The sequence below is a fragment of the Dendrobates tinctorius genome, unplaced genomic scaffold, assembly GCF_039654945.1.
Source record: "Dendrobates tinctorius isolate UK_male_01 unplaced genomic scaffold, ASM3965494v1 ptg000099l, whole genome shotgun sequence".
NCBI lineage: Eukaryota > Metazoa > Chordata > Amphibia > Anura > Dendrobatidae > Dendrobates > Dendrobates tinctorius.
The window spans coordinates 8632899-8758463 of record NW_027361767.1 but is presented as its reverse complement, the minus strand read 5'-3'; the positions used below and the strand labels follow the sequence as shown (position 1 = coordinate 8758463).

The 125565-nt window shown below is 46.6% G+C and overlaps 2 protein-coding genes across 4 annotated transcripts; both read right to left on the bottom strand.

Annotated features, from left to right (window-relative positions):
- Positions 1-6828: 6828 nt before the first annotated feature.
- Positions 6829-22492, bottom strand: AP1M2 (adaptor related protein complex 1 subunit mu 2). The gene is made up of 12 exons (XM_073587559.1): positions 22314-22492; positions 19321-19477; positions 17793-17860; positions 17433-17563; positions 15877-16024; positions 15679-15805; positions 14897-15039; positions 11863-11934; positions 11351-11509; positions 10960-11085; positions 8953-9028; positions 6829-7704 (listed from the first exon to the last, which is right to left on the bottom strand). The coding sequence occupies exons 1-12, from the start codon at positions 22353-22355 to the stop codon at positions 7682-7684; spliced, it is 1272 nt and encodes a 423-aa protein (XP_073443660.1). The 5' UTR covers positions 22356-22492; the 3' UTR covers positions 6829-7681.
- Positions 22493-25227: 2735 nt separating this feature from the next.
- Positions 25228-111399, bottom strand: SLC44A2 (solute carrier family 44 member 2 (CTL2 blood group)). 3 transcript variants are annotated; one of them, XM_073587555.1, is made up of 22 exons: positions 111245-111399; positions 61300-61348; positions 59327-59400; positions 53939-54023; positions 53360-53444; positions 52736-52852; positions 52321-52381; positions 51244-51370; positions 51083-51166; positions 50895-51007; positions 50679-50810; positions 47240-47339; positions 45455-45547; positions 45191-45275; positions 40045-40307; positions 39787-39881; positions 39165-39268; positions 38819-38892; positions 28973-29043; positions 28372-28460; positions 28054-28138; positions 25228-26962 (listed from the first exon to the last, which is right to left on the bottom strand). In XM_073587555.1, exons 1-22 carry the CDS (start codon positions 111285-111287, stop codon positions 26841-26843), a joined length of 2151 nt encoding a protein of 716 aa, XP_073443656.1. In that variant the 5' UTR covers positions 111288-111399; the 3' UTR covers positions 25228-26840. The 3 variants fall into 3 exon arrangements, with proteins under 3 accessions (XP_073443656.1, XP_073443658.1, XP_073443657.1); XM_073587557.1 differs by having other exon boundaries at positions 25228-26558; XM_073587556.1 differs by lacking the exon at positions 111245-111399 and adding an exon at positions 77864-77950.
- Positions 111400-125565: the final 14166 nt, after the last annotated feature.

Here is a 125565-nt window from a genome sequence, read left to right as displayed (position 1 = left end):
TGCTCTTGTGGTGACGACGAGTCCAGCTCTCCCTTCCGGCCTTTGCTTTTTTCCTTTGATTTAGCCGCATTAATTTTACCACATAATGTACAGAAAAAAAAAATCTAAATAGTGAAAAAAATGCACTAGGAGCCAGCTGAGTGGTCACATAACAGCTTAGAGGTATGGGAACCAAATTGCACCCACAAAGCCAACAAAGTATTAATGGACGAGTTATCCTTGTAGCTTATATCCATATAATGATGATAATTTTATTTCTATAGCGCCGACATATTCCGCAGCACTTTACATTTCAGAGGGGATTTGTACAGACAATAGACATTACAGCATAACAATAATCACATAGATCATAACTAGTGTTGAGCATTCCGATACCGCAAGTATCGGGTATCGGCCGATACTTGCTGTATCGGAATTCCGATACCGACTTCCGATATTTTTTCAATATCGGAATTCGGTATCGGAATCGGAAGTTCAGTTGATTGACGGCCTGACGTCATCATGATGCGCGGTGTGTGCGCATCATGATGCGCCGTCATTTCGGGCCTTCCGGGGGTCTCTGCCGGCCTGCCGGGGGGCTGTGTGGACTGCCCGGGGTCTGTACCGGCCTGCCGGTGGTCTGTACCGGCCTGCCGGGGGGCTGTGCCGATGTCCGGGGGTCTGTGCAAGCATCGTCCGATGGGACTACAAGTCCCATCGGGCGATGCCTGCTACCATGACAGTGATTGACACATTAGCCAATGATGGGACAGTAGTAGTCCCATCATCCGGCTAATGTGTTAAATGTTAAAAAAAAAAAAATACTACATACATACTACATGCATGCTACATACATACTACATGCATGCTACATACATACTACATGCATGCTACATACATACTACATGCATGCTACATACATACTACATGCATGCTACATACATACTACATGCATGCTACATACATACTACATGCATGCTACATACATACTACATGCATGCTACATACATACTACATGCATGCTACATACATGCTGCATGCTACATACATACTACATGCATGCTACATGCATGCTACATGCATGCTACATGCATGCTACATGCATGCTACATACATACTACATGCATGCTACATACATACTACATGCATGCTACATACATACTACATATATACTACATACATGCATGCTACATGCATGCTACATGCATGCTACATGCATGCTGCATGCATGCTACATACATACTGCATGCTACATACATACTACATGCTACATACATGCTACATGCTACATACATGCTACATGCTACATACATACTACATACATACTACATACATACTACATACATACATACTACATACATACTACATGCTACATACATACCACATACATACCACATACATACTACATACATACTACATACATACTACATACTACATATATACTACATGCATGCTACATACATACTACATGCATGCTACATACATACTACATACATACTACATATATACTACATGCATGCTACATACATACTACATGCTACATACATACCACATACATACTACATACATACCACATGCTACATACATACCACATGCTACATACATACCACATGCTACATACATACCACATGCTACATACATACCACATGCTACATACATACCACATACATACTACATACATGCTACATACATACTACATATATACTACATGCATGCTACATACATACTACATGCTACATACATACCACATGCTACATACATACCACATACATACTACATACATGCTACATATATACTACATGCATGCTACATACATACTACATATATACTACATGCATGCTACATACATACTACATGCTACATGCATGCTACATACTACATACATACTACATGCTACATACATACCACATATATACTACATACATACAATACATTCATACAATACATACATAGACATACAGTACATATAACATAGAGTAACATACTTACCAATACTTGTCACATTGTTCCCCGAAGCCATTGTCTTTTCCGGAATAAATATTAACATAACAAACCACAAAAATACTCACCCACGATCCGAAGCAGTCCACGAGTGTGTCCCACGACGATCTTGGGTAGAGAACTGCAGCATCAGATGATGCTGCCGTTCTCTACGGGCTGCAGGAATCCAATGACGGAAGGTAGGTATCCTTCCGCACTGTATTCCTCCGCCACTTAAAAAAAGAAAAGTCCCTAGTCTCACTTTATGCCATTGCTGCGTGGGAAATTCCCACACAGCAATGGCATAAAGTGAGACTAGGGACTTTTTTTTTTTAAGTGGCGGAGGAATACAGTGCGGAAGGATACCTACCTTCCGTCATTGGATTCCTGCAGCCCGTAGAGAACGGCAGCATCATCTGATGCTGCAGTTCTCTACCCAAGATCGTCGTGGGACACACTCGTGGACTGCTTCGGATCGTGGGTGAGTATTTTTGTGGTTTGTTATGTTAATATTTATTCCGGAAAAGACAATGGCTTCGGGGAACAATGTGACAAGTATTGGTAAGTATGTTACTCTGTTATATGTACTGTATGTCTATGTATGTATTGTATGAATGTATTGTATGTATGTAGTATATATGTGGTATGTATGTAGCATGTAGTATGTATGTAGTATGTATGTAGCATGCATGTAGCATGCAGTATGTATGTAGCATGCATGTAGTATATATGTAGTATGTATGTGGTATGTATGTAGCATGTAGTATGTATGTAGCATGCATGTAGTATGTATGTAGCATGCATGTAGTATATATGTAGTATGTATGTAGCATGTATGTAGCATGCATGTAGTATATATGTGTTATGTATGTGGTATGTATGTAGCATGCATGTAGTATGTATGTAGTATATATGTAGTATGTATGTAGCATGTAGTATGTATGTAGTATGTATGTAGCATGCATGTAGCATGCAGTATGTATGTAGCATGCATGTAGTATATATGTAGTATGTATGTAGCATGTAGTATGTAGCATGCATGTAGTATATATGTAGTATGTAGCATGTAGTATGTATGTAGCATGCATGTAGTATATATGTGTTATGTATGTAGCATGCATGTAGCATGTATGTAGCATGCATGTAGCATGTATGTAGTATGTATGTAGCATGCAGTATGTATGTAGCATGCATGTAGTATATATGTAGTATGTATGTTGCATGTAGCATGCATGTAGCATGCATGTAGTATGTATGTAGTATATATGTGGTATGTATGTAGCATGCAGTATGTATGTAGCATGCATGTAGTATATTTGTAGTATGTATGTTGCATGTAGTATTTATGTAGTATGAATGTAGCATGTATGTAGTATGTAGTATGAATGTAGCATGTATGTAGTATGCATGTTGTATGTATGTAGCATGTAATTTTTTTTTTTTTTTTTTACATTTAACACATTAGCCGGATGATGGGACTACTACTGTCCCATCATTGGCTAATGTGTCAATTACTGTCATGGTAGCAGGCATCGCCCGATGGGACTTGTAGTCCCATCGGACGATGCCTGCACAGACCACCGGCAGGCCGGCACAGCCCCCCGGCAGGCCGGCACAGCCCCCCGGAGCCTGCACAGACCACCGGCAGGCCGGCACAGACCACCGGAGCCTGCACAGACCCCCTGGCAGGCCGGCACAGCCCCCCGAAAGGCCCGTACAGACCCCAGAGAGGCTGTACAAGGGCAGGAAAGGGTTTTTCTTATTCCGATACCGGAAGTCCCATAGACTTGAATGGGACTTCCGGTATCGGAATCGGCGATACCGATACTTTTTTTAAAGATCGGCCGATACCATCCGATACGATACTTTGAAGTATCGGACGGTATCGCTCAACTCTAATCATAACAGATACCAAGAGGAGTGAGGGCCCTGCTCGCAAGCTTACAGTCTATGAGGAAAGAGGTAGACACGAAAGGTGGGTGGTAAGTTGCCCTGATTGTATGGACCAGCCATATAATGCCATAAATTTCTCCAAAGCATGACAGCTCCTCCCAAAACAGCGCCGCACCTGTTCACAGGCTGTTCCCAGTATTGCAGCTTATCTCCATTCACTTCAATGGAGTTGCCATACCAGTAACAACCACTAACTATACCAGTAAATACCACTATCTATAGTCAGTTGTGGTGGCGCTGTTTCTGCAAGAAGGCCGCTGTGTGTTTCTACTCCTAGGCAACACCTTTCGGCTTTGTACATAAACGTACAGGTCTGAATTTTACATTTATGCTCTGGGTATGGGCCTGCTGCAATCCTGGCTATTGAACTGTTTAGATGCAATTGTCAAGAGCAACCAAGGCCTCCAAACAGTTAGAGGCAGGAGTGTGCTCAGTGAAGACTGGAAGATGAGGGTCCCGTTAGAGCAGGGGTCCCCAACCTGTAGCTCGGGAGCCACATGTGGCTCGTGGTCCCATGAATTGTGGCTCGCGACTGTCTGCCAGCTTGGTGCATTAGCTTCAGGTCTAGCAAACAGGTATGAAGAGTACATCTCAAAATGGTGAATTTTGTGAGTAGCCCTGCACAGAAGTGTAGAGCTGGATGCACATTTACTGGTCTCAGGGGTTTAGAGATGTTTTAGGTGTGGTACGCAGGAGGATGGTGCTACCTGTTAGAGGAGGTGCTCAGAGCTGGATTTGACAATGTGTTGGGAGTCCTTGATGGGAGAATACTGAATGGGGGTATTGTAAGAACTCCTGGATCTCAGTGTTCTGCTTTGGAGTTATTTCTGTGGAAAAGCTTTAGTTATTATACCTATAATGGGGGCTTTGGTTGACACTACTTTGAGGGGGTGGGAGCTGGATGGGGCTCGCGACCCTCTCAATAAGCTGAATGTTGCTCTGAAGGTCAGAAAGTTGTGGACCACTGCTTTATACAGTAAAGCCTAAGTTTTTGCTATGGGTGGTCCTCTGAAAGAAGATGGGAGTCCCAAGGGGCATCACCACCACTGACTGGAAACCCACCCTCAATACGACTTGGTGTCTTCGCTGATCCGGTCACTATGGGCGTTTGCCCCTTTTTCTAATAATTTGGGCAGCATTTTTAAGCATCTTGAATGAAAAGTGTAACTGAAGCCCGGATGTCATTGTTGAGGGCCAAACAACCTCCTAATAACCGTGAAATGGGACAGTACGCCATATTGTGTGCAGTCTCGGATGATGTCCCGGGTCACCGAGTCTTGGTGCAGCTTGTCGGAAAATGTATTGAATGGTGAGCACCGGTTCTTGCCCTTCCATGGCTATAATTGGGCCGCCCAAGCAGCGTTGAAGAGTGAATGCGTGTCTGGAGAAAAAAAAAAAAATTGCTTACGGGTCACTTTGTGGTGTTTACTGGTGGGCATCAACTTACTGGAGCGCTCTCAACTAAAGAGACTCTGGGATGACAGTCCTCAAGTGACTGCACTAAACAGAGACCCGATGTGCAGTGAGAGTGACTGAGGACGGCTGCTGGGAATGTCGGCCATGGCCAGCGGGGACCAGCCCTGCTGTGGGCGGGAGCTGGAGTGAGATGTGGCCCGGGAGCTGGAGTGAGATGTGGCCCGAAGGTTGAACGTTCCGTAGGCAGTACCTGAGTCATTATTGCATTTGCGCCTTTTCTTTGTTTTTCACATACATCTTGTTTCTCTTTTTTCTTTTAAACCTCCCCCCCCCCCTCCTGTGTTCAGCATGGTGGAGGGATTAGGAATTTCCAGATTTTTCTTTTCCAATAAATTTTTGCAGGAACGTACTCCAGTCCGTCCCCCAGAATAATTATACAATCAGCTGGATTTTTTATTTTTTTTTAAACAAATGTTGCTACAGTTGAGCAGAACATTTGATTTTTTTTTTTGCTCTAAAAAGTAGTCAAAGGTTAAAAAGGAAAAAAAAAAATCACTGCGATTTTGTGCAAAATATATGAATCATGTTTGAAAATGTGAAGAATTTGGGGCCTAAAACCATCAACAAATATAATGCAAAAGAAAAGGACTTAAGGGGAAAAAACTGGTTTATAGAGCGCACTTTCAAAACAAGTTTTGCTTTGCATCAGTGAGACCGGACAAGCTGTGCCATGATCATCGCCTGTAGGGGGCAGAGCTCGTCGGCAGTGAGACTACTCTTTCCATCAGAGACTCGTACTACAACCAACAAGCTTAGTGCCTCATGACACGGCATGTAACCAGCAAGACTTGTACCTACATTCTGAGGTGTGACCATGAAACGTCTGCAAACCAGTCTTTGACTTGTATCCTACTCACAACGGACTGGGGGAAAGTTCCCAAGAAACGATCAGTGATGGAAAATTGTCTCCGACCATTGTTTTAGGGGCCAATGTGTCACCATTGAACACAGAATTGGGTGCCATCATTGTCCATAGTAGAGGTATTACTCACCAACTGGCTCCAAATGGGCTTATTTTGTCAAGCCTAGTGGCTGGTGTGGTCCAAAGTTTTGGGAGGGGCACATTTCTAAGCAGCAGCTGGCTGATATTAGACTTTGCTTACTACTGAAAAAGAAGGGACTCCTCCTTACTTCACAGGCGTCACTGTAAATTATCCTTCTAGAATCGACTATACTCCCAAAAACACCCACGCCAAGGATTATTAAAGTTTTCAGATGCCTAAAAAGAACAATTATATCAATAAAGTCAGTTTGGAACTGGGGGCGCTGTTTCATTGGAGTCTATGGAAAATATAAGGCATTTCAGTGGTCAGAAGTGGTACTGCATTTTTATTTTTTTTAGAAAAACTTGAAACTACACTTCTGGCTCACAGGGCTGATAGAAATTTTTACTTTGTAAGCAACTGGATAGCTACAAATTAATAATCACCCTGGTCACAGTTTACAGAGAGACAGTTTATTTTTACACATATAGTAGATGTAGGAAATTGTCAACGTGGAACAGATAGAATTCGATGTAAATAGAAGTTTTTTTGGAGGAGGTTGAGGTTGTCCAGACACTAAAGTATGGAAGCCCATCAAGGAAAGTGTTAAATCAGTTTCCCTGATTTTATGTAAAGAAAATTCACATTCAATTCACTTTAATTTCATAAATTCCTTGTAATTGCCATTGTTGGATCCCAACCTTGTCGTATGCAGAGCGCTCCGATAACGACCACACACGGGGATGTTTCCTCATTAGGACGCCCCTCAAGTTCACACGTTACCTTCCCAAGGATCCCAAACTAAGGACACTTTTTCCACACTGCAGATCCAACATCTTTCCCCCATCATTTACCCAAATCTAATTAATTCTTACAAATAATTATATAATTTTAACTTTAGAAAGAGCATTTTGTTTTAATTAGATTAAAACCAAAAAAAAAAAAAACTTTGGATTTTTTTTTTTTTTAAGTTCATACACCCCTTTGTCAATACAAGACTTGAAGGTGGCACCGTACATCCTATGGTCCCATCATTAGTGTCCTCTGCAGGGTACAGGTTTGCCCCCATTACGACCAGCAATAGGAATCTCTCTCAGTAGGAAAAATCCTATCTGAGGACACTTCTGGGGATACAATCTGTTGCCTCCGGATCACAACTGTTCTCGCCAAAAATCTTATTTTTTGATGCTTGGTTTCCGTACTATAAAGACTTAGTTTTTTTTGTTCCCTTTATCTTCATATGAAAAGTGTAATACAGGCCGTAGACAGGAGCACCTCACACATGCATAAGGAGAGATTCTTGGTTACGATCAGTTTGTGCGGAGCTGGTAATCTGCAAAAGAAAAAAAAAAAAAAATTGAAAAAGACGGACCAAAAAGTGGCGCCGTTTCCTGGTTTTGGACAATTCCTTTAATGGGGATTTGTCAGTTTTCCAGAATGATTCCTCATGATTTAAGCAGAACATCGTTTCTTAGAACTGTTGTCTTGTTCCTCTGTTATTTTGCCTGAAAATGGAGGAATGAACTGACAGCTGGATGTTGGCATTCCCCTTGGGGGTCAAACATTGTCAGACCTCAGTGGGTAGTGCTAAACTGTACACAGATCTCTTAATTCAACTACATCCCTTTTTTGAGCAGATTCTCTCTTTGTAGAGGGACTGTCCCGGCTTTAAAACCAATTTCCTCCCAGGGAAATTTTTTTGGCTCAGAGGGGGAAATCACTTCCAGAATGTGGCCACCTCAGCCCTTGATCCCACCATTGGAACAACAGGCAAAAAGCTGTGACCAAGGCCTGAGTGATGGCCCGTCTTATACAAAGGCACTCCTGTCCACTAAATTGGGAGCTTCTGTCCTAGATTGAAAATGCAGTGGAGGACCAATCAACGAGATGGGGGTAGTCTAAATCATGCTGTTATGGATCAGCGGGGGCGGGCTTAACCACTCATCTTTAGACCACACCCCTGAGGGATTCTTAATTTTTTTCTACTAGGGCCACCTCATCATCCAGACATTGGTGGTGATGATCAGTTCCCATGGTCAAAAACTAACTCAAAATTAAAATCATTTTTGCTTAATTTACTCCATTTTATTTTAACAACTGACTCCTTTTGGGGTTTATTTTAAAGTTGTTAAACCAGAAATTACCTTATCAAAATTAAGGTGTTACCCTCACCCCCTCCCCCTCCCCATTTTACAGCATTTACCAATCGGGTTAATTACATTTATATTTTGAGAGACTGGACTTCTATGGACGCCAGCCAGAAGGTGTCGTTCCCAGGAGTACAGTCATGACAGGCACAGGAGTCTTCATCAGACCCCCTGCCATCATAGCAAACCATCAGCACCATGTGATCTCGTCACAGGGGCACTGTTGAGTGGTTAGAATAGAGCACCCCCTGCGACATGATCTGTCAATGACCGCAGCATTTACCAGTGGTGACAGTTAGTGCTTGTAAAATTCTATGGAGGGAGAAGTTAGAGAACGACACAGACACCAGTGATACGATGACTAGTATAGCAGCCTACGGCTATATTATACCGCAGCTTTGTGTTTTCACCCTCCTTCCACATTATTCACTTACCTCCGCTTTGGGTTATGTATCTGACCCATGGAAGTGCTTGGTATCCACTTTTTTCAATAATTTTCATGTAACGAACCTAGAAAAAGGACAAATATAGTAACAAATACAATCCTACAGACACATATAATAGGCGACTTTCCACAACAATGAATGTGGACGGCTTACCCCAGTGGACTAGCCCTCAGAAATAAACAGTAGTCCATAAGGTTCACTTTACCATGTAATTAATGTGGGACATGCACCCAGACAGTGGGCCTCAGTCACATGTCCTCTGCAGGACTTAACACTAGTACACCTCGACCCCCGCTCCTCTAATCAATCCACATTGACACGTACAGCTCTGGCAAAAAAATTAAGAGACCACTGCAAAATTTTCAGTTTGTCCGATTTTTCTCTTTATAGGTATATTTTTGAGTAAAATGTAAATTATTTTATTCTATAAACTACTGACATGTCTTCGAATTTCCAAGCACTAAATTTTGGATTTATTTTCAGAAAATGAGAAATGGTCAAAATAAAAAAAATGCAATATTTTGTGGAATAACCATGATTTTTAATCACCGCTTTCATGTGTCTTGGCATGCTTTCCACCAGTCTTTCACACTGCTTTTGGGTGACCTTATGCCACTCCTGGTACAAAAATTTAAGCAGTTCTTTGTTTGATGGCTTGTGACTATCCATCTTCCTCTTGATTACATTCCAGAGGTTTTCAATGGGCTTCAGGTCTGGAGATTGGGCTGGCCATGACAGCAATTTGATCTGGTGTTCCTTCATCCACACATTGACTGACCTAGCCGTGTGGCATGGCGCATTGTCCTGCTGGAAAAAAAGAGTCCTCAGAGTTGTGGAACGTTGCCTGAGCAGGAGGAATCAACTGTTTTTCCAGGATAACCTTGTATGCGGCTTGATTCATACATCCTTCACAAACATTAACCTGCCCAATTCCAGCCTTGCTGAAGTATCCCCAGATCATCACCGATCCTCCACCAAATTTCACAGTGGGTGCAAGACACTGTGGCTTGTACGCCTGTCCAGGTCTCCGTCTAATCATTAGACGACCAGGTGTTGGGCAAAGCTGAAAATTAGACTCATCAGAGAAGATTACCTTACTCCAGTCCTCTATGGTCCAATCCTTATGGTCTTTGGCAAACTTCAGCCTGGCTCTCCTTTGCTTCTCATTAATGTAAAGGTAGAAAAAAGCCTTTCATGACTTGAGCCCTGCCTCTAGGAGCCTGTTACAAACTGTTCTTGCTGTGCACTTCACCCCAGCTGCCATTTGCCATTCCTTTTGTAGGTCACTTGATGTCATCCTGCGGTTGCTGAGTGACATTCAAATAAGATGACGGTCATCCCGGTCAGTGGAGAGTCGTTTTCGCCCTCTGCCGGTCTGTAGCTTTGTTGTCCCCAATGTCTGCTGCTTGACCTTGTTGTAATGGACTGTAGTCTTAGAAATTTTAAGGATGGAGGCAACATTACGCTCACTGTATCCCTCTGCTAGTAAAGCCAGAATTGAGCCCTTCTTTTCCTCACTCAAGACTTTTCTTTTCAACTCCTTTGACATGGTTAAAAGCTATTTTTTTTCATTCCTATTACTTTTGGGATATTACTAGCACTTGTTTTGCCATCCAGCTTGTCCTATTGCAAGAGGATTGTGAACACCACAGCAGGGTTTTTTCTACTTTCCTTCATTAAATAAGATTTGGTTCAGGTGATCACATTATCAGAAGCACAGTAAGTAGAATGAGGTGTACTCTGGATGGAATTCACCTGACACTGGAATGGAATGGCCGTCAGACATGTAGAGAAGCTGATTTTTACAAAACTGTGCAGTGGTCTCTTAATTTTTACCAGAGCTGTAGATATCCCTGGCAGCTCAGTGGGCTGCGTTACATCCTTGGTGATCAGTGACTGATGTGATGGTGTCATCCTTCCCATGACCTGATCCATGTCCCATCCCTGAACACTTGTCGTCTCCGTTTCTTCAGTAAATTGTCAGACGCCACTTACCTGGATTCCAGATACTGTGAAATAAGGAATTTCAAATTTGACGCCGATTGGGGGTTTTCCTTCTAACTCTTCTGTCTCCACACTAGGTAGCCCGAAGTGCGCCCTCATCAAATACTCCTTCCCACCCTGCAGAATAATAACAAGATGTTAGACTTAATTATGATGGACCAACAGAAAGTGGGCCCTGAGGTCCCAGCACCAGCCCCAGCAGCTCAAGGGCCCCAGCACATATCATACATGACATCTACTACTATCATATTGGACTTTTGATAAGGTGCACCAGGGATCAGAAGAGACATGGACGGCGGAGGCCTCAACCTTTAGGAACCCACAGATATAAACCAGCCAGCTCATCAGACAAGAATGAGTCACTTTTCTTTGTCTCGCTCACCGGAAAGGACTTGATCGTCCACACAACCACATTTTTCTCGGGAACATATTTCGCACTCCCCACACTGGTCTTGAATTTCGGAGAATCCGCGTCACTTGGAACAGGAACGGAAATCTCTACGTTGTTCGCCACGGACTGTTTCTTAAACTGACCCTTTGCCTAATACAAGAGAAATGATTGTACATGCCATCCCAGAAAGAGACAGGAGGAACTGCAAGGTTATCAGTTAACATGTCACGTAGCTCCTCCCTCCTGACTGTCACCCTGTTATGGGAGGGGCAGACACCATGTCACAACTCCTCCCTCATGACTCATGGGAGGGCCATACTCCATGTCACTCAGCTCTTCCTCCCCCCCATGATCCTATGATGGGAGGGGGAGACACCATAGCTCCTCCCTCATGACTCATAGGAGGGACATACTCCCTTCCATCACTCTGTGGTGAGAGAGGAAGACCCCACGTCACTCAGCTCCTCCCTCCTGACTGAGGTCCTAAGTTTCTTGAGCTTTACCTTCACCATGATTTCCAGTCGACTGTGACTGAACTTCTCTATGACAGATTCAATCCAAATCAAAGGTTTGACCTGCAGGGAATAAAATAAAAAGGTGTATGACTGCACATCCCCGCAGGGCAGGACTACAGAGAGTACAAAAATAAACTAGGCACTCAACTTAAAGATGTATTTTTTTGAGAGATTTTATGGTTGTGGGTAATGAAATGATGGGGGATCGGTAATAAAAGGTTTTTACAGCGGATGGTGGATTTGTGTTTGGAAATGTGATCTTTGACAGACTGGGGGGTGGTTTCTCCCACATAGGCTAAACCGCATGGACATTTGATTAGGTAGACCACAAATGGTGTGTCGCAGGGGAAGTACTTCTGGATTTTGTATTTCTTGTCTGAATGGGGATGATGGATGTTTTCCCCTTTAAGTACGTTGCCACATTGGGTGCAATGTAGGCACGGAAATGTACCACATCTCGGGGTATGAAGGGTGAGCTGACTGGAAATAGTAGTGGTTGTGCCTATGTCAGCGCGTACCAGTCGGTACCTAATGTTGGGTGCTCTATTAAAGCACGGTAGAAGAGGTTGTTGGAATTCGGAAATTTCTGGGTAGGCTTCATGTAACAAATGCCAATGTCGACGTATGGACCTTATGTATCCGATAGGCAAATGGATGATGAGTGGACGAAAGGGATTCTTTCGCTAGCATTCGTGCAATTAGTGGGCCGTGTTGCCTGTGCTTACAATAGGACAGACTGGGGGTAACCTCTGTTTTGAAACTTGGTATGTAGTTCATTAACCCGCTGTTGACGTAGAGTATGGTCTGTTACTATGCGGTTAATTCTATGTGTCTGAGATTTTGGGATGGATTTTTTTTTACCGATACTGGATGGAAACTTTGATAGTGTAATAAGCTACAGTTAGGTCCATATTTATTTGGACAGAGACAACATTTTTCTAATTTTGGTTCTAGACATTACCGCAATGAATTTTACACAAAACAATTCAGATGCAGTTGAAGTTCAGACTTTCAGCTTTCATTTGAGGGCATCCACATTAAACTTGGATGAAGGGTTTAGGAGTTTCAGCTCCTTAACATGTGCCACCCTGCTTTTAAAGGGACCAAAAGTAATTGGACAGATTAAATAATTGTAAAAAAAATGTTCATTTCTAGCACTTGGTTGAAAACCCTTTGTTGGCAATGACTGCCTGAAGTCTTGAACTCATGGACATCACCAGACGCTGTGTTTCCTCCTTTTTGATGCTCTGCCAGGCCTCCACTGCGGTGGTTTTCAGTTGCTGTTTGTTTTTGGGCCTGTCTGAAGTTTAGTCTTTAACAAGTGAAATGCATGCTCAATTGGGTTGAGATCAGGTGACTGACTTGGCCATTCAAGAATATTCCACTTCTTTGCTTTAATAAACTCCTGGGTTGCTTTGGTCGTCGTTTCATAGTACAGATGGACAATGACCCAAAACATAAAGCCAATCAGTTTGGCTGGATCTGAGCACACAGTATGGCTCTGAATACCTCAGAATTCATTCGGCTGCTTCGGTCCTGTGTCACATCATCAATAAACACTAGTGAACCAGTGCCACTGGCAGCCATGCATGCCCAAGCCATCACACTGCCTCCGCCGTGTTTTACAGATGATGTTGTCTTCTGTGGGCGCCCAGGTCTTTTTGCATTGATGAGTTCACCAGTGCTTTCTTTCTTTCTCAGGAAGTACCAAACTGTAGATTTTGCCACTCCTAATGTTGTAGCAATTTTCTCGGAATGGTTTTTTCTGTTTTTGCAGCTTAAGGATGGCTTGTTTCACCTGCATGGAGAGCTCCTTTGACCGCATGTTTCCTTCACAGCAAAACCTTCCAAATGCAAGCACCACACCTCAAATCAACTCCAGGCCTTTTATCTGCTTAAGTGAGAATGACATAACGAAGGGATTGCCCATACCTGTCCATGAAATAGCCTTGGAGTCAGTTGTCCAATTACTTTTGGTCCCTTTAAAAACAGGGTGGCACATGTTAAGGAGCTTAAACTCCTAAACCCTTCATCCAATTTTAATGTGGATACCCTCAAATGAAAGCTGAAAGTCTGTACTTCAACTGCATCCGAATTGTTTTGTTTAAAATTCATTGTGGTAATGTCTAGAACCAAAATTAGAAAAATGTTGTCTCTGTCCAAATATATATGGACCTAACTGTATTTCTGTCAGTACTTTTGACATATAGGGCTGTAGTTAGCTTGCCTTCTGTGTCTTTTAGAACTAGGGTATCTAGAAAATTGATTTCATTTCTATCGAAGGACATTGTGAAGGATAGGCCTGGCCAAGAAGAATTGAGTAACTGGAAGAAAAGATGATGTAATTCGACCGTTCCTTGCCAGATACAGAAGATATTGTCTATGAAGCGTTTCCACATCAAGACATTATCCTGGTATAACTGGCTGGCATAGATCACAGTACTCTCGTAGTCTGCCATGTAGCAGTTAGCATACGGTGGCGTTACGTTAGAGCCCATAGCGGTCCTCTTTCCTCCTTTAACTGATATAATGAGATATAAAGTTGAGCATTGTATTTTGGACCTCTATATGTTGGTACTATTATATTTATCTGACTTGGACCAATATTACCTATCTTTGTGTATACTTTATTTTTGTTGTTCTCATTATGAATTAAATAATGATTTATTATTTTTCTCTGTTCCATAGTAATTGATAAAGGCCAAATGCGGCCGAAACGTTTTGCCTTGACTACATTAAAAGACTAAAAAAAATACATCTTTAAGTTGAGTGCCTTGAGTTTATTTTTATTACTTTATAGTGTTGGATCCTACTACGGCACCTTCCTTAGTGCACACGGTTCTCTACTAGTACAGAGAGTACAAGACACACCCCACATGAGATGGTGACCTACAAGATAGCCATCTGATTTGTAATGCCAGTTTTTGAAAAAAATAAAATTGTACTGCAGTAGACTAGATAGGCAGGATTACACACCCGAAAGCAGCAACAGAGAGGACAGAGGCAACAGATGCTCAGGTACCTGTGTATTCAGACGGTAAGACATCAGCTCAAAATCACCATCCGGAGGGATAAACGAGATGGTGCGATCATTCTCAAAACGGGAGAGACGCACGCACTGGTGGAATTTCACATCTTCAAGCTCCACGGTCTTATTCTTGTTACCTAGGCATCAAGCACGGCTAAATGTAAATGTGACAGCTGCATTAAGACTTACCTCCTATCAACAAGACATGACTGCTTGCAAGTCAGGCTTCATTAACAATTTTGCCCCATTTGCCACCTTTTTTGCTCTGTGTTGCATTATCTATACCTGGCTTCAAAATGAATTAACTTAGAATCCATCAGGGAGCTCGTTTTGACAGATAGTTATTAGTCCCCCCCCACGACAGTAAATTCATCACCACATCAAAGTTCAGCTCAACTTTTATGTTTGCTGTGGACATAAATCCACATGGGAGTTCAGCAAAGGACACAAAAGTTATGAACTCCCTGTCGGAATGAGTTCACTGATGGATTTTCAGATAACTCATTCTGCAGCCAGCAGGGAAACAAAGAACCTGTAGAAGGCAATCAGTGCAAAATTTTTAATGTAACCCTATGTCAAATTATTTTTAGGCCAAAAAGCAAATTGTCCCAGAAGGTGTCCATAGCCCTTCAGGCCTGTGAGATTTTCACTTCTTGAACAACTACATCTCCCCATACCCTAGTAAATATATTTGCTATGGCCACAGTCTGGGGCGCTTTTCTTCTGGCTCCAGGCAACCCAACCCCTGCGCTTTCCCTTTACACCCTGGTACTCACGTCCGGTAAGCTCGAAGAGGACTCGGTCATTCAATCCAAGCCTCAGCTCTGGCATCCCGGAGAGGAAGACTTTGAGTTTCACACTTCCCACGATCTCGCTTAATAGAACGCTGCCATTACTGTTCACCTGAAATACAACCGTATGAGTTTTCTCATTTCGTCAGGTTTCCCCTAAAACGAGATCTCAAAAAAGCTCACCAGCAAGTTCACAGACTCGATCACATCTATGAAGACCTCGTTCTTCTTGTACTTGAGCCCCTCAGACCTCCAGGACACTGCATTGGTCACAGTGGTCGGGACTCGAGACTTGGCTGTTTCCAGTTTGTTTCCTTGTTGTGTGATGTATCTAGACCAGAAGAAATGAAAATGAGGGATGAAGAAGATGACAACCTTGTGATGGCCGTCACGTGAAGCCCTTACGTATATGCCTCAGGGGCTGACATATCATTGGTGCAACCTGTGCGGCTGTACAGGGGCCCAGGGAGGCCCATTTCCACCTCCAAAGCAGGAGACTTGTGCATTATGATGAGCTATTGGGCTGCAAAGGGCCCATATACTGCTCTTCTATAGGGGCGCTCTCCTAACTCTGGCCGACACGCCTCACCTATATACAGTGGCCCAACTTGGGCCCAGATACAAAATTTGGACACGGGCCCCTACCTGCACGCTGGTCAGATGTATGGGCCCTTGTAGTGTTCTAGCTCTTTTAAAGACATACGTGTTCACCCTCCATGTAACAGTTTTATCTGTCCTGGGTCCCTTTTGGTATTAATGTCCCCGGTCTTCTGTGACTGATTATTACGCTGCAGCTTACATAACCTGAGTTTATCCGATACATTTTCAAACCAGATAATACAAAGGATACCATTTCCAACTTGGGTCAGAGTTTGGGTTTAGATATTAGCAAAATGGCTTTTTGCAGTTCCAAGTGGGAAAACACTCAGATCGTGATGTTTCTATAAGACTTTCATGACCTTGGAGGTGTCTGTAGGAATTAGTGACCAGTCACCCTAAAGATCATTTGTGAGGTCAGACCCTGTGGCTGGGAGTGGTGTTAGATGGGGATTGTGGTAAGCGCACTGTTCAGACATTAGTTTTTCCCATCCCAACTCATCCCTCCATGCCTTTATGGACATTGACGTGTGCAGAGTCATACAGGATCTTCACCAAATATTATCACAAAGCTGAAAGTGTCAGTCAAAAAATGTCTGTGCATGTTGGAATATTAACATCACCCTTCTGTGGAAAAAAACAGACCCACACCAGGCAAACCCTCCGCCCCCCCCGATGCGCGCCCCAGGTAAACCCTCTGGCTCCCCGACGCGTGCCCCAGGCAAACCCTCTGGCCCCAACGCCGTCTAATGATTGAAGGCTTGCCTACAGCTGCTCAGCCATTGAAACCCATACCTTAAAGCTCGAGGTGGACAGTTTGTGCGCCAATGAAAGAGGTCTGAACTCAATTTAGCCACCTCACCATTACTAAACTTTCAGTATTTGACCATGGAGGACATGACTGTGTGCTTGGTTTTATCCCCAGTGTAGAATAAGCAAGCTGAAACACTGGAGTTCATTAATAAGGAGAGGTGGGGGGGGGTCAGATACTTTTGTAATGTACAATATAAACGGACTATTGATGTTCCATCACACACAGTAGGTAATGTATGGTCATGGTCCACCACCTGAAGAAGGTTGTGTTTCGCCATTCAGTACACAGCGGAAGCCTATGTTAGTTACTGGGAACGGATCTCACTTACTCTTGCAGGATTTTGCTTTCTGTTGTCTGAGGGAATCCAAAATCCATCACCTCATCCAGCAGCTCATAGACAATGACAAAGTTGTCTCGGATGCTCTCTTCTTCCAACTCCTTGAAGTACTCAGTAAAAACCTACAGGAAGAAACACTAGACATGTACAAGACGATCGACCTCTACCCTAGCTCTGTGCTGGGAGTATCCCACATGGTTGGTGCCCATGGTATGATGCAATAGCTGTGGTGGAACTACAACTCTCAGCATGCCTGCACAGACGCAGGATGTCAGGCAGCTGTAAGAGTGTGCTAGGAGTTGTAGTTATTCTGTCCTCATCCCTTTCCGAGACTTATACACGATCGGTTACCTCTACTACTTTGTACAGGAAGGAGTAGACCAGAGCCGCATTGGCATTCTTATTGGTTAAGGCGACCACTGAAGACAGAGAGTTAAGGACAACAAGTCTATCATCTGAAGGCATAAAATCGTACAGAAGGTAGAAAAATACAGCTACTCTCTTCCAGAAACAGCGCCCCACCCAAGCACAGGCTGCACGTGGTATTGCAACACAGCCATTCCACGTCAATGAAACTGAACAGTAATACCAGACACAAACTAAGGACAGGTGTGGTGGTGTGTTTCGGAAAAAGAGTAGCTATATTTTCTGAAAGAAATGGTTTAAAGAGGTTTCCAGCTTCTAAAAAAATTCTCACCAAGAAACAAAGGGGTCGGGGGGGGGGGGGACAAAAAAAAAAAACGCTGCATGGTCAACAGACTGGTGGTTGGGATGTAATCACTTCCAGTCTGGCAGAGATTTTTGGGGCCGGGAGCAGATTCCTGAGGAAAACATCATTTATTTTACTTCTTTTATTTAAACAGCTATCTAATGTAATGTTAAACAGCTGAAAAACCCCTTTAAGGAGGACCTGTTACCAGGTGAAAAGCAGGCAGTTTTTGCCCTTGTTATATTCCCGCTGCTCCACTGAATTTTCAGATATTTGCATTTTTCTTTAAATCCAGAGATATGAGCCAAGCCTTTTTATTTAGTTATGATTTCTATCGTCTTTTTTCAAAGGGGGAGCATGGTTCACCGAGTAATCATGTAGTGCTGCCAAGAGACACACCCCTGAGGCTCCCGTCAGACACACCCCTGAGGCTCCCGTCAGACACACCCCCTTGTAACAACGATTATAAATAATCATAAAAAAATTCCGTCATTTTTGGGTCCCAGGAGTCGGACTCCTGGCGATCATACATTTATCACTGCCCTGTGGAAAGGCAATACATATCGTTCATGGCACAAAGATTAAAGTAAGAATTATTTCATTACCCAAATCTCCCCAATCACTGGAGTATTCCTTCTTAAAGGGGAATTGCACTTTTTTTTTTTTAATTCAACAATAACTTTGATGCAATACAACAACTTTAAACCCCAAGATGCACAAAAGGGCGGACTGTGGTGTTTTTTTTTTTAGAGCCCCCCCCCCCAAAAAAAAATCACATTTGTCCTGCTGACGGATTTCCCTTGGAAAGAAGATTTTGGGTAGAACTCTCCTGCAAATAATGGACAACTCTAGGTAATTTTTCCCCGCAGCTAGATAGAAACTGATATTATATTAGGGGCTCATTCTTATACAGGTTCCAGGGCAGGTCATAAAAAAAAAAAAAAAAACACAAACACACCCCACTACCGAGGATTCTACCCCCAAAAAACCCGGGTATCCTCCAGTTGTAGAATAATGGTTTCCAATCCATAACCCTCCAGCAGGCTGTGACAGCTAAGCTAAAGGCTGTGGTTTTGCAATGACATGTATGGGGAAAGTGTCGCGGCCCCTGTGGAGATAGAATTAGATCATGTAATCCGCACTAGTCTGCGCGTCACACGTGGAGGATACGGTAGAGGTTGCTGTGTTTGATCCACAAGAAGTGGACCTTCCCGTGAACGAGGAGCGGCGTCAGGTTCCCTTCTTCTTCCCTCTGGACGACCAGCGGCATAAAGTGATCGATCTCCATCATGTTAATGTCCCCCTTATAATTCCGGCAGATGAGGGGCTACACAAAAAGAGGAACGTATATACGGTTACACGGTGAGGGAGGGGTTCACATACGTACAGTCTGGTCTGGATGTCGCCCTACATATTAGACTGTGAAATATTATGGAATATCAAATGATCGCAGGTAGACATCACCTAGGGGTGCCAGAAAGAAAACATTTTATAAACTATATCAGTTTATTAACACGATGTATATCAGATTAATAGAAATATATTTGGTAAAATATATTTTCATTCTAAAAAAATATTATATATCATATACACATGAATATGTGTGTGTAATATTTTTTTTCTATTTTTTGGTACAGACCAAAAGTTTGGACACACCTCATTCAGAGTTTTCTTTTGTTTCATGACTATGAAAATTGTAGATTCACTCTGAAGGCATCAAAACTATGAATTAACACATGTGGAATTATATAATTAACAAAAAAGTGTGAAACAACTGAAAATATGTCTTATATTCTAGGTTCTTCAAAGTAGCCACCTTTTGCTTTGTTTACGGCTTTGCACACTCTTGGCATTCTCTTGATGAGCTTCAAGAGGTAGTCACCGGAAATGGTTTTCCAACAGTCTTGAAGGAGTTCCCAGAGATGCTTAGCACTTGTTGGCCCTTTTGCCTTCACTCTGCGGTCCAGCTCACCCCAAACCATCTCGATTGGGTTCAGGTCTGGTGACTGTGGAGGCCAGGTCATCTGGCGTAGCACCCCATCACTCTCCTTCTTGGTCAAATAGCCCTTACACAGCCCGGAGGTGTGTTTGGGGTCATTGTCCTGTTGAAAAATAAATGATGGTCCAACTAAACACAAACCGGATGGAATAACATGCCGCTGCAAGATGCTGTGGTAGCCATGCTGGTTCAGTATGCCTTCAATTTTTAATAAATCCCCAACAGTGTCACCAGCTAAGCACCCCCCCCACACCATCATACCTCCTCCTCCATGCTTCATGGTGGGAACCAGGCCTGGTCTCTAATCTGAGCTGCTGTTAACCTGCGATTTCTGAGGCAGGTGACTCGGATGAACTTATCCTCCGCAGCAGAGGTGACTCTTGGTCTTCCTTTCCTGGGGCGGTCCTCATGTGAGCCAGTTTCTTTGTAGCGCTTGATGGTTTATGCCACTGCACTTGGTGACACTTTCAAAGTTTTCCCAATTTTTCGGACTGACTGACCTTCATTTCTTAAAGTAATGATGGCCACTCGTTTTTCTTTACTTAGAATTTGTATTATGGCAAGAAAAAAGCATCTAACAGTCTATTCAGTAGGACAATCAGCTGAGTATCCACCAGACTTCTGCACAACACAACTGATGGTCCCAACCCCATTAATAAGGCAAGAAATCCCACTTATTAAACCTGACAGGGCACACCTGTGAAGTGAAAACCATTTCCGGTGACTACCTCTTGAAGCTCATCAAGAGAATGCCAAGAGTGTGCAAAGCAGAAATCAAAGAAAAAGGTGGCTACTTTGAAGAACCTAGAATATAAGACGTATTTTCAGTTGTTTCACACTTTATTATATAATCCCACATGTGATAATTCATAGTTTGGATGCCTTCAGAGTGAATCTACAATTTTCATAGTCATGAAAATAAAGAAAACTCTTTGAATGAGAAGTTGTGTCCAAACTTTTGGTTTGTACTCATATATATAATTTTATTACTGTGTAATATTAGGGGCAGACATATCATTGGTGCAACCTGTGCAGACACACAGGTGCCCAAGGAATAAGGGGGGGCCATGTACACCTTCAAAGTAGGTGAAATTTGCAGTATGATGAGCTACTGGACTGTAAAGGACCAATATAATTATATTTAAGAAACTAATTTTTTATTACACATTAATAAAAAAATATATAATTTATAAAATATACTTCACACACACACATATATCACCCTTTATAAAATGTATTTTTATTATTTATTAATATTTGTATTAGTGTAAAATATGATTGTATACAGTAATAATTCTCTATTGTTTAAGTATTTTATGCATTACGCACACGTGTGTATAATATAGAATCTTTTTTCATAAAAATATATTTTATAAGTTATATTTTATTAGTACGTGAGACATGGCCTATAAGACATTCATAAAATTATATATTTTATAATATTTTATTATAAAATATTGTATTTATTGCACACTAATAAAAATATATAATTTATCTATATTTTAAGAAAAATTAAAATTATACACACACATTTGGGGTGGACATTGGATGGTGCTTGGTAATGTAAGGCTGCGTGCCCATGACCCTGGAGCTGGGCCGGGCTACACGGCGGGATCATGAAGCCACATTGTAGGAGTGATTATTATGGGGGTGGTCTTTTCTTTTTTCTTTCCAGCCACACATTTTATCCATTTTTCAGTATATTATATGGTAAAGTAAATGGTGTCATAAAAAAAAAAAAAAAATATTATATATATATTTTAACACTGCAAAAAACAGGAATTGACTTGGTAGAAAGGGGTATCATTATCCCAAAGTCACCTAAAATAGGTCATTAAGATTGACGTGTCTAATGCTGGGGAACTACAGATGTCAGCATGCCAAACACCATCCTATGCGATGAGGGAGTAGGAGAATGATGGACAGTGCGGCTTATTACAGCCCCGTGCACATTACACGTCTAGAACACGAGGCTTCAGGAGAAACTGCAGCTTTCCTGTCATGATAGAGAAGTTTCCTGCATTCACCGAGTTAGCAGCTACTGAACTACATCTCCCAGGGTCCCCACCCAATAGTCCGGCTGGAGAGCATCATGGGAAATGTAGTCCCCTCGCCGCTGGAGCGCTCTGCAGGCAGAATAGCAGCCAGGGGCCGGGGCACTTACTTTTCCCTTCAGGTCCAGGACGAAGACGGCGGAGGCGGACATGGCGACACCTGGGTGTAATGTGAAGGAAGGGGACAGAGCTGGTAGGAAGCCACTGCCACTGTGTCAGCTTCTCAATGGCCGCCACCTTCCTCTTCCTGTGCGCACCTGTCTGACGTCACCAGCTCAGGTAGGAGCCAGGTGTGGACTTCTTAAAGGAGCCGCCCCCTGTCCCCGCTTACCTGCCGCAGGCACAAGCAGGAGGGGGTGCGGTCCCTTTAAATTAGAGGAGTTGCAGGGTGGAGGCTCAGGGGCTGACTTTTCAGGTTTTTCAACTGCGACTTATAAATGACTTCGTTTTTGCAAAAAGACTGGGGACCAAACGAAAATGTGCGGACAGGATGTGATTGGGCAAGATTCTCGTCATCGCAGTTGGTAGAAATCCACCACCTGTTGGGACCACTGCCAGCTACTTTTGGGGGACGTCGCATGGCCCCCCATCAACCGCTGAGAAAAGTTTTGTGTGGTTTTGGTGCATATCCCCTTTAAAAAAAAAATCTGTGGTGGAGCCCTAGTGGTTTAGGAGTCCCTATGGCGCCCCCTGCTGGCTGTGCGTTGTATCCCATGTGGAGACGTTACCTGAGTGGAGCACTGCCCCTTGCTGGAGGTCAGCAGCACTACAGAGGGGTGTGACTGGGGCAAGGTCCAGGGGTGCAGCGGTGGCGGCCACACTCGGGAGCAGACACCAATGCTATAACCGGCACGACAGATGGGGGACAATTTTTTTTTTTTAGCGGATCCACTTTAAAATCCTCCCAAGAAATACCAAAATCTCGGAAAACGCTTCCTAATAATATCACGGTGGGAGATTACTGCTGCAGAACTTCTCTATGGGCGTGTCCGCGTCTTGATTGGCCAGAATAGAAGAAAACACGCCCCCAATGAGTTCTGTGGCGCAGAAGAAAAAGGAAAACCAGGGGCCTATATGTGGGGGGGGGGACAGGCAGGGCATTTGCATTTTGCAGACCCCCCCATGGTGCGAGTCGGCAGTTCTCTGAGCAATCAATTGTGCTCACGTCTTTCCGATGCCAGTGAAATTGAAGCTCTGGCACTTCTGGCGACGTCAGCAGCGGGACCAGACTAGCTAATCACGGTGCTGCCATCACTCGCCGGTGCTGCAAAGGCGCATGCAACGCTGGTGGGAAGTGATCCAGGGGAGCTGAAGACACCAAAGATTTATTGTAAGAGGGAGGGAGGGTATGAGGACAAAGTATGGGGAGCGAGGGGGGATGGGAGCAGACAGTATGGGGAGCCGGGGGTATGTATGAGGACACAATATGAGTGGGGATGGGTGCGGACACAGTGTAAGGAGTGGGGGGTGAAATTTGAGGACACAGTATGAGGAGCGAGGGGGGATGGGTGCAGATACAGTATGGGGAAACACTATAGACACAGAAGTGGTTATTATGTGAGGAGACAGTATGAGGGAGAGGGAAATGTGTGACTATTGAGAGGAATGGTGTGAGGAGACAGTATGGGGGGAGTGAAGGAGCACAGAATAGAGATTGGGTAGCATGGAGGGACAGTATGAGGAGGGGAAATGTGATGAGGGGCCACAGTATAGAGACTATCCCCTATGGGGGGCACAGTGTGGAGGGGGTCCTGTATGGCAAGGAGAGGGCATTGCGGAGGGCATGTACCATAAGAGGGATAATGCAGGAGTCATATTTTTTGCAGGAAACACCGCAAGGGGCAACCATCCATGCAGGGGCTCAGCGTAGGGCAGATATTTTTATTCTGGAACATTATAAGTCATGCTACTATCTTTAAGGGGATCGTGTGGAGAGTTGCTGCAGAAGACCGGAGAAGATGGAAGTCTGCAGAGACGGCTGTGGATGAGAAAAGTCATCATGGGGTCTGGACAAGATGAAGAAAAGAAAGAACTATTCCAATCAGAGACGACATCGTCTATAAAAGGTACTTAGGTGTAAATGTTTGTGACACCAATTTTCTTCTGTGGTTCATGTACGGTCCGCAGTATGATCATGACTGATAACTCCCAGCATACTCCTTACCATTAAAGGACATATTGGGAGTTACAGGTTCAGGCGATACAAATGTATATGGGTCTGTCATGACATTACGATTAATGTGCCATGAACTGATGGTGATTTTGGTGATGTATTCATGTACTGATCATGGTTCAGGTGATTTATTCATTTAATGATGGCGTTTCTGATGATGTATTTCTGTACTGATGGTGGTTCTGGTGCTGAATTCATGTACTAATGATGGTGCTGATGTATTTATGTAAGGAATGGGGGGGGGGGGTTATTGATGCTTCTGTACTGCTAGTGGTTCTGGTGATTTATCTCTGTACTGATTATGATTGTGATGCTGTGTTTCTGTACTGCTAGTGGTTCTTGTGCTGTTACCGGTTCTGATCCTGTGTACATGTAACAATCCATAACGTGTAAGATTGTGTGATACGACTATGTTAATTCTTGTGGCGTCTGACAAGGTTTGTATGTTTTTATTTATTTTAAGAGCATTAAAGGGGTTGTCCAAGTTTGTGATGAAAGTCTTCAGTGACTTTATGTGACTGCTGACTTCTCAAATTTGCACGCCATGAGGATTCTCTGGTGCCGGCGGCGAGTCAGGAAACCGCAAGTATGCGATTTACATAGGTGACGTGTGTGGTGTCAATCAATGGAAATGAATTGAGCCAGGCCGGACATGCCCAGTCCTAACAGCGTGTAATATCCTCACTGTCAGGATTCAGCTCATCACATGACCACTTTTTTTTGTTAATCTAGATAAGTATGTACACCCCTATTTGGAGGGGAATCACGCGACCCTTCCCGCTGGTTATAATGGCACAGTGGAGGTCATAATCTCACCCTGGTCAGGAAATAAAAGACCCGAGCAGACGACGATTTATACAAAACCTTTATTACCGATCTGCGGAGTTCATCTCTGAACACGCTTTTAAGGCGCAAGTTTATACAAACGGCAGGGAGCAACGACATTTGGTATCTCAGTAAACGTGGTGGACACGATTATATATATATATACAAAGACGTAAAACACTCTCCATGCAAATATATATATAAAAAACCATAAAAAACAAAACACAACTGACAGTCCAGTAAACAGTAGGTGAAACCTGGTGACTGGGCGCCAAGCTGTGGCCACAAGGATGATGGGCAAAGTAGTGTAACGGAGGACTCTGCCTTTAGGTGGCACTGCGCCTCCTATAATAGAAAGGATCTGCTTCTGGGAAACCCATATGGTTATTACAGCACTTCATCCAGCTTTCCTAGACTCCTGAAAACGGCATCAATAGGTCAGTCACATGCAGGAGTTTAGAAAAGCTGGGGAGACGCTCCAACCCAGCTCTACCAGAAGACATCACCAAAATAATGTATCCTTTAGATTTTTTTTTTCTTAATCGAAACCGATCCATACTTCAGTGCAGAGTCAATCCTTAGTATATCCTTAAAAGGGGTTCAGGACTTAATTTTTCTGATACACTGCACCAAATCTCCTGCATGGACACACGAGTAAAAGATAGAAATCTATTTTATCTGCAGCCACCACTAGAGGGAGCAGATGAGTTTACTAGATACAGAACTAAATGCAGTGAGCTCCCTCTAGTGGTGGCCAAAGGTAAATAATTTTATATCTATGCCAGGGATTTGGGTAGGGGAAAAACTTCAACCTTTCCCCACCTTATAATAGATATATTTCACAATTAGTCTGACCTGAGCAAATCTTTATAGGGGGAGTCAAACCTCATTTTTTTCATAATACATAGCTCCAAATCTCCTGCCTAGATATAAAGCTGGCGATAACATGATTTACCTGCAGTCACCACTAGAGGGAGCAGAGGAGCTTGCTGCAAACTAAGGGATGTAAATGCAGTGAGCTCCCTCTAGTGGTGGCTGCAGGGATTTTGCCATTAATTCCATGTCTCTGCAGGAGGTTTGGAGCCGTGTATCAGTGAGGAGGACAGACGGCAGAATTTTGACCTTAAATGACAGTGGAGATTTACAGTAAGTTTGCCCGCAGAAGTTGATTTGTGACATTATATACATTCTATATTCTGGGAGAGGATATGGCGCACGTGTCCGGCCCGTGAGGTCACTGTGTGCAGCGATCACTTCTCGCCCTCCTCTTTGTTCTTTTTGTTCAGCAGCTTCTGCAGGTTGGGCGACATGTAATAGGGTCTCTCCGAGGAGCCATCGTTCCTTTCCAGATCTTCCACTGTGCAGGAGGGAATGGAGACGTGAAGATGGCGGCACATGTCAGATATGAGCGCGGGTCATGCAGCGGGTAACAAGGCACTGGGTGTTGGCATGTTCCATACATGTCGTATTTTGCGCACACACAAAAGGTACAGATTAACCCTTAGAGGCTGTCCCCGGCCTCCGCACCAGCTCCATTAAAGCTACGGCCCGGTGCCCTGGTCTGTGCCAGGCATGAGGTACAGGAGGAGGGTTAGTGGTGTCAGGAGAGAGGAGGTAGACGGCGGCACCGCCCGCGCCCTCAGCTTTGGCTCTCGCTGGATTTTAGGAGCTCTGCATCTTTTTTCAGCAAGATCTGGCTGAGTTCCGGAGACATGTAATATGGCCGCTCCAAGGAGCCATCATTCCTCTCCAGATCTTCACCTTGTAAAGCGTCAGCCCCGGCAGCAAGATAGATAGAAGAAAGGCAGACGGGAGGCGCGTGGAGGCAGAAAAGGGAGACGCGAGGCGGAGAAAGGAGTCATAAGACAGGTACGAGGTGGAAAGAGGAGTCGGAAGAGAGGTACGAGGCGGAAAGAGGAGTCAGAAGGGAGGCGTGAGGCGGAAAGAGGAGTCAGAAGAGAGGAGCGAGACGGAGAGAGGAGTCAGAAGGGAGACGCAAGGAGGAAAGAGGAGTCAGAAGGAGGTGCAAGGAGGAAAGAGGAGTCAGAAGGGAGGCGTCAGGCGGAAAGAGGAGTCAGAAGGGAGGCGCGAGGCGGAAAGAGGAGTCAGAAGAGAGGAGCGAGACGGAGAGAGGAGTCAGAAGGGAGGGGCAAGGAGGAAAGAGGAGGCAGAAGAGAGGTGCGAGGTGGGAACAGGAGGCAGAAGAGTTGCAAGGCGGAAACGAGGCAGAAGAGAGGAGCGAGGAGGAAACAGGAGAAAGAAAAAGAGAGGCGCGAGTCAGAAAGATGACAGAAGAAGGGAGGCGCGAGTTGGAAAGAGGAGGCAGAGAAAAAGGGAGGCGCAAGACGGCAAGAGGAGGCGCGAGATGGAAAGGGTGCGAAGCAGAGGGGGACAGAGATGGGAGTACAAGAATTATTTACAGAGACAAGCAGTGCAGGGAGGAGGAATGGAAGCAGTTTGAAGGATTAGATAGAAGGGGAAAAATGGAAAAAAAAAGAGAAACCCGGATTAGTATAGGACAGATCCTTGTATCATTAGAGGGGTGCAGGCTTCCATGGACAGCCCCCCACCTATAATCAGGGCCCTGGTGTCCTAGTGTGATGGCTGCACAGAAGCAGAGCTGTCAGGGCGGGTCAGACAGGAGACATCAGTGGCCTGATCAGGGCATGTGTAAGAAGGGGTTAATCCTCCAGCACTCCCTGCGGTCAGTCTCTGTACACACCAGCGGACCCGAGTACAGACGGGGGACTGTCCTGATGGGGACACCCATAGACAGGCAGAGACAGAAGAGTGCAAGCTCTTAGGTTCCCCACCACCCCATCCCCAGGAGTGTACCAAGCCGCGATACTTACAGAAACACAGGAACAGGGTGTCCACACACATCGCGTACACGCTGAAGAAGCCATGGGCAATGAGGTAGGAGCCGATCACCACCGTCTGCGGAGAGAAGGAGAAATCACTGGGGTCCGATAGACATCCGACATATTGGAGGGGAGGTCTCCAGTTGGTATGGAACTACAAGTTCCAAAATGAGCCGTATTTCCTGGTACACAGCTCCAAATCCCCTGCATGTAACATGCAAGTCTGACTTTGTGCAGCCACCACTAGGGGGCGCTCACTGCAGACATAACATGTTCGGCGTCCCTCTCTGTGGTTTGGGGGGCACTCACCAGAATCGGTACCCAGTAGTAATTTAGAGTGGGGGCCGTGTCCTGTATAACCCGGATGCGATGAGTAAAGAAGAAGAAAGCCAGGATTCCTGCAAAGTAATAGAAATGACAATGATATTTTAAGAGAGAATACCGGATTTGGTGAGAATCATCCCTTTTTGCGGCAGCAGTGGGATGTGTCCTTTACACCTCAGAGCTGTATTCACAATTCTGCTGGTTGATATTGGAATCCATTAACCAGCCGGATGAAGGCGACCTGGAATTCCACTGGATTCATTTTCTTTACATCGGATTACTTGAAATTCAAGTCACCAAAACGTGCTGGGAACGCTGTGGGACTTCAGCTCTGAATCCGGCAGAATTGTGAATGCAGTTCGAGGAGAATACAAATCCAGAATGACAAGCGTCTTCATTTTACAGTCAGGGACCATAGCGGGCACCTTGGCTAAAGGGGTACACAGGCCCACCGGATGACCGTCCCCTCAAGGATGGAATGAACCAACGTAGATTTCTTGCTCCTCTCTCCTTTGCATGGTTTCAGCGGCGCCTCCCTGTGGTGAGGTCACGTGCAGTCTACCTCTCACTTTATTGGTGTACTTACCCACACAGCCCACCACCAGTAATTTTCCAAGGAACAGCAGGAAGTCGGTGACTTTATCAAGGACGGCAACACTGCAGGGTGAAAAGAGCAGGAGGGGAGTTACACTGTTAAGCCACCAGGGGGCAGTATTGCTAAGGCAGATATCAGAAGCTACACCAAGAAGGAAAAGTGGCAATATTCACTGCTCCCCACGCCCATAATCCCACCCAGCTATATGCACTGAAGCCGGCATCGAGAGCTGGGAGTGACTATGGGCGTGGGGAGCAGTGAATATTCATTCTCTTTAACAGCGGGCACAGTGTTAACCACAGACGCCGGCTTCCTGCAGCGGCTGGGCAATCACGCTATTAATGAATACTCACTGCTCTCCACTCCTACAGTCCCAGCGTGGGGAGCATTGGGTATTCCGGGAGCTGACCTCAGCATGCGAGCAATGCATGACGTCACTGATATGTGATCCTCACAAACTGAAATCAGCTGCTGGCATCAGAACAGGACGCTGCGAGGGAGCGGACAGAAGGTACGCAGAATGGTTTATGCTCTTATGTGTGCAGCGTGATGGGGGCCATGTATACCAGGATGGGGATGAGGGGGCCATGTATACCAGGATGGGGATGAGGGGGCCATGTATACCAGGATGGGGATGAGGGGGCCATGTATACCAGGATGAGGAAGAGGGGGCCATGTATACCAGGATGGGGATGAGGGGGCCATGTATACCAGGATGAGGATGAGGGGGCCATGTATACCAGGATGAGGATGAAGAGGCCATGTATACCAGGATGAGGAAGAGGGGGCCATGTATACCAGGATGGGGATGAGGGGGCCATGTATACCAGGATGAGGAAGAGGGGGTCATGTAAACCAGGATGGGGATGAGTGGGCCATGTATACCAGGTTGGGGATGAGGGGGCCATGTATACCAGGATGAGGAAGAGGGGGTCATGTAAACCAGGATGAGGATGAGGAGGCCATGTATACCAGGATGGGGATGAGGGGGCCATGTATACCAGGATGAGGAAGAGGGGGTCATGTAAACCAGGATGGGGATGAGTGGGCCATGTATACCAGGATGGGGATGAGGGGGCCATGTATACCAGGATGAGGAAGAGGGGGTCATGTAAACCAGGATGAGGATGAGGAGGCCATGTATACCAGGATGGGGATGAGGGGGTCATGTATACCAGGTTGGGGATGAGGAGGCCATGTATACCAGGATGGGGATGAAGGGGCCATGTATACCAGGATGGGGATGAAGGGGCCATGTATACCAGGATGGGGATGAGGAGGCCATGTATACCAGGATGAGGAAGAGGAGGCCATGTAAACCAGGATGGGGATGAGGAGGCCATGTATATCAGGATGGGGATGAGGGGGCCATGTATACCAGGATGGGGATGAAGGGGCCATGTATACCAGGATGGGGATGAAGGGGCCATGTATACCAGGATGGGGATGAAGGGGCCATGTATACCAGGATGGGGATGAGGAGGCCATGTATACCAGGATGAGGATGAAGAGGCCATGTATACCAGGATGAGGAAGAGGGGGCCATGTATACCAGGATGGGGATGAGGGGGCCATGTATACCAGGATGAGGAAGAGGGGGCCATGTATACCAGGATGAGGATGAAGGGGCCATGTATACCAGGATGGGGATGAAGGGGCCATGTATACCAGGATGGGGATGAAGGGGCCATGTATGCCAGGATGGGGATGAAGGGGCCATGTATGCCAGGATGGGGATGAAGGGGCCATGTATGCCAGGATGGGGATGAAGGGGCCATGTATGCCAGGATGGGGATGAAGGGGCCATGTATGCCAGGATGGGGATGAAGGGGCCATGTATGCCAGGATGGGGATGAGGAGGCCATGTATACCAGGATGGGGATGAAGGGGCCATGTATACCAGGATGGGGATGAAGGGGCCATGTATACCAGGATGGGGATGAGGAGGCCATGTATACCAGGATGAGGAAGAGGAGGCCATGTAAACCAGGATGGGGATGAGGAGGCCATGTATATCAGGATGGGGATGAGGGGGCCATGTATACCAGGATGGGGATGAAGGGGCCATGTATACCAGGATGGGGATGAAGGGGCCATGTATACCAGGATGGGGATGAAGGGGCCATGTATACCAGGATGGGGATGAGGAGGCCATGTATACCAGGATGAGGATGAAGAGGCCATGTATACCAGGATGAGGAAGAGGGGGCCATGTATACCAGGATGGGGATGAGGGGGCCATGTATACCAGGATGAGGAAGAGGGGGCCATGTATACCAGGATGAGGATGAAGGGGCCATGTATACCAGGATGGGGATGAAGGGGCCATGTATACCAGGATGGGGATGAAGGGGCCATGTATGCCAGGATGGGGATGAAGGGGCCATGTATGCCAGGATGGGGATGAAGGGGCCATGTATGCCAGGATGGGGATGAAGGGGCCATGTATGCCAGGATGGGGATGAAGGGGCCATGTATGCCAGGATGGGGATGAAGGGGCCATGTATGCCAGGATGGGGATGAAGGGGCCATGTATGCCAGGATGGGGATGAAGGGGCCATGTATGCCAGGATGGGGATGAAGGGGCCATGTATGCCAGGATGGGGATGAAGGGGCCATGTATGCCAGGATGGGGATGAAGGGGCCATGTATGCCAGGATGGGGATGAAGGGGCCATGTATGCCAGGATGGGGATGAAGGGGCCATGTATGCCAGGATGGGGATGAAGGGGCCATGTATGCCAGGATGGGGATGAAGGGGCCATGTATGCCAGGATGGGGATGAAGGGGCCATGTATGCCAGGATGGGGATGAAGGGGCCATGTATGCCAGGATGGGGATGAAGGGGCCATGTATGCCAGGATGGGGATGAAGGGGCCATGTATGCCAGGATGGGGATGAAGGGGCCATGTATGCCAGGATGGGGATGAAGGGGCCATGTATGCCAGGATGGGGATGAAGGGGCCATGTATACCAGGATGGGGATGAAGGGGCCATGTATACCAGGATGAGGATGAGGAGGCCATGTATACCAGGATGAGGAGGCCATGTATACCAGGATGAGGAGGCCATGTATACCAGGATGAGGAGGCCATGTATACCAGGATGAGGAGGCCATGTATACCAGGATGAGGAGGCCATGTATACCAGGATGAGGATGAGGAGGCCATGTATACCAGGATGGGGATGAGGGGGTCATGTATACCAGGATGGGGATGAGGGGGTCATGTATACCAGGATGGGGATGAGGGGGTCATGTATACCAGGATGGGGATGAGGGGGTCATGTATACCAGGATGGGGATGAGGGGGCCATGTATACCAGGATGGAGGATGAGGGGGCCATGTATACCAGGATGGGGATGAGGGGGCCATGTATACCAGGATGGAGGATGAGGAGGCCTTGTATACCAGGATGGGGATGAGAAGGCCATGTATACCAGGATGGGGATGAAGGGGCCATGTATAACAGGATGGGGATGAGGGGGCCATGTATACCAGGATGGGGATGAGGAGGCCATGTATACCAGGATGGGGATGAGGGGGCCATGTATACCAGGATGGGGATGAAGGGGCCATGTATACCAGGATGGGGATGAAGGGGCCATGTATACCAGGATGGGGCTGAAGGGGCCATGTATACCAGGATGGGGATGAAGGGGCCATGTATACCAGGATGGGGATGAGGGGGCCATGTATACCAGGATGGGGATGAGGAGGCCATGTATACGAGGATGAGGATGAATGGGCATGTATACCAGGATGGGGATGAGGAGGCCATGTATACCAGGATGAGGATGAGGAGGCCATGTATACCAGGATGGGGATGAGGAGGCCATGTATACCAGGATGGGGATGAGGGGGCCATGTATACCAGGATGGGGATGAAGGGGGCCATGTATACCAGGATGAGGATGAAGGGGCCATGTATACCAGGATAGGGATGAGGAGGTCATGTATACCAGGATGGGGATGAGGAGGTCATGTATACCAGGATGGGGATGAGGAGGCCATGTATACCAGGATGGGGATGAGGAGGCCATGTATACCAGGATGGGGATGAGGAGGCCATGTATACCAGGATGGGGATGAGGGGGCGATGTATACCAGGATGGGGATGAAGGGGCATGTATACCAGGATGAGGATGACGAGGCCATGTATACCAGGATGGGGATGAGGGGGTCATGTATACCAGGATGGGGATGAGGAGGCCATGTATACCAGGATGGGGATGAGGGGGCCATGTATACCAGGATGGGGATGAGGGGGCCATGTATACCAGAATGGGGATGAGGGGGCCATGTATACCAGGATGAGGATGAATGGGCATGTATACCAGGATGAGGATGAGGCCATGTATACCAGGATGAGGAGGCCATGCATACCAGGATGAGGATGAGGAGGCCATGTATACCAGGATGAGGATGAGGAGGCCATGTATACCAGGATGGGGATGAGGGGGTCATGTATACCAGGATGGGGATGAGGGGGCCATGTAAACCAGGATGGAGGATGAGGGGGCCATGTATACCAGGATGGGGATGAGGGGGCCATGTATACCAGGATGGGGATGAGGGGGCCATGTATACCAGGATGGGGATGGGGATGAGGGGGGCCATGTATACCAGGATGAGGAAGAGGGGGCCATGTATACCAGGATGAGGAAGAGGGGGCCATGTATACCAGGATGAGGATGAAGGGGCCATGTATACCAGGATGGGGATGAAGGGGCCATGTATGCCAGGATGGGGATGAAGGGGCCATGTATGCCAGGATGGGGATGAAGGGGCCATGTATGCCAGGATGGGGATGAAGGGGCCATGTATGCCAGGATGGGGATGAAGGGGCCATGTATGCCAGGATGGGGATGAAGGGGCCATGTATGCCAGGATGGGGATGAAGGGGCCATGTATGCCAGGATGGGGATGAAGGGGCCATGTATGCCAGGATGGGGATGAAGGGGCCATGTATGCCAGGATGGGGATGAAGGGGCCATGTATGCCAGGATGGGGATGAAGGGGCCATGTATGCCAGGATGGGGATGAAGGGGCCATGTATGCCAGGATGGGGATGAAGGGGCCATGTATGCCAGGATGGGGATGAAGGGGCCATGTATGCCAGGATGGGGATGAAGGGGCCATGTATGCCAGGATGGGGATGAAGGGGCCATGTATGCCAGGATGGGGATGAAGGGGCCATGTATGCCAGGATGGGGATGAAGGGGCCATGTATACCAGGATGAGGATGAATGGGCATGTATACCAGGATGAGGAGGCCATGTATACCAGGATGAGGAGGCCATGTATACCAGGATGAGGAGGCCATGTATACCAGGATGAGGAGGCCATGTATACCAGGATGAGGATGAGGAGGCCATGTATACCAGGATGGGGATGAGGGGGTCATGTATACCAGGATGGGGATGAGGGGGCCATGTATACCAGGATGGAGGATGAGGGGGCCATGTATACCAGGATGGGGATGAGGGGGCCATGTATACCAGGATGGAGGATGAGGAGGCCTTGTATACCAGGATGGGGATGAGAAGGCCATGTATACCAGGATGGGGATGAAGGGGCCACGTATAACAGGATGGGGATGAGGGGGCCACGTATACCAGGATGGGGATGAGGAGGCCATGTATACCAGGATGGGGATGAGGAGGCCATGTATACCAGGATGGGGATGAGGAGGCCATGTATACCAGGATGGGGATGAAGGGGCCATGTATACCAGGATGGGGCTGAAGGGGCCATGTATACCAGGATGGGGATGAAGGGGCCATGTATACCAGGATGGGGATGGGGGGCCATGTATACCAGGATGGGGATTAAGGGGCCATGTATACCAGGATGAGGATGAATGGGCATGTATACCAGGATGAGGATGAGGAGGCCATGTATACCAGGATGAGGAGGCCATGTATACCAGGATGAGGAGGCCATGTATACCAGGATGAGGAGGCCATGTATACCAGGATGAGGATGAGGAGGCCATGTATACCAGGATGGGGATGAGGGGGTCATGTATACCAGGATGGGGATGAGGGGGCCATGTATACCAGGATGGAGGATGAGGGGGCCATGTATACCAGGATGGGGATGAGGGGGCCATGTATACCAGGATGGAGGATGAGGAGGCCTTGTATACCAGGATGGGGATGAGAAGGCCATGTATACCAGGATGGGGATGAAGGGGCCATGTATAACAGGATGGGGATGAGGGGGCCACGTATACCAGGATGGGGATGAGGAGGCCATGTATACCAGGATGGGGATGAGGAGGCCATGTATACCAGGATGGGGATGAGGGGGCCATGTATACCAGGATGGGGATGAAGGGGCCATGTATACCAGGATGGGGATGAAGGGGCCATGTATACCAGGATGGGGCTGAAGGGGCCATGTATACCAGGATGGGGATGAAGGGGCCATGTATACCAGGATGGGGATGAGGGGGCCATGTATACCAGGATGGGGATGAGGAGGCCATGTATACGAGGATGAGGATGAATGGGCATGTATACCAGGATGAGGATGAGGAGGCCATGTATACCAGGATGAGGAGGCCATGTATACCAGGATGGGGATGAGGGGGCCATGTATACCAGGATGGGGATGAAGGGGGCCATGTATACCAGGATGAGGATGAAGGGGGCCATGTATACCAGGATGAGGATGAAGGGGCCATGTATACCAGGATAGGGATGAGGAGGTCATGTATACCAGGATGGGGATGAGGAGGTCATGTATACCAGGATGGGGATGAGGAGGTCATGTATACCAGGATGGGGATGAGGAGGCCATGTATACCAGGATGGGGATGAGGAGGCCATGTATACCAGGATGGGGATGAGGGGGCGATGTATACCAGGATGGGAATGAGGAGGTCATGTATACCAGGATGGGGATGAGGAGGTCATGTATACCAGGATGGGGATGAGGAGGCCATGTATACCAGGATGGGGATGAGGGGGCGATGTATACCAGGATGGGGATGAGGGAGCCATGTATACCAGGATGGGGATGAGGGGGCCATGTATACCAGGATGGGGATGAGGGGGCCATGTATACCAGGATGGGGATGAGGGGGCCAAGTATACCAGGATGGGGATGAGGGGGCCATGTATACCAGGATGGGGATGAAGGGGCCATGTATACCAGGATGGGGATGAGGAGGCCATGTATACCAAGATGGGGATGAGGAGGCCATGTATACCAGGATGGGGATGAGGGGGCCATGTATACCAGGATGGGGATGAGGAGGCCATGTATACCAGGATGGGGATGAAGGGGCATGTATACCAGGATGAGGATGACGAGGCCATGTATACCAGGATGGGGATGAGGGGGTCATGTATACCAGGATGGGGATGAGGAGGCCATGTATACCAGGATGGGGATGAGGGGGCCATGTATACCAGGATGGGGATGAGGGGGCCATGCATACCAGGATGGGGATGAGGGGGCCATGCATACCAGGATGGGGATGAGGGGGCCATGTATACCAGGATGAGGATGAATGGGCATGTATACCAGGATGAGGATGAGGAGGCCATGTATACCAGGATGAGGAGGCCATGCATACCAGGATGAGGATGAGGAGGCCATGTATACCAGGATGAGGATGAGGAGGCCATGTATACCAGGATGGGGATGAGGGGGTCATGTATACCAGGATGGGGATGAGGGGGCCATGTATACCAGGATGGAGGATGAGGGGGCCATGTATACCAGGATGGAGGATGAGGAGGCCTTGTATACCAGGATGGGGATGAGAAGGCCATGTATACCAGGATGGGGATGAAGGGGCCATGTATACCAGGATGGGGATGAGGGGGCCATGTATACCAGGATGGGGATGAGGGGGCCATGTATACCAGGATGGGGATGAGGAGGCCATGTATACCAGGATGGGGATGAGGGGGCCATGTATACCAGGATGGGGATGAAGGGGCCATGTATACCAGGATGGGGATGAAGGGGCCATGTATACCAGGATGGGGATGAGGGGGCCATGTATACCAGGATGGGGATGAGGAGGCCATGTATACCAGGATGAGGATGAATGGGGATGTATACCAGGATGAGGATGAGGAGGCCATGTATACCAGGATGAGGATGAGGAGGCCATGTATACCAGGATGGGGATGAGGGGGCAATGTATACCAGGATGGTGATGAGGGGGCAATGTATACCAGGATGAGGATGAGGGGGCCATGTATACCAGGATGAGGATGAGGGGGCCATGTATACCAGGATGAAGGGGCACGTATACCAGGATGAGGAGGCCATGTATACCAGGATGGGGATGAGGGGGCCATGTATACCAGGATGGGGATGAAGGGGCATGTATACCAGGATGAGGAGGAGGAGGCCATGTACACCAGGATGGGGATGAGGGGGTCATGTATACCAGGATGGGGATGAGGAGGCCATATATACCAGGATGGGGATGAGGAGGCCATGTATACCAGGATGGGGATGAAGGGGCATGTATACCAGGGTGAGGATGAGGAGGCCATGTATACCAGGATGGGGATGAGGGGTCCATGTATACCAGGATGGGGATGAAGGGGCATGTATACCAGGGTGAGGATGAGGAGGACATGTATACCAGGGTGAGGATGAGGCGGCCATGTATACCAGGATGGGGATGAAGGGGCATGTATACCAGGATGAGGATGAGGATGAAGGGGCATGTATACCAGGATAGGGATGAGGGGGCAATGTATACCAGGATGGTGATGAGGGGGCCATGTATACCAGGATGAGGATGAGGGGGCCATGTATACCAGGATGAGGATGAAGGGGCACGTATACCAGGATGAGGAGGCCATGTATACCAGGATGGGGATGAGGGGGTCATGTATACCAGGATGGGGATGAGGGGGCCATGTATACCAGGATGGGGATGAGGGGGCATGTATACCAGGATGAGGAGGCCATGTACACCAGGATGGGGATGAGGGGGTCATGTATACCAGGATGGGGATGAGGAGGCCATGAATACCAGGATGGGGATGAGGGGGCCATGAATACCAGGATGAGGATGAAGGGGCATGTATACCAGGATGGGGATGAGGGGGCAATGTATACCAGGATGGGGATGAGGGGGCCATGTATACCAGGATGGGGATGAAGGGGCATGTATACCAGGATGGGGATGAGGGGGCAATGTATACCAGGATGGGGATGAGGGGGCCATGTATACCAGGATGGGGATGAAGGGGCCATGTATACCAGGATGGGGATGAGGGAGCCATGTATACCAGGATGGGGATGAGGAGGCCATGTATACCAGGATGGGGATGAAGGGGCCATGTATACCAGGATGGGGATGAAGGGGCCATGTATACCAGGATCGGGATGAGGAGGCCATGTATACAAGAATGAGGATGAAGGGGCCATGTATACCAGGATGAGGATGAAGAGGCCATGTATAGCAGGATGGGTATGAGGAGGCCATGTATACTAGGATGGGGGTGAGGAGGCCATGTATACTAGGATGGGGATGAGGAGGCCATGTATACTAGGATGGGGATGAGGAGGCCATGTATATTAGGATGGGGATGAGGAGGCCATGTATACTAGGATGGGGATGAGGAGGCCATGTATACTAGGATGAGGAGGCCATGTATACCAGAATGGGGATAAAGGAGGCATGTATACTAGGATGGGGATGAGGGGGCCATGTATACCAGGATGGGTATGAAGGGGCCATGTATACCAGGATGGGTATGAAGGGGCCATGTATACCAGGATGGGGATGAAGGTGCTTCTTATAGTCCGAAAAATACGATATATAAATGACCGCTGTGCTATTGAACGTCACTCACCGGACTATATTTCTCATGAGCAGGAAGAAGGCGTTCCGAGCCGACGTGCAGAAGTTGGTGCCGTAGATGGCAATCTGTCAGAGGAGAGGATTGTTTGGATCAGACAAGCTGGGGGTTGTAATTTTGCAGCAGATGGACGCTACTGCTCTAAAGTAATCAAATCTAGTCATCCCCCATGGCGCAAAGATCCATGCAGTGTAGTACCATAAACGAACACCAGGGGGCACTAGATTGAGACTTCTGCCCATAGCCAGCGCGTTCTTACAGAAGCACAGATATCGGACTACTCCGCCTAACAGGGAGATGGGATGATGGGAGTAGTGCATCATCTCCGCTCTTTTCTCACCATGATGTAGGCATTTCGATTGAGGAACTTGATGAATTTTTCGAGGCACCAGAAACAGCACTTGAGGCAGCAAAGGAGGAAACGGGCACACTTGTTATCCGCTCCTGACCAGAGGGGAAAAAAAAAAATCAGTCCATACAAAGTGCCATTAATAAACCATTCATACATGGCCAGAGACTTTGGCCAGAAATGTGACTTTTTTTTTGCAATGTTGAGTTTGTGGAGTTGCAGCAAACAACTGTTTAATGCGGTGGAAACAGTCAGCAAGCAGCCGCTGTCAGCAGTATATGCATGGATGAGATATGTCTTCCAGGTGGCCCATTCAATTCATGGGCACCATGTAAAGCCTTGCATAATTGAATAAAGAAGAAAAAAAAAAAAAACATCCATCAAGAGCAACTTGTTGACCGTTTCCAAACACAGATTTTTCTTTAGGATAAAAACCAAAAAGCTCAGGTGTTGCTGAAGTTATATGGTAAATATACAAAAAGATTAGTGGGATCATAACTGACAGATGGGATTGGTAGATCAAAATCTGTTATGGGGTCTGTGCTCGATGGTCAAAGCAGACTGGCTTGTTGGCGCCACCTAGTGGCTCAAAAAGTCCAACTCAATAACTCACCTTTCAGTTTGTGATCCAGATATTCCAGCAGGATCCTGATCAGCTGCACGATTGCAAGGATAAGAGACCCGAAGGCCAGGGAACCCGTGTGGTATCTGAAGGGAGCAGTAAGGGTGTACTGGTGAAGAGAGACACTACCACTACCGGGAGCATGTGCCTATGGCGGCATCCTGCGTGTGGCGGTTCGGCAACAGATAGGGAGCCACAGATTGGAGACCATCAGCCAATGTTCTGTACCAATAGACTCCATTTGCTTACCTGAGAGCACGGCCCAAGGAGGAGAAAATGGGAAAAGCGGGCATGTCATCTGGTTTCTTAAAGGCCCAGTAATAAGAGGCAAATGCCCCGGCCAGAGTCACCTGACCCAGAGCGATGACGAAGTTTGCCAGCCAGAGGAACATGAAGGCATTATAGATCTGAAAGACGATCAGGTACTTGTGGTAGTAGGTCTCTCCGCCATAGAAAGCGAACTGGCAAGTGGCATCCGGGCAAATGCGGGAAATGTTGGTGGTATTAAAAGTCTGAAAAAGAAATGACAACTCATTTTAGAGGCAGCCTGTAAGGATCATTTCTGGGTGAGCAGCCTGTGTAATAGCTGGAAAATGCTCAGTGACATCTAGGATCACTTCTGGGTGAGCAGCCTGTGTATTAGCTGGAAAATGCTCAGTGACATCTAGGATCACTTCTGGGTGAGCAACCTGTGTACTAGCTGGAAAATGCTCAGTGCCATCTAGGATCACTTCTGGGTGAGCAACTTGTGTACTAGCTGGAAAATGCTCAGTGCCATCTAGGATCACTTCTGGGTGAGCAACCTGTGTACTAGCTGGAAAATGGTCAGTGCCATCTAGGATCACTTCTGGGTGAGCAACCTGTGTATTAGCTGGAAAATGCTCAGTGCCATCTAGGATCACTTCTGGGTGAACAACCTGTGTACTAGCTGGAAAATTCTCAGTGCCATCTAGGATCACTTCTGGGTGAGCAGCCTGTGTACTAGCAGGAAAATACTCAGTGTCATCTAAGATCAGTCTGAATGAACAGCCTGTGTACTAGCTGGAAAATGCTCAGTGCGATCTAGGATCACTCAAACTGCCTGTATATTAGCTGGAAAATGCATAGTGTGATCTAAGATCACAGAGCCCAAAAAAAAAAAAAAAAAAAAAAAAGTTCTAAGTCTTATCCTCCTATATATTCAGACATAGCTTGGGGATAGCATTTATGCAGGGGGCATTTATGCACACTTTATCCAAGTACAATTTATCAAAGTACTGGCAGTTATAACATGGCAGTTAGACAGGGCAGGAGACAGGTAAGACATTTATATACATCTACTCCCTGTACATTTGGAGGACAACAAATATATACCATATGCATTTGTGTAATTTTAATCCTGGCCGCTGCATGCACACACATCAACCGCCCTGGCATTAACTCTCTACACTCCATCCACATTGGCCCCTCGCTTCTTTCCTCTCCTATGTATAGCACTCATGCTCTTTTCACATTGTTAAACTGCACAGATCCAGTCAGTCCCACCATTCAACATCAGAGACGCTCTCACAAATCACTTAACCATCTGCTCACTCTTTCTATCCTCCTTCTCCTAGTCGCAGGAGACATTGCTCCCAACCCTGGTCCCCCATGTTATAGAAAGTCAAACCTCCCGACTGCTACACTCAGAAACCCCTCTAATCTTATTAATATTCCCAGCATGCCATCTGTCTCTCTTAATTGTGCACTTTGGAATTCTCGCTCAGTGTGTAACAAACTCTCCTTCATTCATGACTTTTTCCTTTTTAATTCTCTTAACCTCCTGGCTCTTACTGAAACCTGGATCCAGCAGTCAGACACCACCGCTGCTGCTGCTCTTTCATACGGGGGGCTTCACTTCTCTCATACCCCAAGATCAGACAATAGAGCTGGTGGAGGCGTTGGTCTGCTCCTATCACCAAAATGTACCTTTCAGGTTATCCCTCAAGTACCCTCACTTGTCTTCCCTTCTTTTGAGGTCCATGCCGTCAGACTCTACACCCCCTTCTCCATGCGAGTGGCGGTGGTGTATCGTCCTCCCGGCCCCTCCCATCAGTTCCTGGATCATTTTGCCACTTGGCTTCCACATTTTCTCTCCTGTGACATCCCTACCCTCATCATGGGTGATTTCAACATCCCCATTGCTCTTCCCCTCTCCCCATCTGCTACTCACCTTTTATCTCTAACCTCCTCATTTGGCCTTTCGCAGCTTACTAATTCTCCAACGCATGAAGACGGAAACTCCCTCGATTTGGTCTTCTCTCGGCTTTGTGCAGTGGATGATTTTGCAAACTCCCCTCTCCCGCTCTCTGACCACAATCTTCTTTCATTCTCTATCAAGAACTGCCAGGCTGCTCAGGTCACCCCCACTGTCCATACTTATAGAAACATACAGGCCATTAACACCCAGAAACTTATGAAGAACTTGCAGTCTTCATTGGCCCCTATCTCCTCCCTCTCATGTCCTGATTCTGCATTGAAGCATTACAATGAAACACTTCAAAGTGCCCTGGATGAATTTGCACCCCCTATAAATAGAACACCACAACGCAGATGGCGACAACCCTGGCACACGGTGCAAACACGTTTCCTGCAGCGGTGCTCCAGGTGCGCCGAACGTCTGTGGAGAAAATCCAATCTACCCGAAGATTTCATCCATTTTAAGTTTATGCTTAGAACATACAACACTGCCCTTCACCTCTCCAAACAAACCTATTTCAACACCCTCATCACCTCACTGTCCAATAACCCGAAACGTCTCTTTGACACTTTTCATTCTCTACTCAATCCAAGAGTACAGGCCCCAACCACGGAGCTCCGAGCTGACGATCTGGCCAATTACTTCAAAGAAAAAATTGACCAGATCCGACAGGAAATTATCTCCCAATCACCTCATACCATGCACTGTCCTCCCTCCCCCACTGCATCTAACTCACTCTCTGATTTTGAACCAGTCACAGAAGAAGTAGTAAGCAGGCTCCTTGCATCTTCTCACCCAACTACTTGCACCAGTGACCCATTTCCGTCACAGCTCCTTCAGTCCCTTTCCCCTGCTGTCACCCCTCACCTAACTAAAATATTTAACCTCTCTCTCTCTTCTGGTGTTTTTCCCTTCTCATTTAAGCATGCCATCATACATCCACTACTTAAAAAACCATCCCTCGACCAAAACTGTGCCGCTAACTATAGACCTGTCTCTAATCTTCCCTTCATCTCTAAACTCCTGGAACGCCTGGTCCACTCCCGTCTTATCCGCTATCTCTCAGAAAACTCTCTTCTCGACCCTCTCCAATCCTGTTTCCGCTCTTTACACTCCACTGAAACTGCCCTCACTAAAGTCTCTAATGATCTGCTAACAGCTAAATCAAATGGTCATTACTCCATGCTAATTCTCTTGGATCTCTCTGCAGCATTCGACACTGTGGATCATCAGGTCCTCCTCACTATGCTCCGTTCCATTGGCCTCAAGGACACCGTTCTCTCCTGGTTCTCCTCCTATCTCTCCGACCGCTCCTTTACTGTATCTTTTGCCGGTTCCTCCTCCTCTCATTTTCCCCTTACTGTTGGGGTCCCCCAAGGATCGGTTCTAGGTCCCCTCCTCTTCTCCTTGTACACTGCCCCTATTGGTCAAACAATCAGTAGATTTGGTTTCCAGTACCATCTCTATGCTGATGACACCCAATTATACGCTTCTTCTCCTGACATCACGCCAGCCTTTCTAGAAAACACCGGCGATTGTCTAAACGCTGTGTCTAATATCATGTCCTCACTATATCTGAAACTGAACCTGTCAAAGACTGAACTCCTGGTGTTTCCTCCCTCTACTAATGTACCTATACCCGACATTGCCATTTCTGTGTGTGGTTCCACTATTACTCCCCAGCAACATGCCCGCTGTCTTGGGGTCATACTTGATTCCGAGCTTTCCTTTGCCCCCCACATTCGATCACTGGCTCGCTCTTGTCATCTGCACCTCAAAAACATTTCTAGAATTCGACCTTTTCTTACCTTTGACTCTGCAAAAACTCTTACTGTTTCTCTTATTCATTCTCGTCTTGACTATTGTAACTCTCTTCTAATCGGTCTCCCTCTTACCAAACTCTCCCCCCTCCAATCTGTCTTGAATGCTGCAGCCAGGATCATATTCCTCACCAATCGTTACACTGATGCCTCTACCTTGTGCCAGTCATTACACTGGCTACCCATCCACTCCAGAATTCAGTATAAACTTATTACCCTCACTCACAAAGCCCTCCATGGCTCAGCACCACCCTACATCTCCTCCCTTGTTTCAGTATACCACCCTACCCGCGCCCTCCGTTCTGCTGATGACCTGAGATTAGCATCCTCAATAGTCAGAACCTCCCACTCCCGTCTCCAAGACTTTACACGTGCCGCACCAATTCTTTGGAATGCACTTCCCAGGTCAATATGATTAGTCCCCAATCCCCACAATTTTAAGCGTGTCCTGAAAACGCATTTATTCAGACTGGCCTACCACCCCAACACATTAACCTAATCTATCCCTGTGTGGCAGAGCCAAATGTTTTACCATAACCAGGTTCCCCGCATCATGTTCCCACATGCTTTATGCCTCCATTAGCCCTCTGTGTCTGTACTGTTACACACTTAACATTATGACTGGTCCATACAATTCAGGGTAACTGTTACCACCCACCTTTCGTGTCTACCTCTTTCCTCATAGACTGTAAGCTTGCGAGCAGGGCCCTCTTTCCTCTTGGTATGTGTTATAATCTACTGTATGTGATTATTGTTATGCTGTAATGTCTATTGTCTGTACAAATCCCCTCTGAAATGTAAAGTGCTGCGGAATATGTAGGCGCTATAAAAATAAAATTTATTATTATTATATTATTCTGTGGGCTCATCCTATGTACTAGCTGAAAAATAATCCTCAAAGCGATCTAGGATCACTTGAAGATGAGCAGCCTGTGCACAAGCTAAAAAATGCTCAGTGCGACCTAGGACCACTTCTGGGTGGACAACCTGTGGACTAGCTGGAAAATGCATAGTGGGATCAAGGATTATTTCTGGGTGAACAGACAAAACGTACCAAAGGAAAAGAAGAAGAAAAAAAACAAAAACACACAACCTAAAAGTTCTATTAAAGTATACATTTAATTAATCACTTGGGAAAATGATATAAAAAGAAAAGAATGAAAAAAAAGTTTCATTTTTAATTTTTTTTTTAATTATTTTACTATATCTGGGAATTAATGGCGTTATTCAAAATTACAATGTCAGTGGGAAAAGAAAAAGTTATAGCTCCTGGAAGAAAAGGAGCACAATAAAGAAAACTAGCAGCAGCAGGAAGGGGTTACACAGCCTGAAAATATCATTTGGAAGAACAACGTACCTCGGGGTTACAGGTTTTGCCGGCGTAATCGCACTGCGTCTCATTGAACACTTTATAGATGGCCTCATTGGAGGTGGACAGGAATCTATGTGGTTGGGTCAAGGACAAACCATACAGGTCTATAGCAAGGTGCCAATCATCTACTCTCCATGTGCAGAGACGTCCTGGAGGGCTTGTGCTAAGAAATGTGAACAAGCAGAGCTGCAGTATAAAGCATGGGGGACAAGAACAATCCTAATGGTGGAAGGAGAATATAAAGGATACACTGCGGTGATGGCCCAATACGCAATACAGAGACACACGAGCAAGAAGGTGAAGAGCGGGAATACCAAGGAGCACATGACATGTCCGACAGCCCTGAGGAAAGAAAGACACAATCCATAATGTCCCACCATTCAAACCGCATGTACAGATGTAGCAGAGCCGAATCAGTCAAATTTACCTGCAGTCCCATGTCAATCCACAGATAGTAATCACCAGCTGATAAATTAAGCTCATCTAGGAACGTTATGGATCACAATTCATAGAGCTGAAATCTCCCAGCTTTCCCTGCATGTCCAGTGTAAAACACTCTACAGTAATATCATTTCTGCCCCCCTACATTATCCAGGCTCTGAAAAACTATTCAGGGCAAGTCTGATGATAAATGTTGTTAACCATTCCGAAAAGCAACCAAAAGAATTGTGAGCTCTGGGGTATAATACAGGATGTAACTCAGGATCAGTAATGTAATGTATGTACACAGTGACTGCACCAGCAGAATAGTGAGTGCAGCTCTGGGAGTATAATGCAGGATGTATCTCAGGATCAGTAATGTAATGTATGTACACAGTGACTGCACCAGCAGAATAGTGAGTGCAGCTCTGGGGTATAATACAGGATGTAACTCAGGATCAGTAATGTAATGTATGTACACAGTGACTGCACCAGCAGAATAGTGAGTGCAGCTCTGGGGTATAATACAGGATGTAACTCAGGATCAGTAATGTAATGTATGTACACAGTGACTGCACCAGCAGAATAGTGAGTGCAGCTCTGGAGTATAATACAGGATGTAACTCAGGATCAGTAATGTAATCTATGTACACAGTGACTGCACCAGCAGAATAGTGAGTGCAGCTCTGGAGTATAATACAGGATGTAACTCAGGATCAGTAATGTATTGTATGTACACAGTGACTGCACCAGCAGAATAGTGAGGGCAGCTCTGGAGTATAATACAGGATGTAACTCAGGATCAGTAATGTAATGTATGTACACAGTGACTGCACCAGCAGAATAGTGAGTGCAGCTCTGGGGTATAATACAGGATGTAACTCAGGATCAGTAATGTAATGTATGTACACAGTGACTGCATCAGCAGAATAGTGAGTGCAGCTCTGGAGTATAATACAGGATGTAACTCAGGATCAGTAATGTAATGTAATGTATGTACACAGTGACTGCACCAGCAGAATAGTGAGTGCAGCTCTGGAGTATAATACAGGATGTAACTCAGGATCAGTAATGTAATGTATGTACACAGTGACTGCACCAGCAGAATAGTGAGTGCAGCTCTGGAGTATAATACAGGATGTAACTCAGGATCAGTAATGTAATGTATGTACACAGTGACTGCACCAGCAGAATAGTGAGTGCAGCTCTGGAGTATAATACAGGATGTAACTCAGGATCAGTAATGTAATGTATGTACACAGTAACCGCACCAGCAGAAGAGTGAGTGCAGCTCTGGGGTATAATACAGGAGGTAACTCAGGATCAGTAATGTAATGTATGTGCACAGTAACCGCACCAGAAGAGTGAGTGCAGTTCTGAAGTGTAATAGAAACTTCTGCCATTCTGAGTTACAACCTGTAGCAAAGCAGATCACATAGATTTGGAGCCATGATACACAGAGTATTGCACGTGATCATCCCAGCAGTTTGGGGAATAGTTTATGCCCATTTGTAGTATATGGCCCTTCAGCCTACAGAGTACTGTATTGTGACCCCCCATCGTACCTAACACTTCTGGATATGACCGTAGACCACCCAGCAATCTGCTCCTCACCTGCTGGATTCCTTGATGAGAGCAATGGCAATCATGATCCTTTTCCGGAGGAATATCAGTAGCAGGATGATGACGACTTCCATAATACACAGAATGATCACTGCAGACAGAAGACGAAGTATATAAGATACTACACCACAATCTGGCTGAAATGGCAGCATATACAGGTGCTTCTTACTAAATTAGAATATCGTCAAAAAGTGAAATTATTTCAGTTCTTCAATACAAAAAGTGAATCTCCTATATTCTCTAGAGTCATTACACACAGAGTGATCTATGTCATGTGTTTATTTCTGTTAGTGTTGATGATTATGGCTTACAGCCAATGAAAACCCAAAAGTCATTATCTCAGGAAATTAGAATACTTTATAACACCAGGTTGAAAAATGATTTTATAATCTGGAATGTTGGCCTACTGAAATGTACGAGGGGCGATCCAAAAGTAATAATAATCGGTTATTTCTATTGCACACAGAAATTAAAATAAAATGTTTTCTTCTCTCTTAGGTTCCCACTAGTCCAGGAAAAAAAAAATCACTTAAATAGGCCACGATTCCCAGGAACTACATTCATTTGAATATGAACTGCCAAGGAGTGAACATCAAAATGGAAAATAACGAGCTCAGAGCTGTCATCAAATACCTCTGCTTGAAAAAAATGTCTACCAAAGACATACACAGCGACTTGGTGGAAACATTGGGGGACTCTTCTCCATATTCCACAGTTGCACGCTGGGCCAAGGAATTTAAGCTGGGAAGAACCTCGACGGAAGATGAACATCGCGAAGGACGCCCATCCACGTCCCTCAATGAAGAAAACGTGAAAAAAGTTGAAGTAGTTGTGTTGGCAGATCGAAGAGTGACTATCAGGCATGTAGCTGAGGTCACAGGGATCTCATATGGCAGTATTCAAAGAATCCTTGCAAAAGAATTGCATATGAGAAAGGTCTCCGCGCGTTGGGTGCCAAAAATGTTAACCGACGAGCAAAAGAAGAAACGAGTTGACATTTCAATAGCAAATCTCGAAAAGTTCCAAGCAGAATTTTTTGTCACGTTTTTTGACCATGGATGAGACCTGGATCCACCACTTTGATCCCGAAACGAAACAACAATCGATGACATGGAAACGAGCCGACGAACCGACGCCGAAGAAATTCATCGTGTCAAGCTCAGCAGGGAAGGTTATGGCGTCCGTTTTTTGGGATGCTGAAGGAATTATTATGGTGGACTATTTGGAGAAGGGAGCCACTATTACGGGCTACTGCTACGCAGAACAAATAAGAAGATTGCGGGAGGCTATCAAGGAGAAAAGGGCTGGAGTGCTGTTTCACCAAGATAGCGCACCGGCTCACAAAGCTGCAGTTGCCATGGCTACCATTCAAAAAGCATGCTTTGAACTGGTGGAACACCCCCCTATTCGCCAGATCAAGCCCCCAGTGACTTCTTTCACTTTCCTCGGCTCAAGGAACACCTCCGGGGCAAGAAATTTGACAACAATAGCGACGTGATAACCGCTGTTGGGGAGTTTTTTGAGGGTCAAGATCAAGAATTTTTTTCGAAGGGAGTTCTAAGTTTAGAAAAGAGATGGACTAAATGTATAGACTTGTTAGGAGACTATGTAGAAAAATAAAAAATTTTTTTGACTACATTCATTGTGTTTATTATTGATTATCATTACTTTTGGATCGCCCCTCGTATATTCAGTAACTGCACTCAGTACTTGGTCGGGCACCTTTCGCATCAATTACTGCATCAATGCAGCGTGGCATGGAGGCGATCAGCCTGTGGTACTGCTGAGGGGTTATGGAAGCCCAGGTTGCTTTTATAGCAGACTTCAGCTCGTCTGCATTGTTGGGTCTGGTGTCTCTCATCTTCCTCTTGACAATATTCCATAGATTCTCTATAAGATCAGGCGAGTTTGCTGCCAATCAAGCACAGTGATACTGTTGTTTTTACACCAGGTATTGGTACATTTGGCAGTGTGGACCGGGGCCAAGTCCTGCAGGAGAATGACATTTCCATCTCCATAAAGCTTGTCGGCAGAGGGAAGCATGAAGAGCTCTAAAATGTCCTGGTAGATGGCTGCGCTGACTTTGGTCTTGATAAAACCCAGTGGACCTACACCAGCAGATGACATGGCTCCCCAAACCATCACTGATTGTGGAGACTTCACACTAGACCTCCAGCAGCTTGGATTGTGGCCTCTCCACTCTTACTCCAGACTCTGGGACCTTGATTTCCAAATGAAATGCAAAATGTACTTTCATCTGAAAACACCTTGAGCCACTGACAACAGTCCAGTTCTTTTCCTCCTTGGCCCAGGTAAGACGCTTCTGGCGTTGTCTATTGGTCATGAGTGGCTGACACAAGGAATGTGACACTTGTAGCCCATATCCTGGATACGTCTGTGTGTGGTGGCTCTTGAAGCAATGACTCCAGCAGCAGTCCACTCCTTGTGAATCTCCCCCAAATTTTTGAATGACCTTTTCTTAACAATCCTTTCAAGGCTGCGGTTATCTCAGTTGCTTGTGCACCTTTTTCTACCACACTTTTTCCTTCCACTCCACTTTCCATTAATATTCTTGGATACAGCACTCTGATCAGCCAGCTTCTTTAGCAATGACCTTTTGTGGCTTCCCCTCGTTGTGGAGTGTGTCAGTGACTGCCTCTTGGACATCTGTCAGGTCAGCAGTCTTCCCCATGATTGTGGAGCTACTGAAACAGACTAAGGGACCTTTAGAAACACTTAGGAAGACTGTGCAGGTGTTTTTTGTTAATTATTCTAATTTCCTGAGATAATGACTTTTGGGTTTTCATTGGCTGTAAGCCATCATCATCAACATTACCAGAAATAAACACGTGACATAGATCACTCTGTGTGTAATGCCTCTATAGAATATGTGAATTACACTTATTGTATTGAAGAACTGAAATAAATTCACTTTGTGCTGATATTCTAATTCAGTGAGAAGCATCTGTAATTGTTGTAAACACCAGTCTAAAAAGAGGTTTGGGGTCAATGATTTTTTTAAATTTAACTGCACTTATTATTGGCTAAAAATCATTTTTACAATTGGGTTTCATCAAAAAGTTTGCACCGTTTGCCTTCTGTAGCTCTCCTCTGCTGATTTATAACCACCAACCGCATCAAAAAAGTCCACGGTGCAAAGAAACAAAAAGATCCTATAAAGGGGACATGGTGAAAAATGTTTAATGAAACCCAATTGCAAAAATTATTTTTAGCCCCAAATATATGAATTTAAGTAAGAAAAAAAAAAAAAAAAAAGTTTGTCTCGAGTGATGGACAATCCCTTTAAGTAAATTTGCCCTGAATCTATACCAGTCACCTGTAGTCCTACTCTACCTCTACAGTGCCGGATACCCTGCCGCTTGTATTGTTTCAATGTTCCCTTACCCAACGTATACATTTTAGGACTTACTGAATGCCAGCCACGTCTGCCGCAGGTGTAGATAAATCCGTAAATCGCTCTGAAATCCAATGTCCGTCAACTTGACGTCTGAGCCCGCCGTTCCCTTTAGTCTGGCATACTCCATGTAACAATGGAAGATTCCTGCGGATGGAAGAAGAAAACATAAGTTGTATGGGTGAAAACCAATACAGGGGAAAGAAACCACCAGACGTGGCCAATACTCACCATAACCCATCACCGCGATCACCAACACAATCATCACCCAGACCATAATCCCAGCCAGAAATCTCAGCAAGACGACGAAAATCAAGCTGATGAGCATGGCGATGACCAGGCCGCTGTGAATGATGGGCACGGATTAGATTCAGGACATGGATGTGAGTCATCAGCGAGAAGGCACTGCAGGAACTTACAGGATTATCCAGTACCAGGACACGGTGTAGTCCTCGAATATCTTCATGGCCACCTGCCGCGCCTCCAGAACCACGTTGGCTTTCCTGTGGGGTAATATGAGGGTTATCGCTTAGTACATAACACCGAACTGCCGGGGACGGGCCTCACGGTCAAGACTCACTTAGCTCCTTCCACCAAGTCTGTCACATTGCGTTGTCTGTCATCTCTTCCATCATCGAACGTCGTTGAGTTTCCAACCATCACCACCCCTTTCTGTATGTTAATGGCTGGGAAGCATCTTCTGGTAACTGAGCAATCACAAAAATGGTGAAAGGAGATGTTTGTCCCTCCTATACCAGCAGATTTACAGCAGGGAAGAGCTATGTGACATTGAGTCTGCCCCTCCCAACAGAGTAATGAAGGAGGAGCTATGTAATATGGAGTCTGCCCCTCCCACCACAGTCATGAAGAAGCTATGTAATATGGAGTATGCCCCTCCCACCAGTCATGAAGGAGGAGCTATGTAACATGGAGTCTGCCCCTCCCAACAGAGTAATGAAGGAGGAGCTATGTAATATGGCATCTGCCCCTCCCACCACAGTCATGAAGAAGCTTTGTAATATGGAGTATGCCCCTCCCACCAGTCATGAAGGAGGAGCTATGTAATATGGAGTCTGCCCCTCCCAACAGAGTAATGAAGGAGGAGCTATGTAATATGGCATCTGCCCCTCCCACCACAGTCATGAAGAAGCTATGTAATATGGAGTATGCCCCTCCCACCAGTCATGAAGGAGGAGCTATGCAATATCGAGTCTGCCCTTCCCACCACAGTCATGAAGGGGGAGCTATGTAATATGGAGTCTGCCCCTCCCAACACAGTCATGAAGGAGAAGCTATGTGACATGGAGTCTGCCCCTCCCACCACAGTCACAAAGGAGAAGCTATGTGACACGTATTATGCCACGCCCACAAGTATGCCCCTCCCTCCACAGGATAATAACAGTCAGGAGGGAGGAGCTATGGGATATGTAGACTGCTTCTCCCACAGCAGTCATGAAGGAGCTATTTTACATGGAGTCTGCCCCTACCACCAGTCATGAAGGAGGCGCTATGTGACATGCTACTCCCACGAGTCTGCCCCTCCCACTACAGGGTGACAGTCAGGATGGAGAAGCTATGGGACATGGAGACTGCTTCTCCCACAGCAGTCATGAAGGAGGAGCCATGTACAATGGAGACTGTGCTTCGCACTACTCACATGGTTTGCTTGGTGTGATCATAGCCGGACAGTCTCGGTCTCGGAAAACTTCCACTTGGCTCTGGGACATAACAGAGCGGGCATTAGTGAGATGTAATAACTTCTTCCTCCACCCCAACAACTCCTCCACATCACTCACTGCCGCCATCTTATCTAGTCTCCTACAGTAAACCACGTACCAGAGACAGTCCGTGCTCGTGGGCCTTAAAGGGGCTGTACAGGGTTCTAAAACATGGCCGCTCTCCTGGTGAGCATTAGATATGGGGTAGGAATCCCCCCTCTAGAGAAGCTGTGTCATAGACGGGGTGTAGGGGCACACTAGCACCAGACGCTTCTGTCTAGGATGGTAAAAATGGGTGATGGGGGGTCCAGTGTGATTTCTGGGGTCCGCGCTCCCAGCTACACCACAAGTTACCTTGGTGAAGTTGTTGAAGCCTTCTCTGCAGAACTGCTTGTAGTAATCAAAGTGCTCCTGGGCCGCGGCCACGCCGATATACGTGAGGAATCTGTCCGGACATTTCTCCACACAGATCTGTCAGAGAACAGAGACCATTAGCACCGAGGCGTCACATCGTCCTCATACAGGTGGGTGCAGAGCTGCCAACTAGGGTGAAACGGGGGCCCGGAGGGGGCCATATGGGGCAAGGAGCTGAAAGTTATACCGCTGACCCAGACCAAGCAGAAGTATCTAAATATCACTATTTCCAGTAATATCCCATTAATCCGGCATTACATTAAAGTACATATCTTACAACATCCCTGAACGTTCAGAAAACTCTTCAATCCACCCAAAAAAAAAAAAAAAAAACATCTTCCTAGTGAAAAAAAAACAAAAACAAAAAAAAAACACGAGAAGGGGAGAGGAGGGAGATGGAGCTGCAGGCTTTTCAATGAAGCAGCAGCTGATTGGTCAGAGTGCAAACATTACACCAGTTAAACCCGCCCACTCAGATTATACGGTTCCAGATGATGCCCTGAGAGCAGAAAAGGGGAAGCGTGGCCTCCAAAACGGAGGGCAACACCCTGAGGTTTCACTCACCTGGGGAGTTGGACACTGGAATTCCAGTAGGACGAGGGGACTGGCGCATTTCATGATATTGAAGTAAAATAAGTACGGCTTCTTCCTGAGAAGACAATAACGGACACTCGAAATACTGATAACGGGGATGCCGAGAGTCAGATCTACACTCGTCTGATACAAGGATAACTCATCAATAACTCGGTCCTAGATATCCCCTTTAAGTGATAACATTTGGCTTCCTGTAGTCCCCAGTAGGGGAGCTCTCTGAAGAAGGATATGTATAGCTCCCATTGAACTCAGTGATAAATCCATGACCTGTATGCTGCTCCTAGTGGTCAAAGCAGGCAGCTACAATAATTTTCATGTCAGTCTCCAGCTATCCAGGGAATTCGGAGCTTTGAAGCTGTGTTCATCGACAAGTATTAAAGGTGTTGTCCCAGGTCTAGTTTCTTAGCGATTTCCCCTCACCCAACTTATCAACAGGGGGAGACATGTCCAACTATACAATTCTTCACTTTGGCTCATGTCCAAGCCCCTCTGAATCGTCATCTTATGGACAATACATAGAAAGTACAAGACAATATAAGATCCTCTTACTCGTAGGGGGTCCCAGCCTGTCCGCAGAACTGGCCCTTGCTGTCTGTTGGGTAGATGACTTTCCGTGGATCTCCATAAGTCCAGGCTGTGGAAGTGACACAACCATAAAAGTCACATACAGGACATCACACTCTGGCCCCGATGCCGACATTTTGGCCGGAGTTGGGAACATTTAGTTGTATTTTCTTATTCAGATCCCGACTTTCTGTAAATCACTGTTAACACCCAGCGGAAAGATGAGAATCCCTCTGGTCACCGCTCCTTCCCTTTAAGCTGACCCGAGAGCCACAAAATGTCTCCCCTGTCCTAAATCTGTAGCCCAGACGTCACCTCACTACATTCTGCAATAACCCCGCCGTCACCTCACTACATTCTGCAATAACCCCGCCGTCACCTCACTACATTTTGCAATAACCCCACCGTCACCTCACTACATTCTGCAATAACCCCACCGTCACCTCACTACATTCTGCAATAACCCCGCCGTCACCTCACTACATTCTGCAATAACCCCGTCACCTCACTACATTTTGCAATAACCCCACCGTCACCTCACTACATTCTGCAATAACCCCACCGTCACCTCACTACATTCTGCAATAACCCCACCGTCACCTCACTACATTCTGCAATAACCCCACCGTCACCTCACTACATTCTGCAATAACCCCACCGTCACCTCACTACATTCTGCAATAACCCCACCGTCACCTCACTACATTCTGCAATAACCCCACCGTCACCTCACTACATTCTGCAATAACCCCACCGTCACCTCACTACATTCTGCAATAACCCCACCGTCACCTCACTACATTCTGCAATAACCCCACCGTCACCTCACTACATTCTGCAATAACCCCACCGTCACCTCACTACATTCTGCAATAACCCCACCGTCACCTCACTACATTCTGCAATAACCCCACCGTCACCTCACTACATTCTGCAATAACCCCACCGTCACCTCACTACATTCTGCAATAACCCCACCGTCACCTCACTACATTCTGCAATAACCCCACCGTCACCTCACTACATTCTGCAATAACCCCACCGTCACCTCACTACATTCTGCAATAACCCCACCGTCACCTCACTACATTCTGCAATAACCCCACCGTCACCTCACTACATTCTGCAATAACCCCACCGTCACCTCACTACATTCTGCAATAACCCCACCGTCACCTCACTACATTCAGCAATAACCCCACCGTCACCTCACTACAATCTGCAATAACCCCTCCGTCACCTCACTATATTCTGCAATAACCCCACCGTCACCTCACTACAGTCTGCAATAACCCCACGTCACCTTACTACATTCTGCAATGACCCCGCCGTCACCTCACTACATTCTGCAATGACCCCGCCGTCACCTCACTACATTTTTCAATAACCCCACCGTCACCCCAATGCATCCTGGAATAACCCCGTCGTCACCTCACTACATTCTGCAATAACCCCGCCGTCACCTCACTGCATTCTGCAATGACCCCGTCACCTCACTGCATTCTGCAATGACCCCGCCGTCACCTCACTACATTCTGCAATGACCCCGTCACCTCACTGCATTCTGCAATGACCCCGCCGTCACCTCACTACATTCTGCAATGACCCCGCCGTCACCTCACTACATTCTGCAATGACCCCGCCGTCACCTCACTACATTCTGCAATGACCCCGCCGTCACCTCACTACATTCTGCAATGACCCCGCCGTCACCTCACTACATTTTTCAATAACCCCACCGTCACCCCAATGCATCCTGGAATAACCCCGTCGTCACCTCACTACATTCTGCAATAACCCCGCCGTCACCTCACTGCATTCTGCAATGACCCCGCCGTCACCTCACTGCATTCTGCAATGACCCCGCCGTCACCTCACTACATTCTGCAATGACCCCGCCGTCACCTCACTACATTCTGCAATGACCCCGCCGTCACCTCACTACATTCTGCAATAACCCCGCCGTTACCTCAGGACATTCTACAATTAGCATGTCGTCACCTCACTACACTCTGCAATGACCCCGCCGTCACCTCACTACATTCTGCAATGACCCCGCCGTCACCTCACTACATTCTGCAATAACCCCACCGTCACCTCACTACATTCTGCAATAACCCCACCGTCACCTCACTACATTCTGCAATAACCCCACCGTCACCTCACTACATTCTGCAATAACCCCGCCGTCACCTCACTACATTCTGCAATGACCCCGCCGTCACCTCACTGCATTCTGCAATGACCCCGCCGTCACCTCACTACATTCTGCAATGACCCCGCCGTCACCTCACTACATTCTGCAATGACCCCGCCGTCACCTCACTGCATTCTGCAATGACCCCGCCGTCACCTCACTACATTCTGCAATGACCCCGCCGTCACCTCACTACATTCTGCAATGACCCCGCCGTCACCTCACTACATTCTGCAATGACCCCGCCGTCACCTCACTACATTTTTCAATAACCCCACCGTCACCCCAATGCATCCTGGAATAACCCCGTCGTCACCTCACTACATTCTGCAATAACCCCGCCGTCACCTCACTGCATTCTGCAATGACCCCGCCGTCACCTCACTGCATTCTGCAATGACCCCGCCGTCACCTCACTACATTCTGCAATGACCCCGCCGTCACCTCACTACATTCTGCAATGACCCCGCCGTCACCTCACTACATTCTGCAATAACCCCGCCGTTACCTCAGGACATTCTACAATTAGCATGTCGTCACCTCACTACACTCTGCAATGACCCCGCCGTCACCTCACTACATTCTGCAATGACCCCGCCGTCACCTCACTACATTCTGCAATAACCCCACCGTCACCTCACTACATTCTGCAATAACCCCACCGTCACCTCACTACATTCTGCAATAACCCCACCGTCACCTCACTACATTCTGCAATAACCCCGCCGTCACCTCACTACATTCTGCAATGACCCCGCCGTCACCTCACTGCATTCTGCAATGACCCCGCCGTCACCTCACTACATTCTGCAATGACCCCGCCGTCACCTCACTACATTCTGCAATGACCCCGCCGTCACCTCAGTACATTCTGCAATGACCCCGCCGTCACCTCACTACATTTTTCAATAACCCCACCGTCACCCCAATGCATCCTGGAATAACCCCGTCGTCACCTCACTACATTCTGCAATAACCCCGCCGTCACCTCACTACATTCTGCAATGACCCCGCCGTCACCTCACTGCATTCTGCAATGACCCCGCCGTCACCTCACTACATTCTGCAATGACCCCGCCGTCACCTCACTACATTCTGCAATGACCCCACCGTCACCTCACTACATTCTGCAATAACCCCACCGTCACCTCACTACATTCTGCAATAACCCCGCCGTCACCTCACTACATTCTGCAATGACCCCGCCGTCACCTCACTGCATTCTGCAATGACCCCGCCGTCACCTCACTGCATTCTGCAATGACCCCGCCGTCACCTCACTACATTCTGCAATGACCCCGCCGTCACCTCACTACATTCTGCAATGACCCCGCCGTCACCTCACTGCATTCTGCAATGACCCCGCCGTCACCTCACTACATTCTGCAATGACCCCGCCGTCACCTCACTACATTCTGCAATGACCCCGCCGTCACCTCACTACATTCTGCAATGACCCCGCCGTCACCTCACTACATTTTTCAATAACCCCACCGTCACCCCAATGCATCCTGGAATAACCCCGTCGTCACCTCACTACATTCTGCAATAACCCCGCCGTCACCTCACTGCATTCTGCAATGACCCCGCCGTCACCTCACTGCATTCTGCAATGACCCCGCCGTCACCTCACTACATTCTGCAATGACCCCGCCGTCACCTCACTACATTCTGCAATGACCCCGCCGTCACCTCACTACATTCTGCAATAACCCCGCCGTTACCTCAGGACATTCTACAATTAGCATGTCGTCACCTCACTACACTCTGCAATGACCCCGCCGTCACCTCACTACATTCTGCAATGACCCCGCCGTCACCTCACTACATTCTGCAATAACCCCACCGTCACCTCACTACATTCTGCAATAACCCCACCGTCACCTCACTACATTCTGCAATAACCCCGCCGTCACCTCACTACATTCTGCAATAACCCCGCCGTCACCTCACTACATTCTGCAATGACCCCGCCGTCACCTCACTGCATTCTGCAATGACCCCGCCGTCACCTCACTACATTCTGCAATGACCCCGCCGTCACCTCACTACATTCTGCAATGACCCCGCCGTCACCTCAGTACATTCTGCAATGACCCCGCCGTCACCTCACTACATTTTTCAATAACCCCACCGTCACCCCAATGCATCCTGGAATAACCCCGTCGTCACCTCACTACATTCTGCAATAACCCCGCCGTCACCTCACTACATTCTGCAATGACCCCGCCGTCACCTCACTGCATTCTGCAATGACCCCGCCGTCACCTCACTACATTCTGCAATGACCCCGCCGTCACCTCACTACATTCTGCAATGACCCCGCCGTCACCTCACTACATTCTGCAATGACCCCGCCGTCACCTCACTACATTCTGCAATAACCCCGCCGTCACCTCACTACATTCTGCAATGACCCCGCCGTCACCTCACTGCATTCTGCAATGACCCCGCCGTCACCTCACTACATTCTGCAATGACCCCGCCGTCACCTCACTACATTCTGCAATGACCCCGCCGTCACCTCACTACATTCTGCAATGACCCCGCCGTCACCTCACTACATTTTTCAATAACCCCACCGTCACCCCAATGCATCCTGGAATAACCCCGTCGTCACCTCACTACATTCTGCAATAACCCCGCCGTCACCTCACTGCATTCTGCAATGACCCCGCCGTCACCTCACTGCATTCTGCAATGACCCCGCCGTCACCTCACTACATTCTGCAATGACCCCGCCGTCACCTCACTACATTCTGCAATAACCCCACCGTTACCTCAGGACATTCTACAATTAGCATGTCGTCACCTCACTACATTCTGCAATGACCCCGCCGTCACCTCACTACATTCTGCAATGACCCCGCCGTCACCTCACTACATTTTTCAATAACCCCGCCGTCACCTCACTGCATCCTGGAATAACCCCGTCGTCACCTCACTACATTCTGCAATAACCCCGTCGTCACCTCACTACATTCTGCAATAACCCCGTCGTCACCTCACTGCATTCTGCAATAATCCCATCACTCGTGCGACGCTCCCAATTCAGGAAGAGGCGTAGGCGACTCCAGCACTTGAACAACGCCGGCCTTCATGAATCAGAGCCAATCGCTTATTAGAAAGAGTGGCAGAATTTTTCATCATGAGCCTGAACATGTACGGATACTCACCGACAATCCCCACCGCCACATACGCAATAATGGCGAGTACGATGAGTATACAGCACAGGATATCCGTACAGCCTCTGCAACACACAGAGAATGGTTAAAGATGAAGTACCCCACCGGTGTACAGAACATACCGCACAGAGGGACACCCCGACAACACCCCGTACCCCCCCACATTAACTGTTCAGTCCCATCAGATTGGTATATTCTCCATTCACAGTCAAAGCAAAGGCATCTGCGCTCCCACAATGCACTGCTCTCCTATATACAGACGGCTGCTGAATTTCACCAGGTGCTTTGGATGTGAATAGAGAAGATTCTTATATTTCATGTGTGCGGTGTGGAAGACGATACGAGGTAGATCACATTTCTGTATTACAGGAGGCCATGAGTCACCCCGTTATCAGAGCCATCCACTCAGCGAGCCACGCCTGGCTCATCACATGCCACGCCTGTACTAGCCCGGTTCCCATATAGTGCACAGTGTGTATAGCGGCATGCACGGAGTGTAATACTGTAATGATGGAGGAGGGGACGATGGAAGGAAACAAACAAGGCTTCCTAGGAAAGTATCAGATTTATGAGGCACTTATGTCGGCCAGCCGCAGAAATGGGCTGCCGCGGTAGGAAACGCAGTATGAATTATTATCTCCGTGTTAGTCTGGAAGGAGATGATGATGGATGGTGGATGATCAATGTCATCATAATCTAGAAGCCTTTATAGTTGGTAAACAGAACAGTCTTAATCTTAAGATCTCAGGTAGTCAAGGCAGTGAAGGGGCTTCCAGGATCCCTGGTGGTCAAAGGTAGTGAGAAGGAGTAAATGCCAGGATCCCTGGTGGTCTAGGGTAGTGAGAAGGGGTAAATGCCAGGATCCCTGGTGGTCTAGGGTAGTGAGAAGGGGTAAATGCCAGGATCCCTGGTGGTCTAGGGTAGTGAGAAGGGGTAAATGCCAGGATCCCTGGTGGTCTAGGGTAGTGAGAAGGGGTAAATACCAGGATCCCTGGTGGTCTAGGGTAGTGAGAAGGGGTAAATGCAAGGATCCCTGGTGGTCTAGGGTAGTAAGAACGGGTAAATGCAAGGAACCCTAGGGGTCTAGGGTAGCATGAAGGGTAAAATGCCAGGATCCCTAGTGGTCTAGAGTAGTGAGAAGGGGTAAATGCAAGGATCCCTGGTGGTCTAGGGTAGTCAGAAGACATAATTGCCAGGATCCCTGGTGATCTAGGGTAGGGAGAAGGGGTAAATGCCAGGATCCCTCCCTGGTGGTCTAGGGTAGTGATAATGGGTAAATGCCAGGATCCGTGGTGTTCAGTAAAAAGGTTCATGCCAAGTTCCATTGTAGTCTAGAGCAATGAGCTGGCGGATGCCAACATCCCTAGTGGATTAGAGCAGTAAATGGGGTTCATGCCAAGGTACCTACTGGTCAAGGGCAGCGAGAGTTGTAAATGTCAGAATACCTGGAAGTCTAGGGCAGTAAAAGAGGGTTAATGACAAAATCCCTGGTGGTCGGGCAGTGAAATGGGCGAATACTATGATGTTTAGTGGTCTATAGCAGTAAAATGAGTAAATTGTAGGCTCCTTATTGAAATAAGTGAATGCCAGGATCCCTGGTGGTCTAGGGAGATGAAAGGGATATGTTTTAGGATCCCTGGTGGTCTAGGGCAGAAATAGGGTAAATATTAGGATATCTGATGGTCCAAGGAAGAGAACGAGGTTAAAACCAAGCTCTCTGGTGGGGTAAAGTTATCGTCTCTGGTGTTCCAGGGCAATGATCAATTAAATGGGCAATATCAGGATCCCCAGTGATCTATGGCAGCAATATGAGTAGAAGTCAGTAGTTATTACTGTACAGCAGCGCCATCGTGCACCCCAGCTGGACCAGACTCTCCCGGAGGAGAAGAGCTTTAGGCGAGTCCTAATTAAAGACAAACTTGAGAACTTGTGCACCCACCATACAATCTGTAGTAATAAGTTACCTGTTATGTATCGGACCTTTGAAGCTCGGATCATATTTCCTTGGTTCTCCTAAAAATGAAAAAAAATAAAAAAAGTTTCTCATTTTTATTTTTAACAAAAGCAAAGGAAAAAAGTGTGCCCCCTGGTGCCTAGAATCTGCACCACACAATTACATAGATCACAACATAATTACCATTCAGGAGTATAGGAAAGATGGGTAGACAGCAGAATTTTCACAGACATCGTACTTTTATTTGTTTCCATTTTGGGGCGTATGGCCCTTTAAATTTACAGTAATGAATGGATTGCTTGCCAAGAGAACACATTTTCCGTCCCTCCTTCCTACATAAGTGCTGGGCGATCGCTGGCTGCATATCCCAGGCCAAGAATTCCTCTTTGCGCTTTACTCTCTAATTTTGGCTAAATGTTTGAGGCAGCGCAGAATCGGGAGGGGGACGATCAGGAGCAGCCAGAAATTGTATATTACCCGATACATAGAGACGTGCGAGAACCGAGCCCCCAGCCCAGCTGGACCTCCCTTTACAGACTGAGGTGCATTAAAAACACATGAGAAATGCGCGTAACGTAGCAGAATTCTTTCTTGTCAATACCATGCTGTTTTTCATGGTTTCTATAGGTTCGGTGCATTTTTTCAATTTTTACCATCTGCCCACGTTTCTTATATATAAAGCCGTCCGTGTACAAGACGCTATAATCTCGGTCTACTATGGTCAGTACAACACTATAATCATAGAGAGATGAAGAACACCGTCCCGCTGGCAGCGGGCAGCCCGAGCGAGCCCAGAAATACACCCAGAGTATGCCAACACTGACCGGGGGACGTTCACAAGTTATATTCTTGTACATAGGGGGCAGTATTATAGTAGTTATATTCTTGTACATAGGGGGCAGTATTATAGTAGTTATATTCTTGTACATAGGGGGCAGTATTATAGTAGTTATATTCTTGTACATAGGGGGGCAGTATTATAGTAGTTATATTCTTGTACATAGGGGCAGTATTATAGTAGATATATTCTTGTACATAGGGGGCAGTATTATAGTAGTTATAGTCTTGTATATAGGGGCAGTATTATAGTAGATATATTCTTATACATAGGGGGCAGTATTATAGTAGTTATATTCTTATACATAGGGGGCAGTATTATAGTAGTTATATTCTTGTACATAGGGGGGCAGTATTATAGTAGTTATATTCTTATACATAGGGGGCAGTATTATAGTAGTTATATTCTTGTACATAGGGGGGCAGTATTATAGTAGTTATATTCTTATACATAGGGGGCAGTATTATAGTAGTTATATTCTTGTACATAGGGGCCAGTATTATAGTAGTTATATTCTTGTACATAGGGGGGCAGTATTATAGTAGTTATATTCTTGTACATAGGGGGCAGAATTATAGTAGTTATATTCTTGTACATAGGGGGGCAGTATTATAGTAGTTATATTCTTGTACATAGGGGGGCAGTATTATAGTAGTTATATTCTTGTACATAGGGGCCAGTATTATAGTAGTTATATTCTTGTACATAGGGGCCAGTATTATAGTAGTTATATTCTTGTACATAGGGGGGCAGTATTATAGTAGTTATATTCTTATACATAGGGGGCAGTATTATAGTAGTTATATTCTTGTACATAGGGGCCAGTATTATAGTAGTTATATTCTTGTACATAGGGGGGCAGTATTATAGTAGTTATATTCTTGTACATAGGGGGCAGAATTATAGTAGTTATATTCTTGTACATAGGGGCCAGTATTATAGTAGTTATATTCTTGTACATAGGGGGGCAGTATTATAGTAGTTATATTCTTATACATAGGGGGCAGTATTATAGTAGTTATATTCTTGTACATAGGGGGGCAGTATTATAGTAGTTATATTCTTATACATAGGGGGCAGTATTATAGTAGTTATATTCTTGTACATAGGGGCCAGTATTATAGTAGTTATATTCTTGTACATAGGGGGGCAGTATTATAGTAGTTATATTCTTGTACATAGGGGGCAGAATTATAGTAGTTATATTCTTGTACATAGGGGGCAGTATTATAGTAGTTATATTCTTGTACATAGGGGGGCAGTATTATAGTAGTTATATTCTTGTACATAGGGGCCAGTATTATAGTAGTTATATTCTTGTACATAGGGGCCAGTATTATAGTAGTTATATTCTTGTACATAGGGGGGCAGTATTATAGTAGTTATATTCTTGTACATAGGGGGCAGAATTATAGTAGTTATATTCTTGTACATAGGAGCAGTATTATAGTAGTTATATTCTTGTACATGGGGCAGTATTATAGTAGTTATATTCTTGTACATAGAGGGGCAGTATTATAGTAGTTATATTCTTGTACATAGGGGGCAGTATTATAGTAGTTATATTCTTGTACATAGGGGCAGTATTATAGTAGTTATAGTCTTGTACATAGGGAGCAGTATTATAGTAGATATATTCTTGTACATAGGGAGCAGTATTATAGTAGTTATATTCTTGTACATAGGGGGCAGTATTATAGTAGTTATATTCTTGTACATAGGAGCAGTATTACAGTAGTTATATTCTTGTACATAGGGGGCAGTATTATAGTAGTTATATTCTTGTACATAGAGGGGCAGTATTATAGTAGTTATATTCTTGTACATAGGGGGCAGTATTATAGTAGTTATATTCTTGTACATAGGGGCAGTATTATAGTAGTTATAGTCTTGTACATAGGGAGCAGTATTATAGTAGATATATTCTTGTACATAGGGAGCAGTATTATAGTAGTTATATTCTTGTACATAGGGGCAGTATTATAGTAGTTATAGTCTTGTACATAGGGGCAGTATTACAGTAGTTATATTCTTGTACATAGGGGGGCAGTATTATAGTAGTTATATTCTTGTACATGGGGCAGTATTATAGTAGTTATATTCTTGTACATAGAGGGGCAGTATTACAGTAGTTATATTCTTGTACATAGGGGGCAGTATTATAGTAGTTATATTCTTGTACATAGGGGCAGTATTATAGTAGTTATAGTCTTGTACATAGGGAGCAGTATTATAGTATATTCTTGTACATAGGGAGCAGTATTATAGTAGTTATATTCTTGTACATAGGGGGCAGTATTATAGTAGTTATATTCTTGTACATAGGAGCAGTATTATAGTAGTTATATTCTTGTACATGGGGCAGTATTATAGTAGTTATATTCTTGTACATAGAGGGGCAGTATTATAGTAGTTATATTCTTGTACATAGGGGGCAGTATTATAGTAGTTATATTCTTGTACATAGGGGCAGTATTATAGTAGTTATATTCTTGTACATAGAGGGCAGTATTATAGTAGTTATAGTCTTGTACATAGGGAGCAGTATTATAGTAGATATATTCTTGTACATAGGGAGCAGTATTATAGCAGTTATATTCTTGTATATGGAGCAGTATTATAGTAGATATATTCTTGTACATAGGGAGCAGTATTATAGTAGTTATATTCTTGTACATAGGGGGCAGTATTATAGTAGTTATATTCTTGTACATAGGGGGCAGTATTATAGTAGTTATATTCTTGTACATAGGGAGCAGTATTATAGTAGCTATATTCTTGTACATAGGGAGCAGTATTATAGTAGCTATATTCTTGTACATAGGGAGCAGTATTATAGTAGTTATATTCTTGTACATAGGGGGCAGTATTATAGTAGTTATATTCTTGTACATAGGGGGCAGTATTATAGTAGTTATATTCTTGTACATAGGGAGCAGTATTATAGTAGCTATATTCTTGTACATAGGGGGCAGTATTAGAATAGTTATGTATTCCTACCCAAATGCAAAATCGGTAACAGGGCTGCCACCTAACTTGAACGATTTGTAATACTCTTCCTCCTATGTGGCCCCTACAGGCACCAGCAGTACGAGGTTTGATCTGCCCCTGACATGAATAGTTGTTTTTCTCAGTTCCGTCTGCTCCGTGTGGCATAAAAGGAGAGACGACAAAACCCATAGAAAGGTGACAAAGGAGGGGCTGAGTAGTTTTACTAGTTTTCACCCGGTAGTGACTCCAATGATAAAAAGTGATTTTTGCCCATATACTCATCATCACATAAGCATTTACAGTCAACTTAGCCAAATGGGCGGGGTCATTTCTATAAAAGGAGATAAGCAGCAAAAATGTCATCTTTTTGTGCCGCTTATCTCAGACAATAAAGACTCAGAACTATTATAAATAATAAATATAACAACACCCAATGACAGCTACACCCAGTGCTGTCACTGAGGAGATTATATAGCAGAATCCACACAAGATTTTCTGTAGGAAAAGAACAAAGAGGCTGAGAAAACAAACATTTACCAACCGCACCCAAGGAAACTTTTACACCCCCAGTCCTTATATTAAGATGCATCTGTGATGGAGGAGGCCTCTAGTTGGATAGCGCTTGTAAAAACAAGCACTTCTGCAGCTTACGGCATATTGAAATTCGCAGCCGTTCTTGAGGTATTAACACTCTTCTGTTCTTTAGAGCTCGTTGCCTTGGAGACCGACCACCGCTGATGCCTAGTTTTATAAGCAGCGGGCTGAAGCTGGCTGGGATTAGGTGGTTATGGTGTGCTCCTGGTCAGCTTCAAGGCGGGGGTTTTACAAGCTCAACATGAAATTGCTTGTAAGCACTGCGCATGTTCGAATGTCTAGCAGCGGTGGCCGGTTTCCAAGGCAACGAGCTATAAACAAAAAGAGAAATACCAATATCTCAAGAACGGCTGAAAAATTTAACAGTAAATTGCAAAATTACTTGTACTTAGTGCAAGCGCTATCCGATAATATCCATTTAGTAATATAGGAATAACCCCTTTAAGGTGTCAAAAGTGGGACCCCCCATTGATCTATGGCCTAGTCTGAGCAATAAACCATCACTCTTTTGGAGCGGATAAGAATACTCATTAGTGCAAACACGGCCGATCAGGTCGTATAATGTGTAACGGGTGTCCAACTCCACTGGAGAAATTAAGGAGCGGGCAGATTGGATTTCAACATGTCCAATCCTGTCGTTCTTCTGTTAAAGCTAGAGATGTCTGGCAATGGATTGGTCTAATGAGAACGCAAGGACGCTTGACCGGGGCGAGTGCGCATGTGTAAGGGGGAGTAGTCGAGACAAATGCCTGATCGCTTAAAGGGGTCATCCAACGTCCCCCACATTGGGAGCGGAGAGGTGAAGCCAACATGGCGCCCATCTAGCTTAGAAGCTGATGTGCAGCTGTCCTATTAGAGCAGCAGCCGTCAGCTCCAGATGTGGAAAAGAGAGGCGATGGACAAGCCCTTTAAGGCGTTAAACCACATCCAATGTAAAAGAGAACCCCTCCCCCCACAACAAACCCGTAAGGAATTTAGGATTTTAGACGCCTCAGACAGCACCATTTCATGTGGCTATAGGGAATGTCTCAGAACAATGAAAGTTATTCAGCGAGAGTCATCATAGAAGACGGGGACTCGGACTCCGGGCTCGGCTTAAAGCCAAGATCCAGACCGAGTGAGTCACAATACGCCATGCCTGAAACAAGAACCAATCGGAGCGCAGCTTTTACTTCACCACAGCAGTATCAGAAATGAAAGCAGAGCAGCGATTGGTCGCTATGGGTAACCATGACTGCTATGAGTCGCCATGTCCTTTGTAAATACATCACCTGGACTTATGATATAAAAGTGAAAATTTAGCTAATGATGCATTTTCTAACCCGTTTGTACATGCATGTATTGTGTTTGGGGGCGGCCATGTTGTCTGCGATGGTAAGAACATTCAGAAAATGGCGTTCTAGTAGCCACATGGACGATAGCAATCTGTAGTCTGGACATGTTCATTGGCTTCTATGGGAGAGTGTTGTGGGCATGCTCCATGACCTGTGCAGAGGTCATTATATAGGAGGAGGTGAGCTGTGATATCACCTATTGTGAATGGTGGATCCTGTGTTATCTACTGGATATCACCTATTGTGAATGGTGGATCCTGTGTTATCTACTGTATCTAGAGGTGTTATCAGTCATTGTACAGGAGGAGGAGGTGAGCTGTGATATCACCTATTGTGAATGGTGGATCCTGTGTTATCTACTGTATCTAGAGGTGTTATCAGTCGTTGTACAGGAGGAGGAGGTGAGCTGTGATATCACCTATTGTGGATCCTGTGTTATTTATTGTATCTAGAGGTGTTATCAGTCATTGTACAGGAGGAGGAGGTGAGCTGTGATATCACCTATTGTGAATGGTGGATCCTGTGTTATCTACTGTATCTAGAGGTGTTATCAGTCGTTGTACAGGAGGAGGAGGTGAGCTGTGATATCACCTATTGTGGATCCTGTGTTATTTATTGTATCTAGAGGTGTTATCAGTCATTGTACAGGAGGAGGTGAGCTGTGATATCACCAATTGTGAATGGTGGATCCTGTGTTATCTACTGTATATAGAGGTGTTATCAGTCATTGTACAAGAGGAGGAGGAGGTGAGCTGTGATATCACCTATTGTGGATCCTGTGTTATTTACTGTATTATAGAGGTGTTATCAGTCATTGTACAGGAGGTGAGCTGTGATATCATCACCCATTGTGGATCCTGTGTTATCTACTATATATAGAGGTGTTATCAGTCATTGTACAGGAGGAGGTGAGCTGTGATATCACCTATTGTGAATGGTGGATCCTGTGTTATCTACTGTATATAGAGGTGTTATCAGTCATTGTACAGGAGGAGGAGGAGGTGAGCTGTGATATCACCCATTGTGGATCCTGTGTTATCTACTGTATATAGAGGTGTTTGTTATGAATGAGTCACCGTAGGAGGCAAAGACAGAAATACTAGCCAAGTCCAGAAAACCAGAGAAGTTGGCAGCTATCGGATTGCAGACCCCTGAACCTATCAACAACTAGCAGTAGCCGTGGGGGTTTCCTACGGTGCCCTAGACCCCTCGATCACAGCCGGAGAACTAAATAGCCTAAAGACAGAAAGGGAAATCTAAACTGCCCCAGAGCAGACCCCAAAGCAACAGGCAGCCCCCCAACATATAATGAAGGTGAAGCAAGATGAAAAAATACTCACACAGATAGAAAGATAGGCTGAGCAAATGATGGGGCCCAAGCTAACTAAATAGGACAGGATAGAAAAGCTGCTGTCTGCAATCCGCAAAAACCCTATCAAAACAAGAGCCAACAGACTGATCGGAAAAAACCCTGAAGACGTTAGGCTTCAAAAAGACTAAATCAGTACTCAGGTATTTTCTGAAGACAGAGCAAAAAGGAATTCAGCTCACCCCAGCAGGGAATGGCAGAAATCCAGAAAAACAAGGCAAAACAAAACCAAAACACAAATGCAAAAAGCAGAGCAGAAAACTTAGCTTTTGAGGAGCAGGAATCAGACTGGTCTCCTATAATCCCTCAGAGAAATCACCAGCGTAGGGCGTAGGCTGCCTTATATCCAGTCAGCAATTCCCGTCACCCAGTCATCATCATCCTGCTCAGGTGCTTGGTAATCAGCCTCACTACCTTCCTTCACCAGAAGAGGGAGTTCATCAGACCTCAATGGTGAAGGGGAAAATGAACTCACAACAGGTGTTATCAGTCATTGTACAGGAGGAGGTGAGCTTTGATATCACCCATTGTGGATCCTGTGTTATCAGTCATTGTACAGGAGGAGGTGAGCTGTGATATCACCTATTGTGGATCCTGTGTTATTTACTGTATATAGGTGTTATCAGTCATTGTACAGGAGGAGGTGAGCTGTGATATCACCCATTGTGGATCCTGTGTTATCTACTGTATATAGAGGTGTTATCAGTCATTGTACAGGAGGAGGTGAGCTGTGATATCACCCATTGTGGATCCTGTGTTATCTACTGTATATAGAAGTGTTATCTGTCACCTTAATCCTGCCTGCGATAATAATGAGATGACTGCTGTGATCTCTACAGGAAAGTAACTATCAGCATCGTAGTCATCATGAAAACTGCAAGGTTTTTGTTTTTTTTGGTAAATAAATAAAAACTAGATTTCTGCATCAGGTTTTATATTGACGACACAGTCACTTTTACCAAAACAGCTGCAATGGATGTGGCCGTGTGCCCAGAACGGTGTCCTCCAGTAGTTCAGACAGGCAGCATAACACAGACTGTAGGTTCATGAAGATTTGGCCATTAATAAAGTGTCCTATATGAACATTAAAATCCATAAGACATTTCTAGGGAGGGGACAGGTCCCCCCCCATCCCTCACATTGAACAGATGTGGGGGAAAGAGGAAAAACTACCAATAACTGGATAAATCATACAAAAGAAACAAAGCGGAAACTATATGCCAGAAAAACAATAGAACTTTATTAGAAAGCAATTAGAAAGCACTGAAGTGCAATGCAATAGTTTTCATGCCCTAAAGCTTCATTGTGAAACATGTGTCAAGGGGCGCTGCAGCCATCCAGGTACAGTACCTGCCGCCTAGCAGGAGCAGCTCTTAACCCTTTCCTCTCCCCTCTCCTTGGTTTACTTTATACTGTTTGTAAGCAGCTTTTTGGCTTTTAGGACTGCACTACGCCTCTCCTCTTAGCCCATTTGCTTGCTGCACTATGCTCAGTATGCTTAAGTATTCGCATTTATTAGGGATTGAGACTTTTTGATATAATCCTTGTTATCTGCACATTTTAGGAACTATCCCTCCGGGAAGCTTGTTTTCTATATAAGGAAAGCTCCATATATAGATTATTGAATTACTCTAGGTGCATATATTTTCTCATGAAATTGATGGTACCTGATTTATAGGCCTTTGTCTTTTTGCATTTATTGCCCCGAAAAATACTGCATTGCACTTCAGTGCTTTTTAATTGATCTATAATAAAATTCTATTGTTTTTATGGCGTATAGTTTCCGCTTTGTTTCTTTTGTATGATTTATGAATTTATTGGAAATGCCGCCTCTATTAAGCAATATATAATATTATGATATTTACCTATAACTGGAGAAGAGCTGACACTCTAATCCCAACTAGAAAGGGAGGATGATTACAGCTAGGGAGAGAGAAACTAAAACAACTTTTGAAGCAGAGACCTCCTGCTAGGAGCAGGTGATTAAAACAGGACATCTGCTGGGGAAAGAAAAAAGTCAGTTTGAGATCTGTTTACGGAGAGAAGGAGCAGTTTAGGGGCTGCCTATGTTCCAAGGAAAGGGAATCCTGGGCTCCAAGGATTTTCCGAGAGCGTTCCAGCCTTTGTGTCTCAATTATCAAGATATGAATAATGGGGTTTAGTATTGATGTATTGATCTGATATTTATGTGATATAGATTTTCAGTGATGTAGCAAAGGGATGAACCTGACGCATTCACTCACATCGCAGTGGGGCCACTAGGACCCCTCCAACTTAACGTTCCGATAGATAATGCGAACCGGGCAATGTTTGATCTCTATGTCAGGGTAAAATCATAACAAATATGACGTCAATATCCTCCGCCTGGGACCCTCAGGGGTAAAGGTCTCAAATAAGATGGGGAGCTCAAGAAATTCTAACAGACCCAGCACATCCCCCAATCCGCCCCAACATGAGCTCATCAAGAGGAGGCGTGTGGCTGTAACCTTCAGCTGATAAAAAGCAGTATTTGGGTCTGGGCCATTCGTCAGTCCTTTGAAGATATAGTGCGCTGTCAGTTTTGTCCATTTTCCCCAATCGGAGTGCTTCCCTCCGCTAAGCTCTGACCCATTTCTGTGACATCAGGTTTAGTACTTTTCTTTCATTATTCCTTTTTATTTCAGGTCATTGTATATACTGTACTGTTTGTTCCTGTCTGGTATATGTTATTGTTATTAACGCTACCTATCTTTCCAGACTTAACCCCTTATTGTCCAGTGATGGATATATCCAACATTGGACCCCTCCCCGTTTGGGGTGCAGGCTCCGGCGATGAGCCCCACCTTTTCCGGCACATGACAGCTGATCTGATCAGCTGACATGTGCCCCTAACAGCCGCGGGTGGAATCGAGATCTTCCCATGGCTGTTAACTTGTTAAATGCCGCTCAAACACTGACAGCGGCATTTAACATGCACGCACAGGAAGTGAGTCAATAACCCCACCCATCGGCGCCCGTGTCACATGACCACAGCTCGCCAATGGGTTAGCATTACAACCCCAGGTCTGCAGGAGACCCCTGTGGTTGTCATACCCGGATAGCTATGAGTGCCACCCTGCGATCTGCGCTTATAGCAAGTGAGCATTTCTGTTCCACAGAGCAGAGCTGCAGATTTTCCCATAACTGAGATAGAGGGTGAAAGTTGGTGCTTTTAAAATTCTATGGAAAGTGGGGCGGTGAGAGGAGGAGCTAGAGGCCAGCACATACATTGCGGTGCAAGTTCTCCTGAAACTTAGATTTCTATAACTCCTCCCTCCTATTTTTCCATGTGTCTGCCTTTCGCTCCTCCCTCCTCTATGTCTGTGTTCCTCTAGCTCCTCCCTATCCATAGAATTTTAAAAGCACCAACTCATATCAGATCTCAGTAATGGGAAAGTATCTTTATAGGTAATATCTGTATTCAGCGCATGCGTGATCAATCCAAGAGGAGAAAGAAGCGGATTTCTCTGATCACATAGCAACTTTTGTAATATTTCATGTACTATTGATTTTATGAAATAAACATTTAAGATGACGGTTACTTTTTGGCGTCTATATCAGGTCACTCTGTACAACCTTTTTCACAAATCAAGAGCCTTCATACCAGGGCCCAGGATAAATGAGGCCTAATCCCAATATAACTAGCTGCAAGTCACTCACTGACGTTCTTCAAGTCTGAGTCACTGTTCTGAAGGCCGGAGAGCCTCAGATCACCCAACCCTTACATGTGTTACCTACTGGACTCACAGAAACACCGGTACAGATTTCACTGGAACGTTCCCACAAATACTTTTGGGGATTCTCCAGTAGATTCACAAATGTACTTTAAGTGTCAAGTCTGAGGGTCTTCTGTAGAACAGGTAGAACTTCCTGTGACCTCATTAGTTCATGTACAGCTATGGTAGTCACTCAGACCTGGGACAAGCAGTCGCTAGGCAACCTGCATTAACTTTTGTTTTTATTAAAGCATCTGAACCAAGGTGTGAACGTATTCCCTACCCATAGGATTGAAAACACTGTACCCTGTTATTTACATGTATAATTACCATTGACTGACCTACTTGCTGTATGTAAGGTGTATGGTTCATTTCTGTTTTTTGTTTCCTTGGGTTTTATTTAAGAAGGGGTTGTCCAAGTGGCGGACAAGCCCTCGGGCCCAAGTGGCGGACAAGCCCTCGGGCCCAAGTGGCGGACAAGCCCTCGGGCCCAAGTGGCGGACAAGCCCTCGGGCCAAAGTGGCGGACAAGCCCTCGGGCCAAAGTGGCGGACAAGCCCTCGGGCCAAAGTGGCGGACAAGCCCTCGGGCCAAAGTGGCGGACAAGCCCTCGGGCCAAAGTGGCGGACAAGCCCTCGGGCCCAAAGTGGCGGACAAGCCCTCGGGCCCAAAGTGGCGGACAAGCCCTCGGGCCCAAAGTGGCGGACAAGCCCTCCGGCCCAAGTGGCGGACAACCTTTCTAGTACTGAACACCTTGACATCTTCCCCCAAACAACACAATGGAATTTTCCCATAATTGCAAACTTTTTACAAGGACTTTCAAGAGAGAAAAATACAAATATGTGCTAAAGGTGTCACCATTATTTTTTTTTCCAGCCAGCACTTTGGGCACCTCCTGAGACCTGCTTCACGAGAAGTTTTGTGATGATCCAATGGTGCCCGGTAGATTTGCCAATTCCTCCAGGAATTCAAGAGGTGTCCTTTTTATTTCCAGCAGGGTTGGCAAGAATGGAATTTTCAGTATGTGGTACCATTATAATAAAAAGCTACTGATGGAGCGTCCTACAGCTGTTGCCTACCTAGAAGGGGAGCACAATGTGACCTCTACTAATCAGGAGGGCTTACTATCCCTAAATATTCAGGTGCCCACTGACTGATCTTTGGGCTTCCCGGCATTGATCATGGGCGCCGCATATTATTCAGTCTTCATTCCCTGCACAGGAGTTTTCCAATAAAACATCTGGAAACATTTGGTACTGGCAAATCTCCGAGGTCTCGGCCTCCTCCCTCTTATCAGATGTCAGCCGACAGGCGCTGGGATGTTCTCGCTATCACACAGAGCGTTATATTTTCCATTAGTGTTCGTGTAATCTATTCAGGGCAAGGATCAGAAATGTTCCATCAAAGACGTCTGGTTTGGTAATCCCCGTTTCCCCATCAGGGGAACCCCCCCCCCCCTTCAGGATTCTCATACATTAGAAGACTACCACAAATCTCTCTTATTTTGGAGGACTGGGAGCATGTAATACTTCACTTCACCTTTAGGGGCGCTGTGAGGAGATTGAATACATCAAATTAGAGCTGTTTATTCGTTGGGGATCACAGATAACCTGTTATTTTCGGTGGATTGTACAATGTGCACCTTTTTACAGGTTGTATTTTGTCCCCAGAGATTGGCACAGAGATCCAGGCCGAGAGTAATCTTCTTATGAGGGCAATGGCCTGACTTGTACAAGTCATCATGCCGAGATAATCTTCCGACTTCAGGGTTATGTGAGAACTGGTTTGTGGATTAGTGAAAGATAATCTACCCGTTAGCCATAACTGGGTCATCAGACAAACCGTTAAAGGGAACGTTTCATTAGATTATTTAATTTAACCTGTGTACTTCTTCCAATTCCCGCTGCTCCAATGATTCCAGAACAGTTTTTCTTTTTCTTCTCTGCCCTTCCGTCCCAAAGTTATGCCCCTCAGTAATAATGGTGTAAATTTTCCCTTTTCCCCCCCACTGGGCGTATACGCTAGAACGCCTCTGTGGGCGTGTCTGTGGTTTGATTGGCCAGAGATAGAGGAGAACGCGCAAAGAATTCATATGGTACACGCCCAGTTGGCTGAAGGGAAGATTTTCACCATTATTTTCAGGGGGCATAACTTTGGAATGGAGGGGCACAGAAGAAATATAAAAACTGTTCCAAAATCAGCAGAGCGGCGGCAATCGGAAGAGGTGGAGGCAACTAGAGGATTAAGTAATAAAAAAAATTCAATTAAAAAGTCCATTTAAGGAGGGCTTCTACCTTGTTGAGAACTGTAGTTTGCCAAACGTTTAGGAGTCACAGATGTGAGGCCAATGTCTTATAGTGAACAATAAATTCCCCAACTTTCTATATCCCCATTGTACACCCTTGTTCACACGTGGCCTTTTTTTTTGCAGCGTACGGATGTAAAAACGCGACAAAAATGCACACACTGTACCGAGCGTGTTTTCCTGCTGTCACTCACACTAGAACTCTCCTTTTCATGATTGATGGGCCCCTTGTGTGAGGATCTCTGGGGTCACTCTTTACGGAAAAACGCAACCCTAGTAGTAGAGGGGGTCCTGAGCAGAGAAGTCATCCCCCTATGTGATATCAATCTGTTCCATGTGAACAAACCCTCTAAATGCAAAGTTGGGGGGAGCAGAGGTATTATGCTCCACCTGGAGATGTACTGGAGATGTTCTCTAGGGGGCGCCGTTTGGATTACATAGGTCTGTGCCACGCTCTCTCCATATAGTGATCATTATATACGGTCCATATAGTGACCCTGTGGATGTGGTACATACCCGACCCTCCTCGCCCGGCCTCAGCCTCTCAGTCACCTTTTCGGTACCGAATTCTGCACAGTTTATGTTGGGAGGCCGCGGACGGCCGCTGTTGGTTTAGCCTTATTTACTGCGGATGAAGAGCTCCTTTCATTACTCAGGCCGCGGCCCCCGGCTTGTCCGGCCCGAAACATCGCAGTAACACAGTCAGGCATCTACCTGCCGAAGGTTATCCCCGATAGAGGGTAGAGACAGGTCCTCTCCCCCTGCGCCAGTTACGTCAGGCAGGTCCTCTCCCCCTGCGCCAGTTACGTCAGGCAGGTCCTCTCCCCCTGCGCCAGTTACGTCAGGCAGGTCCTCTCCCCCTGCGCCAGTTACGTCAGGCAGGTCCTCTCCCCCTGCGCCAGTTACGTCAGGCAGGTCCTCTCCCCCTGCGCCAGTTACGTCAGGCAGGTCCTCTCCCCCTGCGCCAGTTACGTCAGGCAGGTCCTCTCCCCCTGCGCCAGTTACGTCAGGCAGGTCCTCTCCCCCTGCGCCAGTTACGTCAGGCAGGTCCTCTCCCCCTGCGCCAGTTACGTCAGGCAGGTCCTCTCCCCCTGCGCCAGTTACGTCAGGCAGGTCCTCTCCCCCTGCGCCAGTTACGTCAGGCAGGTCCTCTCCCCCTGCGCCAGTTACATCAGGCAGGTCCTCTCCCCCTGCGCCAGTTACATCAGGCAGGTCCTCTCCCCCTGCGCCAGTTACATCAGGCAGGTCCTCTCCCCCTGCGCCAGTTACATCAGGCAGGTCCTCTCCCCCTGCGCCAGTTACATCAGGCAGGTCCTCTCCCCCTGCGCCAGTTACATCAGGCAGGTCCTCTCCCCCTGCGCCAGTTACATCAGGCAGGTCCTCTCCCCCTGCGCCAGTTACATCAGGCAGGTCCTCTCCCCCTGCGCCAGTTACATCAGGCAGGTCCTCTCCCCCTGCGCCAGTTACATCAGGCAGGTCCTCTCCCCCTGCGCCAGTTACATCAGGCAGGTCCTCTCCCCCTGCGCCAGTTACATCAGGCAGGTCCTCTCCCCCTGCGCCAGTTACATCAGGCAGGTCCTCTCCCCCTGCGCCAGTTACATCAGGCAGGTCCTCTCCCCCTGCGCCAGTTACATCAGGCAGGTCCTCTCCCCCTGCGCCAGTTACATCAGGCAGGTCCTCTCCCCCTGCGCCAGTTACATCAGGCAGGTCCTCTCCCCCTGCGCCAGTTACATCAGGCAGGTCCTCTCCCCCTGCGCCAGTTACATCAGGCAGGTCCTCTCCCCCTGCGCCAGTTACATCAGGCAGGTCCTCTCCCCCTGCGCCAGTTACATCAGGCAGGTCCTCTCCCCCTGCGCCAGTTACATCAGGCAGGTCCTCTCCCCCTGCGCCAGTTACATCAGGCAGGTCCTCTCCCCCTGCGCCAGTTACATCAGGCAGGTCCTCTCCCCCTGCGCCAGTTACATCAGGCAGGTCCTCTCCCCCTGCGCCAGTTACATCAGGCAGGTCCTCTCCCCCTGCGCTAGTTACATCAGGCAGGTCCTCTCCCCCTGCGCTAGTTACATCAGGCAGGTCCTCTCCCCCTGCGCTAGTTACATCAGGCAGGTCCTCTCCCCCTGCGCTAGTTACATCAGGCAGGTCCTCTCCCCCTGCGCTAGTTACATCAGGCAGGTCCTCTCCCCCTGCGCTAGTTACATCAGGCAGGTCCTCTCCCCCTGCGCCAGTTACATCAGGCAGGTCCTCTCCCCCTGCGCCAGTTACATCAGGCAGGTCCTCTCCCCCTGCGCCAGTTACATCAGGCAGGTCCTCTCCCCCTGCGCCAGTTACATCAGGCAGGTCCTCTCCCCCTGCACTAGTTACATCAGGCAGGTCCTCTCCCCCTGCACCAGTTACATCAGGCAGGTCCTCTCCCCCTGCACCAGTTACATCAGGCAGGTCCTCTCCCCCTGCGCCAGTTACATCAGGCAGGTCCTCTCCCCCTGCACTAGTTACATCAGGCAGGTCCTCTCCCCCTGCACTAGTTAAATCAGGCAGGTCCTCTCCCCCTGCACCAGATACATCAGGCAGGTCCTCTCCCCCTGCAGTAGTTACATCAGGCAGGTCCTCTCCCCCTGCACCAGTTACATCAGGCAGGTCCTCTCCCCCTGCGCCAGTTACATCAGGCAGGTCCTCTCCCCCTGCGCTAGTTACATCAGGCAGGTCCTCTCCCCCTGCCCTAGTTACATCAGGCAGGTCCTCTCCCCCTGCGCCAGTTACATCAGGCAGGTCCTCTCCCCCTGCGCCAATTACATCAGGCAGGTCCTCTCCCCCTGCCCTAGTTACATCAGGCAGGTCCTCTCCCCCTGCACTAGTTACATCAGGCAGGTCCTCTCCCCCTGCGCTAGTTACATCAGGCAGGTCCTCTCCCCCTGCGCCAGTTACATCAGGCAGGTCCTCTCCCCCTGCACTAGTTACATCAGGCAGGTCCTCTCCCCCTGCGCCAGTTACATCAGGCAGGTCCTCTCCCCCTGCACTAGTTACATCAGGCAGGTCCTCTCCCCCTGCGCTAGTTACATCAGGCAGGTCCTCTCCCCCTGCGCCAATTACATCAGGCAGGTCCTCTCCCCCTGCCCTAGTTACATCAGGCAGGTCCTCTCCCCCTGCGCCAGTTACATCAGGCAGGTCCTCTCCCCCTGCACTAGTTACATCAGGCAGGTCCTCTCCCCCTGCGCTAGTTACATCAGGCAGGTCCTCTCCCCCTGCACTAGTTACATCAGGCAGGTTAGTCAGTGCAGGGCTACTAGTCACACACGGACCGGTGGAGCTGCGTTATTTGCGCTCCTCCATGTCTGTGTTTGGTGAGGCAGGATAACGCAGTCCCATGCAAACCTGCATCCTGCGCCCCCAGCAGCAGCGCCGCCGCCATCACTCACCATGCTTGCCATAGTAGTTCTCCTGGTCCCCCATGCTGCTGCGGCGCCTCCTGTGTCACCCCTGCCCACTCCCCGCCCGCCTGCCTCTATTTTCTCAGCCTGTCTTCTCCCCCACCCATGTCAGCTGGTCCCAGTCACCCAATTACACCTCTCAGTCTCCTCCAAACTGGTCCAACTGGTGTCAGGTTCACAGGCGGGGCAGGGCCGGCCCCAAAACTGAGGCAGGGAGGTCAGAGGGGCAACAAGAGGGGCGCACAGCTGCCGTGTGGTGTCAGGGGGCAGTGACGGCGAGGGGACACCGCCACCTACCGGGGACAGCGCCACCTACCGGGGACACCGCCACCAACCGGGGACACCGCCACCTACCGGGGACAGCGCCACCTACCGGGGACACCGCCACCTACCGGGGAGACCGCCACCTACCGGGGAGACCGCCAACAACCGGGGAGATCGCCACCTACCGGGGACACCGCCACCAACCGGGGACACCGCCACCTACCGGGGAGACCGCCACCTACCGGGGACACCGCCACCTACCGGGGAGATCGCCACCTACCGGGGACAGCGCCACCTACCGGGGACACCGCCACCTACCGGGGACACCGCCACCAACCGGGGACATGGGGCGGCTCAGATACAGCGGGTCAGCAGACAGGAGCCACACATTATACGAGCTTAGATACACTGCTCCGCAGACGGTACCACACATTATATGGGCTCAGATACAGCGGTACCACAGATTATATGGGCTTAGATACACTGCTCAGGAGACAGGAGCCACACATACGGGCTTAGATACACTGCTCCGCAGACGGTACCACACATTATATGGGCTCAGATACAGCGGTACCACAGATTATATGGGCTTAGATACACTGCTCAGGAGACAGGAGCCACACATACGGGCTTAGATACACTGCTCCGCAGACGGTACCACACGTTATATGGGCTCAGATACAGCGGTACCACAGATTATATGGGCTTAGATACACTGCTCAGCAGACAGGAGCCACACATTATATGGGCTTAGATACACTGCTCAGCAGACGGTACCACACGTTATGTGGGCTTAGATACACTGCTCAGCAGACTGTACCACACGTTATATGGGCTTAGATACACTGCTCCGCAGACGGTACCACACGTTATGTGGGCTTAGATCCATTGCTCAGCAGACTGTACCACATATTATATGGGCTTAGATACACTGCTCAGCAGACGGTACCACACGTTATGTGGGCTTAGATACACTGCTCAGCAGACTGTACCACACGTTATATGGGCTTAGATACACTGCTCAGCAGATGGTACCATACATTATATGGGCTTAGATACACTGCTCAGCAGATGGTACCATACATTATATGGGCTTAGATACACTGCTCCGCAGACGGTACCACACATATGGGCTTAGATACACTGCTCAGCAGACAGTACCACACGTTATATGGGCTTAGATACACTGCTCAGCAGACTGTACCACACATTATATGGGCTTAGATACAATGCTCAGCAGACGGTACCACGCGTTATATGGGCTTAGATACACTGCTCTGCAGACGGTACCACACGTTATATGGGCTCAGATACACTGCTCAGCAGACGGTACCACGCGTTATATGGGCTTAGATACACTGCTCAGCAGACAGTACCACACATTATATGGGCTTAGATACATTGCTCAGCAGACTGTACCACACATTATATGGGCTTAGATACACTGCTCAGCAGACGGTACCACACGTTATATGGGCTTAGATACACTGCTCAGCAGACGGTACCACACGTTATATGGGCTTAGATACACTGCTCAGCAGACGGTACCACACGTTATATGGGCTTAGATACACTGCTCAGCAGACGGTACCACACGTTATATGGGCTTAGATACACTGCTCAGCAGACGGTACCACACGTTATATGGGCTTAGATACACTGCTCAGCAGACAGTACCACACGTTATGTGGGCTTAGATACATTGCTCAGCAGACTGTACCACACATTATATGGCCTTAGATACACTGCTCTGCAGACTGTACCACACATATGGCCTTAGATACACTGCTCTGCAGACTGTACCACACATTATATGGGCTTAGATAAAATGCTCAGCAGACTGTACCACACATTATATGGGCTCAGATACACTGCTCAGCAGACTGTACCACACATTATATGGGCTTAGATACACTGCTCAGCAGACGGTATCACACATTATATGGGCTTAGATACACTGCTCAGCAGACGGTATCACACATTATATGGGCTTAGATACACTGCTCAGCAGACGGTACAACACGTTATATGGGCTTAGATACACTCCTCAGCAGACTGTACCACACATATGGGCTTAGATACACTGCTCAGCAGAGGGAACCACACATTATATGGGCTTAGATACACTGCTCAGCAGACGGTATCACACATTATATGGTCTTAGATACACTCCTTAGCAGACGTACCACACATTATACAGGCTTAGATACACTGCTCAGCAGACTGTACCACACATTATATGGGCTCAGATACAGCGGGTCAGCAGACGGTACCACACATTATACGGGCTTAGATACACTGCTTAGTAGACTGTACCACACATTATAAAGGCTTAGATACACTGCTCAGCAGACGGTACCACACATTATATGGGCTTAGATACACTGCTCAGCAGACTGTACCACACGTTATATGGGCTTAGATACACTGCTCAGCAGACGGTACCACACATTATATGGGCTTAGATACACTGCTCAGCAGACGGTTTCACACATTATATGGGCTTAGGTACAGCAGTTAAGTAAACTATACCACTCATTTAGATACAGCAGATCAACAGTCTGTACCACACATGATAATCTTAGATACAGTAACAGACTATATCACACATTATAGGCTTAGATACTGGATCAAAGCAAACAGCACCACAGATTACAGGCTTAAATACAGCAGCTCAACAGACAGAATCACCCATGAAAGGCTTAGATACGGGCGCTCCATAGACAGTATCATGAAAGCTTGGATACAGGTGCTCAGCAGACAGTATCACACATGAATACATCGGATAGGCAGACATGTCACACATGAAATGCTTAGATACACTTGCCCTGAAATCAGTAATACATGTAAGAGAATTGGATACACAGCAGTGACTGTATCACATGGAAAAGGCTTGGATACACCAGTCAAGGCCGGATTCAGACACCCGAGTATCACTTTCCGAGTACTGGCCGCAGGTCTCCTGCTGAGGGAGTAGATTTGGGGCCCAGAGACCCACGGACCCTCCGAGCAGCAGCCAGAAAAGTGAGATATACCGAGGGCTGAACTCAGGCTGAAACCGATGACATCACATAATAGGCTTAGATACACAGCCTAGAAAACAGTATCACACACAACAGGCTTGGGTACACAGCTCAGCAGGCAGTATCACACATAACAGGCTTAGATACCAAGCTCAGCAGGCAGCATACACAGCTGAGAAAACAGTATCACACAGCAAAGGCTTAGATACCCAGCTCAACAGGTAGTATCACACAGTAGAATGTAGATATGTGAGAAAAGCACAATAGATGGAGGCAATACTATATATATATATATATATATATATATATTACTCCTTGGCCCCACCCTGCCTTTACTTTCACCCACACCCATCATATCGTCACATTTCCTCACCCCCGGGCTCCGTCTTATTCCACCATGACTATATCTTTATGTATGCGGCACAAATAAAGAATATTGCACACTGCACATTATATACGGCCGCTCTACATTAGGGGGAGCTGACCTGGCCTGAACAAGCAGAGCTGCAGTATAAAGCATGACATTACAGGATGTGGATTTCAGATTACCACAGACTCAAACACACAATGTGGTTCAACCAGCGAGGAGCCTCTGGAGGACCCAGCATATTCCATCTACTGTACAGCCGGCTGTTCTCATGGCACCATGCAATACTTCATTTTCCCTATGGAGGCGCTGCAGGAAAACTGAACACTCTCTACCAGGTTCCCCCCATTTGAAGGATTGCAATTTAAGATCAGATACCCTTTAAGTGGAACATCCCTTTAAATAGCATGATGGAGCCTATGGCAAAGAAGGAAGCAGAAGTCCAGTCAGTATGGTAGCCAGATACATATGAGAAGATGATGGTCTATCATCTAGGCCATCACTTCAGTACAGAATGAATGGGGCTCTATAGATTGATGAGTTCCATTCTAGATCAAAGTGTCTCCATGGTAACAGACTACAAAAACACTGCGTAGTCTGATCCTGCAGTCATACGCCCACCTGACCCCTACTACTTGTTAGTAGAGATGAGCGACTTTGCCTTTTTTCTTATTACTGAAATATGGCAACCTTAATTTACTTTATAATAATAGTTAGGCATTGAAAACTGGGGGTTATTTGGCTAAAGTTGTGGGGGGGGTAGGGCTCGCTCCAGGTTTTCGTGTGCCCTGGGCCAAAGAGTGTCACTGGGCTCCTTTAACACATACCACAATTCATGATCCTCTGATACGGCAGAGAAATAGCAGTATAGTACAATGAAAAATACTTCACTTCTTACATCACATGACTGATATCTATTTTAAATTCTCCAATAGCTCCAAAAACGGACAGTATATTCCTCCATACAGTATTATGGCCACCACCTAGTGCGCCATACAGAGTAATGAGGCCCATATATTTCTCCATACAGAATCACTGGTCCCATATAATGTTCGATACAGTATATGATGAGCTCCACATAATGCTACAGTATATGTTGGTCCTCATGGATGAAGCTCCACTGTCTTATGGGTCCAAATAATGCTCCAAACATAATGGGCCCCATTTCTAATGCTCCAGTGTATAATAGGCCCTGTAAATGCTGCTCCAGTGTCTGATGTCCCTCATTTGGAAAGCTCCAGCATATGATGGGCCTCACGGATGATGCTCTAGTGTACGATTGGTCCAAATAATGCTCCATATATAATCTTCCCCATTTACAATGCTCCAGTATATGATGGGCCCCATGGATGATGCTCCAGTGTCTAATGAGCCCGAATAATGCTCCATATATAATGGGCCCCATTTCTACGGCTCCAGTGTATAATGGGCCCTGTAAATGCTGCTCCAGTGTCTGATGTCCACCTTTGGAATGCTCCAGTGTATGGTGGGCCCCATATATCATTCTCCAGAGTATAGTGCTCCCCAAAAATTGCTGTCCCAACATTGAAAACAATGAAATAAGTCTCCTCGCTAGGGAATCCCTGTACTAGTCTGGACTCCTCGTCGTCCCCATCTTCCATCTCTCTGCACTTGGACTGTTTAGGCAGAGGGCGTACAGACGTGATGTCATCGCGCTCTCTGACCAGAATGTCACTGTCAGGAAAAGTGTTTGGTTTCCGTGGGCAATATGGTTGCAAAGCTGAACCTTAAAGGAAAGTCCAGAAGGGCACCACCAGGAGTGGAGCCTACGGTTAAATTCGACTCCACCTGGGAAACCTCAACCATGCCATCCACACAAAAGCTGCACACATTGCAAGCTTAATTCCGTTAACGAACGAGACTCCGGCATGCCCCCGCGGTCCGCGTCCAGCTTACTAGAGGGACACGCGAGGCTCTGGCATGCGAGATCAGCCAATAACAGGTGTGTCATGCCCTTACATGTCCAGGGCTACACGCGAGCTACAATGAAAGGACTAGCGTGTGTCGCTTACAGGTGCAGATAACCCGCTGAACCCTGTTAGTGATGGTGATCTGGGATTCCATTTCTTCCCCGCGAACAAGCATTTCCCAGTAAGTGCAGGTCAACCGGAATTCCGGAATTAGGCCTAACCGGCATTCCAGAAAGAATGTGAAAAAATTACGTGTCCAAACCGCAGGTGCTGTAGCTTGCTTAACAGCTGGGCTCCTCTGCTGAGTAGCACACAGTTCTTACATAAACAGGCGGCATAGCTTGGTTCACGGGTGGGCAACTCTGCTGAGTAGCACACAGTTCTTACATAAACAGGCGGCATAGCTTGGTTCACGGGTGGGCTCCTCTGCTGAGTAGCACACAGTTCTTACATAAACAGGCGGCATAGCTTGGTTCACGGGTGGGCTCCTCTGCTGAGTAGCACACAGTTCTTACATAAACAGGCGGCATAGCTTGGTTCACGGGTGGGCTCCTCTGCTGAGTAGCACACAGTTCTTACATAAACAGGCGGCATAGCTTGGTTCACGGGTGGGCTCCTCTGCTGAGTAGCACACAGTTCTTACATAAACAGGCGGTATAGCTTGGTTCACGGGTGGGCTCCTCTGCTGAGTAGCAGACAGTTCTTATATAAACAGGCGGCATAGCTTTGTGGCCAACTCTGCTGAGTAGCAGACACAGTTACTAGGCCCAAAGTATTAAGTGGTGTAAATGCAGTCAAAAACTGGTTCTTTCATAAACAGGCGGCATAGCTTGGTTCACGGGTGGGCTCCTCTGCTGAGTAGCAGACACAGTTACTAGGCCCAAAAAGATTTTCAGGACAATATGCGGGAAATAATTATTAGAAACACACACGGTGTAGCTCCTTGACAGGTGTACTACACCGCTGGCTACCAGACACCACTACTATGCCCTAAAACTGTCTATTATCATTGAAAACCATTATTAATGTGAAAAAAAAGTTACGCTTTTGTTTAACGAAACGTTCTCGAACGGAAACTCAAACAGCGAATTTTAATCAAAGTATTGTAGTTCGACAAACGGATCTAACACCGCCCAAAACAGCTGGAATTTGAACTTGGCCAACAGTTCCACTCAAACACCGCTCATCTGTAATCAGGAGGCAGACTCAGACGGTTTCAGGCACAGTATGGATTCGACAAGATTGCAGAAAGTTGAGAAAGGGTACAGGATCACCGGATAAGGCCTGTTTCACACATCAGTTTTTCCACCATCAGTCAAAATCCGCCGTTTTGCAAAAAAAACGGATTCGCCAAGAAAAACGGATCCGTTTTTTTCCCCATTGACTTGCATTATCGGCGGATTTTGACTGACGGTTATCCGTCCCATCCGTATTTCTGCGGATCCGCCAAAACTTTGGCGTCCGCTGACATCACAGGACGGACAATGCAACGTTTTTTTGGCGGTCGGATCCGCATTTTTGCCTTTCGCTACAGATTTAACCCTAAATCCAATGTGGCTGCTGGACAAAATATTCTCTCTCTCTCCTCACCGCGTGACTGCCGATATCCCAAACGACATTGCGGCGACCCGACATCTTCATCACGACCATTTGCCACTGACATTCCCGCGATAGCCCGGCCTCTTCCCACGATAGCACGCCCTCTTCTTCGCGGACATTCCCGCGATAACCCGGCCTCTTCCCGCGACATCAGCGGTACTTTTATTTCAGCGCGGTTCCTTTAACTTTCCCTCATCGGCGGATCCCGGCGCACCAACGGTCCGGTGGCTCCCGTTGGTGTTGCCACGGCTACGGATCCGTTCTCCGCCTTTTTGGCGGATGACTACTGACACAAAAAACGTAAGTGTGAAACAGGCCTAACAGGTATATATAGCATAGTTTAAACATTTAAAATCTCCGTGTTTATTTCCGGAGTCCGACAAAGACACAGCCTCAGTATGGATTAGACAACAATCTAAAAAGTAGAAAAAAGGAAATGTTTTTGAGGCGTACACCAGTATACACTGTTGGGGCATTTTTAAATCTTCATATATATTTCTGTCTCAGTAAGACAGTCCAGACTCTCCGCAATAGGAAACGAGATGGATACAAGTACAGACGGAAAGTCGAGTGATTGCATAAATTTAGGAATTACTAATCACGGGAAAAACTCCCGGGAGAATTCTCAGAGGCGATGCTGACCCTCAATTACTTTGTGTGTGGAGACAGCGAAAACAGTTCTTGTGAAGAAAGTGTTGCTGTATCGCAGTACTGTGGATCCCATCACCGTTACTCATCTCCATCAAATTGTGATCACAGGGAGAGATGTAGACATGGTCCTCACTGGCTATCATGGTCTGTCAAGTAACTTTGGAGTGCAAAAGACAGAAGCCACAGGCCGTAGGCGATTCTATTGGATTGGCATGAGAGGGCACATTTAAAAATGTGTAAAAAAAAAAAAAAAAAATTATGTTTACTAAATACCCTTATTATTATTACCTTTATGCATTATTTGCAGTTTATTTTTTCTTTTTAGTTCAGGATATTTGTGTTTTTTGCTTTTTGTTTTCACATTTAAAAATGTGGGCCGGAATGTCACACGTCTGTGAGTAGGAAAACTGTGAAAGCTGATGATAAACCACCACTGCATCTCATTGTGAGTCGACGTCCATAAGAAATGGAAGCCAATGATCATCTGAAGCTAGATCCCGGCCAGCGGGACAGGGCATAGCTACGTCTTAACCATCATCTATCAGTTCACCAAATTTGTAGTGGCAGTCCCAGGGAAGGATTTGACAGCCCAGACTACACAGCGGAGGAGCAGGGAGAGGTAAATATTGCAAATGCTGGGGCCCTGCGTCAGCGCTGGCACTGGGCCCCTCATAGTACGCCGGTGTGTCTGATGGCGGGTGTGCACCCCCACCGTCAGAGACACTTGATTGCACTATGAGGGACCCTGTGCCATGTGCCGGCGCCAAAGAGTGGGCCCACCCACCTATCCAGGGCAACGGCACTCGCACGGTTGCGTGCAATAGGTGGTGACCCCGGCCCTGTGGGGGGAGGCAGCCCAGTTAGGGAGGTTTAAAAAATGGCATATGCTGATGTTGGACATTCAGCAGCTGCAAATGGAGGAATTGGAGAAGTCCGAGGAAGAGGAGGACAAAAGCGAGCCATTTTTCTGTCACCCTATGTGTCATCAGGGGAAGGTGGGACAAAATCCTTGGAAACCCATGCATGGTTCATTTTAATGAAGGTTAGATCATCCACATTTTGGGTTGACAGACGGGTCCTTTTTTCTGTCAGGATTGATCCAGCTGCACTGAAGACTCTTTCCGATAGCACACTTGCAGCTGGGCAAGCGAGCTCCTGTAAGACATATTGGGCCAATTCAGGCCAGGTGTCCAGTTTAGCGGCCCAATAGTCAAAGGGGAATGACCTGTGTGGGAGAACATCGATATGGGAGGAAAAGTAGTTTGTAACCATAGTTGACAACTGCTGTCTCCTGTCACTTTCCATCGATGCAGTATTACCAGTTGTGTGAGCGGTACTTGAAAAATCAGTCCACAACATTGTCATGAAACCCCTGTCTCCAACGCCACTTCTGCTGTGTGCACCACGAACACCTCTTCCATGTTGCCCCCTACAGCTTGTTGGAGAACCATCACCGCTGCTGTGTGCTGGGAATGCCTCAAACAAACGGTTTACCAGAGTTGCTTGTTTATTAGCCAATATTAGGTCAAGGTTCTCCTGTGGCATGATGTTTTGGAATTTGCCTTTATAGCGTGGATCCAGGATGCTGGCCAACCAGTAGTCGTCATCATTCATCATTTTGGCAATGCGGGGGTCCTTTTTTAGGATCTGCAAGGCATAATCTGACATGTGGGCCAATGTTCCCGGTGTCAGTGATGCACTGCGAGTGCTGGGTGGAGGAGCATTTTCTGGCAAATCCACATCCCTCCAGTCACGCACAAACCCTGTACCAGACCTTGCCACGCCAACATTTTCACTTGCCCCACGAGATGCATCCTCCTCCCCAAAATAATCATCCCCATCATCATCCTCCTCCTCCTCGTCCAGGAGAGGTCCCGGAGCAGACAATGGCTGTCATCAAGGCTTCCCTCCTCCTCTTCCTCCTCAGCTGCAGACGACTGCTCCTTAATGTGCGTCAAAGTTTGCATGAGCAGATGCATAAGTGGGATGCTCATGCTTATGATGGCGTCGTCTGCGCTTACCAGCCGTGTGCATTCCTCAAAACACTGAAGGACTTTACAGAGGTCTTTCAGCTTCGACCACTGCACACCCAACAACTCCATGTCTGCCCTCAAAGTGCCTGGCCGTGTATCCTCCCACAAATGAAATACAGCCTGCCTCTGTTCGCACAGCCTCTGAACCATGTGCAGGGTGGAGTTCCACCTTGTTGCAACGTCGATAATTAGCCGGTGCTTGGGAAGGTGGAGCAATCGCTGCAGCTTCTGCATACGACTGGAGTGTACCGGCGACCGGCAGATGTGCGAGCACAGTCTTCGGACCTTCTGGAGCAGGGCTGTTAACTCCGGATAATTATTGAGGAAGCACTGCACCACCAGGTTCAAGGTGTGAGCCAGGCAAGGTATGTGTCGTAGTTTTGAAAGGGCTATGGCTGCCACAAAATTCCGGCTGTTATCACTAACTACCTTGCCTGCCTCAAGGTATAGACTGCCCAGCCATGACTCAGTTTGTCGCTGCAAGTAGTCGGCCAGTACCTCCGCGGTGTGTCTGTTGCCTCCCAAACACATCATCTTCAACACAGCCTGCTGACGCTTACCACTAGCTGTTCGATAGTGGGACACCGAGTGTGCAACACTGGCAGCTGCAGATGGAGTGCTCGTGCGACTGCGCTCTGTGGACGAGCTTTCGCTTCTGGAGGAGGAGAGTCGAACACCTACACCCAACTGTTTGCCGTGGGCTAAGCAGCACTGTCCCACCGCCGCTGTCCCCTGTGGACCCTGCATCCACCACATTAACCCAGTGTGCAGTGATGGACACGTAACGGCCCTGGCCATACCTACTGGACCATGCATCTGTTGTGAGGTGCACCTTTCCTCTCATTGATTGCTTGAGTGCATGGACAATGCGGTCTTTGACATGAAGGTGGAGGGCTGGGATGGCTTTGCGAGAAAAGAAGTACCGACTGGGTAGGTCATAGCGTGGTACTGCGTAGGCCATGAGTTCGCGGAAAGCTCACTTTCAACCAACCGGTAGGGCATCATCTCTAATGAGATTAGTTTGGCAATGTGGGCGTTCAAACCCAGTGTACGCGGATGAGAGGACGAGTACTTTCTTGTCCTACTCATAGTCTCTGGTAGGGTGAACTGGACTTGAGAGCTGCATATGGTGGAACTAGCGGTGGACATGGCGGACTGAGACAGGGTTGATGATGGTGATGGAGTTGGTGTTTTTTCTGATGGCCTAGATTCAGTCTTTCGTAGCAATAACATTGTGATTCCCTGACTGCTTGGCCTTGCGACGACACCTCAACATTTGCTGCTGGTGGTGTGCTAACCGGTGGGCTTACAGTGGGGGAAACGATGTAGCGCTGCTGACTACCTTCATTGGGAGCAGTTGCACATGTGGTACATGAGGTTTGGTAGTCCCTCCACGCTTGCAAGTGCATGGTGGTTAAATGTCTAAGCATGCAACTGGTATTCAAATTTCTCAGATTTTTCCCTCGGCTAAAGGACTTTGCGCACTTCTTACAGATAACCTTTGCCTGATCATTAGGATTTTGTTCAAAAAAGTGCCACACTGCACTCTTCCTACTATGGAAGACATTTTGAGGCCTTGCACGCTGTGTCCCACAACCCACAATTCTAGACATCTAGAGTGTGAGACCTACAGATGATGGACTATACAGGCCCACAACCCACAACTCTGGACAACTACAGTGTGAGACCTACAGATGACGGACAGTAGGGGCCCACAACCTACAACTCTGGACAACTACAGTGTGAGACCTACAGATAACACACCGTATGAGCCCACAACCCACAATTCTAGACATCTATAGTGTGAGACCTACAGATCACAGACCGTACAGGCCCACAACCCACAATTCTAGACATCTATAGTGTGAGATCTACAGATGAGGCCCCGTATGGGCCTACAACCCACAGTTCAGGACATCTATAGTGTGAGACTTAAAGACATACAGATGATATGCCAGTACGGGCCCATCATTCTGGACATCTAGAGTGTGAGACCTACAGATGACGGACCATACAGACCCACAACCCACAATTCTAGACATCTAGAGTGTGAGACCTACAGATGAGGGATCGTACGGACCCACAACCCACAATTCTAGACATCTAGAGTGTGAGACCTACAGATGACGGACCGTACGGGTCTACAACCAACAAGTCTAGAGATCCATAGTGTGAGACCTACAGATGATGGACTGTACAGGCCTACAACCCACAATTCTAGACATCTATAGTGTGAGACCTACAGATGACGAACTGTACGGGTCTACAACACACAATTCTAGAGATCTATAGTGTGACACCTACAGATGACGGACCGTACAGGCCTACAACTCTAGACAACTACAGTGTGAGACCTACAGATGACGGACCGTACAGGCTTACAACTCACAATTCTAGACATCTATAGGGTGAGACCTAGAGATGTTGGCCCGCTGACCTCACCTGAGGTTTCGGATATCAGCCTCGGCAGACCCTTTCAGAACCTCTGTGAGTCTGACCCTCCAAGGCACAGTCTTCAACTTGGCATGGTACAATTAAGGCCCCCCCCCACTTACTTTTAACTGGATGCCCATATATTTTTCTAGATACCAGACGTTGCCTGAAATTCAGACCGGTGGGATGTCCCATGGCCGGGTCATTGATGAGGCAGGGGCATCGTCAGTGTTTCCCACTAGTTCCATTATCAGTGGAAGGAGATGGTCCTGAGGCCAGAGGGGCACATGGGCCTCTTTGCCATTTTAGAGTGCATTGGCGTTTAACAAAAAATAAAAAAAATGCAAAAAAAATAAAAGACACATAGTAGGAGACACAGATTTTGCATTAGGGCCCAGGAGTTTACATCTCTGGCAGTTTAGATCTGTGGGCAGGTAGATGATCTGAAACCGTCTCAGACGACACAAGATTCCGCTCAGGCAGGAAATGTTTTTTTTTTTTTCACTCTAGAACTTAATCTGCGGACATCTGTTTCCTACAGAATGAGCGAGATCAGTCTCTGCCGTGGTAAGGTTTAATTTTCTCCTGAAAGGAAACCGGAAAGTTGTCCCACCCCATGTTTTCTCCTTATACCCTCTACATAAATCTTAAAGACCCATGTTTAACTCTTTGAGGTGGTGGCCGACGAGTGGGCGACACTTGTGACGAGCAAAAGTACAAAGTTTAACTATGCTGTAATACCGGACAAAACCTCTTAGCAGGGGAGGCGCTGTTTCTAGAGGAAAGCATGTTTTTCCAATCCTCCGGAATGTTAAAGGCTTCATACAACTTCACAACCAGATTAGTTTTTAATGTTATGCAAAAAGAAGCAACTAAACAATTTGTATAGCTTAAAAATTACTTTTTTTTTTCTCTACAGCTCCTATCCACAATGATTTGTCTCCTTAGCAACAGACTACAAGTCAACAGTGTAGTCTGACTGTGTGGGGCCAAGTAGGTGAGCGTAGACGGAAAACTGATCGCAACCCTCGATCGTGTAGAGGGTCAATTCCCACCTTCACAGCAGAGCGTCAGTCCCCGTACCCAAAAACGTTCCCTAGCTACAGATCCCTGACCAGTCGTGCAGAATCTCGCCTGGCCTCGTTCCTGGCCTCTTCTTCCCTCCAGGATGCCACCTGAGGCAACGTTGTGACACCAGGGCCATTGTTGGCGCCATGATGGTGGGACTGATTTCTATGGCGGCGCCCCGCTGTGCAGGAACGGGGAGATGTGACTATGTTTGACGCTCAGGAGACCCCTGCTTTTAACAAGTATCTCTCCGAGAGTTAGCGAATATAAGTAAAGGTAGTCAGGGTCGGGAACAGGGGTCAGAAAGAGCGTTACTGCGAAGCAATGGGACACCCACCGCTATCATATTGGGCGAAGATCGGAATATCCCTTTAAGGCTGATAACATCAAGGAGAACGAAGGATGAGACATCTGTAAATTTCAACTTCCGATCCTTTTGTTCATGGGGAAATAAGCAACTGTGAGTCAGTGACTAATTTGCTTCTCTCATGCGGCCGCAATTATTACGGGAGGGGGGGTTGGGAAGAATAGCCGAGAAGACCATCGTGTTTGGGATAGTTGACCCCATGCATCTATAAAACAATCCACAGATGACTTTGCTCATACTACAGCCGGAGAGCACTATACCCGCTGTGTCCACTATGTGGCAGCACGATCGCACCGACCCGTGGCTCCAGTAAAAAGAATGACATCATCGATGTAAATACTGCGCCATGCAGAGGTGCTATCCCATATCCTGCCACTACTGCACTCGTCACCAGCGGGCCGATGAACAAACAAGCTGGGAGAGTGGGAGTAGTGTTGAGGAACGCCTAGCCCTAATGTCGCCTTATCTGTGGTTATTGAAAAGGGGATGACTATGTTCTATCAATATGTCACCGACATACGGGCACGGACCATATGGGCATCGAGCCCTTGCATTGCAGAGAAACATAAACTACAGTGCAACAGAAATGGGTGAGGATGCATTTGGGAATGCAACATATTGTAATATATTCCCAAATGTTCCTTTAGGTTATGTATAGATCCCAATATTGGTAAATAACAGAGAGAATTCTCTATACCCCGTGATATCATCGAAGTACAGAGACTTTTAGGTTCAAGGCTGTATAAAGTGAGAACTACAGATGACGGCAAGTATGGGCTAATAACCCACAAATCAAGACATCTATAGTGTGACATATAGATGACATGATCATATGAGCCCACAACATAGGACATCTATAGTGTGAGACCTACACATGTAGGACCATATGGGTCCTCAACTCACAACCCTGGACATCTATAGTGTGAGACCTTCAGATGTTGGATTGTATGGGTCCTCAACTCACAACCTTGGATATCTATAGTGTGAGACCTTCAGATGTTGGACTGTATGGGTCCTCAACTCACAACCTTGGACATCTATAGTGTGAGACCTTCAGATGTTGGATTGTATGGGTCCTCAACTCACAACCTTGGACATCTATAGTGTGAGACCTTCAGATGTTGGACTGTATGGGTCCTCAACTCACAACCTTGGACATCTATAGTGTGAGACCTTCAGATGTTGGACTGTATGGGTCCTCAACTCACAACTCTGGACATCTATAGTATGAGACTTCCAGACATTCAGATGACATCCTGCAGGCCCACAACTCTGGACATCAATTGTGTAAAGACTTACAGATATCATCAATAAACCCACAACCCTGAGTATGAGACTGACAGATGATGGCCCTGTAGACTGTGGGATCAAAAGATTTTCGTTCCTACTTTATATTTCATAATGGTTGAAACCTATAGGGCATGAGCCCTATAAATCACAACGTTTTGTGTGTTATTTGTCATGTTATGAGAGAAGACTGAAGAAATAGCACATGATTGTCGAGTATAAGAACCAGTCACCATGTGTCATCTCCTAGAGTTCCCCTTTCTCCTGTTATATCTGCACATACGGTATATTGCAGGACCCTGTAGATGTAGACAACGTGGGGAAACATTCCCTTCGAAGACTTCACTGACCTCATAAAGAGCAGATGTTGGGTGGGTGAACCCACAACTATGGACATCCAGGGCTAATGAAAGAGACATCAGGACTACTAAAGGGCGAACCATTAAGGATAGTTGGGACATGTGGGCTATCAGCATAAGGCAGCACTTTATTTCATTTTTCATAGCCATAGCTGGAAGAACAAGGATCAAAGATGTAGAAAAGGTAGCCCTGAAGAAGTCAGTATTGTAAAATGAGGAATAAGTGAAGACTTGAAAAATGGTGTCAAAAATAACAATAGGAACCTTGATCAAATGAAGATCGTTGTGGAGGTTCCCAGACACCCTCAATGGCCACCGGCCGAAGATTCGCTTAATCCATAACTGTTCTCAATAGGAAAAGGCTGTTCCCCGATAACTCAGACATCAGCCTATATCTTCCCTGAGTATGAAAGGGGAAGAGGTGAAATTAAACATGTGTGATCCATCTTCACCCAAAATCAGTAGGTATGGCTGACATTCCTCCAATATGTATAGGATAGAATCTCCAGCGCTGGACTTCAGTTAAAAATTCATCATTTAAGTATGAATAAGGACATACAGGCAGATGGGGTCTCTGGTGGTCTCCAACCAACGCGTTTCGACCTAGAGGGTCTTACTCATGGTTCACACTAGACCAGTACTGACAACTACAAATAATACAAAGACTGGTAAATCACAGGTGTTGGACAAAAGAATTAATGAAAATAGGGAGTATCCCTACCAGTTAACTCTTGCAAAACACTCAGCCTAATGTGGAGCTGAAATATACATTAACCCTTTTACCATTAGTAAATGAAATAATGTAAACAAAAACTTATCGGGAAAAAATAAAAACTAATGAAAAGATATCATAAGAATATAATGAATAGCAAAAAAAAAAAAAAAAAAAAAAAACAACCTTCATCAATTAATATAATGTTAATAAACAAAGTAACAATCACAAAAATTATCAGAATAGCCAGAATTAAATAGGACTAAGTAAAATGTACAGAAGAAAATATCAATCTAATTGCAATATTAAATCAAGTCGTTTGTTCAGACCTAATGGTACTCTTGTATTTAATTTAAAAATCCAGAAGGATTCACGATTTAATAATTTTCTCCTGAAATCACCTCCCCTAGTAGATCTATAGACTTTCTCTATTGCTATAATTTTGAGACTATCAGTTTTACCTCCATGAACAGTTTTACAATGATAAGAAACTGCTGAGATATTATAATTGTTGCTAGTAGCTTCTGACAAGTGTTTCCTAATTCTCTTTTTAAGGGGTCCTATTGTGCAGCCTACATATTGTAGGTTACAAAAAACGCATTCAATAACATATATTACTCCTTCTGAATTACAATTTATGTGAGACTGAATAGGGTATGATATGCCAGTAACACTAGAAGTGAATCTGCTGGTTTTAACCACATAGTTGCAGACTTTACAGGGATGATGTCCACATTTGGAAAAGCCTTTATATGACAACCAAGTATTTTTAGTTCTCCTATTACTGATAAAAAGACTGGGGGATAAGATATCGCTCAAAGCAGGAGCTTTCCTGGCTATGTATCGTATCTGGGTATTGTCCAGAATTTGACCAAGTTTATTATCATTGTGTAAAATAGGTAAGTATTTTTTGACAATGTCCTTTATCTTATTGAATTGTGGACTGTACATGGTAGAGAAACTAACTATAGGACGGTCATGATTATTGCAGGAGGCCCGTGTGCGATTCTTTTTCTTGTTAGCAGTAATTCCAGTGTGTACAAGGCTCAAAGGAGATTCATTCAGCAGGGTGTGTCTATGGATCCTGCTGACAATATTGTCAGCTTTCCTTAGCATCCAATTAGCATATCCTCTGTCCTTAAGTCTAGAGAGGGTTTTGTTTGATTCTTTGGCAAATGTTATAGGTGAACTGCAATTTCTTTTTAACCTAATTAATTCTCCCACTGGAATGTTTTTAACCACGTGCTTGGGGTGACAAGAATAAGCTTGTAAACTTGAGTTTGTATCTGTGGGTTTTCTGAAAGGAAAAACGCAGACCTTTTGGCTGTCAGAATTCACAGAAAGTCACATCCAGATAATTGATAGAAAAATCTGACACTGTAAATGTAAATGAAAGATTAAACTCGTTCATATTAATATAGCTAATGAAATCACTAATCCCTGAGATGTCTCCCTTCCAATATGTATAGGGGCACTTAGGTTTGAAGTACAAATGACCAAAATGATGTGAGAAGTGGAAGTGGAGAGAAGAGGAGGAAAAGATGGAAAATGACAAAGGAAATCATCAACAGGTGAAAAGGAAATCTGAAGAGACAACTCGAGACTGGGTTATAGGCAGTGGATATGTAGTAATAAGAGGAGATATAGGGAGGATATATGGAGTAATAGGAGGAGATATAGGGAGGATATATGGAGTAATAGGAGGAGATATAGGGAGGATATATGGAGTAATAGGAGGAGATATAGGGAGGATATATGGAGTAATAGGAGGAGATATAGGGAGGATATATGGAGTAATAGGGGGAGATATAGGGAGGATATATGGAGTAATAGGGGGAGATATAGGGAGGATATATGGAGTAATAGGAGGAGATATAGGGAGGATATATGGAGTAATAGGGGGAGATATAAGGAGGATATATGGAGTAATAGGGGGAGATATATGGAGGATATATGGAGTAATAGGGGGAGATATAGGGAGGATATATGGAGTAATAGGAGGAGATATAGGGAGGATATATGGAGTAATAGGAGGAGATATAGGGAGGATATATGGAGTAATAGGGGGAGATATAGGGAGGATATATGGAGTAATAGGAGGAGATATAGGGAGGATATAGGGGGAGATATAGGGAGGATATATGGAGTAATAGGGGGAGATATAGAGAGGATATATGGAGTAATAGGAGGAGATATAGGGAGGATGTATGGAGTAATAGGAGGAGATATAGGGAGGATATATGGAGTAATAGGAGGAGATATAGGGAGGATGTATGGAGTAATAGGAGGAGATATAGGGAGGATATATGGAGGAGATATAGGGAGGATATATGGAGTAATAGGAGGAGATATAGGGAGGATATATGGGGTAATAGGAGGAGATATAGGGAGGATATATGGGGTAATAGGGGGAGATATAGGGAGGATATATGGAGTAATAGGGGGAGATATAGAGAGGATATATGGAGTAATAGGAGGAGATATAGGGAGGATGTATGGAGTAATAGGAGGAGATATAGGGAGGATATATGGAGTAATAGGAGGAGATATAGGGAGGATGTATGGAGTAATAGGAGGAGATATAGGGAGGATATATGGAGTAATAGGAGGAGATATAGGGAGGATATATGGAGTAATAGGAGGAGATATAGGGAGGATATATGGAGTAATAGGAGGAGATATAGGGAGGATATATGGAGTAATAGGAGGAGATATAGGGAGGATGTATGGAGTAATAGGGGGAGATATAGGGAGGATATATGGAGTAATAGGAGGAGATATAGGGAGGATGTATGGAGTAATAGGGGGAGATATAGGGAGGATATATGGAGTAATAGGAGGAGATATAGAGAGAATATATGGGGTAATAGGAGGAGATATAGGGAGGATATATGGGGTAATAGGAGGAGATATAGGGAGGATGTATGGAGTAATAGGGGGAGATATAGGGAGGATATATGGAGTAATAGGAGGAGATATAGGGAGGATATATGGAGTAATAGGAGGAGATATAGGGAGGATATATGTGGTAATAGGGGGAGATATAGGGAGGATATATGGAGTAATAGGGGGAGATATAGGGAGGATATATGGAGTAATAGGAGGAGATATAGGGAGGATATATGGAGTAATAGGAGGAGATATAGGGAGGATATATGGAGTAATAGGAGGAGATATAGGGAGGATATATGGAGTAATAGGAGGAGATATAGGGAGGATGTATGGAGTAATAGGGGGAGATATAGGGAGGATATATGGAGTAATAGGAGGAGATATAGGGAGGATGTATGGAGTAATAGGGGGAGATATAGGGAGGATATATGGAGTAATAGGAGGAGATATAGGGAGGATATATGGAGTAATAGGAGGAGATATAGGGAGGATATATGGAGTAATAGGAGGAGATATAGGGAGGATATATGGAGTAATAGGAGGAGATATAGGGAGGATGTATGGAGTAATAGGGGGAGATATAGGGAGGATATATGGAGTAATAGGAGGAGATATAGGGAGGATGTATGGAGTAATAGGGGGAGATATAGGGAGGATATATGGAGTAATAGGAGGAGATATAGAGAGGATATATGGGGTAATAGGAGGAGATATAGGGAGGATATATGGGGTAATAGGAGGAGATATAGGGAGGATGTATGGAGTAATAGGGGGAGATATAGGGAGGATATATGGAGTAATAGGAGGAGATATAGGGAGGATATATGGAGTAATAGGAGGAGATATAGGGAGGATATATGTGGTAATAGGGGGAGATATAGGGAGGATATATGGAGTAATAGGGGGAGATATAGGGAGGATATATGGAGTAATAGGAGGAGATATAGGGAGGATATATGGAGTAATAGGAGGAGATATAGGGAGGATATATGGAGTAATAGGAGGAGATATAGGGAGAATATATGGAGTAATAGGGGGAGATATAGGGAGGATATATGGAGTAATAGGAGATATAGGGAGGATATATGGAGTAATAGGAGGAGATATAGGGAGGATATATGGAGTAATAGGAGGAGATATAGGAAGGATATATGGAGTAATAGGAGGAGATATAGGGAGGATATATGGAGTAATAGGGGGAGATATAGAGAGGATATATGGAGTAATAGGAGGAGATATAGGGAGGATATATGGAGTAATAGGAGGAGATATAGGGAGGATATATGGAGTAATAGGAGGAGATATAGGGAGGATATATGGGGTAATAGGGGGAGATATAGGGAGGATATATGGAGTAATAGGAGGAGATATAGGGAGGATATATGGAGTAATAGGAGGAGATATAGGGAGGATATATGGGGTAATAGGGGGAGATATAGGGAGGATATATGGGGTAATAGGAGGAGATATAGGGAGGAAATATGGAGTTATAGGAGGAGATATAGGGAGGATATATGGAGTAATAGGAGGAGATATAGGGAGGATATATGGGGTAATAGGGGGAGATATAGGGAGGATATATGGGGTAATAGGAGGAGATATAGGGAGGAAATATGGAGTTATAGGAGGAGATATAGGGAGGATATATGGAGTAATAGGAGGAGATATAGGGAGGATATATGGAGTAATAGGGGGAGATATAGGGAGGATATATGGAGTAATAGGAGAAGATATAGGGAGGATATATGGAGTAATAGGGGGAGATATAGGGAGGATATATGGAGTAATAGGAGGAGATATAGGGAGGATATATGGGGTAATAGGAGGAGATATAGGGAGGAAATATGGAGTTATAGGAGGAGATATAGGGAGGATATATGGAGTAATAGGAGGAGATATAGGGAGGATATATGGGGTAATAGGGGGAGATATAGGGAGGATATATGGGGTAATAGGAGGAGATATAGGGAGGAAATATGGAGTTATAGGAGGAGATATAGGGAGGATATATGGAGTAATAGGAGGAGATATAGGGAGGATATATGGAGTAATAGGGGGAGATATAGGGAGGATATATGGAGTAATAGGAGAAGATATAGGGAGGATATATGGAGTAATAGGGGGAGATATAGGGAGGATATATGGAGTAATAGGAGGAGATATAGGGAGGATATATGGAGTAATAGGAGGAGATATAGGGAGGATATATGGGGTAATAGGAGGAGATATAGGGAGGAAATATGGAGTTATAGGAGGAGATATAGGGAGGATATATGGAGTAATAGGAGGAGATATAGGGAGGATATATGGGGTAATAGGGGGATATATAGGGAGGATATATGGAGTAATAGGAGGAGATATAGAGAGGATATATGGAGTAATAGGAGGAGATATAGGGAGGATATATGGGGTAATAGGGGGAGATATAGGGAGGATATATGGAGTAATAGGAGGAGATATAGGGAGGATATATGGGGTAATAGGGGGAGATATAGGGAGGATATATGGAGTAATAGGAGGAGATATAGGGAGGATATATGGGGTAATAGGAGGAGATATAGGGAGGATATATGGGGTAATAGGAGGAGATATAGGGAGGAAATATGGAGTTATAGGAGGAGATATAGGGAGGATATATGGAGTAATAGGAGGAGATATAGGGAGGGTATATGGAGTAATAGGAGATATAGGGAGGATATATGGAGTTATAGGAGGAGATATAGGGAGGATATATGAAGCAATAGGGGGAGATATAGGGAGGATATATGGGGTAATAGGGGGAGATATAGGGAGGATATATGGAGTAATAGGAGGAGATATAGGGAGGATATATGGAGTAATAGGAGGAGATATAGGGAGGATATATGGGGTAATAGGGGGAGATATAGGGAGGATATATGGGGTAATAGGAGGAGATATAGGGAGGAAATATGGAGTTATAGGAGGAGATATAGGGAGGATATATGGAGTAATAGGAGGAGATATAGGGAGGATATATGGGGTAATAGGGGGAGATATAGGGAGGATATATGGGGTAATAGGAGGAGATATAGGGAGGAAATATGGAGTTATAGGAGGAGATATAGGGAGGATATATGGAGTAATAGGAGGAGATATAGGGAGGATATATGGAGTAATAGGGGGAGATATAGGGAGGATATATGGAGTAATAGGAGAAGATATAGGGAGGATATATGGAGTAATAGGGGGAGATATAGGGAGGATATATGGAGTAATAGGAGGAGATATAGGGAGGATATATGGGGTAATAGGAGGAGATATAGGGAGGAAATATGGAGTTATAGGAGGAGATATAGGGAGGATATATGGAGTAATAGGAGGAGATATAGGGAGGATATATGGGGTAATAGGGGGAGATATAGGGAGGATATATGGGGTAATAGGAGGAGATATAGGGAGGAAATATGGAGTTATAGGAGGAGATATAGGGAGGATATATGGAGTAATAGGAGGAGATATAGGGAGGATATATGGAGTAATAGGGGGAGATATAGGGAGGATATATGGAGTAATAGGAGAAGATATAGGGAGGATATATGGAGTAATAGGGGGAGATATAGGGAGGATATATGGAGTAATAGGAGGAGATATAGGGAGGATATATGGAGTAATAGGAGGAGATATAGGGAGGAAATATGGAGTTATAGGAGGAGATATAGGGAGGATATATGGGGTAATAGGAGGAGATATAGGGAGGAAATATGGAGTTATAGGAGGAGATATAGGGAGGATATATGGAGTAATAGGAGGAGATATAGGGAGGATATATGGGGTAATAGGAGGAGATATAGGGAGGAAATATGGAGTTATAGGAGGATATATAGGGAGGATATATGGAGTAATAGGAGGAGATATAGGGAGGATATATGGGGTAATAGGGGGATATATAGGGAGGATATATGGAGTAATAGGAGGAGATATAGAGAGGATATATGGAGTAATAGGAGGAGATATAGGGAGGATATATGGGGTAATAGGGGGAGATATAGGGAGGATATATGGAGTAATAGGAGGAGATATAGGGAGGATATATGGGGTAATAGGGGGAGATATAGGGAGAATATATGGAGTAATAGGGGGAGATATAGGGAGGATATATGGAGTAATAGGAGATATAGGGAGGATATATGGAGTAATAGGAGGAGATATAGGGAGGATATATGGAGTAATAGGAGGAGATATAGGGAGGATATATGGAGTAATAGGAGGAGATATAGGGAGGATATATGGAGTAATAGGGGGAGATATAGAGAGGATATATGGAGTAATAGGAGGAGATATAGGGAGGATATATGGAGTAATAGGAGGAGATATAGGGAGGATATATGGAGTAATAGGAGGAGATATAGGGAGGATATATGGGGTAATAGGGGGAGATATAGGGAGGATATATGGAGTAATAGGAGGAGATATAGGGAGGATATATGGAGTAATAGGAGGAGATATAGGGAGGATATATGGGGTAATAGGGGGAGATATAGGGAGGATATATGGGGTAATAGGAGGAGATATAGGGAGGAAATATGGAGTTATAGGAGGAGATATAGGGAGGATATATGGAGTAATAGGAGGAGATATAGGAAGGATATATGGGGTAATAGGGGGAGATATAGGGAGGATATATGGGGTAATAGGAGGAGATATAGGGAGGAAATATGGAGTTATAGGAGGAGATATAGGGAGGATATATGGAGTAATAGGAGGAGATATAGGGAGGATATATGGAGTAATAGGGGGAGATATAGGGAGGATATATGGAGTAATAGGAGAAGATATAGGGAGGATATATGGAGTAATAGGGGGAGATATAGGGAGGATATATGGAGTAATAGGAGGAGATATAGGGAGGATATATGGGGTAATAGGAGGAGATATAGGGAGGAAATATGGAGTTATAGGAGGAGATATAGGGAGGATATATGGAGTAATAGGAGGAGATATAGGGAGGATATATGGGGTAATAGGGGGAGATATAGGGAGGATATATGGGGTAATAGGAGGAGATATAGGGAGGAAATATGGAGTTATAGGAGGAGATATAGGGAGGATATATGGAGTAATAGGAGGAGATATAGGGAGGATATATGGAGTAATAGGGGGAGATATAGGGAGGATATATGGAGTAATAGGAGAAGATATAGGGAGGATATATGGAGTAATAGGGGGAGATATAGGGAGGATATATGGAGTAATAGGAGGAGATATAGGGAGGATATATGGAGTAATAGGAGGAGATATAGGGAGGATATATGGGGTAATAGGAGGAGATATAGGGAGGAAATATGGAGTTATAGGAGGAGATATAGGGAGGATATATGGAGTAATAGGAGGAGATATAGGGAGGATATATGGGGTAATAGGGGGATATATAGGGAGGATATATGGAGTAATAGGAGGAGATATAGAGAGGATATATGGAGTAATAGGAGGAGATATAGGGAGGATATATGGGGTAATAGGGGGAGATATAGGGAGGATATATGGAGTAATAGGAGGAGATATAGGGAGGATATATGGGGTAATAGGGGGAGATATAGGGAGGATATATGGAGTAATAGGAGGAGATATAGGGAGGATATATGGGGTAATAGGAGGAGATATAGGGAGGATATATGGGGTAATAGGAGGAGATATAGGGAGGAAATATGGAGTTATAGGAGGAGATATAGGGAGGATATATGGAGTAATAGGAGGAGATATAGGGAGGGTATATGGAGTAATAGGAGATATAGGGAGGATATATGGAGTTATAGGAGGAGATATAGGGAGGATATATGAAGCAATAGGGGGAGATATAGGGAGGATATATGGGGTAATAGGGGGAGATATAGGGAGGATATATGGAGTAATAGGAGGAGATATAGGGAGGATATATGGAGTAATAGGAGGAGATATAGGGAGGATATATGGGGTAATAGGGGGAGATATAGGGAGGATATATGGGGTAATAGGAGGAGATATAGGGAGGAAATATGGAGTTATAGGAGGAGATATAGGGAGGATATATGGAGTAATAGGAGGAGATATAGGGAGGATATATGGGGTAATAGGGGGAGATATAGGGAGGATATATGGGGTAATAGGAGGAGATATAGGGAGGAAATATGGAGTTATAGGAGGAGATATAGGGAGGATATATGGAGTAATAGGAGGAGATATAGGGAGGATATATGGAGTAATAGGGGGAGATATAGGGAGGATATATGGAGTAATAGGAGAAGATATAGGGAGGATATATGGAGTAATAGGGGGAGATATAGGGAGGATATATGGAGTAATAGGAGGAGATATAGGGAGGATATATGGGGTAATAGGAGGAGATATAGGGAGGAAATATGGAGTTATAGGAGGAGATATAGGGAGGATATATGGAGTAATAGGAGGAGATATAGGGAGGATATATGGGGTAATAGGGGGAGATATAGGGAGGATATATGGGGTAATAGGAGGAGATATAGGGAGGAAATATGGAGTTATAGGAGGAGATATAGGGAGGATATATGGAGTAATAGGAGGAGATATAGGGAGGATATATGGAGTAATAGGGGGAGATATAGGGAGGATATATGGAGTAATAGGAGAAGATATAGGGAGGATATATGGAGTAATAGGGGGAGATATAGGGAGGATATATGGAGTAATAGGAGGAGATATAGGGAGGATATATGGAGTAATAGGAGGAGATATAGGGAGGAAATATGGAGTTATAGGAGGAGATATAGGGAGGATATATGGGGTAATAGGAGGAGATATAGGGAGGAAATATGGAGTTATAGGAGGAGATATAGGGAGGATATATGGAGTAATAGGAGGAGATATAGGGAGGATATATGGGGTAATAGGAGGAGATATAGGGAGGAAATATGGAGTTATAGGAGGATATATAGGGAGGATATATGGAGTAATAGGAGGAGATATAGGGAGGATATATGGGGTAATAGGGGGATATATAGGGAGGATATATGGAGTAATAGGAGGAGATATAGAGAGGATATATGGAGTAATAGGAGGAGATATAGGGAGGATATATGGGGTAATAGGGGGAGATATAGGGAGGATATATGGAGTAATAGGAGGAGATATAGGGAGGATATATGGGGTAATAGGGGGAGATATAGGGAGGATATATGGAGTAATAGGAGGAGATATAGGGAGGATATATGGGGTAATAGGAGGAGATATAGGGAGGATATATGGGGTAATAGGAGGAGATATAGGGAGGAAATATGGAGTTATAGGAGGAGATATAGGGAGGATATATGGAGTAATAGGAGGAGATATAGGGAGGGTATATGGAGTAATAGGAGATATAGGGAGGATATATGGGGTAATAGGGGGAGATATAGGGAGGAAACATGGAGTAATAGGAGATATAGGGAGGATATATGGAGTAATAGGGGGAGATATAGGGAGGATGTATGGGGTAATAGGAGGAGATATAGGGAGGATATATGAAGTAATAGGGGGAGATATAGGGAGGATATATGGAGTAATAGGGGGAGATATAGGGAGGATATATGGAGTAATAGGGGGAGATATAGGGAGGATATATGGAGTAATAGGGGGAGATATAGGGAGGAAACATGGAGTAATAGGAGGAGATATAGGGAGGATATATGGAGTAATAGGGGGAGATATAGGGAGGATATATGGGGTAATAGGAGGAGATATAGGGAGGAAACATGGAGTAATAGGAGGAGATATAGGGAGGATATATGGAGTAATAGGAGGAGATATAGGGAGGATATATGGAGTAATAGGAGGAGATATAGGGAGGATATATGGAGTAATAGGAGGAGATAGAGAGAGGATATATGGAGTAATAGGAGGAGATATAGGGAGGATATATGAAGCAATAGGGGGAGATATAGGGAGGGTATATGGAGTAATAGGAGATATAGGGAGGATATATGGGGTAATAGGGGGAGATATAGGGAGGATATATGGGGTAATAGGAGGAGATATAGGGAGGAAACATGGAGTAATAGGAGATATAGGGAGGATATATGGAGTAATAGGGGGAGATATAGGGAGGATATATGAAGTAATAGGGGGAGATATAGGGAGGATGTATGGGGTAATAGGAGGAGATATAGGGAGGATATATGAAGTAATAGGGGGAGATATAGGGAGGATGTATGGGGTAATAGGAGGAGATATAGGGAGGAAACATGGAGTAATAGGAGGAGATATAGGGAGGATATATGGAGTAATAGGGGGAGATATAGGGAGGATATATGGGGTAATAGGAGGAGATATAGGGAGGAAACATGGAGTAATAGGAGGAGATATAGGGAGGATATATGGAGTAATAGGAGGAGATATAGGGAGGATATATGGAGTAATAGGAGGAGATATAGGGAGGATATATGGAGTAATAGGAGGAGATAGAGAGAGGATATATGGAGTAATAGGAGGAGATATAGGGAGGATATATGGAGTAATAGGAGGAGATATAGGGAGGATATATGGAGTAATAGGAGGAGATATAGGGAGGATATATGGAGTAATAGGAGGAGATATAGGGAGGGTATATGGAGTAATAGGAGATATAGGGAGGATATATGGAGTTATAGGAGGAGATATAGGGAGGATATATGAAGCAATAGGGGGAGATATAGGGAGGGTATATGGAGTAATAGGCGATATAGGGAGGATATATGGGGTAATAGGGGGAGATATAGGGAGGATATATGGGGTAATAGGAGGAGATATAGGGAGGAAACATGGAGTAATAGGAGATATAGGGAGGATATATGGAGTAATAGGGGGAGATATAGGGAGGATGTATGGGGTAATAGGAGGAGATATAGGGAGGATATATGAAGTAATAGGGGAGATATAGGGAGGATATATGGAGTAATAGGGGGAGATATAGGGAGGATGTATGGGGTAATAGGGGGAGATATAGGGAGGAAACATGGAGTAATAGGAGGAGATATAGGGAGGATATATGGAGTAATAGGGGGAGATATAGGGAGGATATATGGGGTAATAGGAGGAGATATAGGGAGGAAACATGGAGTAATAGGAGGAGATATAGGGAGGATATATGGAGTAATAGGAGGAGATATAGGGAGGATATATGGAGTAATAGGAGGAGATATAGGGAGGATATATGGAGTAATAGGAGGAGATAGAGAGAGGATATATGGAGTAATAGGAGGAGATATAGGGAGGATATATGAAGCAATAGGGGGAGATATAGGGAGGGTATATGAAGCAATAGGGGGAGATATAGGGAGAATATATGGAGTAATAGGAGATATAGGGAGGATATATGGGGTAATAGGGGGAGATATAGGGAGGATATATGAAGCAATAGGGGGAGATATAGGGAGAATATATGGAGTAATAGGAGGAGATATAGGGAGGATATATGGGGTAATAGGGGGAGATATAGGGAGGATATATGGGGTAATAGGAGGAGATATAGGGAGGAAACATGGAGTAATAGGAGATATAGGGAGGATATATGGAGTAATAGGGGGAGATATAGGGAGGATGTATGGGGTAATAGGAGGAGATATAGGGAGGAAACATGGAGTAATAGGAGGAGATATAAGGAGGATATATGGAGTAATAGGAGGAGATATAGGGAGGATATATGGAGTAATAGGAGGAGATATAGGGAGGATATATGGAGTAATAGGAGGAGATATAGGGAGGATATATGGAGTAATAGGAGGAGATAGAGAGAGGATATATGGAGTAATAGGAGGAGATATAGGGAGGATATATGAAGCAATAGGGGGAGATATAGGGAGGGTATATGAAGCAATAGGGGGAGATATAGGGAGAATATATGGAGTAATAGGAGATATAGGGAGGATATATGGGGTAATAGGGGGAGATATAGGGAGGATATATGAAGCAATAGGGGGAGATATAGGGAGAATATATGGAGTAATAGGAGGAGATATAGGGAGGATATATGGGGTAATAGGAGGAGATATAGGGAGGATATATGGGGTAATAGGAGGAGATATAGGGAGGAAACATGGAGTAATAGGAGATATAGGGAGGATATATGGAGTAATAGGGGGAGATATAGGGAGGATATATGGGGTAATAGGGGGAGATATAGGGAGGATATATGGGGTAATAGGAGGAGATATAGGGAGGAAACATGGAGTAATAGGAGATATAGGGAGGATATATGGAGTAATAGGGGGAGATATAGGGAGGATATATGGGGTAATAGGAGGAGATATAGGGAGGAAACATGGAGTAATAGGAGGAGATATAGGGAGGATATATGGAGTAATAGGGGGAGATATAGGGAGGATATATGGAGTAATAGGAGATATAGGGAGGATATATGGAGTAATAGGAGGAGATATAGGGAGGATATATGGAGTAATAGGAGATATAGGGAGGATATATGGAGTAATAGGAGATATAGGGAGGATATATGGAGTAATAGGAGGAGATATAGGGAGGATATATGGAGTAATAGGGGGAGATATAGGGAGGATATATGGAGTAATAGGAGGAGATATAGGGAGGATATATGGAGTAATAGGAGGAGATATAGGGAGGATATATGGAGTAATAGGAGGAGATATAGGGAGGATATATGGAGTAATAGGAGGAGATATAGGGAGGATATATGGGGTAATAGGAGGAGATATAGGGAGGATATATGGAGTAATAGGAGGAGATATAGGGAGGATATATGGAGTAATAGGAGGAGATATAGGGAGGATATATGGAGTAATAGGGGGAGATATAGGGAGGATATATGGAGTAATAGGAGGAGATATAGGGAGGATATATGGAGTAATAGGAGGAGATATAGGGAGGATATATGGGGTAATAGGAGGAGATATAGGGAGGATATATGGGGTAATAGGAGGAGATATAGGGAGGATATATGGGGTAATAGGAGGAGATATAGGGAGGATATATGGAGTAATAGGGGGAGATATAGGGAGGATATATGGAGTAATAGGAGATATAGGGAGGATATATGGAGTAATAGGAGGAGATATAGGGAGGATATATGGAGTAATAGGGGGAGATATAGGGAGGATATATGGGGTAATAGGAGGAGATATAGGGAGGAAACATGGAGTAATAGGAGATATAGGGAGGATATATGGAGTAATAGGGGGAGATATAGGGAGGATGTATGGGGTAATAGGAGGAGATATAGGGAGGAAACATGGAGTAATAGGAGGAGATATAAGGAGGATATATGGAGTAATAGGAGGAGATATAGGGAGGATATATGGAGTAATAGGAGGAGATATAGGGAGGATATATGGAGTAATAGGAGGAGATAGAGAGAGGATATATGGAGTAATAGGAGGAGATATAGGGAGGATATATGAAGCAATAGGGGGAGATATAGGGAGGGTATATGAAGCAATAGGGGGAGATATAGGGAGAATATATGGAGTAATAGGAGATATAGGGAGGATATATGGGGTAATAGGGGGAGATATAGGGAGGATATATGAAGCAATAGGGGGAGATATAGGGAGAATATATGGAGTAATAGGAGGAGATATAGGGAGGATATATGGGGTAATAGGAGGAGATATAGGGAGGATATATGGGGTAATAGGAGGAGATATAGGGAGGAAACATGGAGTAATAGGAGATATAGGGAGGATATATGGAGTAATAGGGGGAGATATAGGGAGGATATATGGGGTAATAGGGGGAGATATAGGGAGGATATATGGGGTAATAGGAGGAGATATAGGGAGGAAACATGGAGTAATAGGAGATATAGGGAGGATATATGGAGTAATAGGGGAGATATAGGGAGGATATATGGGGTAATAGGAGGAGATATAGGGAGGAAACATGGTAATAGGAGATATAGGGAGGATATATGGAGTAATAGGGGGAGAGGTATAGGGAGGATATATGGAGTAATAGAGGAGATATAGGGAGGATATATGGAGTAATAGGAGGAGATATAGGGAGGATATATGGAGTAATAGGGGAGATATAGGGAGGATATATGGAGTAATAGGAGATATAGGGAGGATATATGGAGTAATAGGAGGAGATATAGGGAGGATATATGGAGTAATAGGGGAGATATAGGGAGGATATATGGAGTAATAGGAGGAGATATAGGGAGGATATATGGAGTAATAGGAGGAGATATAGGGAGGATATATGGAGTAATAGGAGGAGATATAGGGAGGATATATGGGGTAATAGGAGGAGATATAGGGAGGATATATGGAGTAATAGGAGGAGATATAGGGAGGATATATGGAGTAATAGGAGGAGATATAGGGAGGATATATGGAGTAATAGGGGAGATATAGGGAGGATATATGGAGTAATAGGAGGAGATAGGGAGGATATATGGAGTAATAGGAGGAGATATAGGGAGGATATATGGGTAATAGGAGGAGATATAGGGAGGATATATGGAGTAATAGGAGGAGATATAGGGAGGATATATGGGGTAATAGGAGGAGATATAGGGAGGATATATGGAGTAATAGGAGGAGTATAGGGAGGATATATGGAGTAATAGGGGAGATATAGGGAGGATATATGGAGTAATAGGAGGAGATATAGGGAGGATATATGGAGTAATAGGAGGAGATATAGGGAGGATATATGGAGTAATAGGAGGAGATATAGGGAGGATATATGGAGTAATAGGAGGAGATATAGGGAGGATATATGGAGTAATAGGAGGAGATATAGGGAGGATATATGGAGTAATAGGAGGAGATATAGGGAGGATATATGGAGTAATAGGAGGAGATATAGGGAGGATATATGGAGTAATAGGAGGAGATATAGGGAGGATATATGGAGTAATAGGGAGGAGATATAGGGAGGATATATGGAGTAATAGGAGGAGATATAGGGAGGATATATGGAGTAATAGGAGGAGATATAGGGAGGATATATGGGGTAATAGGAGGAGATATAGGGAGGATATATGGGGTAATAGGAGGAGATATAGGGAGGATATATGGAGTAATAGGAGGAGATATAGGGAGGATATATGGAGTAATAGGAGGAGATATAGGGAGGATATATGGAGTAATAGGAGGAGATATAGGGAGGATATATGGAGTAATAGGAGGAGATATAGGGAGGATATATGGAGTAATAGGGGAGATATAGGGAGGATATATGGAGTAATAGGAGGAGATATAGGGAGGATATATGGAGTAATAGGAGGAGATATAGGGAGGATATATGGAGTAATAGGAGGAGATATAGGGAGGATATATGGAGTAATAGGAGGAGATATAGGGAGGATATATGGAGTAATAGGAGGAGATATAGGGAGGATATATGGAGTAATAGGAGGAGATATAGGGAGGATATATGGGAGTAATAGGAGGAGATATAGGGAGGATATATGGTATGGAGTAATAGGAGGAGATATAGGGAGGATATATGGAGTAATAGGAGGAGATATAGGGAGGATATATGGAGTAATAGGAGGAGATATAGGGAGGATATATGGGGTAATAGGAGGAGATATAGGGAAGATATATGGAGTAATAGGAGGAGATATAGGGAGGATATATGGAGTAATAGGAGGAGATATAGGGAGGATATATGGAGTAATAGGAGGAGATATAGGGAGGATATATGGGGTAATAGGGGGGATATAGGGAGGATATATGGGGTAATAGGGGGAGATATAGGGAGGATATATGGAGTAATAGGAGGAGATATAGGGAGGATATATGGAGTAATAGGGGGAGATATAGGGAGGATATATGGAGTAATAGGAGGAGATATAGGGAGGATATATGGGGTAATAGGAGGAGATATAGGGAAGATATATGGAGTAATAGGAGGAGATATAGGGAGGATATATGGAGTAATAGGAGGAGATATAGGGAGGATATATGGGGTAATAGGGGGGATATAGGGAGGATATATGGGGTAATAGGGGGAGATATAGGGAGGATATATGGAGTAATAGGAGGAGATATAGGGAGGATATATGGAGTAATAGGAGGAGATATAGGGAGGATATATGGAGTAATAGGAGGAGATATAGGGAGGATATATGGAGTAATAGGAGGAGATATAGGGAGGATATATGGGGTAATAGGGGGGATATAGGGAGGATATATGGAGTAATAGGAGATATAGGGAGGATATATGGGGTAATAGGAGGAGATATAGGGAGGATATATGGGGTAATAGGAGGAGATATAGGGAGGATATATGGGGTAATAGGAGGAGATATAGGGAGGATATATGGAGTAATAGGAGGAGATATAGGGAGGATATATGGAGTAATAGGAGGAGATATAGGGAGGATATATGGGGTAAGTGGAGTATAACACTTCTCATTATCACTCCTCCATACATCCCTGCTGTGTAGTTGGAGGTCACTCTCGACTCTTACCATACGCTCCGTCAGGAGGGGTCTTCTCGGTGTCGTCCTCCATGTCTGGGTCTCCCCCGTGTGTCGGTGGTGCAGGCTGGCTCCGGTCTCCCCCTCCTCCGGCAGTGGTCTTTCCCTCACCCCCTCTGTTCTGCTCCTCCAGATGTCAGTCCTGCAGCTGCCGGCCACGCCCACACCCTGTATGTACCATGTACCGTGTACACCCTGCAGCCCTGCACCAATACGAGTGGAGGGGCGGAGTCTTGCGGCTCCTGAGGTAGCGGCATCCTCCTGATACTTTCTATTACAGTTAGTTGCGGTTAGTTAGTTGAGCAGCAGTCAGTGGTTACTGGGTATGGATGGACCTGTATGATGCATAGCGCCCCCTGGTGTCCGGTAGGGGGGTGACAGGCAGTGTTATTTGGTCCCATGTTCTATAGTGCTGATGATTATGTATGGGAAGCCCACACAGTGCAGCGTTATACCGGGGTGACGTCTGTACAGGGAGGGTTGTATAGAATTACAGGTACATACCGGGCGGTGTCACAGTCACATCCTCATGTATAGTTAATGCTACATGTGTAGGAGATAACACGATCCTCCGGAGGGCGCCGCGCCCATCATCGCTGGGATTATAGCTACAGGGGCATTGTGGGAAATTATAAACCCCTTTATATTCATTATGTGGCTACACAGGGGGTCTAATGATGTGTTCTGTATTCATGGGGGAAAAGGAGACTCCCCATCTCCATAGAACTGTCACATAGCTCCTCCCTCCTGACTGTGGTGGGAGGAGCAGACTCCATATCACATAGCTCCTCCCTCCTGACTGTCGCCCTGTGGTGAGAGGAGCAGACCTCATGTCACATAGCTCCTCGCACCCAGGACCTTGTTTAGATGCTTAGGAGCCTTTGCAGGTGTTTTTTTGTTAATTAGTCTAATTTACTGAGATAATGACTTTTGGGTTTTCATTGGCTGTAAGCCAAAATCATTAACAGAAATAACCATGTGACATAGATCACTCTGTGTGTAATGACTCTATAGAATATAGGAGATTCACTTTTTGTATTGAAGAACTGAAATAAATTAACTCTGATGATCTTGTTCTGTGAGAAGCCCCTGTATGTCCTCTGTATGAAGCTCCGTTTCCCACGCTCTCTGTGACATGTGGTGTGGTCTTCCGCGCTCTCTGTGACATGTGATGTGGTCTTCCACGCTCTCTGTGACATGTGGTGTGGTCTTCCACGCTCTCTGTGACATGTGGTGTGGTCTTCCGCGCTCTCTGTGACATGTGATGTGGTCTTCCACGCTCTCTGTGACATGTGGTGTGGTCTTCCACGCTCTCTGTGACATGTGGTGTGGTCTTCCCCGCTCTCTGTGACATGTGGTGTGGTCTTCCACGCTCTCTGTGACATGTGGTGTGGTCTTCCATGGTCTCTGTGACATGTGGCGTGGTCTTCCGCGCTCTCTGTGACATGTGGCGTGGTCTTCCGCGCTCTCTGTGACATGTGGCGTGGTCTTCCGCGCTCTCTGTGACATGTGGCGTGGTCTTCCACGCTCTCTGTGACATGTGGTGTGGTCTTCCATGCTCTCTGTGACATGTGGCGTGGTCTTCCCCGCTCTCTGTGACATGTGGCGTGGTCTTCCACGCTCTCTGTGACATGTGGTGTGGTCTTCCCCGCTCTCTGTGACATGTAGCGTGGTCTTCCACGCTCTCTGTGACATGTGGTGTGGTCTTCCACGCTCTCTGTGACATGTGGCGTGGTCTTCCACGCTCTCTGTGACATGTGGTGTGGTCTTCCATGGTCTCTGTGACATGTGGTGTGGTCTTCCCCGCTCTCTGTGACATGTAGCGTGGTCTTCCACGCTCTCTGTGACATGTGGTGTGGTCTTCCACGCTCTCTGTGACATGTGGCGTGGTCTTCCACGCTCTCTGTGACATGTGGTGTGGTCTTCCATGGTCTCTGTGACATGTGGTGTGGTCTTCCCCGCTCTCTGTGACATGTAGCGTGGTCTTCCACGCTCTCTGTGACATGTGGTGTGGTCTTCCACGCTCTCTGTGACATGTAGCGTGGTCTTCCACGCTCTCTGTGACATGTGGTGTGGTCTTCCACGCTCTCTGTGACATGTGGCGTGGTCTTCCACGCTCTCTGTGACATGTGGTGTGGTCTTCCATGCTCTCTGTGACATGTGGTGTGGTCTTCCCCGCTCTCTGTGACCTGTAGCGTGGTCTTCCACGCTCTCTGTGACATGTGGTGTGGTCTTCCACGCTCTCTGTGACATGTGGTGTGGTCTTCCACGCTCTCTGTGACATGTGGTGTGGTCTTCCACGGTCTCTGTGACATGTGGTGTGGTCTTCCGCGCTCTCTGTGACATGTGGTGTGGTCTTCCATGCTCTCTGTGACATGTGGTGTGGTCTTCCACGCTCTCTGTGACATGTGGTGTGGTCTTCCACGCTCTCTGTGACATGTGGCGTGGTCTTCCGCGCTCTCTGTGACATGTGGCGTGGTCTTCCACGCTCTCTGTGACATGTGACGTGGTCTTCCCCGCTCTCTGTGACATGTGGTGTGGTTTTCCACGCTCTCTGTGACATGTGGTGTGGTCTTCCACGCTCTCTGTGACATGTGGTGTGGTCTTCCGCGCTCTCTGTGACATGTGGCGTGGTCTTCCATGGTCTCTGTGACATGTGGTGTGGCATGTGGTGTGGTCTTCCGCGCTCTCTGTGACATGTGGTGTGGTCTTCCACGCTCTCTGTGACATGTGGTGTAGTCTTCCACGCTCTCTGTGACATGTGGCATGGTCTTCCCCGCTCTCTGTGACATGTGGTGTGGTCTTCCACGCTCTCTGTGACATGTGGTGTGGTCTTCCATGCTCTCTGTGACATGTGGTGTGGTCTTCCACGCTCTCTGTGACATGTGGTGTGGTCTTCCACGCTCTCTGTGACATGTGGCTTGGTCTTCCCCGCTCTCTGTGACATGTGGCGTGGTCTTCCCCGCTCTCTGTGACATGTGGTGTGGTCTTCCACGCTCTCTGTGACATGTGGCGTGGTCTTCCCCGCTCTCTGTGACATGTGGCATGGTCTTCCCCGCTCTCTGTGACATGTGGTGTGGTCTTCCATGCTCTCTGTGACATGTGGTGTGGTCTTCCACGCTCTCTGTGACATGTGGTGTGGTCTTCCACGCTCTCTGTGACATGTGGTGTGGTCTTCCACGCTCTCTGTGACATGTGGCGTGGTCTTCCATGCTCTCTGTGACATGTGGTGTGGTCTTCCCCGCTCTCTGTGACATGTGGTGTGGTCTTCCATGCTCTCTGTGACATGTGGTGTGGTCTTCCCCGCTCTCTGTGACATGTGGTGTGGTCTTCCATGGTCTCTGTGACATGTGGTGTGGTCTTCCATGCTCTCTGTGACATGTGGTGTGGTCTTCCCCGCTCTCTGTGACATGTGGTGTGGTCTTCCGCGCTCTCTGTGACATGTGGTGTGGTCTTCCGCGCTCTCTGTGACATGTGGTGTGGTCTTCCACGCTCTCTGTGACATGTGGTGTGGTCTTCCCCGCTCTCTGTGACATGTGGTGTGGTCTTCCATGCTCTCTGTGACATGTGGTGTGGTCTTCCGCGCTCTCTGTGACATGTGGTGTGGTCTTCCACGCTCTCTGTGACATGTGGTGTGGTCTTCCCCGCTCTCTGTGACATGTGGTGTGGTCTTCCATGCTCTCTGTGACATGTGGTGTGGTCTTCCCCGCTCTCTGTGACATGTGGTGTGGTCTTCCACGCTCTCTGTGACATGTGGTGTGGTCTTCCATGGTCTCTGTGACATGTGGTGTGGTCTTCCCCGCTCTCTGTGACATGTGGTGTGGTCTTCCATGGTCTCTGTGACATGTGGTGTGGTCTTCCACGCTCTCTGTGACATGTGGTGTGGTCTTCCATGGTCTCTGTGACATGTGGTGTGGTCTTCCATGGTCTCTGTGACATGTGGTGTGGTCTTCCCCGCTCTCTGTGACATGTGGTGTGGTCTTCCCCGCTCTCTGTGACATGTGGTGTGGTCTTCCACGCTCTCTGTGACATGTGGTGTAGTCTTCCGCGCTCTCTGTGACACGTGGCGTGGTCTTCCATGGTCTCTGTGACATGTGGTGTGGCATGTGGTGTGGTCTTCCGCGCTCTCTGTGACATGTGGTGTGGTCTTCCACGCTCTCTGTGACATGTGGTGTGGTCTTCCACGCTCTCTGTGACATGTGGCATGGTCTTCCCCGCTCTCTGTGACATGTGGTGTGGTCTTCCACGCTCTCTGTGACATGTGGTGTGGTCTTCCATGCTCTCTGTGACATGTGGTGTGGTCTTCCACGCTCTCTGTGACATGTGGTGTGGTCTTCCGCGCTCTCTGTGACATGTGGTGTGGTCTTCCATGCTCTCTGTGACATGTGGTGTGGTCTTCCACGCTCTCTGTGACATGTGGTGTGGTCTTCCACGCTCTCTGTGACATGTGGCGTGGTCTTCCGCGCTCTCTGTGACATGTGGCGTGGTCTTCCACGCTCTCTGTGACATGTGGCGTGGTCTTCCCCGCTCTCTGTGACATGTGGTGTGGTCTTCCACGCTCTCTGTGACATGTGGTGTGGTCTTCCACGCTCTCTGTGACATGTGGTGTGGTCTTCCGCGCTCTCTGTGACATGTGGCGTGGTCTTCCATGGTCTCTGTGACATGTGGTGTGGCATGTGGTGTGGTCTTCCGCGCTCTCTGTGACATGTGGTGTGGTCTTCCACGCTCTCTGTGACATGTGGTGTGGTCTTCCACGCTCTCTGTGACATGTGGCATGGTCTTCCCCGCTCTCTGTGACATGTGGTGTGGTCTTCCACGCTCTCTGTGACATGTGGTGTGGTCTTCCATGCTCTCTGTGACATGTGGTGTGGTCTTCCACGCTCTCTGTGACATGTGGTGTGGTCTTCCACGCTCTCTGTGACATGTGGCTTGGTCTTCCCCGCTCTCTGTGACATGTGGCATGGTCTTCCCCGCTCTCTGTGACATGTGGTGTGGTCTTCCATGCTCTCTGTGACATGTGGCATGGTCTTCCCCGCTCTCTGTGACATGTGGCATGGTCTTCCCCGCTCTCTGTGACATGTGGCGTGGTCTTCCATGGTCTCTGTGACATGTGGTGTGGCATGTGGTGTGGTCTTCCATGCTCTCTGTGACATGTGGCGTGGTCTTCCCCGCTCTCTGTGACATGTGGTGTGGTCTTCCATGCTCTCTGTGACATGTGGTGTGGTCTTCCCCGCTCTCTGTGACATGTGGTGTGGTCTTCCCCGCTCTCTGTGACATGTGGTGTGGTCTTCCATGCTCTCTGTGACATGTGGTGTGGTCTTCCCCGCTCTCTGTGACATGTGGTGTGGTCTTCCACGCTCTCTGTGACATGTGGTGTGGTCTTCCATGGTCTCTGTGACATGTGGTGTGGTCTTCCCCGCTCTCTGTGACATGTGGTGTGGTCTTCCATGGTCTCTGTGACATGTGGTGTGGTCTTCCACGCTCTCTGTGACATGTGGTGTGGTCTTCCATGGTCTCTGTGACATGTGGTGTGGTCTTCCATGGTCTCTGTGACATGTGGTGTGGTCTTCCCCGCTCTCTGTGACATGTGGTGTGGTCTTCCCCGCTCTCTGTGACATGTGGTGTGGTCTTCCACGCTCTCTGTGACATGTGGTGTGGTCTTCCGCGCTCTCTGTGACATGTGGCGTGGTCTTCCATGGTCTCTGTGACATGTGGTGTGGCATGTGGTGTGGTCTTCCGCGCTCTCTGTGACATGTGGTGTGGTCTTCCACGCTCTCTGTGACATGTGGTGTGGTCTTCCACGCTCTCTGTGACATGTGGCATGGTCTTCCCCGCTCTCTGTGACATGTGGTGTGGTCTTCCACGCTCTCTGTGACATGTGGTGTGGTCTTCCATGCTCTCGGTGACATGTGGTGTGGTCTTCCACGCTCTCTGTGACATGTGGTGTGGTCTTCCACGCTCTCTGTGACATGTGGCTTGGTCTTCCCGCGCTCTCTGTGACATGTGGCATGGTCTTCCCCGCTCTCTGTGACATGTGGTGTGGTCTTCCACGCTCTCTGTGACATGTGGCATGGTCTTCCCCGCTCTCTGTGACATGTGGCATGGTCTTCCCCGCTCTCTGTGACATGTGGTGTGGTCTTCCATGCTCTCTGTGACATGTGGTGTGGTCTTCCACGCTCTCTGTGACATGTGGTGTGGTCTTCCACGCTCTCTGTGACATGTGGTGTGGTCTTCCACGCGCTCTGTGACATGTGGCGTGGTCTTCCATGCTCTCTGTGACATGTGGTGTGGTCTTCCCCGCTCTCTGTGACATGTGGTGTGGTCTTCCATGCTCTCTGTGACATGTGGTGTGGTCTTCCCCGCTCTCTGTGACATGTGGTGTGGTCTTCCATGGTCTCTGTGACATGTGGTGTGGTCTTCCATGGTCTCTGTGACATGTGGTGTGGTCTTCCATGCTCTCTGTGACATGTGGTGTGGTCTTCCCCGCTCTCTGTGACATGTGGTGTGGTCTTCCCCGCTCTCTGTGACATGTGGTGTGGTCTTCCACGCTCTCTGTGACATGTGGTGTGGTCTTCCATGCTCTCTGTGACATGTGGTGTGGTCTTCCGCGCTCTCTGTGACATGTGGTGTGGTCTTCCACGCTCTCTGTGACATGTGGTGTGGTCTTCCCCGCTCTCTGTGACATGTGGTGTGGTCTTCCATGCTCTCTGTGACATGTGGTGTGGTCTTCCCCGCTCTCTGTGACATGTGGTGTGGTCTTCCACGCTCTCTGTGACATGTGGTGTGGTCCTCCATGGTCTCTGTGACATGTGGTGTGGTCTTCCCCGCTCTCTGTGACATGTGGTGTGGTCTTCCATGGTCTCTGTGACATGTGGTGTGGTCTTCCACGCTCTCTGTGACATGTGGTGTGGTCTTCCCCGCTCTCTTTGACATGTGGTGTGGTCTTCCATGCTCTCTGTGACATGTGGTGTGGTCTTCCCCGCTCTCTGTGACATGTGGTGTGGTCTTCCACGCTCTCTGTGACATGTGGTGTGGTCCTCCATGGTCTCTGTGACATGTGGTGTGGTCTTCCCCGCTCTCTGTGACATGTGGTGTGGTCTTCCATGGTCTCTGTGACATGTGGTGTGGTCTTCCACGCTCTCTGTGACATGTGGTGTGGTCTTCCCCGCTCTCTGTGACATGTGGTGTGGTCTTCCACACTCTCTGTGACATGTGGTGTGGTCCTCCATGGTCTCTGTGACATGTGGTGTGGTCTTCCCCGCTCTCTGTGACATGTGGTGTGGTCTTCCATGGTCTCTGTGACATGTGGTGTGGTCTTCCATGGTCTCTGTGACATGTGGTGTGGTCTTCCATGGTCTCTGTGACATGTGGTGTGGTCTTCCATGGTCTCTGTGACATGTGGTGTGGTCTTCCCCGCTCTCTGTGACATGTGGTGTGGTCTTCCCCGCTCTCTGTGACATGTGGTGTGGTCTTCCGCGCTCTGTGACTTGTGGCGTGGTCTTCCCCGCTCTCTGTGACATGTGGTGTGGTCTTCCATGCTCTCGGTGACATGTGGTGTGGTCTTCCACGCTCTCTGTGACATGTGGTGTGGTCTTCCACGCTCTCTGTGACATGTGGCTTGGTCTTCCCGCGCTCTCTGTGACATGTGGCATGGTCTTCCCCGCTCTCTGTGACATGTGGTGTGGTCTTCCACGCTCTCTGTGACATGTGGCATGGTCTTCCCCGCTCTCTGTGACATGTGGCATGGTCTTCCCCGCTCTCTGTGACATGTGGTGTGGTCTTCCATGCTCTCTGTGACATGTGGTGTGGTCTTCCACGCTCTCTGTGACATGTGGTGTGGTCTTCCACGCTCTCTGTGACATGTGGTGTGGTCTTCCACGCGCTCTGTGACATGTGGCGTGGTCTTCCATGCTCTCTGTGACATGTGGTGTGGTCTTCCCCGCTCTCTGTGACATGTGGTGTGGTCTTCCATGCTCTCTGTGACATGTGGTGTGGTCTTCCCCGCTCTCTGTGACATGTGGTGTGGTCTTCCATGGTCTCTGTGACATGTGGTGTGGTCTTCCATGGTCTCTGTGACATGTGGTGTGGTCTTCCATGCTCTCTGTGACATGTGGTGTGGTCTTCCCCGCTCTCTGTGACATGTGGTGTGGTCTTCCCCGCTCTCTGTGACATGTGGTGTGGTCTTCCACGCTCTCTGTGACATGTGGTGTGGTCTTCCATGCTCTCTGTGACATGTGGTGTGGTCTTCCGCGCTCTCTGTGACATGTGGTGTGGTCTTCCACGCTCTCTGTGACATGTGGTGTGGTCTTCCCCGCTCTCTGTGACATGTGGTGTGGTCTTCCATGCTCTCTGTGACATGTGGTGTGGTCTTCCCCGCTCTCTGTGACATGTGGTGTGGTCTTCCACGCTCTCTGTGACATGTGGTGTGGTCCTCCATGGTCTCTGTGACATGTGGTGTGGTCTTCCCCGCTCTCTGTGACATGTGGTGTGGTCTTCCATGGTCTCTGTGACATGTGGTGTGGTCTTCCACGCTCTCTGTGACATGTGGTGTGGTCTTCCCCGCTCTCTTTGACATGTGGTGTGGTCTTCCATGCTCTCTGTGACATGTGGTGTGGTCTTCCCCGCTCTCTGTGACATGTGGTGTGGTCTTCCACGCTCTCTGTGACATGTGGTGTGGTCCTCCATGGTCTCTGTGACATGTGGTGTGGTCTTCCCCGCTCTCTGTGACATGTGGTGTGGTCTTCCATGGTCTCTGTGACATGTGGTGTGGTCTTCCACGCTCTCTGTGACATGTGGTGTGGTCTTCCCCGCTCTCTGTGACATGTGGTGTGGTCTTCCACACTCTCTGTGACATGTGGTGTGGTCCTCCATGGTCTCTGTGACATGTGGTGTGGTCTTCCCCGCTCTCTGTGACATGTGGTGTGGTCTTCCATGGTCTCTGTGACATGTGGTGTGGTCTTCCATGGTCTCTGTGACATGTGGTGTGGTCTTCCATGGTCTCTGTGACATGTGGTGTGGTCTTCCATGGTCTCTGTGACATGTGGTGTGGTCTTCCCCGCTCTCTGTGACATGTGGTGTGGTCTTCCCCGCTCTCTGTGACATGTGGTGTGGTCTTCCGCGCTCTGTGACTTGTGGCGTGGTCTTCCACGCTCTCTGTGCCCGCTCAGACCCCCCTGACTCCGCTCTCCCCCTCTCTCATGTCTTCTCGCCTCCCTCACATATTTCCCATTTCTGTCGTGTCTCGGCCTGTCGGTGTCAGATGATGGGACTCGCACGTTTGCAGTTTCACATCCCTCCATATTTGCTGCAGCAGATAAAATTGCAGATATTTGCAATGTAAATTTCCCGTTCAGCTGCCATCTCTGTATATTCCACGCTGTCAGAGATAAGCGGCTGCCTGACGCCTCGGCTCCAGCTCCATCACTGGTGTCAGAGGTGCATACAAGGCCGGAAAGAGGCTGGAGCTTGGGGGGGATCATGGCCCCCAAAATAAGCATTCTCTCAGCCAACGGAGACGTCACCAGAGATCAGCGGTGCCAGGTGTGACTGTCAGCCACTTATAGAGGTGACCCATCCAAGAGGTGAGCAGAGAGCCGAGCTCCTTCATCTGAGCTGTGGGCTGGGGCCTCTGAGTTAGGGTCTGTGCACACGGTGCGGATTTGACCCTGCGGATCTGCAGCAGATCTGCAAGTGATGTACAGTACCATTTAAAGGGAATCTGTCACCCTATTTCTTGCCTATCAGCTGCCGGTACCGCCATCAGGGGCTTATCTACAGCATTCTGTAACGCTGTAGATAAGCCCCCGATGTAACCTGAAAGAGAAGAAAAATGAGTTAGATTATACTCACCCGGGGGTCCGGTCCAGTTTTGGTCCGATGGGTGTCGCGGTCCGTTCCGGCGCCTCCCATCTTCTAATAGTGACGTCCTCTTCTTTCCTTCCCGTCGTGGCTCCGGCGCAGGTGCACTGCTCTGCCCTAATGAGGGCAGAGCAGAGTCCTGCAGCGCGCAGGCGCCGGACCTCGCTTAGTGATCGCTTAGTGAGACGGGGCCTTTACAGAATGCTGTAGATAAGCCCCTGATGGCGGTGCCGGCAGCTGATAGGCAAGAAATGGGGTGACAGATTCCATTTTAGGCTATGTAAAACAAAAAACGCAGTGCACATGCTGCAGATTTTTTCTGCGCAGATTTGCTGCTGATTTAAGGCTATGTGCACACGTAGGAAAAGTGTTGCAGAATTTTCTGCACAAAAAACTGCATCTCCTGGCAGAATCCGCAGCCGCAGTTTTGCCGCGGAATTGATGCGGATTTTGTGCGGATTTTCATCAGTTTTTGCCCCTGCGGATTTCTATCATGGAGGGGTCCAGAAACGCTGCAGATCCGCACAAAAGAAGTGACATGCTCTTCTTTTAAATACGCAGCAATTCTGCACTGATTTTTCTGCACAGCTTTTTTCTTTCCATTGATTTACATTGTACTGTAAATCACAGTGCGGATCCGCAGCAAATCTGCATCGTGTGCACATAGCCTTAAACTTCAGCATGTCACTTCTTTTGTGCAGTCACGCAGCAGTTTTACACCTGCTCCATTATAGAAATCCACAGATGTAAAACTGCAGGGGAAATCCGCAGTAAATCTGCACTAAACCCGCAGGTAAAACGCAGGCCATTTTACCTACAGATTTAGCAAAATCTGCGCAGAAAATTCCACAGCAGAATCTGCACCATGAGCACATAGCCTTACGCTGTCTATTGCTGGCTGTAGAATGAGCTAACTGAGAATCCATCAGTGAGCTCAGTTTCTTCTGAATATACAGACCTGCGGTTTTACCTGAGGATTAGCCTGCGGTTTTTCATCTCCACAATGGAGGAGATGGCAAACCGCAGCGGAATCTGTGGAAAAGAATGACATGTCAATTCTTTCTGCGGTTTAGAAACCGCAATAAAACCGCGCGGAACCGCAGCAGAATCCGCAGCGTGTGCACACACCCTAAAAAACCCTGTTGTGGTGTTGACAATCTTCTTGCAATAGGACAAGCTGGATGGCAAAACAAGTGCTAGTAACATCCCAAAAGTAATAGGAATGAAAAAATAACTTGAGTGAGGAAAAGAAGGGCTCAATTCTGGCTTTACTAGCAGAGGGACACAGTGAGCGTAATGTTGCCTCCATCCTTAAAGTTTCTAAGATGGCAGTCCATTACAACAAGGTCAAGGAGCAGACATTGGAGATAATAAAGCTACAGACCGGCAGAGGGCAAAAACGACTCTCCACTGACCTGGATGATGGTCATCTTATTCGAATGTCACTCAGCAGCCGCAGGATGACATCAAGTGACCTACAAAAAGAATGGCAAATGGCAGCTGGGGTGAAGTGCACGGCAAGAACAGTTTGTAACAGGCTCCTAGAGGCAGGGCTGAAGTCATGTCAAGCTAGAAAAAAGCCTTTCATCAATGAGAAGCAAAGGAGAGCCGGGCTGAAGTTTGCCAAAGACCATAAGGATTGGACCATAGAGGACTGGAGTAAGGTAATCTCCTCTGATGAGTCTAATTTCCAGCTTTGCCCAACACCTGGTCGTCTAATGATTAGACGGAGACCTGGAGAGGCGTACAAGCCACAGTGTCTTGCACCCACTGTGAAATTTGGTGGAGGATCGGTGATGATCTGGGGATACTTCAGCAAGGCTGGAATTGGGCAGGTTAATGTTTGTGAAGGATGTATGAATCAAGCCGCATACAAGGTTATCCTGGAAAAACAGTTGATTCCTTCTGCTCAGGCAACGTTCCCCAACTCTGAGGACTGGTTTTTCCAGCAGAACAATGCGCCATGCCACACGGCTAGGTCAATCAACGTGTGGATGAAGGAACACTAGCTCAAATCGCTGTCATGGCCAGCCCAATCTCCAAACCTGAACCCCACTGAAAACCTCTTGAATGTGAGGAAGATGGATAGTCACAAGCCATCAAACAAAGAAGAACTGCTTAAATTTTTGTACCAGGAGTGGCATAATGTCACCCAAAAGCAGTGTGAAAGACTGGTGGAAAGTGTCATGGGAAGCCTAGGTAACTTTAGGCTGAAACCCCGGGACCCCTGCGATGTCCCTCAGACTAGGGGAGACCCTGTCTGTCCCTCAACCCAGGGTTTACACTGAAGGTGTGCCTGCCTGGGCCTCCACCCTGTCCTTGTCTCCTGTCCAGCCCTAAGCTGAACCCACCACCCTCCACCCAGTGAGGAGACCAAACACCAGACCCCACAAATAAGTACGAACAGGGATAAAGGAAACGCACCACACCGCGTACACACAGGGGAATACAATAATGTGCAAGGGCAACCAAAAAATACAACACAGGGAGGCAAAATGGCAACAACGGAATATACTACACCAGAAACCGTATGCTCCTTAGACCACCACTCCAGACCGGTATCGCTAGCACAAGGCAAGAGCTATAGTCGGCGACGCCCATAGTCACGCAGGACAATTTAAAGACAGAGGGCGTGGCTAAGCCCTCAGCCAGAGTGACAACCTGGTTAACCCAATCCAAGCCGGATCAGAAGACCAACCAGCGCCGCTGAGAACCAAGTGGTAGGATGAGGTATTACCGCTGTCTGCCGGACACCCTGGTGCGAACAGTGTCCGACATGACAGAAAGCATGCCAAGACACATGAAAGCTGTGATTAAAAATCATGGTTATTCCACAAAATATTGATTTCTGAACTCTTCCTGAGTTAAATGGAATCTGTCACCCCATTTTAGCCCTATAAGCTGCGGCCACAGCCATCAGGGACTTATCTACAGCATTCTGTAATGCTTTAGATAAGCCCCCGATGAAACCTGAAAGATAAGAAAAACACGTTAGATTATACTAACCGGGGGGCCGGAGTCGGGTGCGGTGGTTGTCGCGGTCCGGTCCGGCGCCTCCCATCTTCATACGATGATATCCTCCTAATTGCTTCACCCTTGGCTCCCGCGCAGGCGTACTTTATCTGCCCTGTTGAGGGCAGAGTAAAATACAGAATGCTGTAGATAAGCCCCTGATGCGGTGGCCGCAGCGAATAGGGCTAAAATGGGGTGACAGATTCCCTTTAAGGCTGTGTGCACACGCTGCGGATTTTGCTGCGGTTCCGCAGCGGTTTTGGCCGCTGCGGACCCGCAGCAGTTTCTGCTGCGGTGTACAGTACAATGATTCCCTATGGGAATCAAAAACCGCAGTGCAGACGGTGCGGAATTTTCCGCGCGGATTATCTGCGGTTTTCAATCCGCAGAAAGAATTGACATGTCAATTCTTTCTGCGGATTCTCCTGCGGTTTGCCATCTCCTCCATTGAGGAGATGAAAAACCGCAGGGCAAAACCGCAGAGCAATCCGCAGGTAAAACCGCAGGTCTTTTGACCTGCGGTTTCACCTGCGGATTGTACAAAATCCGCGCGGATGAACCCGCACCTTTTCCGCAGCGTGTGCACACAGCCTAAAACATTAATATTATTGTTTCTAAATAATTATGAACTTGTTTTCTTAGCATTATTTGAGGTCTGCAAGCACTGCATTTTTTTGCTATTTTGACCATTTTTCATTTTCTGAAAATAAGTACAAAATTTAGTGCTTGGAAATTCGAAGACATGTTGTCAGTAGTTTATAGAATATAAGAGCAATTTATATTTTACTCAAAAATATACCTATAAAGAGAAAATTAAGACAAACTGAAAATTTTGCAGTGGTCTCTTAATTTTTGCCAGAGCTGTAGTTACATAACATCCCAAGACATGAGCCGCACTATTCATTGGGGAACTCTGTCTATATTCATTCTTACTCTCACAACCACGTCTGGCATCACAGCTTCTTCTTTATTTTGACTACGAGGCCAGTATTGGTCGTACCCTACTGAACCTTACCTTACCTGGATAATAAAAATAAAAAAGCATATACAGAATGGGAGGAATAGGGCTAAGCAACAGCACGTGTGAAAAAGACTTGGGTATACTAATAGATCACAGACTGAATATGAGTCAATAGTGTGATGCAGCAGCAAAAAAGGGAAAGAAAATTCTAGGATGTATAAACAGAAGCATACAGTCTAGATCACGTGAAGTCATTATTGCCCTCTACTCCTCTTTGGTCAGACCTCATCTGGAATATTGTGTCCAGTTTTGGGCACCACATTTTAAAAAAAGACATCAACAAACTGGAGCAAGTTCAGAGAAGAGCCACCAGAATGGTGACCTGTCTGCAAACCCTGTCTTATGAGGAAAGGTTGCAGGATTTGGGAATGTTTAGCTTGCAGAAGAGAAGACTGAGAGGAGACTTAATAGCTGTCTACAA

Bases quoted from the DNA above. Each gene is read 5' to 3' on its own strand.
- AP1M2 (XM_073587559.1), bottom strand. From the start codon at position 22,355: ATGTCCGCCTCCGCCGTCTTCGTCCTGGACCTGAAGGGAAAA. The intron at 19,478-22,313 runs GTAAGTGCCCCG...CTTTTTGTGTAG, and splicing joins TCCTGGACCTGAAGGGAAAA to CCCCTCATCTGCCGGAATTA. The intron at 17,861-19,320 runs GTATCCTCCACG...CTCTGTCTTCAG, and splicing joins CAAACACAGCAACCTCTACC to TGGTCGCCTTAACCAATAAG.
- SLC44A2 (XM_073587555.1), bottom strand. From the start codon at position 111,287: ATGGAGGACGACACCGAGAAGACCCCTCCTGACGGAGCGTATG. The intron at 53,445-53,938 runs GTAAGAGGATCT...TTGTCTTCTCAG, and splicing joins CAGGCTGGGACCCCCTACGA to GAAGAAGCCGTACTTATTTT. The intron at 28,461-28,972 runs GTAAGTACACCA...ATTACTTTGCAG, and splicing joins ACTGGTGGTGGGCTGTGTGG to GAATCCTGGCTTTCTTCTTC.